This window comes from Aquarana catesbeiana, linkage group LG03 (genome assembly GCF_042186555.1).
Source record: "Aquarana catesbeiana isolate 2022-GZ linkage group LG03, ASM4218655v1, whole genome shotgun sequence".
Lineage (NCBI taxonomy): Eukaryota > Metazoa > Chordata > Amphibia > Anura > Ranidae > Aquarana > Aquarana catesbeiana.
In genome coordinates this window covers 542,166,182-542,310,360 of record NC_133326.1, presented here as the reverse complement: position 1 = coordinate 542,310,360, position 144,179 = coordinate 542,166,182, and positions in this window count along the sequence as shown.

Sequence of the window (144,179 nt, the reverse complement as noted above, 5' to 3'; positions counted from 1 at the left end):
AATAAACGCTGAAGTGCTAAAAACGCCTAGCGTTTATGCTCATTTAACAGCGTTCAATGTTTTTTGTTGTCAAAATTTCCTCTCCTGAATGCTATTTTATGGCATTCAGAAAATATCCTCTAAACCCCCCTGCTACTAAACTGCTAAAAAAATATCCATGTGTGCATGTATACATACGATAACATTAGAGGAGTTCAAAGGGAGAAAAAAAAGCGCCTTAGGCCTAATGTACACAGGACACTGAGGCAACCTCTTCTATACAATTTTTTGACAGCCTGAAACCGGCGTTTAAAAACACCCGTTTAGCCCCCTTTGCATGCGGCGCTTAGTTGCGTTTAGCGGCGTTTTTCCGCGTTCGCATCTAGGAGCGTTTATTTAAGATAACATCATAAGCCCCTCTCAAAGCACAGTATTATTTAACTATTTCAACCATTCTGTGAGACCAGAGTGAGTAGCAGTAGCTGAGAGAGCAGCAGTGTACTTGTATCTCAATTTCGGTGCTTTTAGAGCCCTTTCACACTGGGGCGGTTTGCAGGCGCTATTGCGCTAATAATAGCGCCTGCTAACCGACCCGAAAGTGCCGCTGCTGTGTATCCAGTGTGAAAGCCCCGAGGGCTTTCACACTGGAGCGATGCGCTAGCAGGACGGTAAAAAAAGTCCTGCCAGCAGCATCTTCGGAGCGGTGAAGGAGCGGTGTGTATACCGCTCCTTTACCGCTCCTGCCCATTGAAATCAATGGGACGTCGCGGCTATACCGCCGGCAAAGCGCCTCTGCAGAGGTGGTTGCGGTGGTATTTAACCCTTTCTCGGCCGCTAGCAGGGGGTAAAACCGCCCCGCTAGCGGCCGCATACCGACGGTAAAACGCCGCTAATAATAGCGGCATTTTACCGCCGACGTCGCCCCCCCGCCCCAGTGTGAAAGGGCTCTTACTATGGACCCCATAATGAGCATATGTGAGGAAATTAAAAAAGCCAGATATTAAATTTCATGTAGCTATGTTTGATCAAGTCGGGGGTCAAGCTCAATGGTGGGGTCATCTGGTTCAAATCTAACAACAAATTCCAATTCTACTTTGGCTAACAGCAATGCTAGTGGTGTATTGGATTGGATCATGGGCTCATTAGGGGTTTATAAATGGTCTACGAAACATTGAATTGATTTTAATAAATATATTTAAGTATTTTATTTTTTATTTATTATTTTTAAGGCTACTAAAAGGGGGGATATTTAATACATAAAAAAATAAAAAATTTAAAAAATTAAAAAAAAAAAATAACAAAAAATAAAATACTTAAATATATTTATTAAAATCAATTTTAATCTTATGACCATTTACTGTCCTCCAGCGTCGCCTTTCTGCCCTCTGTGGCCACACCTGACTGATTTTTCGGATCGGGTCAACTGGGGGTGATTGTCTAGGGTCCGGCTCGGTGGTTTGCGGGTGTTAGCTATTGTCTGGGTAAGGGTTTGCACCCACGTCTCTCTTTGGCAACCAAACTCCTATCCTATCTCGTATCTTTTGTATGACAAATTTTGATTGTATGACTTATATGCATGTAATAATATCTCTATATCTCATCCATTTAGTGGTTTCAAATAAGCCTTGCACATCCCCTGAGGAAGCGAATAGCGAAACATGTCGGTCATCACGTATGAATCCGTCAGACTTTGGTTGATCGTGTGTAGGCAAGTCCGTTCATTTGGAAAGTCCATCGTAAAGTCCGCCGGACAAAGTCTGCCGTAAAGTCCGGTCGTGTGTACGCGGCATAAGGGTTCACAACCACCTTAGATCAGCATCAAAGTCTCCAGATTCACATACAGATGAGGTGCTTTGACAGTAGCAGAATTCAGGCACAGTACTACTTCTGGACCGACCACCGCACATATACTACGGCAGGGCGACCCAGCTGCACGATACAACGTGCCTGTACGTTGTTTGTGCTCCCAGGTCTGGGGCGCGCACCGCCGGCCACCCGTGATTGTTGATGTAAACAAGGCAGACCATCGTTCTGTCACAGAGGAAGAGAGAGATCTGTGAGTCTTACTAATCAGGAACACAGATCTCTCTTTTTGTCTAGTGTCAGCATCCCCCACACAGTTAGCAAGCACTCCCAGGGAACACATTTAACCCTTTGATTGCCCCTGATGTTAACCCCTTCCCTGCCAGTGTCATTTATACTGTGACAGTGCATTTTTTTTAGCACTGATATTGGTGTCATTGGTCCCCAAAAAGTGTCACTTAAATCCCTTTCACACTGAGGTGTTTTTCAGGTGCCAACGGGCTAAAAATAGCACCTGCAAAGTGCCTGGAAAACGCCTCCCCTGCAGCCCCAGTGTGAAAGCCTGTAGAAGTCCTGCAAGCAGCATCTTTGGAGCGCCCCTGCCCATTGAAATGAATAGGCAGCGCAGCCTAAGCACCTGCAAAGCACTTCAGCAGCGGCGCTTTTCGGGCACATTTAACAATTTCTTCGACCGAAAAACGTTGCTAAAACCCCGCCAAAACTAGCGGCACTTTACCGCTAACACGGAGCATTGCCAGTGTGAAAGGGTTCTTGATGTCTCAGTCCCGCTAAGAATCACTGATCGCTGCCATTACTGTACTAGTGAAAAAAAAAAGTCCCTAAATCTATCCCATAGTTTGTATACGCGATACATTTTGCGCAAAGCAATTTTGCGCAAAGCAATCAATATACGCTAATTGGGAATTTTTTTACCAAAAATATGTAGCAGATTACAAATTGGCCTGAACTGATGAAGAAATTTGATTTTTTTACATATTTTTATTGGATATGTTTTATAGCAGAAAGTAAAAAAATATATATATATTTCTTTTTTTCAAAATTGTTGCTTTTTTTTTGCTTATAGCACAAAAAATAAAAACAGCAGAGGTGATCAAATACCGCCAAATAAAAAGCTCCATTTGTGGGAAACAAAGGACATCAATGTTGTTTGGGTACAAAGTCGCACGACCGCGCAATTGTCAGTTAAAGTAACGCAGTGCCGTATCGCAAAAAATGGCCTGGTCATTAAGGGGGTAAATCCTTCCGGGGCTGAAGTGGTTAAGCATGCTCAAGAAGGTGGGTCTAAGAGCTCATAACCAAAAACTAAAATAAATACAGCCTAACTCTTCAGAGGAAGAAGGTTAGCTAGCTACATGAAAATGGTATTAAACCCCAAACCAAAAATGGAATATATTGCAGCTTAATAATTCTTAGATGCATGTAAATTGCTGTATTAGTTTTCTTTTTTGGGGTTTTTTCCCTCTGTTTTTACCTTGTGATCTGTCCAGTAACACACCTCTTATATTAGCGTGCCTCCACTCTGGATGAATGAGCACAGGGGGCACCTTTGGACAACAGCATTTTCGGTCTAGGGGGAGGGGAGTGTTATATGTACTAGCAGATTTAAAGTGGATGTAAACCCGAATTTTTTTTTTTTTTATGTCATAATGTAGAGTATAAGATTTCCTATTATTTGAGCCCAGTCTTGCCACAAAGAGTTAATCCAGCTCTGAGCAATCCTCTTTTATTGTTCAGTGAGATAAATCTTGACAAACAGAGAAAAACTTTGTCAAATCTTCCCCCTTGCTGTGAGTGACAGGTGATTTACATATCTTGTGCACTAGCCTAAGACATGCATTATTTTTTAATTCCCTCCCACTCCTTTCTTCAGCAGCTCTGCCAGGATTGGCTGTTCCACACCTCACCATGATTTGGCATGCTGAAGTCATGTGATTACTTTCCTGTCTTTTCACTGGATGTTAGAGATCATAGCAGAAGTTCAGTTAGAAATACACAGGAGAAAATGCATATTGACAAGGGGAGTGTAGAGGTGGGCGGGGCATCTACTGACATCACGACTCCACCCACCGAGCTCCAGACACCAGACCCACCCACAGAATATGCAGTTTTTCGGGTCTAATAACAGACAGAGGGGAGACATTTGACAGGTAAAGATACGTGCAGGGGACAAGTATATCCTTATAGATAACCCCTATGGCAGTAGTTTAGAAAGGATGACATTGGGTTTACATCCACTTTAACACTAACATATTGAAGCCAAACTCCAGCTAATACTTTATAAGCAGCAGTTTGGTTCCTTTGAGACTAATGGTTTTACATAAATAAATAAAAGCTGATCATTGTAAGCACCCCTGTCGACATTAATGGTTCATCCCATCCCTGTAACTGATACAGTACATCTGCAGTACAGCTTATTCTGTTGAAAAACAACAGACGTACTGGCCGGATCACCCAGTGAAAATAAAAGAAAAAAGAAAGCATTTAAAAAAGAAAACAATATAATTTGTATTTGGGTTTAATACTGTTTTAAGAACAAACTTCACTAAAAATGGCACAAATATTGGAGATCCTCTTTGGTATTTTTAAAATCTTTTTCTACAGGCTCCTGTCAATAGTCCTTACACTAAGATTCCATTAAAGATTTTTAGTAGCATTTCCAATCAAATTCTTACTTGGGAAAGTTTTTTCAGTTAAAGTGGTTCTTTTGCCCCATCAGATCAGTGCTGTCTGTATAGTCTATGTGTTCTATATGATTGCTACTTTGTTGTGGTTTCTGCATCCTGCCGTCACAGTGGGTGGTCCGTTCTCCGTGTTTTACTCTAAATACAGGTACTCCATTCCAATTACCGGTTCAGGGTGAGTCTGTCCTGACAATGGTCCTCATTCACTGACATCAATGGGCTGACCCCCAAGGTCGGGTTTGTGTTATATTACGAGATGACGAGCGCCCTTATCCTGATTGCAGCTCAGTGATATAACGCACTTTGCACCTGGCGTAATCACCGCCACCAACAATGGGACACAGCTATTCCATTTCTACCCTTCCTAAAATTAGGCACCGTAGTGTTTAATACTTATTGTTTCAACTTAAAGTTCAAAGTGGATGCCATATAAACATTTGCTATTTTTTAAAGCTGAAATCCAGGGAAAGGAGAAATGGGGCTGCTCCTGCACTGCAAGGGTTAAAATCTCATTTAGGTCTAGGGGGCCACAAAAAGCACTTTTACTTACCCAAACTTTCACTCTTCCTAGCTTCTATTACAGGGTGACAACTCAAAGGCATATGTAAGATGGGGACAGAGCGTTGTCACTCTATAACAGAAAGTGCCCGAACAAGATCCTCAGAGGGAATGAAATCTGCAATTTTAAAACAATTAAGGGTACTTTCACACTGGGGCGGTGCCGGCGTTAGCGGTAAAGTGCTGCTAATTAAAGTGACGCTTTTAACCCCCGCTAGCAGCCTGGGAAAGGATTAAAAGCGCCCGTGTTGCGGCGCTGCCGGATCGCTTTGCAGGTGCTTCAGTAGCGCTGCCCATTCATTTCAAAGGGCAGGGTGTTTTGGGAGCGGTGTATACACGGCTCCCGCACCGCCCCAAAGATGCGGCTTGCAGGACTTTTTTTTCTGTCCTGCAAGCACACCGCAACAGTATGAAAGCACTCAGGCTTTTACACTGGGGAGGCATGAGAGGCGCTTTTCAGGGGCTTTACCGGCGCTATTTTTAGAGCTAAAACACCTAAAAAAGCACCCCAGTGTGAAAGTGATCTTAAAGAAACGTTCGGAAAGACGTTGACATGTAGTACTTTAAAAGAGATTTTAGTAATTAGGTTTACATAATTAAGGTTATAAAAAAGCCATTCTTAAGGTGTTTTACCCCAACATTTCATATTCCTGATATGTGCCTGCAGTACCATGTACTTGTATAAGAAAGTCTCCTGTTCGCTTTGTATTGCTTCCTTTGTGTGAAATCCCTGGTGTTCCTGCCAGTCCCTCTGCTTTAATTTTTAAAAACTGACCACACTAAGCAGGAGAGCACACCATGGTCAGTTCTCTAGCTATGTTGGGAACTCAGTGTACTCTCCTCCTAAGATCAGACTCGTCCTGACACGCCCCCGCTGCACAGCCATTCACTGGCAAGCTCAGTGTGCTGCTGCTTCTCCTCCCCCAGCTCTTATGCAGCTGAGAACAGATGGAATGTGATCGCTTATAAAAAAAGGGAAAAAAAGGTATTTATATTGTTTTTTTAAATCTATACACAAATGTTTTGCATTTAATTTCTATTTTAAACTGAATGGGATGTTTTACAAGGTGATCATTTACAATCACTTTAAGCTCCATTCCGGTGACTTTGCCTAGGCTGAGATGCTGTTATCAGTCTGCTGCAGGCAGGATAAGGCATTTCCTCAGTCTCCTCTCCGCCAATGATCAGTCTGCAACATTGTAACTTTGTAGAAAGAGGCCACAACAGGGGCCTGATCTGTGTCAGACAGTTGTGAACACAGCCAAGAACTGCATAGGTACCAGGTTTAACAGGATTGTGTGACCTCTGAGCCAGCATCTTAGTTCAGGAAGTAGTTGGTGACCCTGGATGATTCTTGAACAAAGAGGGCACTGTCCTTTTGGAGAGAAAGGCATTATCGGGGGGGGGAGTACAGTGATCTCTGTGGGAGGTAATAAATACCTAGAAGTGTTACACGGACACATTACTGAGCATGCTGAACTCATCATATAAATGAAGGCTATGAATTCTTGGAAAATACAAAAGGCACCAGCATATTGCCTACTTTGATTCCAAGAGATTTAGTATCGGTATTGGTTGCATAGTGTCTGAACAGATGGGAGTCTCTCATTCATGGCATAGCCACCCTGCAGTGTTTGGGGTCTCCATAATTCACCGCCACCTCTGTACTTTATCTGCCACTTCCCCAAATGTTGATATCTTGATGCAGATGGGCCGTTTTAATCAGAATATGTCTAAACTGCTCATCTGCCGCATGTTCGCTGCCCCATCTAATTATATTACCACTGTTGGCACCTCGCGGCGGGCACGGGAGATCAGAAGATATGAATCTGCAGATTGTTAGAGTAAGAAGGAGGAGGGAAGCCTGACCTGTCACTGGATTTATAAACCTTCTAGAAAACCTTCTCCTTCTATTGTCCTTCTCATTCGCATTGCCCTGGTATCAGGATAAACTGAACCTCAATATTCCACAATGAACAACAAAGTCAGCAGTCATTACCTTATTGCAGTATTTGGTAGAAGACAGAATTTTGATATTTGTTTGGGCATGCTAGCAGAGATGAAGCCTGCCTGTGACTAGGCACCGATCTGGTATATTCCCGACCCCTGCACCCTTTTGCAGCACTTCCATACCAGGCTGTGGTCACCAAACTTCCATATTCCTTCACATTTACCCCGGCAGATACTTCTGGCAGGTTCTGTTGCAATTTTTTTGTAAAGCGAAATCCATCCTATCAATTTAGATGCCTAGTCTATAAAAATAATACATAAAATAGATCTTTCATTCAGTTATTATCAACATTTATTAAAGCATTTGTATTCTTAGCTGAATCTTGGTGTGCTTTGTCTATTTCTTCCAGATCTGTGCAGTAAACCAGTTTGAAACTTTACCTCTATGCAGGAGCTTCCTCTAATGAAGACCGGTCACTGCTGCTCTCTGTCTTTGTGCAGGGTGACTGGTCTTGTCTCCGCCTCCTCCTGTAGTTTTCTGCAGGCAGCTTGCAGTTGGTGGGGCTTGTTAGGTCCCTCCCCCAGCTCTGCTAACTGCACAAACTATATACAACCCAGTAATGATGTCAATGCTAATTTTACATGGTAACATCTGAGTTTGCAAAGACATTTAGTGCACATAAAGATTGGATATTAAAGAGGAACTGCAGTCTGCTCACACAATTTGTAATAAAAACATCTTTGCCATTCTGAAGCTTCCCTCCAACCATATGCATATTATTTTACATACTGTCATTCTGTAGTTGCCAAATATGCTGCAGAAATCTCCCTCCACTGAGTCTGGCTGCATCCATTTTAACTGTGGGCAGCTGAAGCTGCTGCCTGTTCACTTCCTGAATTTACACAGACGCACACCTCCAGCTCTGCAGCTCTTATTGGCCCTCGTATGACTCACCCCCCCCCCCCTCTCTTCATGGCAAACTATCATGAGAGTGAGAGAGAGAGCTGTTTCATGAGCCTAGGCTTTTTACCAGACAAGAAACAGGAATAAGGTATTTACTGGAAAAAATGTTTTACTATCCAAAGTTAAAACAACAAGGGCAGAGGATTTAATAGATAGGATAGATGAAAAAATTACTGAAGTTCCGCTTTAAGGATTATATTTAAAGTATAACTAAAGGTAAAACTTTTCTTTTTAATAGAATGGAGAGAGATTAGAATACCTGTTTATTGCTACTTCTGCCCCCTTTAGTGGGATTCAACCTCTCTATTGTCCTGTTTACAATGCCATGAAATACTTATCTTAGAACGAGGCCCCAGTATCTCACCCAGTCCAGGCTGACGAAGTTGACATTTTCCCTCGGCGTGTCTTCCGGGTATCGCGGTTCCGGCGCTGTGAGTGGCTGCAGCCGTGATGTTGTCACTCCCACGCGCGCGGGAGACTTCTTTCCGGCAAGGTCCGGCGTCTGCCAGACTTTCAGCCGAGAATCCCCGAAGTGCATGCGCCGCTGAAGTCAGCAGCTCATTGCGAGGGGAATATCTCCTAAACCGTACAGGTTTAAGAGATATTCTTTTTACCTACAGGTAAGCCTTATTATAGGCTTACCTGTAGGTAAAAGTAATAAAAAATTACTTTACTACCGCTTTAATACTGGACACATTCACTCCCTTTCTGCCCAGGCCAATTATCAGCTTTTAGTGTGTAATGATAATTACACTGTACCCAAATTCGATTTTTTTTTAAAATAATTTTTGAAATATTTTTTTATACAGATAGAGCTTTATTTTGGTGGTATTTAATCACCACTGGGTTTTTGATTTTTTTTTGCTATATAAGTAACAAAATACAGAAAATTGTGAAAATAACACATTTTTCTGTTATAACATTTTGCAAATAAATAACCTTCTTCATAAATTTAGGCCAAAATTTATTCTGCTACATTTCTATGGTAAAAATAAACCAAATTTGTGTATATTATTTAGTCTGTGTAAAAGTTATAGTCCACAAACTATGGTGTGTATATATATATATATATATATATATTTAAAAATTGATCAGTCCTGATGTTCTGATGGCCTATATCATTGAGGCCCTAAAATGCCAGGACAGTACAACTACCCCCAAATGACCCCTTTTTGGAAAGTAGACAGTCTAAGGTGTTTAAAAAGAGGCATGGTGAGTTTTTGAAGTCTTAATTCAATTAAATAAAATGTGTTTTTTTCCCCCCCACAAAGTTGTCATTTTAACAATTTATTTCTCACACAGCATGGGCACACTTACAATTACACCCCAAAACACATTCTGCTATGCCTTCTGAGTATGGGGATACCACGTGTGAAACTTGTTCACAGCCTAGATGCGTAGAAAGGCCCAAAATCCAAGGAGCACCTGCAGATGTTCCAGGGTCAATAATTACGCATTTACTTTCCTGACTACCAATCACATTTTTGGAGGCCCTGGAGCGCCAGGACAGTGGAAACACCCAAAAAATTACCTCAGTTTGGAAAGCAAACACTTTAAGGTATTTTCTGAAAGGTATAATGAATCTTTTGATAATGTAATTTCTTGCCAAAAGGTTTTGGAAAATTCAGGAAAGAAATTGAAAATGTATTTATTTTACACGAAAAGCATACTTAGAATTACACCCCAAAGCACATTCTGCTACTCCTCCCATGTATGATGATACCACACGTGTGAGATTTTTTCACAGTCTAGCTACATAGAGGGCCAAAAATTCAAGGAGCACCTTCAGTCGATCTAGGAGGTAAAAGATAAAGAGAAAAAAATGCTCGTACTTAACATTTTGCAATAAAAAATCTACAAGGTTGAATACAAAATATCAAATGTCCAAAATTAAGTCCCAAAAAAACTTTTTTAGTGTTCCTTGCACCCCCCATGCTCCCTACAATAAACATTATGTGCTTCACTCCACCCTAAACTTGCTCATATGTCTTTATGGACCTGGTTTGTGCTCTGGTGCACAGTCATGTTGGAACAGGAAGGGGCCATCCACAAACTGTTCCCACAAAATTGGGAGCCTGAAATTGTCCAAAATGTCTTGGTATGCTGACACCTTAAGAGTTCCCTTCACTGGAACTGAGGGGCCAAGCCCAACCCCTGAAAAACAACCCCACGCCATGATCCCCCCTCCACCAAATGATTTGGACCAGTACACAAAGCAAAATCCATAAAGACATGTATGAACGAGTTTGGGGTAGAGGAACTTGACTGGCCTGCACAGAGTCCTGACCTCAACCCGATAGAAGACCTTTGGGATGAATCAGAGTGAAGACTGCGAGCCAGGCCTTCTCATCCACATCAGTGCCTGACCTCACAAATGCGCTTCTGTAAGAATGGTCAAACATTCCCATAGACACACTCCTAAACCTTGTGGACAGCCTTCCCAGAAGAGTTGAAGCTGTGATAGCTGCAAAGGGTGGGCCAACTCAATATTGAACCCTACGGACTAAGACTGGGGTGCCATTAAAGTTCATGTGCATGTACAGACTGGCGTCCCAGTACTTTTGGTAATATAGTGTATTTCGAAAACGTTTGTGTCTGGGCTTCAGCTTACGTGGGACAGGTTCCCAGAATGGTCAAATTTAACCTAACCCCCTCTAAAACATAATCCTAAAAAGTACAGTTACACTTTAAGTTCTAAGTCTAATCTACACTTTAAGTTCTTTAAGTCTAACTTTAGCATGTATTCATAATCTGAATCATAATGTAAATTTTACTGAAACCTCAGCCACTCATATGCAAAATGCTGGCAGAGATCTCTTACAGTCCTGCACCAAATGCAACATGTCAACTGCCCAGTCCCAAAATCGAAGTTTGTGTAACTCTAAAGCACTGTCTTTTATCCTTTCTTCTCAGTTACCTGATGGGGCTTGGGACACATTGCACACGTGTCTCCACTGTACCAGCACTTTGGGGTTGGCAGCCCTGGTGCGCAGGCTACCTCACCCTGTGGTTGGTACGAGTCGGGACCTCTGTCACACCAAAAGTAATGTGATGATACACCATGACATCAGTTCCAGCATCACTTGGTCACAATCCAACCCAACACATGTCTGAAGGACAGTAAACTGGCCCTTTGTTTAGAAAGTTTGGAGAGCCCTGTGGTAGATGATACTGTAAGTAGTAGATCCAGAGTTTCTGGTGTGGAAGATCTTTCTACCTCATTTATCATCGACTAGGGTCATTGTATCATGTGTAATGAGTAAAGCTCTTTGCATCACCATACATCATCCAGTTTTTCTAGAATTTGTACAATAGCAAAAATTGATATTTGATCATTTAAGCCCATGGCCCAGCAGACCATTTTATTTGTTTTCTTTTGTATAATATATTTAAATATTTTGTGCGACTTATTTATATAAATTAGTAAAATCAGACTGCACTATAGGTAAAGTTGAAAACCTGATTACTGTCACTCTTTCTGAACAATGAGGGCCTGACATTGTGTAGCACTCTCATTGCCGATCTATGAGGGTTGGAAAATGTCTCCTCTGGGTTCAGTCCTCCCTCCATTGCACTCTGTAATGAGGTTATCTGTTTTATTGCCAATATCTGGCCGGGTTAAAGTGTCTGATAGTATAAGGGCTCCGTGCTGACCCCGACCGCATATCGCTCAATTAACGCCTCAGTAATTTTTCTTGCCCCATTAATAAAAGTTACGGCTGATCCTGGCAGACGTGCGAGTTTCCGTCGCACTAATATTTAGATAATTTCTCTGATCTGTGCTTAGCTTAGCTGCTCATGTCCATCCGCAATCATCCCTCCGACCTTTCGAGACTTCCCAGAATCAGGGGCCTCACTAACAGGGAATGGCGACAGGGCTGACATTTTGTAACTGATTTCCTTAATTGCTAGTGAACTACAAGAACTTTCTTTCCTGATCTTATGTGATACCAACTTAGCAAAAGAATAGGAAGGCACAGAATGTTTTATGTATGAAATGCACTTAGAAATGCAGCAGTCCACACATTAAAGCTGAACTCTAGTTAGATAATATTGAGAAAACTGAAAATAAATGTTGATGGTTTGTCGGCAAAGCCATGCGATCACCATTACACTGCTGCCATTGTGTTTCTTTCTAGGCACATATTGAAAATATTTCTCTTAAAAGTCAATTCTAGGCTACATTTTTCTTTGATGGTAAAGTTCCCCGGACAATGGTAAAAATAAAATGGCAGCTTGCATTAAAAAATCATCTTTTATCCAGAGTTGTCCCCTGCGGTATCTCTTCTTGACCACGAGATGTCTCTTTGACTGACGCCCAACAGCACTGAACCCAGGAGACTCTGGACTCTACTGTTACTGCAGGGCGTCATGTTCCTTCCCCTGAGGGGGCTTCAGCACAGAAATTTTCTATACAGGGGTTGATTTACTAAAAGCAAATAGACTGTGCATTTTGCAGATGCACTGTGCAAGTGTAGTTGCTTCAGAGCTTAGTAAATTAGGTCACTTTGCAAAGAACACCCAATCACATGCAAGGAAAACAAAAAAAACATTTTTGCTTGCACATGATTGGATGATGGAAGTCCGCAGAGCTTCTGCTCGTTTACTAAGTTTTGGAGCAACAGCTCTTGCAAAGTGCAGTTTATTTGTCTTTAGTAAATCAACCCAGTGTCTTGGCGCTGGTCTGCATCAGTAAGGACCTAAGCTGGGGAACTGGCAAAGAGAAGAAGGAACCTGTGGAAATATGTGAAGAGCCTGAAGAGGTAAAGTAAAAGAAAAGTATGTATAACTAAAATAGCATAAATAAAATACAGCATGAGGGACCTTCAGAAGAAGGAGGAGAGGTGGTCATGGAGAGCAATGTGAAGCCCCAAGTTGGGCTTTAAAGAAGACAGTTCTTTGATGTTTAACTTAGATACAATAACCCGCAGTAGCACTTCAAAACCAATTACAGCCTTAAAAACCACCCAAAGTCACCTTCATTTTGCCCTCTCCTTTGACTTCAATGCATTTTGTCAAATGACAAATTTTGGCAAAATGTTCCTGATTTTCACCGAAATTTCAATGAAGCGTAATCTCCTAATTTCACTAATCCCCATTTGTAGAGTTAGGTAAACTTTTACATGCTGCGCAAACAGTTGACGCTATATAAATCCAGTAGAGTAATAATAATAATATCACATGCACAGCTTTTTTTTCTCATGCAGCAAACATCTTCCAGCTCCGATTCTATACCACCTGAAGTTGGAATACAAAAGTTGGCTCCACAACGGGGGTGGATCCAGAGTCTAGTTACTGCCAGATAATAAGGTGTTGCTTACAGAACTGTTTTTAATGTATCATACAGTCCTAACCTTGTTTAAAACAGTGACACGTTTATCCTGTCCCCCACTTGTGTCACCTTCTTCTTCATTACTGTCCCCCACTTGTGTCACCTTCATCTTCATTACTGTCCCCAACCTGTGTCACCTTCTCCTTCATTACTGTCCCCCACTCGTGTCACCGTCTCCTTCATTACTGTCCCCCACTTGTGTCACCTTCTTCTTCATTATTGTCCCCCACTTGTGTCACCTTCTTCTTCATTACTGTCCCCCACTTGTGTCACCTTCTTCTTTATTACTGTCCCCCACTTGTGTCCCCATCTCCTTCATTACTGTCCCCCACTTGTGTCACCTTCTTCTTCATTACTGTCCCCCACTTGTGTCACCTTCTTCTTTATTACTGTCCCCTACTTGTGTCCTCTTCTCTTTCATTACTGTCCCCCACTTGTGTCACCATCTCCTTCATTATTGTCCCCCACTTGTGTCACCTTCTTCTTCATTACTGTCCCCCACTTGTGTCACCTTCTTCTTCATTACTGTCCCCCACTTGTGTCACCTATTTCTTCATTACTGTCCCCCATTTGGGTCACCTTTTCCTTCATTACTGTCTCCCTCCCCCACTTTTGTCACTCACCTTCTCCTTCATTACTGTATACTACTATTCCATCCTATCCTCACCTTATCCACCCTCTGGGGCTGGGCTCTGGTAAGTGGTCAACTCTGGTCCCTCAGACGGTCGCTCAGGCGGGTTGTGAGTGGGAGGAGGAGAACTTAGGCAGCCGTGGATCTGAGCCAGCCAGCCAGCAGTGCAGCAGCAACACACAGACAGAAAAGGTTGAGCCGGCTGCTGCAAGTCACTCTCTCTGCATGCAATGCCACCGGGCTGCGGGCGGTGGCTGGCGGTGGGAGCGGAGCAGTGGAGACACTGGCATGAAGAAGACCACAAACACACCGACCAGTCCCTCCCTACTGCCAAGTCACTCCCTCTCATGCCGCTGTGCGCCGCAGAAGGAGGAGGTAGGTGGAGACGGCTGTGCAGTGCAGCACTAGGCGCAGGCCTCTCTCCACTCTGCCTCACTCTAAATGAGACTGTGACGTCACTGATAGATGGCAGGTTGGGCGGCCCTAGTAACCAGTTCTGGCAATCTAGTTTAAAAGGGTGGCTGTGTCTCGGAATTAGTGATATTTTCTCGGAGTGGCGGATCCCCCCCCCCTTGGATCCGCCCCTGCTCCACAAGGACTTTAGTGGAAACAGAGACCTGTCTGTGATACCACCCTGGTTCTAGTGGTATAGACACAAACTAATGACTGCACATAATGCAGTTCAGGTCAACAATGATCTCCTCCATATCTAAATAGAGTTTTGATTGCTGCCTGTTGGAGACTGATTCTTACTCTTTTGCACAGGCACATCTTGAACTCAATGTATATCACATAGTGAATGGGAGAGAGGAATTCCAGTGATCCTATAACTAAGCCAAATCTGCAATACCTACAAAGCAGATCTGGAGAGGTGCCTATTATATCATTTCTATCATATCAGTATCATATCAGTCACTGTTTGATTTAATAAAGGCAAAGGTGCAGCTGCTCTAGATCTGAGGGGAAGCTCTGAAATGAGGGAAAGTTATGTTGATTTCTATCATCCAATCACGTACAAGCAAAAATGCTGCTTTTTTATTTTCCTTGCATGGTCCCCTCAGATCTAGAGCAACTGCACTTGCAGTGTACAGACTATTTGCCTTTAGTAAATGAACCCCTGTGTTCTTAGTCCAGTGACAGCGTGAGGGAGCTCCTAGTAATGTGAATTGCCTTGCTTTCCTTCAGCTGTTAAAGCAATGGTTGCAAGTTTTTTTTTTTAATTAACCAGATCCTTCTACACGTATCTGAATCATGTCTTTTCAATAACCATATCTATATCATTATGAGCTTGGAAATCCCTTTATATTTGTTTGATCTATATCAATATGTACATGAATATGTAAAGAGTTTGTAAAAAATATAATGAATAAAATGAAAAACAAAATAAATAATGATTTAAATAATTTTGTGTGTGTATCTATGTTGCATAACAGTTTCGATTACGATCTTTTCTGAAAACAAAATATTTTAGAGCAGGGGTCTCCAAACTTCCAAAAAAAGGGGCAGTTTATGGTCTTTCAGACTTTAGGAGGGTTGGCCTGTGGCCATTGGAGTAGAAAAGGTCCTGAAGTCAGTTGAAAAAAACAATGCCCTGTGTTTGGTGTCAGTGGAAGTAACTGTGCCCCAATTGTGCTGTTATTCGGCCCCATTGTTTGCTGTCATTGGGAGAAACTGTGCCCCGTCGTTGGCGTCATTGGGAGGAATTGTGCCCCTTCATTGGTGTCAGTGGGGTGAATTATGCCCCATTGTTGATAACAGTGGATAGAATAGCGCTCCAAGGGCCATATAAAAACAAGCAAAGAGCCGCATCTGGACCCCCAGGCTGCAGTTTGGGACCACTGTTTTAGAGGAATGTTTTGCTATATAAAAAACACAAGTTTGAAATTAATAAAATCCCAATCTTTTTCTCTTTTTTGTAAAACAATGGGTTTTACATAAAAACACCTTTTCTGAAAACAAAATGTGTTAAAAGATTGTTACAAAAAACTATTAAAAGGAGACAAAAATCAACATATTACAGTTTTTACATTATATTGTTCCAATATTCAAACATGAGATGTAAATGTACAAAAAAAAAAAAGTATATTGTGAGTTTTTTTTAATGTTATTGTGCATCGCTTTTCTGCAATACAGTTTTTCTGCAACAGCATGCAGTACCTTCTCCCAGTCTGCAGGTGTCACTCTTGCAACTGCACGCCCTGCAGGCAATATGGTCAGTGCCTGGATCCCCTCTGTGTGTGAACACAAGTAGATGTGACACCTGCAATATTATTACAGAAGAGCCTCTGACACCACTATCTCCCGGATGCACCACTTCATCTTACCATGTACATTTGCTGTAGCTACCATATTCAATGCGTACAATCAGCTTTTCACAGGGACTTTTTACACCTGCGTTAAACAAATACGTTAATCCACTCTGGGTTTAATTGTTCTGCTTGCTTGATTTTTTTTTTTTTCTAAATCCATTTATCTGAAATCTGCATTATTCCATGATTAGATTTTTTTTTAACTCCTCATTGTTCTCTCCTTGTTTTGGTTCTCAGGATTTGCAACAAAAGCCACCGGCCCCTGGGACGCCATCATTTGCATGCACCGAGTGACGCCTGGGGACGCAGTAATTGCTAATGCATATTTATGGGCCACAAATTTGCCATTTGTTTATGCATAAAATTATCAGTAGTGGAGGATGGCCCCACTGTGGAAAATGGTGACCTTTTTAGCTTAATAAATAGAAATCAGCTGTTATTGTACAAAGATCAGCCATTTACCGGGAGTGAAGGAATACGCCGCGGAAAATGTATATTGGCGCTGGATGTATCATTAAATGGAAGGGCCGCTGACCCGTTCGGCCTAGTCTATTACACTCTCTCTAATGGAGGATAAATGTTTCTCGGGAATAAATTGAAAGTTCCTGAGCTCCGGCAAAGCCACGTTCCGAAATACAGAGCAGGTGGAGACACATTAAAGGACAACTAAACTGAAAACAGATAAAGTTATTTTACATGGCGGAGCTCCGGTCACATCCACAATAAGCCGCATACGTCAAAGTCCCCGCAGCTGAAAAAAAAGAGGAGATCATTAACATTTGTGTGTTCTTTTCCACCCTTTACACTTTGCGTTTATCTCTATAACACACAAAAAACACACAGAATGTGCAGAATAAATCAATACGTTTCTATTTAACATGCCATTTAGATCTTATATACATTCAGGTGCTGGTTCTAGAAAGCTCCCTCTCCCTTCTAAAATGCACAATCGGTGATAAACATACTTACAATTCAAACTGAACTCCCAGCAAATATAAAAGACACCAATTAAGGCAACCCTATATTGATTTCTACATCATTACATTTATCCTTTTTTTAATGCAAGCAGTATAAGTACCCAAATTTAAACTGGAATCAGCAGGGCTCAGACTGAGAGAGGGAAAAAACAGCACAAAAGCCAATCAGATGACTTGCAATGCTAACCCAGAACATGTTGATAGGAGGAGACAGCAAAGTGACAGAGAGATGAGCTCATCAGTCTGCTGATCCTCCTTTTCACTGTCCAATCACAGGGCTGGAGGAGCAATAAGGCAAATCTTTCTGAACGGCAGCACAGAAACATCAAGTCTCCTGCCCTACCAGACTGGACTGCGCTGTGTGGCAGGCAGAGCTATGTCAATGTCAGGACTGGATGTACGGAATTACAAATCCTTTGGCTGGTAAATCAGATCCCATGTATGCAATTCTTCTGTTTGCCTGGAGTTCAGCTTTATACTTGCATGCATTGTTTATATTATGCTAAATAGGTTCCCACCGCCGCCTTCCGGCCCATTAAGAGGTCCTAAATGCAGGGAGGTGGAGGTGGGCATTTGGGTCATATGACCGCTGTGACTGGCTGTCACATGATTGGACAGCTCCTGATCGCAAGTATGCATCAGGAGCTTTCTGGTGACTGTGCTGGGAGTGCGCAGGCTCACCACAAAAAAGTGTTTACATAGGGCTGCATATACAGTGCCTTGAAAAAGTATTCATACCCCTTGAAATTTTCCACATTTTGTCATGTTACAACCAAAAACCTAAATGTATTTTATTGGGATTTTATGTGATAGACCAACACAAAGTGGCACATAATTGTGAAGTGAAAGGAAAATGGTAAATGGTTTTCAACATTTTTTTACAAATAAATAAGTGAAAAGTGTGGCGTGCATTTGTATTCAGCCCCCCTGAGCCAATACTTTGTAGGATCACCGTTCACTGCAATTACAGCTCCAACTCTTTTTGGGGATGTCTCTACCAGCTTTGCACATCTAGAGAGTTACATTTTTGCCTATTCTTTTTTGTAAAATAGCTCAAGCTCTGTCAGATTGGATGGAGAACGTCTGTGAACGGCAATTTTCAAGTCTTGCCACAGATTCTCAATTAGATTTAGGTCTGGATTTCGACTGGGCCATTCTAACACATAATTATGCTTTGATCCATTCCATTGTAGCTCTGGCTGTATGTTTAGGGTTGTTGTCCTGCTGGAAGGTAAACCTCCACCCCAGTATTAAGTCTTTTGCAGACTCTAACAGGTTTTCTTCTAAGATTGCCCTGTATTTGGCTCCATCCATCTTCACATCAACTCTGACCAACTTCCCTGCCCTGCTGAATAAAAGCATCCCCACAACATGATGCTGCCACCACCATGTTTCATGGTGGGGATGCTGTGTTCAGGGTGATGTGGAATGTTAGTTTCCGCCACACATAGCATTTTGCCTTTAGGCCAAAAAGTTCAATTTTTGTCTCATCTGACCAGAGTACCTTCTTCCACATGTTTGTTGTGTCCTTCACATGGCTTCTCCCAAATAGGACTTCTTATGGTTTTCTTTTAACAATGGCTTTCTTCTTGCTACTCTTCCATAAAGGCCAGATTTGTGGAGTTCACAACTAATAGATGTCCTGTGGACAGATTCTCCCATCTGAGTTGTGGATCTCAGGAACTCCTCCAGAGTTACCATGGGCCTCTTGGCTGGTCTCTGATTAATGCTCCCCTTGCCCGGCCTGTCAGTTTAGGTAGACGGCCATGTCTTGGTAGGTTTGCAGTTGTTCCATACTCTTTCCATTTTTGGATGATGGATTGAACAGTGCTCCATGAGATGTTCAAAGCTTGGGATTTTTTTTTATAACCTAACCCTGCTTTAAACTTCTCCACAACTTTATTCCTGACCTGTCTGGTGTGTTCCTTGGTCTTCATGATGCTGTTTGTTCACTAAGGTTCTCTAACAAATCTCTGAGGGGGTTCACAGAACAGCTGTATTTATACTGAGATTAAATTACACACAGGCGGACTCTATTTAATACTTAGGTGACTTCTGTAGACAATTGGCTCCACTAGATTTTAGTTAGGGGTATCAGAGTAAAGGAGGCTGAATACAAATGCATGCCACACTTTTCACATATTTATTTGTAAAAAATGTTGAAAATCATTTATCATTTTCCTTCCACTTCACAATTATGTGCCACTTTGTGTTGGTCCATCACATAAAATCCCAATAAAATCCATTTATGTTTTTAGTTGTAACATGAAAAAATGTGGAAAATTTCAAGGGATATGAATACTTTTTCAAGGCACTGTATGCAGCCTCTCTGTGTTAAAGTCCCCCCGCCGAGAGGCCGCATATATGCACCAAGTTGAGAGAGGAAGAGGTTAAATTACATTTAAACCCAATCACTATAATCTCAAATAACATTTAACTCCAGCCAAAATTATTATTTTTGTTTGAGTGGGAAAGATTTTTTTTTATGTCTGTGTCCCTATTGGAGAAATTTCTCATCACTTTCTTTCCTGACATCAACATGCTAATAAAATATTGAAATATAACCTTTTTGTTTTCATTACATACAGTATTTTAGATTCAGTGGCATCGTCACTGGTTCTCTGTGCTTTTCTATGCAATGCAGGTGTATCATGACTGGTGGTTGGGATTAGCAGGGTGCTGTACTGAAAACATTACAGCACCCTGCCCCAGTGCTCTTCTCAAGAGTATTTAATGCATATGCATTAAGATAAAAAAAACCTTCTGTGTACAGCAGCCCCACTCATACTTACCTGAGCCCCAGCTCAATCCAACAATGTTGCTTGAGATACTCGGCTGTCCAGGACCCAACAAGAGGAACAAAACCAATGCACAGAGCAGGTAAGTATAAAATATGTTATTTTTAACCACTTCCCGCCCAAGGTACGTCCAGGGACGTCCTTGACTCTGAGCGGGTATATCTGAATGATGCCTGCAGCTACAGACATCATTCAGATATCATCTTTTAGTGCCGGTGATTCCCTACACCATAAGAATGATCATAGTGGCTGTTCTCCCGCTTGATCGTTCTTAGGGGCCCCCTCCCGCCACCCTCCGGTGCTTCTACCACTTCCATCGGTGAGTCGGAGAACGGATCCACCGGCCCCGGATAGTGATCATAGAGATTTCCGGCGGACCAGATGGTCGCTAGAGTCTCTATTATCATTCGGAGGCTGGGCACGATGTTATGACGTCAAGCCCGGCCTCTGCATTCAAACGAATGGCGCCGCCTCGGCTGGGAGCCGTGATCGTTAATGTTTTTTTTTAATTATTTCAGGCTTCCCAGCCTAAAAGATGAGATGTGGGGTCTTATTGACCCCACATCTCACTGTAAAGAGGATCAATCATGCCATATTCCTATTACAAGGGATGTTTACATTCCTTGTAATAGGAATAAAAGTGATCAAAAATTTTTTTTTTGAAAAAGACTAAAATACGACTAAAAACTAAAATGGCATTTTAGTCAAAAGACTATAATTAAAACTAAATTGAAATTTGACGTCAAAATTAACACTGCACTACCACATAAGAATATTTAGAGGGCATGTACTAAGCTGCTAAAAGAGAAAAAAACATTTTTTTTTCTTAATATTTCGTTTTGGTAATATATTAAGGAAATATTTGCAATGGCATTACAGCCAATACAGTTTACAGTGTTTTGTTTTTTTTTATATTTTCAAGTTGTACTTCTGCTTGTCAAAAAGCAATATATTTGTTTGTTTATGAAACTTGGTTTTATGTATAAAGACATTATATATCACAACTGCATAGTTCACACTGCCCTATGCGAACAGCTGGGAGTAGTGTCAATACAAAGTTAATGACATCCCTAGACAGGGGCGGATCCAGGGGGAAGGGCAACAGGGCAATCGAGAAAATAGTGAGCAGGCTGTGGTGACTCGGCGGGTGAGTGAGCAGAGAGATGACATCTCTCACCAGTGGTGACATTATACTGTGCCCCCCCTAATTAAAGTGCCACAGGACACTGGCAACGGTGCCGAAACTGAAAGGGTCTGTGAAGGGACACAGGCAGAGCCGCTTCTCCTCCTTGAGCTGAGCAGCTCTCACTCACCCGGCAATGCTAGGCTCCGATTGGCTACATTCAGAGCCAATGGCTGGGAAACTTAACAACTAGAGGATTATGGGACATGTAGTCCCGAATACCAGCAGGCCCAGGTCGATTCCCTGAGAGTGCACTGCAGCCCCCAAAATGCCGAGCGGCAGGGGTAAGAGGAGTAGGGGAGAGAGGACCGTGAGAGGAGAAGAGTGACGAGGCTGTCGGGTGGAGGGAGCCAGAGAGAAAGTGCCAGTCATTCTACTATATATCCCCCAGGGTAAGAACTTACCTCCAGGTGGGGGGGATGAGGGGGGCGGGGATTGAGGCTTCCATAGAGGTACAGGACCTTATCACTGGCTGCTCCCACCCTGTCCTCCCCTCTACCTGGCTGCCCCCACCTTGTGCTCCTCTCCACCTGGCTGCTCCCACCCTGTCCTCTCCTCCACCTGTCTGCATCCACCCTGTCCTCCCCTCCACCTGGCTGCTCCCACCCTGTCCTCCCCTCCAACTGGCTGCATCCACCCTTTTCTTCCCCTCCACCTGGCTGCTCCCAACTTGTGCTCCCCTCCACCTGGCTGCTCCCACCCTGTCCTCACCTCCAACTGGCTGCTTTCACCCTTTTCTTCCCCTCCACCTGGCTGCTCCCACCTTGTGCTCCCCTCCACCTGGCTGCTCCCACCCTGTCCTCACGTTCAACTGGCTGCCTCCACCCTTTTCTTCCCCTCCACCTGGCTGCTCCCACCTTGTGCTCCCCTCCACCTGGCTGCATCCACCCTGTCCTCCCCTCCACCTGGCTGCTCCCACCCTGTGCTCCCCTCCACCTGATTGCTCCCACCTTGTGCTCCCCTCCACCTGGCTGCTCCCACCCTGTCCTCCCCTCCAACTGGCTGCATCCACCCTTTTCTTCCCCTCCACTCGGCTGCTCCCACCTTGTGCTCCCCTCCACCTGGCTGCTCCCACCCTGTCCTCACCTCCAACTGGCTGCTTTCACCCTTTTCTTCCTCTCCACCTGGCTGCTCCCACCCTGTCCTCCCCTCCAACTGGCTGCATCCACCCTTTTCTTCCCCTCCACCTGTCTGCTCCCACCTTGTGCTCCCCTCCACCTGGCTGCTCCCACCCTGTCCTCACCTCCAACTGGCTGCTCCCACCCTGTCCTCACCTCCAACTGGCTGCTTTCACCCTTTTCTTCCCCTCCACCTGGCTACTAACACCTTGTGCTCCCCTCCACCTGGCTGCTCCCACCCTGTCCTCACCTCCAACTGGCTGCTTCCACCCTTTTCTTCCCCTCCACCTGGCTGCTCCCACCTTGTGCTCCCCTCCACCTGGCTGCATCCACCCTGTCCTCCCCTCCACCTGGCTGCTCCCACCCTGTGCTCCCCTCCACCTGATTGCTCCAACCTTGTGCTCCCCTCCACCTGGCTGCTCCCACCCTGTCCTCCCCTCCACCTGGCTGCTCCCACTCTGTCCTCCCCTCCACCTGGCTGCATCCACCCTGTGCCCCCTACTTTTGTCCCCGTCCCCCCCATGTGCCCCCCTAAATATGAAAGCTGGAGACACCACTGTCTCTCACTGCCCCCCTGCATCACCGCATTTCTGCATCTAAAAGAAGCCATAACTGTGCAGATGTGGGCAGCAGAGAGATAATATCATCTCTCACTGCCCGCCCTCACTCTGGGACAACAGGGACACTTTCACTGGCCACTGGCAAGTGACAAGCTGCATCTGGTGACAGGCGACTGTGGCAAGTGACAAGCTGCATCTGATAACAGACGATGTAGCAAGTGACAATCTCCATCTGGTAGCAGGCGACGTGGCAAGTGACACGCTCAGGGCTCCCACTGATTCTGCATTATAGTGAGTTGAACTATTTCATTATACATTACAATGTAATAATAGAGATAATGCGCTTCAATCATCCTGATACCATAACAACCAAGGTGCCGTCATGATTGAAGTGCCAACACCAGCCATTGCCCCGACAAATTGCCCGCAAAAATTTTGGCAGTGCCCCTCCCGAGATTAGACTCTGGATCCGCCCCTGCCCCCAGATCGGTTCGCATATCGCACTGCGAACTGTCAATTCGGACAGAAATTGGATCGTATGGGTGTGAACACCCATGGGATCTGATTCTGGTGCGGACAAATAAAATGGTCCTGTGCGAGTTTGGTCCGAATGCGATCCAAATTCAGCTATACAACCTGTATGGCTGAAGTTGCATCGCACAAACATTGCATGTGATTTGCACAGTAGAACGGTGCGAATCATATGCAGTGTCTGACATTGCAGCAGTGGGAACCGGCCCTGATACCATAAATAACAACATGTTATTCGATTTTTTACTCTGGGAGTATATAATGAGTTTGGCAATTCTAATAATATTGCTTAAATAATGCATTAAAAGTTAACTAAACCCATTCGATTTTTTAGTCGACTAAAATATGACTAAAACTAAAACAATTCAGATGACTAAAATACGCCTAAAACTAAAATGGCATTTAAGTCATAAGGCTAAGATACGCCTAAAACTAAAATGGCTTTTTAATCAAAAGACTATAAAACTGAATCGAAATTTGATGTCAAAATTAACACTGCTGGGGATATTGTTAAACTTTTTGTAAGGTGACAACATCTGTAAATATTGACTCAGGGATCGTCATTTACACAATCTTTGTTCTTCCATTTAAAACAACACTCATTAAGCTCCCCAGTAGAATTCTTTCAAATTAGCCCGGAACGGAACGTCACACTAACACGCTTCGTCAGTTCCTATAAAAAGAGGTCATGGAGACAGCGGTACGGGGGTCGTGTCACATCACATCAAGCTGCGTTCACCAGGAGTGACGCCGCCGCGCTGCAGTGTAATATTCAGAAACGAGATGTCTGATTAATGAGATGCAAGAAACACAATGAACGTGTCACTTCTCCTTCCGATCCTACATAGATCTTAATTTCCTCCACTTTGTCTGACACAGCTACGATAATGAAATACAGTTACAGTGTAAAGAGTGTGATTTGAACAGCACGGCGCAAATAGCGAGCGCGGAGGGGGGGAGACGCCGGGGTTTAGAAAATTCTGTGCGCTGTTTGCTAGATTGAATCTGTCATACCTGAAGCAAGATCATGGTGGATCAGGCTGAAACAATGTAGAAACTATCTTACAGTCACGTTGCCATTGCTGAGCAGGGGTAATGAAAATTCAGAGATTTCACCTTGCTGCGTTTCCAGCAAAAATTTGGACATTTCGGCCAAAGTTGCCATTTTGGCAAAATATATTGGACTCAAAAATATTTGGATACTGAGCTCAATGACTTAAGCTGAAGTTTGAACACCCTAATGAACGAATTACATTAGTGACTCCTCTCACACTAGAGCAGTGGCGGCTGGTACTCAATATTGGGGGGGGGGGGGGGCGGCAAACAAACCTGGCCCTCTCACTCGCTCTACCAAGCCCCCCCCCCACGGGACGGATAGGAAGGCGGCGAACAGTGGCCTTACCTTAGGAGGCCGATGATGAGGTGGTGCTGGATCTGGGGTAGGGCTCCTGGAAGCCTGAAAAGGCTGTTTCTGCCCTTCCGCCCTTCCACCTGCTGCTCCTCGCTTCAGCTTGCCGAGTGAAGAGCCGGCGCTGTTGCTTCTCCTCCCGGCTGAACAGGAGGGTGGTCCTGAGACCCGATTGGCCGGGAGTCCTAAGACTCCCGGCCAATCGGGTCTCAGGACCCCCTTCCTGATTGGCCGGGAGGAGAAGCAGGAAGACATTAGCAATAATTTATTTGCTAATGTCACACAACTGGGTGGGCTCAGGGTGCAGTACTCTGCGCCCCAAGTCCACCCTTTTTTGATGCCAAATAGACCCTCAGGCTCTGATCATGTGCTTAAAAAAAAAAAAAAACATTGGATATCCATGCGTCCGGCGCCCTGCATGTATATTAGGCAGGGCCATCCTTAACAGAGTGCAAAAGGGACAGCTGCCCTGGGCCCAGTCATTATTGTGGGGCCCAAAGCAGCTGCCTCTTGAGCCCACACTGCTCGCAAATAGTTGATACGTGGATTTAGAAGGTCCCAAGAAAATGTTTGCCCAGGGTCCAATCAATATTAAAGATAGCCCTGATATTAGGGCCGGGCGCATGGATTGGGGTGGGGCGGCACCCCTGTGCCCCTAATGGAGCAGCCGCCACTGCACTAGAGCATTGGATCCTCCCCCTTTCTACCGCTAGTTTCTCTGTAGTTCCATTGGAGGTTTCAGTTAGAGACAGAGGGGCCGGTTTACTAAAGGCAAACAAACTGTGAACTTTGCAAGTACAGTTAAAGTTTGTAAGTGCAGTTGCTTCAGAGCTTGGTAAATGAGGTGAAACTTATAGTCAGGCCGGTTGTTAGAAATTGTGGGGCACCGTACAGCCTACCTGACAAGGGCCCCTCTTCAACTCCGCCCACGACCCCACCTCAAAACAAAATGCATTGCTCGCCTGGTGATGCATACGTGTGGGTGTTAAAGCCCAGCTTTTTGCCACAGCACATATGGGTTTCTTGGGCCAAAAGGGGTTAAAGGGGAGTGGTTTTGGGGGGGGCGTACACAAAAGTGTAAAGTAGCATCTCACTGTGCTTATGACAGAGCCATACAGCACCTACTGCTGTGTGATTATCAGAATTCTGATTATCATGAGCACAGTGCGGATTCTGTGGACTCTAAAGAGATATTTATGTCAATCACGGTGCAGCCGCTCCACTTAGATTTGCTGCTCCGTGTCAAGCGCCTGAGCATGTTTACAGAGATCACTCCACCAGGAGAGGCAGTGGGCATCCCACAATGGAGCAGGGCAACTCCCAGCACTGAATTGTGTACCTCCGCCCCGAGAAAGAAGAAAAAGTCCCTCCTCTGCTCCCACCTCCTGGGCCTCTCTGTCGAGCTGACGGGGCCAGGAGAATGTAATTAGTAAGCAATATTTTTTTTGATTGGTAGACCTGAACAATAAAGATGCCCGGGCCCCCCTGCTAAGCTGATGGGGCCCGGGCCCAGTACAACAGGGCCAGTTGTACTGTCTTATCAGTGGCCCTGTGTATGGTTGCTGTATTGCCTCCCTTCATATTGTAATAATAAGAAGATATAAGGCATTAATTCAAAAATTTACAGAAAAATTAAAATGAAATTGACCCAAAATGCTTTCTTTTAACCTGAGCAATGGCAGAATTATTAGAAATTACATAAACTATTTGTTAACTTTTGAATTTGCAGGGCTAAAGATGACACTTAGAGGAGTGTGTCTATGGGAATGTTTGACCATTCTTCAAGAAGCGCATTTGTAAGGTCAGGCACTGATGTTGGTTGAGAAGGCCTGGGTCACAGTCTCCGCTCTAATTCACCCCAAAGGTGTTCTATCGGGTTGAGGTCAGGACTCTGTGCAGTCCAGTCAAGTTCTTCCACCCCAGACTCGCTCATCCATGTCTTTATGGACCTTACTTTGTGCACTGGTGTGCAGTCATGTTGGAACAGGAAGAGGCCATCCCCAAACTGTTCCCACATAGTTGGAAGCATGAAATTGTCCAAAATGTCCTGGTATGATGACGCCTTCCCTTCACTGGAACTAAGAGGCCAAGCCCAATCCCTGATAAACAACCCCACACCATAATCCCCCCTCCACCAAATAATTTGGATCAGTGCACAAAGCAAGGTCCATAAAGACATGGATGAGCGAGTTTGGGATGGAGTAACTTGACTTGCCTGCACAGAGTCCTGACTTCAACCCGATAGAACACCTTTGGGATGAATTTGAGCGGAGACTGTGAGCCAGGCCTTCTCATCCAACATCAGTGCCTGACCTCACAAATGCGCTTCTGGAAGAATGGTCCAACATTCCCATAGACACACTCCTAAACCTTGTGGATAGCCTTCCCAAAAGAGTTGAAGCTGTTATAGCTGCAAAGGGTGGGCCAACTCAATATTGAACCCTACGGAATAAGACTGGGATGTCATTAAAGTATATGTGTGTGTAAAGGCAGGCGTCCCAATACTTTTGACAATATAGTGTATTTTATTATTTTCTATATCTACTCCCTTGTGTAATTTAAATTTTGTTATTCCTCCTGCAAATACTACTAAATACCTGTTGATCTTGCCAGGGCTCTCTGCTGTATATCATTTCCTGTAAGAGGGTGACAACGCTCAGCTACCTCTTGAGACGCTAGCTGGGTCTACAAGGACCACAATATGATACAGCAAAGCTGGGGAGGAGGCAAGAACAATACTGTTGTCTCCTTTGACGGACAAACTATTAGGGCACTTTCACATTGAGGTGGGGGGGCGTTAGCAGTAAAGCGCCGCTAATATTAGTGGCGCTTTACCGCTTTAATAGCGGTGATTTTCAGTCGCTAGCGGGGCACTTTTAACCACCACTAGCGGCCGAATAAAGGGTTAAAAGCGCCACTGCCGAAACGCTTTGCAGGTGCTTCGGTAACGTTGCCCATTGATTTCAATGGGCAGGAGCGGTGGAGGAGCAGTGTATACACTGCTCCTCCACCGCCCGAAAGATACTGCTTGCAGGACTTCTTCTAACGTCCTGCAAGCGCAGCGCCCCCATGTAAAAGCACTAAGGCTTTCACACTGGGAGGCGTTTTTCAGGCGCTTTACATGCACTATTTTTAGTCCAAAAGCGCCTGAAAAACGCCCCAGTGTGATAGGGGTCTTAGCATGTCCATCAGCCGCATGCTATGCCAACTTTTGTTTTGCACAGGCTAGCTCTGTACATGGAATTCCATGTTCTCAGGTGCCATGGCTAGTAACAACCAATAGTATGCACAGCATGGGAATTGCAGTTTACCCATGGCCTGAATCTTAGACCCCATACACACTATTAGATTTTCTGTAGATTTTTGTCTTCAGATTTACCATGTAGTGCAAGGGCCTGCCTGATTGCGTACAGATTGAAACTCTTGGTTTGACCTCATATTTTTATGGTTTTTGGTAAATCTGAAGACAAAAATCCGCAAAAAATCTAATAGTGTGTATGGGATGGGTCTTATTTACTCTGAAATGATTTGCAAGCCACACAATAGTCCTGCCCCTCCACAAGTGCCATTTTGGTACAGTACAGCCTTGGGCAATTGAAGGTTCAAAATTATGAATGTAGAGAGGCTATGGAAGTTTTTTATTACACAGGCAGTGCTAGAAAATTTGAATGTTTCCTTGCCTACTCTTATGATACTCCAAGGTTAAACTGCATTATTTTATGTCAATAAGCGGCAGTACCCCCAGCCCCCATCCATGGACACAGAGAAACCTCTTCATACATATAGAGCAGATCGGCCTTTCTTCTCTGGGAGGTGGATTTGGTGCTCTCAGCCAAACCTGCACTCATCCACTTGTTGGTCCATTAGTGACCCTCCACGCTGGAAGCGTCTCTGCCCAAGGCTGGCTTGTGAGCAGCAAGAGAGGCCGCTCACCTTGAATTCTTTGAATAGCTATTTTTCATTTATTTGAGAAGCTGCCAGAGACAAAGTCACTAAAATAAATGGGGTACATTAAAGTGTATCTGAATGTTCAAAATTAAAAAAAGGATACAACTTTTTTCCCCTTTTGAATGCTGTTTCCCTTTTCCTTTACTTGTGCAGGGTTCCAGCACGTCACCAGAAATATATTAAAGAATTTGATGCCAGACGTTTCTGTTAGGGTGAAAACTGGGATAAATCCCTTCAACCTGCAGAAAATTGGATAAATTAGTGAATGATGTGTTTTGTGATTGTGTGATAATTAATTAAAACTATTGTCAGAGCTGCCCATTGTAAGGCTGAAAAACCTGATAGTGGTAAAAAACAATACAGTAGTTAATAACCGCGCTCCATACTTTTTAAAATCATAAATCAATAAAGTGCAAGGTGACAATAAAGTGCAAAAATGAATAGAAAGTGCATAATACAAATAGAAGTGTAATCCATATATAAAGTGCATAAAAAGTCCATAAACAGCTGCCAGATCTCTCCAACTGGGTGTAAATAGATCAGTGGCGGCCTGTAACGCAGGGCGCAGGGGCACCGCCTCCCTGTCCAATGCTCCGGCCCTCTACATGTACATGCGGGGCGTCAGACACATGCATTCCAATGATCAGAGCCTGAGGCTCTAATAGGTTTCAAACAAGGGTAGGCTTGGGGTGCAGGGCACTGCACCCTGAGCCTACCCAGTTGTGTGACAATAGCGAATGAATATTCACTATTGTCACACTAATTCTCCTCCTAGCCAATCAAGAAGCGGGTACTGAGAGCCGTTTCACAATTGGCCAAAAGAAGAAGCAATCCTTTTGGCCTAGGAAGGAGGAGACGCGCGGCTGTCGTAATGCTGAGGGGATGCAGGGGAAGCCCGACCAACAGACCCACCATGGAAGTTAAGAAATCCTGGACTGCCGCACTCTGAAGAAAGGCATCTTTATTGTAAATCGTTAAAATCCAACATAAGCCACCTCACAGGAACAGTACAGAGCACAGTATCTAACGCGTTTCACATCAATAGATGCTTACTCATAGCTTTTTTATTGATGTGAAACGCGTTAGCTACTGTGCTCTGTACTGTTCCTGTGAGGTGGCTTATGTTGGATTTTAACGATTTACAATAAACATGCCTTTCTTCAGAGTGTGGCAGTCCAGGATTTCTTCTCTTCCATAGACTTGCACAAAGCCTGCAACTGAATCCAATCCTAGAGGGTGGTGGCACTTAGATGAGGTCCGGAGTCTTGGTGAGCGGCATATCCTTCCCAACTGACCCACCAGCCACCACTGGACGGAGGGGGGACGCGGAGGAGATGGAGGGGGGAAGCCGCCGCCGGCAGGCACCCACCAACATCTCAGTCCGGGGGCAGCACAGGGTAAGTGAGCCGGAAACCGTGGGGGGTGGGTATGGTGATGGTGAGCAGTGCGGCCTGGAGCGAAGGGAGGGGTCAGCTCTTTCAGAGCATCCACCACTGAAATAGATAATAGACCAAAATCTTCTTATAAGTCCAACACCAAAGCAAAAGTATTCAGTGCCGTCTTCCACCAACATTAAGCACACAGCCCACTCACTGGACTTATATAACCCCCATTACAGGTAGTCACAGATAGCAGAATGTACCCAATATCCTCCCGGCTGGTCAGAAGGGCCGACAGCTTAGAAACCAAGCTAGTTTTCCCACAAAAGTCAAAAAGAAAGGATGCCTCCTATAGTGCAGTACATAATGTTTATTAAAAATGAACACACTTAAAATACACTCACAGTGTGAAGATCAAGTAGAGTTCAGTCTCGTAGCAGGGACGCCGACATGCGTTTCACCTGCATACCAAAATGGCGGAAGTGACGTGTCACGCATGTCATGCTATACTAACTTGTGCTAGGGAATGGAAGTGTAGATAAAAATGGAATGGAATGTAAGTGTAGATAAAAATAACATACAACATAAGTAAATCAAGAGAAGAAACGATACTACAGTATATTACAATATTAGAATAAATAGAAAAAACACCCATTTTATGATAAGGGTTTATGGCAAACTGCCCACTGGCATGTCCACAATTACTCTCCAATAATTCAACTCATCACATTAAAATATTTTTAGATATACACATGAAAGTGGACCTGTCATCAGATATATTTTTTCATGATAAGTGCAGCATGATTAGTATAGTAAGGTGTCAGTGTAACACTTCCAGTTATTTATTACCTCTCAAAGAGGTCACAGTACTCTCCCTGACAAAGCCTTCATCTACTTTTCTTTCCAGAACCATCTTTGTTCAGGTATCATCCAGGGTCATCATGTACTTCCTGGAGATGACAGCTGGGAGATGACACAATCATGATTGTACTGTATGTGCTCTGTAAAATGTAGTGTAAGATACTGGCGTTATATAAGCTCAGAAACATAGTTGCCAACATTGTAAAAAAAAAAATGTGGGACACTTTTGTGGCTGTAGGTGGAGCTGTACAATAATTAGGGGGCAGGGCATTCGTTTGTAGGCGTGGTTTAGGAAAAATATACAAGCGTGGCACGTGAAAAATGGGCGTGGTTTACGCAAAATAGTGGATGTGGCTTAAATGGGTGTGGCTCAAGAGGGTGTGGTTAGAGTCTGAGATGAATGAGGGATGGAGAGGGAAAGGGGGAGAGGGGGAGAGGGGGAAAGGGGGAGAGGGGAATGACGGGACAGCAGCCCCAGATCCTACACAATAAAAATATGTGTATTCTAGAAAGTTTAACAATCAGCAGGTAAAGATACTCCAAGCACCTGGTGTTAGCACTTCAATCATCCCGGCACCATGGTTGTTATGGTGTCAGGATGATTGAAGTGCATTATTTCTATTATTACATTGTAATCTAAAATGAAATCATTCAACTCACCATAATGCAGAATCAGTGGGATCCCTGAGCGTGTCACTAGCCACGTCGCCTGCCACCAGCCGTCCGTCCTTGCGTCAGATGTCCCAGCAGAGTCCGTCCTTGCATCAGGTGTCCCAGCAGAGTCCGTCCTTGCATCAGGTGTCCCCAGCGGAGCCCCCCTTACATCAGATGTCCCCAGCGGAGCCCCCCTTACATCAGATGTCCCAGCGGAGCCCCCTCTCACACCAGGAGTCCCCAGCGGAGCCCCCTCACACCAGGAGTCCCCGGCGGAGCCCCTCTCACACCAGGAGTCCCCGGCGGAGCCCCCCCTCGCATCAGGTGTCCCCGGTGGAGCCCCCCTCACACCAGGAGTCCCCGGCGGAGCCCCCTCTCACATCAGGCTCTGTCTAGCCCCCCCAGCCGTCTTCCTGATCTTCTTTAAAATGGCGTCCGGCGGAGACAATGTCTCCGCTGGCCGCGGACCTCTAGCGGTGGCGGCGGCAAAAATTAATCCGTGAAGAATCGGATTTGTCGGGACATTTACCAGGACACCACAAATTCGGGAATGGAGTCTAAATCCCGGGAATGTCCCGGGAAATCCGGGACAGTTGGCAACAATGCAGAAAAAAAAATAAATCTATGTCAGATGGAGCTCTCCTTGTCTAGCTTTTAGAAGTCATCTTTGTTCAGGCATCATCCAGGGTCAACTTGAACAAAGATGAACTGTTGTAAAAGTTACAGTGTTGCATTCTGATCACTGGGAGAGACTGAGGAAATGCTTCCTCCTGCATGCAGCAGACTGATGACATCATCTTAGCCAAGACAAAGTCACTGACTGGAATTCAAGGAAAACTTTTAAGGGCCCCATTTACACTTCATGATTTGGAAGTACGGGGGAATTGCCGTGTTTCTGCCACAATTCCAAATTACGCAATCTGTGTTTGTGTGCCATTCATTCTAAATGGCACCATAAACACAGTGTGATTTTGTGGCAATCACACCTTTAGAAATTGTGTGAAGCTTGTCACCCAAAAAGGAGCACGAGCTTCTCTTGGGGCACCAAACATGCATAGACTGAAGTGAATGGGCTGCCCTATGCGCAACATGCACTAATGCGTGAGAATTGCGCTTTGAAAAAAATGAGCAGGAACGCTATTTCCCATTATGCATAGAGTAAATGGGCCTTTATGACAAACGTGGAGCTTTTCTGAAAAATGATACATCAGGAATTTATTCTTTGCAGACTTGTATACCTAATGACAGGTCCACTTTAAAATTATAGTGGATCATGTTTAGTCCCTTTAAATCCTTTCCACTTTTCTTGAATTGTGCTGTGACATATAACACACATGCAGACATTGTTTTCTCTCTTCAACCCCCCCCCCTCCCCCTTTCTTGGCCCCTGGCCCCCCTTTTTCCTGTTTGGCCCCAGTCTGAGTCTTCTGCTGTGATTGACAACTGGTAACATTAAACTGTTGCAGAATATGAAGCAGGTCAGGAGTGTTTCTGCTACTTTTTCCTGTTAAACATGATTTACTCCGGGTGAGTAATCTGCAAGAAGCCTGAAAAGCTCATTCTGAAACTTTATTTGAAAGCCGTCCAGATGGGCCGTGTAGACGAGCAGACAGCGCCGGAGTCCAACACATAAGTCAAATCTCAGTCTGATGACATCTTCTACAACTTCCACAACTGGCCCATAAATCGCAGCCATCGTCCCACGGAGGTCGCTTGGCTTGCGTCAGAGGCAGAAATGGACAATTTCGATGAAGAACCAGCCAATGTGAATGATCCATGAAGCAAACCTGCAAATGAAATTAAAAGGGATGCTGCAGGCAGAACACAGAGCACACACACCTAGCAGATAGACACTTATCCGGGTCGGCCTTCTAGGGCTCATTCACAAATAAGCGTTCCACAGTGGTGTGGTAATGCACATTCATTAATGCACATTATGGCACATATTAATGCATAGTAGGCAACCAATTCATTATGAAGGGGTTGGCACTGCATCACAATGGATGAAACAGGGAACATGCCCTTCTCTTACCAACAGTATGCAGTATGCATTGTGGTGCACTCTGGTACAATGTGCCATACTGTTATTTAGGATGGGGAGCCATTCACAATGAATGGAATCACAAAGTGCATACAGGTACGTGATTTTGCACTTCCTGGGTTCGGGCCGTGCACGCGCACGCCGCCAGCGACCTACTCCAGCTGTGATTGGACACAGTAGGATCCAGTTAGTGGGTCCGGCAGACTCAATGTCTGCCAGGACCCACCATTCCCGAGAGAGGCAGAACGGCGGGAGTCTGCCTATGTAAACAAGGCAGATTGGCGTTCTGTCAGTAGGGAAGATAGTGATACTGTGTTTCTGCTAAGCAAGAACACGGATCCCTGCCTTCCCACAGTAAAAGCACCTCCCCACAGTTAGCAACCACTCCCTAGGAGCACATTTAACCCTTTGTTTGGCCCTGATGTTAACCCCTTCCCTGCCAGTGTCATTAGCACAGTGACAGTGCATATTTTTAGCACTGATCACTGTATTAGTGTCACTGGTCCCCATAAATGTGTCAAAAGTGTGACTTAGTGTCTGATTTGTCTACTGCAATGTCGCAGTCGCTGGTTGCTGCCATTACTAGTAAAAAATATAAATTCCATAAATATATCCCATAGTTTGTAGATACATTTTTGCAAACCAATCAATATACGGTTATTGGGAATTTCTTTACCAAAAATATGTAGCAGAATACATATTGGCCTAAATTGATAAAAACATTTGATGTTTAAAATTGTTTTATTGGATATGGTTTATAGCAGAAAGTTAAAAATATTGGGTTTTTTTTTCTAAATTTTTTGTTTATAGTGCAAAAAAAATGAAAACCGCCGAGGTGATCAAATACCGCCAAAAGAAAGCTTTATTTGTGGGGAAAAAAAGACATACATTTTATTTGGGTACAGCATCGCACGGTCGCGCAGTTGTCAGTTAAAGTAACGCAGTGCCGTATCGCAAAAAATGGCCTGGTCATGAAGGGGGGCAAACCTTCCAAAGCTGAAGTGGTTAAGCAGCAGATAAGCCCATGTGGACTGTGCACTGTCTGTCCTGTAGAGCTATATACAGGGGAGTTGCTAGAGGGTGGTTATTGGGGCTATAGCCCCAAATCTGGGGCCCATAGCCCCGAGTCTCTTGCCGCAGGGTCCCTGCCTAACCAGCGGGTTGCGGCTGCTGCGGCAGGCGAGCTGGCTGCATGAGAGGGGCGGAGGAGGGGAGAGAAGTGAGCAGGCAGACAAGCAGAGATGACATCTCTCTCCGCCCGCTCCACATCAGCGCTCTTCACAGCCGGGCCTCTTCAATTTGGGAGAGAGGTGCGGCGAGCAGCAAAGAGATGACATCATCTCTCACTGCTCGCCACACATCAACGCTCTTCTGCCCTCACAGCACGGTGGAGTGGAGGCCACATGCTTCCTGTCATCGTGGAGCTCCACTTTGCAGCCAGACCCCCTTGCTTCAATGTCTGATTCTGCAGTATGGTGAGTTGAACCACTTCATTATATATTAGAATGTAACAATAGAAATAATGCATTTCAATCACCCTCACACCATATCAACCATTATGCCATGATGATTATAGCGCCAACACCAGCCATCGCGCGTGAAAAATTGCTTACCACCAGTCCCCCCCCCTCCCCACGGGCATGCAAAAAGCTTGGTGACCGATGCTATGGGCTCTAGTCCCAGATCTTTGCAGACCTAGCAACGCCCCTGGCTATATACATAATTTCTAAAAACTTAAGTAATTTATTGGAATCAATTAATACTTGAGTAATAATCATGTTTTCAGCAGTGTTCCTGATAATAAGTGCATTTTATCTTGACAACCAATTATTTTCAATAAACATACAAATCAGAAACCTCAAGTGTAAAGTTGAAGACCATTTCACAGTACCTGTACAAATTTGGGATCAACAACATGCAGGAGTGTCTAGTGCAGTTGTTATGGAAATGATTAAGAGCTCCAATCGAGCCCAAGGTTATCTGCTGCTGTCTCTAATTTGAAAAGTGTTGATATGCATGCATATAAAAGTAAACACTCTGAGACACGCTCAGCTCTATTACTGTTACACTTCTAATTTATTCAAGGCGGTGTTAATGTTTTATACACACAAATACGTCATTGCTATGTTAGTCTAATAGGTACATCTCATTGGTTAAGATAGTAAAGAAGATGGAGAATTTTCATAACGAGGTTTGGCTCTCTTTGGTTTTATCTCCAGTTCCGCGTTCTTCTGATGTGTGGGATGCAGGGGGTACTCGCCATCTTGAGAAAATATAGGAACAGAGCTAATCTGTATACTTATATAATGAGTAAGGAGAAAAATATGTATGCACATAAGAAAATAGACATTTTCAGATTACTATTATTATTATCTACATCACATTCCTTCACAATCCCCCCTAAAATGACTATTTTTTCTTTTCTGTCCCTAATACTAAAGGTCCTACTTTTTAGCCTGGCCCTTCTCCTCAGCAACTCTTTTAGGCTGTATATAGAATTGGGCAGCAACTGTTCACTTCCCTCCTCGATACAGCTGGAGAGGTGCAGTCAGGCGCTATCTATCCCTATAACCCTATAGGACTGTGAGATTATGGACAGGGAGTGACTGTAGAGGAGTGAAGGGTTTGTCATCTTCCATCATAAGGAGGTCCTCTTCTTCTTGGTGGAGAAATGTAGGTGTGCTATTGTCTACAGCCTTGCTCATTAACTTTTTTACAAAAGGTAGAATACAGCATATAATCAGGGCTAAAAGAACCAGGATTATTAATACCGTTACCCCTATCTGGACGAGCACCTTCTGCCACCCACTCATCCAGCTAAAATATTGGTCCCATGGGTCTGTGATACCTGAGTTCTTCTTCAACTCCAGTGACAGATCTTCTAATTTCTTTATAGCTAAAGTAACCTTACCATTTGGGCCAGTATTATCAGGAATGTATGTGCAGCAAGTTCCTGTTTTTTCTATCATTTTACAGACACCCCCCTTCTCGGCTAACACCATGTCTAAGGCCATCCGGTTCTGGAATGTCATGTAGGAAGTAGGGGCTAGCTGGTCAGCAATTCCCCGGAGGGCGTCTTTAGTGTAATTTACAAATCTCTGTTGGTTATAATATGTGAAGTGTCAGGTCACCTAGAGGCTGGGTGACAGATGTACACCGTTGGGATCAGGAGTGCACCGCAAGATAGTGGACCCTATGGGTGACTGCTGTGGATTGAACCCTGGGAGGTTCAGGAAGCAGGTCTACTGGATCACTGACACAGATCCCACTGGGAGCTAGAGCATAGATTCCCCAGGGCGCGGAGTCTAAGAGCCAGCAGGTGTTCACCAGAGCCTCTAGTGGTGAGGATGGACTGCGCTGCAGTCTGGCTCCAGGTCGCGGCCCCCAGGGTCTCACAGCTCACGCTCACGGTAGACTACAGGAGCAGAGGAAGGAGGGAGCTGTCTGGAACATCAGGGTCACAGGCAAACAGGGATGGCCGGGAACAGGCCAAAGTCGGTAACAGAAATCAGATGTAGGAAACATAGCAAGTACACACAGAGGCTAACACACAGTGGTTGATCAGCACTGCTGGCTTGCAGTGCACAGGTTAATATGGGGTTCCCTGATAGGGCCTGGGGTGGGGCCATGCTTAGAGGAGAGGTTACAAAAGCAGTCAGGTGAGGGTCAGCTGGTCTCTAGAGATGAACACATGGAGACAGGTATGCTGATCGACAAACTCTATTGCATAACCATGACATGTAGTTAATCCAATCTACATTCTTGCTGACAGTTGTTATGGGGATCAAAGACTCAAAACCAGCTTTTACCAGATCCCTGGCTTTAAACTCATCAGGGACCCCCCTTGTAACCCCTATGACATGTATGTATACATGTGGATCAAAGCTTCCGGAGAGAGCTGCTCGCTTCCTCCTCTGACCTTGTGCTGGGTCAGTGTATGTATCAGGGGTATCTTTGGTTAGGATATGGGGCTATTTTCATCTTTTTTGTCTAATGCACTCTGTGGTCGCCCAGTCTGGCCCTGTGTTCCAACCCACTGGCCCCCACAGAAACCACAACTCTGTCCCCAGTAACTGTCTGTGTAGCATACATATATGTCCTTACCGTCAGGGATATCACTGTACCAATGGCATCACCATGAAGGGTCAAACGGACAAGGTACTATGTCACAGTAATCTAAGGTAAAGGCGGTCACATGTGTACCTGAAGAGTTACACCAAAATGTAATTATGTTATCATTTTTGTGATGGCCACCTCCTGGGCCCCTCCCCCCTAGATCAAACAGAAAAAGGATATGCAGCACCCGAAAACACGCTCTCCTGCAGTGATAAGCGTGCATTCAGGTGTTCTTCCTGGCCAACTTGACCGAGGTGGCTGTGGTCACCAAAACTTGGAATGGACCATCATAACTTGGCTCAAGGATCTCCAGACAGTAGTTGGTGTGTTCCTGTATCTAATTCAGGATCTGGAATGGAAGAAAACACCTGGACATGCATTCAGGTTAATTCTCGTGATAATGTGGTTACATAATTAGTCAACACATCAGACTGTAACTGTAACTGTTGTGGAAAGTAACAACCAAGTCTGGGAGCTGAACCAAACTAAATTTCATAAGGGGATAGGGCATGTTTCCCCTGGGGGTGTGTCTGACACTGAACAGGGCAATGGGCTAACTGTCTGGCCAACTCATGTTAATCTCTTGGGCCATCTTTAACATCCTGTTTTTAGTGTCCCATTCATCCTTTCTACCTTCCCGCTACTTTGAGGGTGGTATGGGATGTGTAGTGCCAACTGAACCCCCAGTGCTGCCCAAATCTCTTTAGTAAGGGTTGTTGTTAAGGCTGGTCCCTGATCTCTCAATATTACCTCTGGGACCCCAAATCTACATACTATCTCACTCAGTAATTTCTTAGTTGTGGTCCTGGAAGTCATGACCACTTCCACTAGGGCGTATTCGAATCTGCTACTTCTTGGCACTTGAGAATGATCAATTTGCATCCTCTGGAATGGGGTATAGGGCTTTTGCCAGGTGCTTCTTCTGTGCATCTTCTGTGCATCCTGGGTTACATTTGGTGCAGATAATGCATGATCTGCAGAAGCTGTCGGTCAGTGGAGTAACTCTTGGTGCAACACTTGTTGATAAGAGAGTTCATAAAGTCCATGTGCCCATTGCACCACGGCTGGGTACATACTCCTGAGTAGACAAGGCTTCTTGTTGCACTCGAATAGTCCATTTCTGAGAGTTGCTCCTCTCTGTTTCCAGCTTTCCTTCTTATCCGCACTTGTTGTTTCCTGTAGTTCTTTTAGATAAACTCTGTCCACTGGGAAAGTCTGTAAGGTAAGCACGGGGTGGTCTTCTTCTACCACCCTGCTGTCCACTTCCCGTGGACCACCAGCTGTCTGTTTGGCAGCTGAATTGGCTAGATGATTGCCTTAAGCTTCCTTTGAGTTCAGTTTGTCGTGTGCTTTTACTCAGAATAGTCACTTGGGTTGTGAGAAGCAAGGCATCAATCAAGTTTTTACAGGTGTTCCTGCAGCCATCAGGAATCCTCTGTCCTAGATAACACCATAATCATGGGCAATGCTGAAAGCATATCTTGAGTCCATATGAATGTTGGCTCTTTTTCCCTCTGCCCATTTACGTGCTGTAGTAAGTGCTTACAGCTCTGCATCCTGTGTAGACATCACCGGTGGTAAGGCTTCAGCTTGTAGAACAGTGTTTTCAGTGGTGACCGCGTGTCCTGTGTGGTCATGGGGTGACAAGTCAAGACTCTACTCCTCCTCCTTTCCCCCCCTCGAGAAGTGGAAGAAGGGTGGTAGGGTTCAGTGTTTGACAACTTAATAGAGTAATGCTGTCCAGTAGGAGGGAACACAGGAGTCTCAAGTGTCTGGTAGTGGACAAGTGTTTCGGCTGGATCTTGGTTGAATATGGCAACAACGTCATTGGGAACAAGCAGAACGAGGCAGTGTCCAAGGACCAAGTTCAAAGTTTTGTCAAGCAAGGCTTGTGTAGCAAATCCAGCTCGCAGACACAATAGGCCTCCTCTTGCTACCGCATCCAGCCGACAGGAATAATATCCTATGGGGCGTAGGCTGATGCCGTGTGATTGGGTGAGTACACCTGCAGCATGTCCCAGACGTTCGGATACAAAGAGCTTGAGCGTTTTGTCGTAGGCTGGGAGCCCTAGCGCCTGAGATGGCACACTTGAGGGCCTCAAACTTAGATATTTCTTCAGGAGACATCTGGAAGGGGTCTGATTGCAGAGCATCAGTAGGAAGGCTTCTGGAATCCATGCTCTGCACTAGGAAATTAGTCCAAGGAAAATGACAGGTGTTGAGCACCACTGCATTTTGGGCTTTGAGGCTCTGCAGCCCTGGTTGGCAAGATAGCACAACAGGCTTTCTGAGGTGACTTCAACAGGGGGTAAGTCAGCTGCACAAAGGAGAAGGTCATCAACATGTTGGAAGAGAATCACTTCCGGGTGTTCCTCTTGTCATGTGTCAAGGATGATAGCCATAGCTTTTGCAAACTGGCTTGGAAAGTTCTGTGCCCCTTGTGGCACAACTGTTTAGGTATGTTGCCGTTTCTTTCCGTGGATGGATGCAAAAAGGTACCAGCAGGAGGGGTGAGGGTGGACACTGAAGAAAACGTTTGTAAGGTCCACCTCTGTGAGGTACTTTGCAGTCAAAGGCATCCACAGTAGGTACCTGGTTCTCTTTTTAGGATTCTCTTCTTGGGGTTATTGTGGTTTCCGGGGCAATGAAGCGCCCTCTTTTAGCTTGACTAAAACTGGTGGCACCTTTAAGTTACCGTTGTCTTCCGGTCCTGTGGACCATAGGCACGCAGGGATTCTGTCAAGTACTTCCTGCAGTATTGAACTTGAAGTTTTTGCTTCAGTAAGTGTCATCAGGAGAGGCAGAGAACACAAAGCAGATTAGTCTTCTAAAGATAGGGGAGTATGTAACTTCACCCCCCCTTCAGGCGTGTCCTGATTGAGGCCTGTAGTCCGGACAACACATCAGCTCCTAGTAGATTCAAGGGACATGTAGAGGACACCACAAATCTGGCAAGCAAATCAGGAAGTGGAAAGGAAAGAATTATTAGGCAGGTTCACCGCCCTCAACACACTTTTGGCTGCACCCCTGTCAATGAGGAAAGTGGTAGGTTTTTCGTCTGGGACATCTTGGGGCTCTGCATTCTTTTCTGAAGTGACCCCGTTTCCCACAGTTGTAACAGGTGATCCTTTCCCTGGTATTGAGCAGTGGTGGTGGACTAGTGTAGGCGGGATCTTCATCATGGGTTACCATGAGGGGCGTTGGTTTTTTTACCTTTTTGATTTTCTATACCTCTGGCCACCAACAATAAATCAGACATTTTCATTGAACGGTATTCAGGGCGGGCCACCATCAGGCCTTTTCTGATATCCTCTCTGAGCCCTGAAACAAAAGCAGTTGATAACATGTGTGTGTATGCCTTTATGTGTCTAGCATGATACTTCTTCACAGACTCCCCTTTATCTTGGGTAATATCTTGGATTGTGGTCTTCTGATCCGTCAACTTCTCCTTTGCCCAGTCGTGGAGTTGTGCACAGAACTCCACGCTTGAGGTGTAGGAAGTGGCACTTGTCAGGCAGGCATCATTGAAGGCCATCTGCATAACTGGCCAAAAGACATATCCTGCTTTGATTTGGCATAGGCTGATCAAGTCTCTCCAGACAGCTGAGTAAGTTTCTTGTATCTGCACTATCCTGTGGTAGAAGGGAATTGGCTGCTTCTCTGGGTCAGGCAGACTTGTCACTAAGGCCGCTGTTTGTGATAGAGTAAAAGCGACATACATCACTGGTGTCCCTTCTGGTAACCGAGACTGTTGTTGGGGCAGGGGCTGGCAAGGGGCACTGTTCTTTACGGTTGCCAGCATGTGTTTGAGATCCTCTGGGAACTGAGAGTCTGGAGCCGGATTGGGGGTTAAATCAGTGGGTGGCCTTGCTGCCTGCTGTCGGGCTTCCCACTCAGATGCTTCTTCATCATTAACATATCCGGCCTGGGAATGTGATGCTCCCGTATTGGGGAAGACAGGTGTGTGGTATGAACCATCTTGGTGTAAAACAGGGAGGGCTGGGTACAGGCTGTTTAAGCTTACTGGGTGTACCAAGATGGCCGCCGGCAGGAAGTGCACTGGACTGGGTAGAAAGTGAAGGCATGGGTGCACTAAGATGGCCGCCGGGCTGAGTTGTCACAGTGGGTTGTGCTTGGGTGGTGAGAAAGGAGTGGTTGTTAGACGGAGGGCAGTGCTGTCCCTCCCCTCCTTTGTTTCAAGTTCCAACATAGCGTGGTAATTTCACATACTGTATCATCAGCTCTGTGATACACATACATAATACAATCGCCATCTTTCTTAACTTCCTTTATCCAATTTTCTTTATCACACAGGATTGTTCTCCCTGTCTCTTCAGCAACATAACTTTCGCCATTTCTTTCAACTTTGTTAACTATTTCAACATCTTCTTCTCTCCTTCTTTGCAATATCATTTTCATTACAATATCACTTTCTCTCGTACAACCAAGGGGTTAATATTTTTCTCAGCGTTCTTATCAGCAAATTCCTTCGGTGGGAGCTCATAAGACTAATGTACGGTTAATCTTAGAACAAGAACAAACACATCAGGGGTAGTGAGGAGCAACGGCCCGCGACCCAACAGATCTCCCGGGCAGCCCCCCTCCGACCTTAACCAGTCCCCACCCCCTCTCGTGTATATAGCAAACAATAAACCACAAATACAATCACGACAGGACATTACACCTGCCACTCTTCGAACTGCAAAATTTCAGCAGGCTAAAATAACCACAAGGGCAGACCACCCTGCAAAATAAACCCGTTTATAGACGTTTTTCTACAGCTCTACACCAAGAGGCCGACAACTCTTCTTGGGGTGAGACTTCTGTAACGCTTTCAGACTGCAAAGCCAGCAGCTGAGATAACCCTCAAAGGTTTATCGAACCCAGAGTACACCCGTCTCATAAACGTTTGCTACAAGGGAAACAATCTCACTCCAGAGGCCGACAGCTCGTCTGGAGATGAGACTACCCATTCACACATGTAGCACCCTTAGACTGCTGAGTTTCGTAGCCCAAAGAATGGCAGACAGTGAACAAAAAATACAGTCAGCAGAAACCCATTGGCAGGTTCGTTAAAACAACCTCAGGCGAGGAATTACCTGCCTCTAAGACAGTCTCAGCATACCGACAGAATCCAGCCGTCAACCGAAAGATAAGAGAGTCGTACAGTGGTAAGAATATAAATCAACTCACCGGTACTGTTAGGGCTGCGCAAAGACCCCCTCTGTTATCTTTCAATTAACGCCCGAATGCTTGTCGCGGTATAACTTCGACTGTAGCCTGAGGTCCCGGGTTTCGGGACCATCTGTTATGGAAATGATTAAGAGCTCCAATCGAGCCCAAGGTTATCTGCTGCTGTCTCTAATTTGAAAAGTGTTGATATGCATGCATATAAAAGTAAACACTCTGAGACACGCTCAGCTCTATTACTGTTACACTTCTAATTTATTCAAGGCGGTGTTAATGTTTTATACACACAAATACGTCATTGCTATGTTAGTCTAATAGGTACATCTCATTGGTTAAGATAGTAAAGAAGATGGAGAATTTTCATAACGAGGTTTGGCTCTCTTTGGTTTTATCTCCAGTTCCGCGTTCTTCTGATGTGTGGGATGCAGGGGGTACTCGCCATCTTGAGAAAATATAGGAACAGAGCTAATCTGTATACTTATATAATGAGTAAGGAGAAAAATATGTATGCACATAAGAAAATAGACATTTTCAGATTACTATTATTATTATCTACATCACATTCCTTCACACAGTGATGGCGAACCTTGATAGGGTTGCCACCTTATCCCTTTAAAACCAAACACATATTAGTTCCACAGGTTCTGTGGCTGATTAAGGTGGTAATTAAACTCACTTGGTGCCTTATCTGAATTAAATTAGCCTCATAACCTGTGTAATTCATATGTGTCTGGGTTTAAATGGATGAGGTAGCAACCCTGCACCACAGATGCTTTGGAACTACATTTCCCATGATGCTCAACTACACTGTAGAGTGCATGTGCATCATGGGAAATGTAGCTCCAAAACATCTGGGGTGCCAAGGTTTGCCATTACTGGTCTAGCATCTCATTGACTTGTAATGGCCTGAGCTAACAGTTTATACAGCCAAGCTGGTGTCAGGAAAGACTTTGAGGCTTTTATGGCAGAAGATTGGGGTTGTATTGGACTTTTTGTGAAAGACCAAAACAGGTTTGACTAAATAGATATGTATGCGGTATATATGCTGAGGCTCAATGACAAGGTGCAGGGCTGGAGGTGTGGGCTCAACTGTCACCAATGCTTTACCTGCATGGAGTCAGGTATGTCTTCTCCATTGTGCTGGTTTCCTCTTGGAGCTGCAGGATTCCCCTAGAAGCCATATTGGTATGATCCAATAAAAATATGCCCGAGTGTCGCTACAATGATCATTAGGTTATTAGCTCCTTTGGTGCAGCAAAAATAAATGGAGAAACATAGACATCCATCCAGTCTGCCCTATTTTTTTCACATTTTTTTTAAAAACCTTTTGTCTGAATATAGATCTATGCTTGTCCCAAGTATGTTTCAATTCAATCTACTCTGAAGACATTGGAGAATGATCTCTGAAAGCATCGGAGAATGATCTGTGCCAAATAAACAGGTAAATTAACCCTTTTACGCTCACCATGTCCCACTGCTGGAGATATGGTGAGGACTCTTTGGGGATGCCGTATTTGGCGAAGCTGCAAATGACAGGATTTCAGATTGCAAACTGGACTGGAACAGTGTTAATTAATGCAGTAGTGGAGATTTCATAAACTGAGCGGAGTTTATATGCCTCTGGGCACCTCATGGGTGGGGCTATTCTCTCCTGAGATGTGATTTGGAAATGTTGGCCACAGCTGATAAAGCGCATGGAGTTTGTATGCTGCCCTCCAGCTTGTCGTTCCAATATGTAAGCTAAAATTGCACTATACTAGCCGCGTTCTGGAGGAGAGGGATCGCTGTGCTCTCAGACTCTATCCGCCGTACATCAACACCAGGAGATTAAGTGAGCAACCACAAAAATGTAACTGGCAGAGGAATATAGTGTCATTTTCAAACAGTTCCATTTCCAACAGTAACAAATTGAAAATTGTATTTAGAGGGATTTTTTCTTTTGACACAGGGCACAAATTTGATCTCAAAAGTAATAAAATACCAAAAAAAAAATTATAGACACTGATTTTTCACTTCATTTGGAAATAGAGAGTTTTCTGCTGGTGTGCAGGGGGGTGGGGGGTGGGAATCTGAAAAGTAGTCTAATGTGAATGTGAATGTGTGTATATGTGTATATATATATATATATATATATATATATATATATATATATATATATATATATATATATATACACAATATCCCACGAAAGTGAGTACACCCCTCACATTTTTGTAAATATTTTATTCTATCTTTTCATGTGACAACACTGAAGAAATGACACTTTGCTACAATGTAAAGTAGTGAGTGTACAGCTTGTATAACAATGTAAATTTGCTGTCCCCTCAAAATAACTCAACACGCAGCCATTAATGTCTACATTGATGACAACAAAAGTGAGTACACCTCTAAGTGAACATGTCCAAATTGGGCCCAAAGTGTCAATATTTTGTGTGGTCACCATTATTTTCCAGCACTGCCCTAACCCTCTTGGGCATGGAGTTCACCAGAGTTTCACAGGTTACCACTGGAGTCCTCTTCCACTCCTCCATGACGACATCACGGAGCTGGTAGATGTTAGAGACCTTGCGCTGCTCCACCTTCCATTTGAGGATGCCCCACAGATGCTCAATATGGTTTAGGTCTGGAGACATGCTTGGCCAGTCCATCACCTTTACCCTCAGCTTCTTTAGCAAGGCAGTGGTCGTCTTGGAGGTGTGTTTTGGGTCATTATCGTGTTGGAATACTGCCCTGCTGCCCAGTCTCTGAAGGGGGAGCTCATGCTCTGATTCAGTATGTCACAGTATATGTTGGCATTCATGGTTCCCTCAATGAACTGTAGCTCCCCAGTGCCGGCAGCACTCATGCAGCCCCAGACCATGACACTCCCACCACCATGCTTAACTGTAGGCAAGACACACTTGTCTTTGTACTCCTCACCTGGTTGCCGCCATAGACGCTTGACACCATCTGAACCAAATACGTTTATCTTGGTCTCATCAGACCACAGGACATGGTTCCAGTAATCCATGACCTTAGTCTGCTTGTCTTCAGCAAACTGCGGGCTTTCTTGTTCATCATCTTTAGAAGAGGCTTCCTTCTGGGACAACAGCCATACAGACCAATTTGTTGCAGTGTGCGGCGTATGGTCTGAGCACTGACAGGCTAACCCCCCACCCCTTCAAGCTCTGCAGCAATGCTGGCAGCACTCATACATCTATTTCCAAAAGACAACCTCTGGATATGACACTGAGCACGTGCACTCAACTTCTTTGGTCGACCATGGCGAGGCCTGTTTTGAGTGGAACCTGTCCTGTTAAACTGCTGTATGGTCTTGGCCACCATGCTGCAGCTCAGTTTCAGGGTCTTGGCAATCTTCTTATTATGTATAAAGTTACTGAAAGTTCCACTTTTTTAAAGTACACTTCTGTTTATTTTTACTTCTTTCCATGATCTCTTTATCATTAGCTCTATGTCTTTATGTTTGTGATCCTATCACAAATCAATATCTATAGGTGCCATAGATGTGGGGCATGGTATTTGTGTAGATGAGGCTGTATCCCCAATAAGGAGACAGAATGGAAGCAGACCCAACAGCTGTGTTTATTTGTACAATGTGTGAATGTAAAATTGTATGCCAAGTATTATTTCCCTGCACTAGACCCAGTTTTTTAAAAAGTATTTTTAATGGCATGCCCCTTTAAGGAACATAACTACCCGAAAAACACAGTTGCCATGTTCTGCATCTTAAGGGTTAAGGCTCAGATGTATCTGTAATAAGAGGACTGTTTCATGGAGACTCTTTAAACAATGAGAGCGCTGGGGCTGTTCTGTCTAATTACTGCCAGACAGGGAAGCTAAGGAGGAATTAATGACATTTGACAAGTACAATTAATAATTAAAGTAAAGCCGGGAGTCACACAGGAGGCAGATGACAATACGAGGATGAATGTACATGACAGCCCCACGTCTCCCGCGCTGCGTCGCCGTCCTCTACAGGCTCCTATAATAGCCCTGGCTCGGGCAACGCTTATGAAGTAGCATGGCGTTGCCCTCACCTTGTCAAAGCCGCGCCAAGCTCCTTTCAGCCCAGCGGATAGGGGCCAGAGAGCATCAGTGACAAGACCGCTGCCAGGTGCTGACAAGCCTTTTTAAAATTCACAATTGAGGATAAAAATAGAAGAGGACAAGGAGCCGCAGAGGGATCAACGGGGATTTCCATATCAAAGGCCGAACCCTCGGCCGCCGGTGGTAATTATGACAGCCAGAATCCGTCATCCTGGTCAGCTCACGAAGGAAGAAAATGTCACGGGTTTCTCTCTGCTCAGATCTGTTGATAGGGTAGATGAAATGTAAAGGGATTCTTTAGGCACCTGCGGCAGGCGAAACAACAACATGAGTGTGTTGGGGATCATTCATTCTCCGGCCTTCCATGGTGTATCCCACACCTAAAAGATGGACCACAAACATTTTATATAATGTGGTTAAAGGGAATGTGTGTTGAATTTATTTATTATGGAAAACAAAGAAACTATGAAATGTTGCATATTAATATTTATCTCTTTTTTTTAGGTTGAGATTTAGTTTCCTTACTATTTAGCACTCTGGTATATAAAGATGGTTGTTAACAGAGCTCTATAGCTCAAGCTCTCAACGACTCATTAGTCCAAAGTCTTCTTCAGAAAAAGTGAAACAAATAGCAGTTAAACTCAGCTGTGCTGTCTCTTTGGCTAACCCAGCCTTTTTCAACCACGGTGCAGTGACACTCTGGGGTGCCTTCCGGGTTTTTTCAGGGGTGCCTTCGCAAAATGCCTAAAAATTGCTTATAAATTGTCAACAAGCCAGCACGTGGATCAAGCCTGCTGTTTTACACAAAGCCACAGGTTTTATTGTGCATCCTTACAGCCTGGGGCAGCATGCAGGCCAGCCACTGGCATCCTAACAAACAATGATATCATTGATTGATAAGGAGGATTTTGGGCGCCTGCATCCTTGTTTGCTCCTTCTCTGCCCCTCCCTGTCAGCATTGGGGTCACATTAGCTGAGCGAGGAAAAGAAGCCGAGGGAGAAAAGAAATACTTGAATACTAGTCAGCACCAGTATGCAAAGGTGTATTTGCTTTGTAAAAATAAATCACCATTCATGTTGGTTGTCCTTCCTTTGTGGATGCTACTGCATTAAGTAAAACTATTAGTTTAGGTTTGTAGATTTTAGAATGGGGTGCCATAGGATTGTGCAGAGGTTTAAAGGGTGCTTCTCGGCTAACCCATGATGCTCTGGGAATCAATTTTTATGCATTATAGCCCGTATCCGGTATTTTTTTCAACTTCCCTCCACCCTTCCCCCTGCACCCGCTGTGCATTATTCTGCACTATCTTTTACATTTCTTTATGAGTACCTTAAATTCAGCAGCCTTCTGGCAAGTCACATTATCTTGCTGGTATTTCCTCTTATTTTCTACGTGGCTTCCTTACTACATCATACAACCGCATTCACATAGTGAGTGATGTTCTGTAAGAGAGCAGGGCGGGGGGTTTCATGACACCTATTGGGCACCCTGGAGGAGGAGCAGCAATGGACCTTGGAGCTGTGATTCTGCAGGGGGAAAGCATTGAAAAGCAGGTGATTATTGCATCAAAAGTTGCGTTTTCTATTTTTAGCATAATGTATTTAAAAAAGAAATAACAGAAACCCAAACTTAATTTTGTATTTTTTGAAAAAAAGAAAAAAATAACATAATGTCTGGATTTGTCAGAGGTAGGGATGAGCTTCGAGTTCAGGTCGAACTCATGTTCGACTCGAACATCGGCTGTTCGCCAGTTCGCCGGACAGCGAACAATTTGGGGTGTTCGCAGCAAATTCGAATGCCGCCGAACACCCTTTAAAAGTCTACGGGAGAAATCAAAAGTGCTAATTTTAAAGGCTTATATTCATGGTATTGTCATAAAAAGTGTTTGGGGACCTGGGTCCTGGGTCCTGCCCCAGTGTCCTGCCCCCAATATGTGTATTGTCGGACCGGCATAGCCTCGAGTAGTTTTAAATGACTTTTTTTTCCTTTGAAATGTCATTTTGCTGTCAGACTGTTCTAAAAACGGGAAACATGCGCCCCTTTACAGGCATACTATAGACACCCCCCCAGGTACGAAATTTAAAGGAATATTACACTTTTATTGTTTCACTTTAAGCATTATTAAAATCACTGCTCCCGAAAAAACGGCCGTTTTTAAAACTTTTTTTTGCATTGATCCATGTCCCCTGGGGCAGGACCCAGGTCCACAAACACTTTTTATGACAATAACTTGCATATAAGCCTTTAAAATTAGCACTTTTGATTATTCATGTTCGTGTCCCATAGACTTTAACGGTGTTCGAACAAATGTTTTGCCTGTTCGCATGTTCTGGTGCGAACCGAACAAGGGGGTGTACGGTTCATCCCTAGTCAGAGGTGACATCAAATGATAACACATTTGTTTGTGCTGGGAGAGCGCTTGATCACATGGCCCCAGCATGGAGACCAAGCAGTCACCGACAGAGTTAGCGGTAAAGCGCCGCTTGTTTTAGCTTTTCGTCTGCTATCAGGGTGCTTTTAGCCCCCGCTAGTGGCCGAAGAAAGGGTTAATAACTCCCGTGTTGTGGCGCTGCCGAATCGCTTTGCAAGCGATTCGGCAGCGCTGCCCATTCATTTCAATGGGCAGGGCGTTTTGGGAGCGGTATATACACCGCTCCTGCACCGCCCAAAGATGCTGCTTGCAGGACTTTTTTTCCCGTCCTGCAAGCACACTACCCCAGTGTGAGAGCACGCGGGCTTTCACACTGGGGTGGCTTGAGAGGCGCTTTTCAGGCACTTTACAGGCGCTATTTTTAGAGCTAAAACGCTTGAAAAGTGCCCAGTGTGAAAGGGGTCTTAAGATTTGGAGCTGGTAAGACCAGGTCCTGATTACGTGATCACTGTGATAGCAACCTGCCCCTGTACTGTTTCCACTCTGTTATGAGAAAAATATACATTTTAAGGGATTTTTGAAGGTGACAGTGCATATCACCACATAGCAGTGCAATGCACTGTGCTGCTGCACAATAACATGAATAAAGTGTTATAGAAGCATAAAGAGTGTTCCAGTGACTGCACACCATACCAAGCCATATGTCAGAAAGATGGTAGCAGCCTCAGCACACCCTGTCTAGGCTAGGGTTGCCACCATTTCTTCAAGTCAAACCCGAACACTTTAGCAGCGCACAGCAATTTTTTTTTGTTTATAGTATAAACTAAAGATATATTTTGCTATTAAAACACATTTCTAATCATATGAAGTTAATAACAAGAGTCCCCCTTTACATCAGAGTCCACAGAGTTCCCCTTTTACAACTGAACTCACAGAGTTCCCTTTCACTGTAAGGGGGGACTCTGCAGACTCTGATGTAAGGGAGAACTCTGGGGACTCTGACATAAGGGATGCTCTGGGAACCCTGATTTAAGGGGGAACACTGAGAACATTGATATACGGAGAGGACTCTGATGTAAGGGGGAACACTGTGGCCTCTGGTGGGAAGGGGAACGCTGATGTAAGGGGTGCTCTGAGAACTCTGATTTACCTTCGTGTACTCACACAGGAGAGAGAAGGGGGAGACTTCATTCACAGACAGGGATGGATGGTGAGCTCACTCACCCCTTGGCAGTCAGCGCCTCTCATTCAGATGTATCTGAGGCTGCTGGACTTCAAATTTTCGGCCCCCACTTTCCTTTTGTGAGGCACAGCACTGGGGATCGGAGTGTGGGCAGACACAGAGGGGTAGGGGCGGGTGGAAGAGGTGCATATCGAGCCCTCTCTAATCTCCCGTCTGTGTGTGTGTTGGGGGGGGGGGGGGGGGTGGTTAGTGCTGGCTTTGGGCAGCATGAAAAACAGTGTAACAGACACTCTCAGCTTAGACACCTGCAGCCAGCAACCCTGCTGGGAAGTCATAGATTAGTCTAAATAATGTGTCCGGGTTTCAGGCAGTCTGAAACCCGGACGCATGATTGCAAACCCAGACAGGTGGTAACCCTAGTCTAGGCCCTTCACCCAACACGTTTCGCCCTGCTCAGGGCTTAATCATAGAAGCTTCATCATTAAATCCCAGGGGCGGAGCAAAACATGTCAGGGGCATGGCCTTGATGGAGGCTGCTACCATATTTCTGACATTCTGCTTGGTATGGTGTGCAGTCACCGGCATGCTTTTAGTGCCTCTATAATATAATTTGAGTCAAGACAGAATCGTTTCCAGCCTGCACCTCAGTGGAGCCTACTGAACGGGACTTGAGAAGCTGCATAAGATGTCCACAATTTAAAAAAGTGTTACTACATGACACTTCAAAAACAGATGAAAAAAAAAATGCTGAAATGTGCATTACACTGCTCCCTGCCGACCGACTCTGCACTAACCTGCACAGGAGAATGCTGCACTTTACAGTGCAGGCTGGTGTGAACATGACCTAATCATGGAGCAGCCAGAATCTGGAGCAGCTGTGAATGGCAACCAATTAGTTTCTAGTTTTCATTTTTAAAGCTTAAAGCAGAACTAAAGTGTGATATACTTACCTATGCTTCAATGGTCCTATGCTCGGGAGGTCCCTCGTCGACGCCTGAATCTTTTCCCTGATTTGTCCAGGTGCCATCCTTTGGCCATCTTGTTTGGTCAATGGGGGATGACATCACTCATGCGCATGCGCAAAAGTCCAGTTCTCCTGGCACACAGACACTGGGCCAGATTGTAAACTAAGCTGTGCATGCGCAGCTCAGTGTACATTCTACAGAAGACTGTGAGCAGGCAGGTATGTTTATTTTATTGCAGAAAAGGACCATCTGCCCCCAGTTCTTTATTTGAGAATTTATTTCCACGTTAACTGAAAAAGCTGAAGTTGTAAGCTGACTGATTACTATGTACTGCTTCTGTCTGCTCCATTCCCTCTATAAAGAAATATGTACAATCAAGGCCTGACCAATAAATGGTTGAAGTTTGTTACCCCAACATGTCATATTCCTGATATGTGCCTGCTGTACCATGTACTTGTATGAAAATTCATATTTTCTTTGCATTGTTTCCTTTGTGTGAAATCCCTGCTGTTCCTACCAGTCCCCCCTCTTTCATGTTAAAAACTGACCACACTAAGCAGGAGAACACACCATGGTCAGCTCTCTGGCTGTGCTCTCCTCCAATGATTAGACTTGTCCTGACACCCCCCCCCCCCACAGCCTTTCACTGGGAAGCTCAGTGTACTGCTGCTTCTCCTTCCCCAGGTCTTAGGAAGCTGAGATCAGAGGGAATGTGATCACTTATAAAAAAAGGGAAAAAGAGGTATTTATAATCCTTTTTTTTATATCTATACAAAAATGTTTTGCCTTTCATTTCTATTTGAAACTGAATGGCTTGTTTTACAAGGTGATTGTTTACAATCACTTTAAAGCGGAGTTCCACCCAAAAGTGGGGAGACTCCCCTTCTCCTTCCCTCACCACCGAGCCATTCAGAAAGTGCAGTGCGCGTCCTCCATGCACAGCAGGGAACTGGCTGTGAAGCCGCAAGGCTTCACAGCTGGTTTCCCTTACAGGCAATGGCAGCGGCAGCACCCGAGAGCCGATTGAAACATCGGCTGTGGTGCTGACATCACTCGATTACAGGAAAGGTAAGTGTCCTAATATTAAAAGTCAGCAGTTACAGTATGTGTAGCTGCTGACTTTTATTTTTTGCTGGGGGGGGTAGAACTCCACTTTAATGTTTTTTTTTTTTTTTTTCATTTTTAATTTAAAAAATCATGTGTCTGTAAAGTCAAACACGAATCAAAACTTTTTTTTTTTTTTATAAATACGTGACATAAATATTTCATCCTAAAAGTGTTAATGAAGAATTTTTGATTAACAGAATAAGAACAAGGGTTGAAAAATATAAATAAATATTAATAAAAATAAAACATCTTCCATATCCAAAAAATACTTCTCATTATGTAATCTTACTTCAGTAAGTTGAGATCTGATTGGCTGCGTATTTCACAGTTTTCTCACTATTGCGCTTTATTAACAAAACCTACATAATGTGTAACAATATACGTACCTGAACACAAAGAGGTTAAAATGTTTGCTTAACATTGGGCCACAAACTCATTACACCCCCACCTCCACCCTATCAACCCGTAACTCCCCTTACCCACCGTGCCTCCGGTCGTCATTAACCCCCCCCAGAACGCGCACAAAGACGCACTCAAGAGCATCATTCTCTGCCGCTGTGGTGCTTAAAAGACTCTCCTTGAGGGTCTGTGAAATGAATAAATGTAATTCTCCCCCAGACCATTGTACTCATGTGTGTGTTTTTCTCCTCTTTCTCTCTCATATCGATCTACCGGCTGAGAGGAATCACTCAACTCCTGGGAGAACGCTGAGTCAAAATGACATTTATTCCGTCTCCGAATGAGCCTTTTCACTTGGTTACTATGTATCCCGGATCCCTGAACGCCAAATGGGCCGCTAACAAGGTTTAGTACCATGATCCAATTATGTGTAGCTGATAACAGGCTGTCAGCTGGATAGAGACCCTGAGCCCCAGGCAGCCATCTCATCGCCCTCTCCATTCATTGGGAGATTGTGTGGCCAATTCCTAGGATTCTTGTCACTGATATGGCAAATACGCAATGAACTCCACAGAGTGGCATCCATAAAAATGGCAGCATGGCGGAAATCATAGGAGCTTCGTGAAATATGGCAAAAGTTTATTTCATTGGTCGCTTGCTGCTTTTGTCACCACTGGTTTGAGGCTTTGTCATAATCAGGGCTGCTGTTAGAAATGAGCGGCCCCTGAACAGCCTACTTGACAGGGCGCCTTCCAAATATTAAAATGATATGTTTGTAAAAAATACACTAAAATCATTATTAGCGGACACAAACACAACATAACTTACAAAATTCCTGTTAAAGCTAAAAGATAAAACTGTACTGAATAAATAAAGCTCTGTGTGTGAATGAGGTCTTGGGGCTCATTCACATGGGTGCTGTGGTCTGTACAGTGTGAGTCAGTGTTGCTGGAGCTTACAGCCGTAGCTAAAAGTTTTGAGAATGACACAAATATAAATTTTCACGAAGTCTGCTGCATCAGTGTTTTTAGATCTTTTTGTCAGATGTTACTATGGTATACTGAAGTATAATTACAAGCATTTCAGAAGTGTCAAAGGCTTTTACTGACAATTAAATTATGTTTATGCAAAGAGTCAATACTTGCAATGTTGACCCATCTTTTTCAAGAGCTCTGCAATTCGCCCTGGCATGCTGTCAATCAACTTCTGGGCCACATCCTGACTGATGGCAGCCCATTCTTGCATAGTCAATGCTTGGAGTTTGTCAGAATTTGTGGGTTTTTTTGTTTACCCACCTCTTGAGGATTGACCACACATTTTTAATAGGATTAATAGGATAGGATAATAGGATGTCTGGGGAGTCTCCTGGCCATGGACCCAACATTTTGATGTTTTGTTCCCCATGCCACTTAATTATCGCTTTTGACCTATGGCAAGGTGCTCCATCATGCTGGAAAAGGCATTGTTCCTCACCAAACTGTTCTTAGATGGTTGGGAGAAGTTGCTCTCTGAGGATTTTTTACCGTTCTTTATTCATGGCTTGGTTCTTAGGCAAAATTGTGAATGAGCCCACTCCCTTGGCTGAGAAGCAACCCCATACATGAATGGTCTCAGGATGCTTTACTGTTGGCATGACAGAAGACTGACGGTAGCGTTCACCTTTTCTTCTTCAGACAAGGTTTTTACCGGATGCCCCAAACATTTAGAAAGGGTATTCCTCAGAGAAAATTACTTTTCCCCAGTCCTCAGCAGTCCAATTCCTGTACCTTTTGCAAAATATTAGTCTGTCCCTGATGTTTTTCCTAGAGAGTAGGGGCTTCTTTGCTCCTTTTTGACACCAGGCAATCCTCCAAAAGTCTTCGCCTCACTGTGTGTGCAAATGTGCTCACACCTGCCTGCTGCCATTCCTGAGCAAGCTTTGCACTGGTGGTACCCCTATCCCGCAGCTGAAACAACTGTAGGAGACGATTCTGGCACTTGCTGGACTTTCTTGGGCGCCCTGAAGCCTTGTTGATAAATGCAGTGGAAATGTTTTTTATGGGAATAAGTTCATTTTTATGGCAAAGAGGCTCTGCTATTAATTGCAAATCATCTGATCACTCTTCATAAAATTCTGGAGTGTATGCAAATTGCCATCATAAATACTGAGGCAGCAGACTTTGTGAAAATTTAGATGTGTGTCATTCTCAAAACTTTTGGCTACAGCTGTATGCTATGTGTAGCGATACTTCTGCCTCCTGTAGATTAGTTTCTTCCACTTCTGCTATGGGTGCTTCTTCATCCACTGTGGAAGAGGGAGACACTTCTGACCCTCCTTCTGGCAGTGAGGGTAAAGGATCACATGTGGGGACAGCAGGGGCTAACAGCCGCTTCACCAGATCTGTGTTGGTCCCTACGATTAGCGGACTTCCTGTGGACCCGGGCAAACGAGGATACACAATAGCCAGTGTGTCAAAGTCCTGAGGCTTCCAAGCCCTCAATGAATCACACGACAACTTGATCTGCAAATATCCATCACAAGGGTAATCTTCCATTTGGATACCCTAGATCTTCATATCCTCCAACCTTTGCAGGGGGTATGTACGACAAATACCTCTCGTAAAAAAGCCTCTGGTCAACAAAATCACCTGAGCACCTGAGTCAAGGATGGCTCTTGTGTAAATTCCTTCCACCAAAACAGGCACTACAGACAAAGGGCCTACTAACTTGGCTGGAGGTTTGATGGAAGCATTTGAAATAGCAGGTTTGTGTGACTGGACTCGCTCCCTTCCTCTTCCGGCATTGGGAATTCTGTTTCTGTGGACATCTTGGAGGCTGGTAGGCATTTCTCACTGAGACGGCATAAACTGCAGGTGTTCTCCATTGTTCCCTTGCAGATTCAGGGAAAGTTCTTCTTGAAGGCCCAGATCTTCTTTCCATCCTTGGGTCGCTTCTCTGAGGTCCACGCCAGTCTTCTATCCTCTTCGGTGGACTAGGGCATTCTCACTGGTAGTGACCTACACCTCCACAGTTTAAACAGACGTCTTGATTCGTTGGCCTCTGTCCAGGCACAGCAGGCGAGACCGAGGGTATATTCTGCCCTGTAGTACCATCGTCCGACAGCTCAGTACGTTTTGCTGTCAGCCGGTTCATCACTTCCATCATCTGGGACACCTGCATCTTCAGTGCGGCTATCTCAGACTGGATATCCAATGACCCGATCATCATCTCCATTAGCTGTGACATCTGAGTCTTCAGAACCCCAATCTCTGGATCACTATTAGCTTTACTGGCCATACTGACTCCGACAGCAGATTCCGACCCCTGGCTCTTTTCTTTGTTCTCCAGTATGGCTTCTTCCTCTCTCACTAATTTAATGAGCTTAGGATACTTCATGGACATGGCATTGGCTGAAGTCTGCAGCCGAATCCAAACTGGATCAGAGCATGAAGCACCTCTCAGGATCTGCTGCATTCTAGCTTGATCTACAGCAGAAGGTAGTATCCCCTTGTTTAATACGATCTGATGCAACATCCTATTCAAGCATCTGAGGTATTCAGACAGGCGTTCACCTTGGCGTTGGAGAGCATGCTCAAAGCGGTAAACTAAGTCTGCTGCTGTCTCCATTGGTCCATACTCCTCCTGCAGAATATTCAGGTAGTCTTGAGCAACACAATCTTTCTTACTGAACTTCAGCTTACAGATAGCTTCTGAGGCGGGGCCCCTTAGACTCTCAGTAATCCTTTGTTTCTTGAGAGTCTCAGGAATGTCCCATTAATCCAAGGCTTTGTGTGGCCTGGTCCAGCCACTCTTCAAAGTTGTCCTCCCCTGTAGGCACTGGATGTCTTCCAGAAAAGGCCTGGAATTTCTGATATCCACTTCCAGAGCACAGTGAGGTATACCTCTGGCACTTTGATATGAAATCTCCCATAGCAATGAAGAATTCCAGCCCAATCATGGCTGACCCAATAATGGCCCAATCAAGGGTGTCGTGGATGGGACTTCTTCCTTCATGGCCTCAGCTTGGCTAGAACTTGCTGGAAACATGTCTAATGTACTTAGCTGAATTAGACGAGACTTAGTTTTGTCAGTCAGCTGCCCACTGGTTCCTTGGAAACTGTCAGGGATCCCTAGCTTCTAATCTAGTAGTGCATAGGTGCGAGAGGTCTCTTGGTCTGGTCTGACATCAATCAACCATGCCTTCTGGTCTGGAATCAATGTCTTCACCTCCTGGCTGATCTGTTCTTCAGTCCAGGTGTCCCCAGGGAGCTCAATCACTGCACTTGACTCCGGCTGGGCGCCTTCTTCACGACACCACTGTGTTGCAGCAGCAGGGTCTATCTTGGCACTTGTGGGGGTGCTGTCTTGAGGAGTTGATTGGAGAGAAGCGGTATAATCCTGTACGAGCCCCCACATGTAGCGATACCACCACAGGAGCTGCTTAAGTTAGTTCAGTCTGTTACTCTGCCTCTCAACCCTAATAACAGCCTCAGCCCCCTTTGGCACACCTGGCAATAGTGTAAGTGCAATGACCAATGAGAAACACACATGTTATGATAAAACACAGAAATACAATATATATTCAAGTAATCAAATAGAGAGCAATAACTGAGATTTAAGAGCGACATAGCGCTCAATCCTATATTCAAGCTGCTTTCAGGGAATTCCAAACCCAAGAATGTCCCCAAGAGCAGAAGCGCACTTTAATGGTAAATAAAGCACAATAACACTTTAAATCGGATTGGTTACCTTTACTCAGGTTGGCTCTATGAGTCCAGGCAGGAAAAGAGCAGAGGAATGACTCCCTTTGTGTCAGGCCTCTCTTTTCTGTCCCCTAACACCACAGGCCCAACTTTAAACACTTTATTCAAGGCAACAAGTAATGGCTTAACTTTCTAGATAAACTGTCCCACACACACACCCAATGCATATGCAGAGCCCTGAACATGTATGTGTGGATCTGTATGGCACTAGTAGCATCAGTCCTTTTGAAGAAAAGATAAGATTTGGTGTCTTCAGCTAGCCCCTTTCCTTGGTGCACTTAAACTCCTGTATAGCTGGCCCAACAACACAACTGGCACAGCTTATCAAGTGAAACAGGCAGGATCTTCCTCAGCAAGGTGAGAGGACAATGATGTCTGTATACAGTGTCCCAGGAATGGATAGCCTTATTCTTTATCCCTGTAGCACTACAAGTTTCAGCAAGATGACTACCAGTATCAATGTCTGTATACAGTGTTCATACTCCTTCTATCATACAGTGTCTCTGTTCCTTGCAGATGGGCAAAATGCCCTCTCACCAAATCCCACGGTCAAGGCCCAAACGAACATGCTGGAACAGCAGGTTTTCCTGGTGACCCGACTAGTCACCCCACACTGGAACGCTTCACCGTCGGTGCAGGTGCACCTCAATATGCACCTAGAATCCCCCCTCTCTCAGGCTGGATGTCCCAACTGGCGGTGGAGGGATGAATTGCGTTGGAAGATCATCTGAGAGACAACATCTCTCCTTCAGGTCTGATCTCTTTTACTGCCTCATGGTCACTGAGATCTCTTCAGGAATTAAAATGGAGTCTTTTACTTTCCTCCCACAGAGAATGCTGGTCTTGGTAGTTTCAGTCACTATACAAGGCTATGGGGCCGCTCTGTGTGGACACTCCAGAGTCCTTTGCAGCTACTTCCTGCAGCTTGTTAAAGTTCCTCTGATTGGCTCCTGTAACTGCTCCTTTAATTGGCTTTCTTCTTTCTGCCAATAGGGACACAGGGGAGGCTGCAAAATGAACAGCTCTGTGTGAGTCAGCTCACATTACAAATAGATTCAGCGAGTCAGTGAAACAGGAAGAAGGAGGGGGTGAAAAAGCCCATGCAGACGTGACAGGCAGTTCACTCCCTCTTTCAGCCAGGAAAGCCTGTGTACATCACGGCGGCCAGCTTAGCGGGGTCATGGATTATAGAGTGAGACACCCGCTACACACGCTATGGGGACACAGCAGCTGTATGAATACAGCTGCAGGTCCTATGTTGACAGGAGCATATAAATGAAAAATAATACCACCAATGCGTTTCCTTTACAATAAGTAGGTTAGGGGTAACAATACATGTATGAGTACCCCTAAGTCGTGTATACCACCACACCCATACACATTCATTGGGTGTGAGCCTCAAGACTAAGTAGTCATATAAATAAGAGGATTAAAGATCCACAAGAAGGTCATATGCGAGGAATTAGTAAAAAAATTCACAACTTTATTTAACAATCAATAATCAAATATATAAACACCTCCACCACTTCAGAAAGTTAAAACTGACAATGTTTTTATAGCAGGCCTAGCAGTTGCGCTTGCATCACACCTCCATTCACACACACACACATAATCAAGAAAGAATATAAATGTCCATTCTGTGCGGGATAATACAACTATAGGTAGGGGAATGTTTTTCTCCAATTACCTCCAATTAGTTCCCGTACAGAATTATGGACATGCTTCAGGCAGAGGCGACAGTTGCTGAATAACACATTCTCCAGGCCCTTTCTTTAGTATCCAGGTAGTGTGCAGTGTGTGGTTAGTCCCAGACAGATTGATGTAGCTGGATGCAAGTATAGGTGAGCCAAGTATGAGCTAATAGATGATATTGCATTCATGGAGGAGAGCATGTACAGTCCAGATATGCTTAGATGAACATATCAGTATCGCTCACCATACTAAACAGATGGATGGACAAGTGCGGGCAGGTAAGATGTGTATATGTCCATGTAAGGCAGGGCCACGCTGCATGTAAGTAAGCAGATGTATAATAAATCTGATAGAAATAAGTAAGTAGAACGATACTGCTCGTCACTCCCTGGCAGCACTAAAATGGCCCATGTAGCAGTCTTCAATTGAGCTGTAATTTCCAATCACGGTAGTGTCCTGTGCAAACTGCCTGCCAATCTGTCCATATCGCCTGGCTTTTTTCTGATGCAGGTGTGCGTGCTTGCAGCAGCTGGCCTGTGTGATGCTGCAACGGACATGATGACATCATGCTAAAGTTGACAGAAGTGTGGATGCAGGTGTGCAGCCCCGAACACAGCTAGGCATGTGCATTTCGTTTCGTTCCGAATCGAAATTCGGACGAATTTTTCATTATTCGGAAATTCGGATGCATCCGAATTTCCGAATTACAAAAGTAAAGAATTTAAACGAATCTGAAAAAAAAAACGAACGAATTCGAAAACATATTCGAATCGAATTCGAAAACATATTCGAATCGAATTCGAAAACATATTCGAAAACATATTCGAATCGAATTCGAAAACATATTCGAATCGAATTCGAAAACATATTCGAAAACATATTCGAATCGAATTCGAAAACATACTCGAATTCGAAAAAAATAGAAAACGTTTTTCTAAAAAAAAACAATAAGATAGAATATAAAATAATAAAGCAATAGAATATATATATATATATATATATATATATATATATATATATATATATATATATATATATATATATATATTTTTTTTTAATTATTCTCTTCTATTGTTTTTTTATGCTTTTCTTTTCTATTATTTTATATTTTATATTAGTCTTTTCAATTCAAATTCAAATTCATTCTATCCGAAATTCGAATTTCGGTACATGGCTTCTGAAGTTTGAATTTAGTATAGAATGAATTTGAATTGAAAAGACTATTATAAAATATAAAATAATAGAAAAGAAAAGCATAAAAAAACAATAGAAGAGAATTATAAAAAAAAAAAAAATTATATATATATATATATATATATATATATATATATATATATATATATATATATATATATATATATATATAATTTTTTTTTTTATTATTCTCTTCTATTGTTTTTTTATGCTTTTCTTTTCTATTATTTTATATTTTATAATAGTCTTTTCAATTCAAATTCATTCTATACGAAATTCAAACTTTAGAAACCATGTACCGAAATTCGAATTTCGTATAGAATGAATTCGAATTGAAAAAGACTATTACAGAATATATAATATATATATATATATATATATATATATATATATATATATATATATATATATATATATATATTATATTCTGTAATAGTCTTTTCAATTCGAATTCATTCTATACGAAATTCGAATTTCGGTACATGGTTTCTGAAGTTTGAATTTCGTATAGAATGAATTCAAATTTGAATAGAAAAGATAGAAAACAGAATAGAAGAAAATATAATATATATATTATATTTTCTTCTATTCTGTTTTCTATCTTTCCTATTCAAATTCGAATTCATTTTATAAGAAATTCAAATTTCGGAAGATGGTTATATATATATATATATATATATATATATATATATGTATATATATATATATATATATGTGTGTGTATGTGTATATTATATATATATATATATATATATATATATATAACCATATATATAGTTTACTTTTTCAAATTCAGTTATTGTTTTTTTCAAATGCGGTAGAATTTTTTCAAATCTTATAGTTTTTTTCGAATGTGGTAGAAATTGTTCAAATTTGACAGTTTTTTTTGAATGTGGTAGAATTTTTTCGAATTTGATATTTTTTTCGAATGTAGTAAAAATTTTTTTGAATTTGATAGTTTTTTTCGAATGTGGTAGAATTTTTTCGAATTTGACAGTTTTTTTCGAATGTGGTAGAATTTTTTCGAATTTGACAGTTTTTTTCGAATGTGGTAGAATTTTTTTGAATTTGATAGTTTTTTCGAATGTGTTAGAATTTTTTCGAATTTTATAGTTTTTTTCGAATGTGGTAGAAATTTTTCAAATTTTATAGTTTTTTTCGAATGTGGTAGAAATTGTTCAAATTTGACAGTTTTTTTTGAATGTGGTAGAATTTTTTTGAATTTGATAGTTTTTTTTTAATGTGGTAGAATTTTTTCGAATTTGACAGTTTTTTTCGAATGTGGTAGAATTTTTTCGAATTTGACAGTTTTTTTCGAATGTGGTAGAATTTTTTCGAATTTGACAGTTTTTTTCGAATGTGGTAGAATTTTTTCGAATTTGATAATTTTTTCGAATGTGTTAGAATTTTTTCGAATTTTATAGTTTTTTTCGAATGTGGTAGAAATTTTTCGAATTTGACAGTTTTTTTTCGAATGTGGTAGAATATTTTCGAATTTGATATTTTTTTCGAATGTGTTAGAATTTTTTTGAATATGACAGTTTTTTTCGAATGTGGTAGAATTTTTTCGAATTTGATAGTTTTTTCAAATGTGTTAGAATTTTTTCGAATTTTATAGTTTTTTTCGAATGTGGTAGAAATTTTTCGAATGTGTTAGAATTTTTTCGAATTTTATAGTTTTTTTCGAATGTGGTAGAAATTTTTCGAATTTGACAGTTTTTTTTCGAATGTGGTAGAATATTGGTGGTAGAATTTGTTAGAATTTTTTCGAATTTGATAGTTTTTTCGAATGTGGTAGAATTTTTTCGAATTTGACAGCTTTTTTCGAATGTGTTAGAATTTTTTCGAATTTGATAGTTTTTTTTCGAATACGGTCGAATTTTTTCGAATGCGGTCGAATTTTTTCGAATTCGAATACGAAACGAAACAAATTCCGAAAACGAATGTAATGAATGCAACGAATTTAACTAAACGAATTTAGTTAAATAACGAATCGAAACGAAACTAAACTAAACGAATTTTTTCATCCTGCACATGTCTGAACACAGCCACTGCGTCCTCATAGAGTATTAGGCGGCTCCAGTGAAATTAATATGTCACTAGTATAGCATGCTGATTACAATTTCTAGGACATGTAACCCCTGGCTAAACTCAGGTGTGTAATAGAAAATTAGAAAATTACCGCGCTAAAACTAACCAACAAAATCAGAAATAAATAAATAAAGCAGCTGTCAAAAATGTGAGATGCACACAAATACAGGTAATAGAATTCAATATGACAGCGCTATAACTAAATAAACAAATAATAAATATAAAAAAACAAACAAAAAAGAACTAATCCCAGCAGTGAAAGTGAGTGAACTACACACACAACACACAATACATGTGAAAAATAGATCAACAGTCCATAAAAAACACATCAGTGTAGGTTCTTGTGAAATACACCTCTCGAAGACAGTGCACCTCCACCATATAGAATGCGCACTTACCAAAAGGCAAGCTTAGATAAGCCTGCGGCTCAATTACCCAGCCAGGGCCTCTATCTCGGGAGATTTTGTATATCCACAGAAAGGGCAACTAGAACAAGACACCAAACCGTGTCTTCCTGTCACTGTAGATTCCTATTCTTCACCTTGGTCAACATCACAGAGGCATTCTCCTGCGTTCCTGTTTAAAGACTTGCTTTGCTGACATCCCTTCTGGCTCCAAATCCTCCTTGCTGTTCCACTACATTGATCCCCGACTTCTGGCTTGGCTGACTATCTATTCCGGTTACTGAATTTTTGGCTATGTTTTGACTACGTTTATTCTTTTTACTTTTATTATTAAAAAAGTGTGATTAACCTGTACTTATGTCTTGGTCTGATTTCATGGTTTCTGACAGTTATATAGTGAAATACAGTACTTAGAACTTCGTCTGACTGTTTAAATGTTAAATTTTAAAAGCAGCGGCAAGCCTGCTGATCTCACAGGTTTGCTAATCTGACAGAAGTTCACTGCTTTTAAAATTCAACATCTAAACATTCAGACGGAGTTCTAAGTACTGTATTTCACTATATAACCTCAGTTTACTGTTAAAAATAAGTGTAAAATGCAAAACTCCGGTGGGTGTAACAAGATGTCCGCTTGCCACCTTCTCACTGTATCCTTACTGTGGGCGAGTGCGGGGTGTAGCAAGATGCGGCGACGAAACATCACTTCTGGTACACATTCTGACGGGTCGCCTAATCTAACGAAACACCGGCTCTATGAAATGTGTGACACAGCAATGCCTACTCACAGGACATAGTCATACCTCCCAACTTTTTGAGATAGGAACGAGGGATACCTATCAGCAAAAGTATGTAAGCATAGGATACACCCCCTTAAAGGAGAATTATACAAAAGTAAATATTAGTTAAACCACTACTATTACATTATATTGGCTTTTGAAATTTACAAGTGCAACAATTTAGAAATTGGATGAAAGGTTTAGCACTGGGAAACACTTTTTGAAAGACAAAAAGAGCATTTTGTATACAACTATATAGATCAGACAAAAATGAGGGACAAAGATTGTTCAGAGAAATAGGAGTAGACTAGAAATAATGGAAATATGTGGAAATGAATGTATGATTTTACATTTTGATGATAGCTATGCTTTAAGATTGGTTGCTTACTTTTGCCAAAGATCATCTGACCAAATGCCGATACTAGATAAGCAAAGTCTCACCTTCAGTGAAAACATGTCACCTCCATATATTTAACCACTTCAATACCAGGCACTTTTCGCCCCTTCCTGCCCAGGACAATTTTCAGATTTCATCGCTGTCGCACTTTGAATGACAATTGCGCGGTCATACAACACTGCACCCAAACTAAATTTTTATAATTTTCTTCTCACAAATAGAGATTTCTTTTAGTGGTATTTGATCACCTCTGAGGTTTTTATTTTTTGCTAAACTAAAAAAGACCGAAATTTAAAAAAATAAATAAATAAATTTAAAAAAAAAGCTTTTTCTTAGTTTCTGTCATAAAATTTTGTTTTCTCCTTCACTGACGGGCACTGATGAGGCGGCACTGATGGGCACTGATGAGGCAGCACTGATGGGCACTGATGAGTTGGCACTAATAAGGTGGCACTGATGAGGAGGCACTGAAATGTAGAATTGATGGGCACTGATATGCAGAACTGATGGGCACCGATAGGCGGTACTGATATGTAGCACTTATAGGCGGCACTGAAATGAAATGCAAGTGAAAGTTTGCGCCTCCATCCCTAATCTATATGCAAAAAAGGGGGGAAGGGTGGGACTTTGAATGAGGTGTGTGTGGTGGAACCAAACAAATCCACATACATATAAGCATCTGTATATTAGTAAACCAAATAATGGCATAAATAGAACAGTGTAACATGCATAGAAGCATATGAAGCATCAATATACAAGGTGTAAATTGTAAACAACATGACACATACAAAATAAATATTGTACATCATGATCCCCCAGGTAGGGTAAACATTATCACTTGATCAGGTCTAATACAGAGGTAAAACCATCTAAAATAGTCAATATGAAATGGATGCATCAAAGTGGGCTTGACGCGTTTCGTGGACTCCTATCCACTCATCAGGAGCAAGTGCATCGATGTTCTAAAGGGGGATGCAAATCACCAATATGATCTAATGTAACTACCAACTGGGGGGATGGATGTAATTGAAAAATGACTGGCCATAACTGAAAATTAATACTTCAATGCTTCTATGCATGTTACACTGTTCTATTTATGCCATTATTTGGTTTACTAATAAATATACAGATGCTAATATGCATGTGGATTTGTTTAGTTCCACCACACACACCTCATTCAAAGTCCCACCCTCCACCCCTTTTTGCACCTCCATACATTTATTTTACATAAATTCACACGGCAGATTACAAACTGTATATCAGGCCCCACCCTCAAAAGGTTTATAACTTAAAGCAGACCTCCAGGAAAAAAACTTTTTTCCATGTCCTTGTTGCTGATCTCCTACCTTCACCAACTATAGTTACATAGTTGGTGAGGTTGAAAAAAGACACAAGTCCATCAAGTCCAACCTATGTGTGTCATTTTATATCAGTATTACATTGTATATCCCTGTATGTTGTGGCCATTCAGGTCCCTAATAGTTTTTTGAAACTAGCAATGCTCCCCGCTGAAACCACTGCTTGTGGAAGATAATTCCACATCCTTTACCGCTCTTACAGTAAAGAACCCTCTTCACAGTCTAAGGTTAAACTGCTTCTCTTCTAATTTTAGTGAATGGCCGCGTGTCTTTTTAAATTCACTAAAAAGTTTTATCCCTATTGTGGGGTCACCAGTATGGTATTTGTACATTGAAATCATATGCCCTCTCAAACCTCTCTTCTCCAGAAAGAGTAAGTTCAGTGCTCGTAATCTTTCCTCATAACTAAGGTCCTCCAGTCTCTTTATTAGCTTTGTTGCCCTTCTCTGGACCCTCTCCAGTTCCAGCACATCCTTCCTGAGGACTGGAGCCCAGAACTGGACAGCATACTCCAGGTGCGGCTGGACCAGAGTCTTGTAGATTGGTAGAATTACAGTTTTATCTCTGGAGTTAATCCCCTTTTTAATGCATGCCAATATTCTGTTGGCTTTGCTTGCAGCAGCTTGACATTGCATGCCATTGCTCAGCTTGTCATCTACTAGGACCCCCAGGTCCTTTTCCATGCTAGATTCCCCCAGAGGTTCTCCCCCTAGTGAGTAGATTGCATTCATATGTTTGCCACCCAAATGCATAATTTTACATTTTTCTACATTAAACCTAATTTGCCATGTAGTTGCCCACCACATTAATTTGTTCAGATCTTCTTGCAAGGTTTCCACATCCTGCAAAGAAATTATTGCCCTGCTTAGCTTAGTATTGTCTGGAAATACTGAGATTGAGCTGTTTATCCCATCCTCCAGATTGTTTATGAATAAAGTAAATAGAATTGGTCTCAAGACAGAACCCTGGGGGACCCCACTTACCCCACCGGACCATTCCGAGTACTCCCCAATTATCACTACCCTCTAAACTCACCCCTGTAGACAGTTTTCAATCCATGTACTTACTCTTTGGTCCATGCCGATAGACCTTAGTTTGTACAGTAAACGTTTATGGGTAACCATATTGATTGCAAAATCCAGATACTGTATACCACGTCTACAGGCCTTCCTTTGTCTAGATGGCAGCTCACCTCCTCATAAAAGGTTAATAGGTTGGTTTGGCAAGAACAATTCTCTATGAATCCATACTGATCTCTACTAATGATACCGTTTTCATTACTAAAATCTTGTATATAGTCCCTCATCATCCCCTCCAAAAGCTTGCATACTGTTGATGTTAGGCTAACTGGTCTGTAAATCCCAGGGATGTATCTCTGCCCTTTTTTAAACACTGGTGCTACATTGGCTTTTCTCCAATCTACTGGTACCATTCCCATCAGCAGACTATTTGTAGAAAATAGGAACAATGGTCTGGCAATTACTTGACTGAGTTCCTTAAGGACCATTATTAATGTTAAGTTTTTCAAGTCTATTTCTAATTCTATCCTCTGTTAACCTTGAGGGTGCTTCCTGTGACTTGTCATGAGGATAAACATTGCAGTTTTGGTTACTGAAGCCCCCCGTTTCCCTCATGAAGACTGAGGAGAAGAATAAATTCAATACCTTCGCCCATCTCTCCATCCTTAGTAACTAGATTCCCTACATCATTCTCTATCGGGCCAATATGATCTGACCTCCCTTTCTTACTATTTATATACTAAAGAATTTCTTGGGATTTTTTTTACTCTCCTCCGCTGTGTGCCTTTCGTGTTCTATCTTAGCCGCCCTGATTGCACCCTTATATTTCTTGTTGCATTCATTGTAAAGTTGGAATGCTGATTATGATCCCTCAGCCTTGTATTTTTTGAAGGCCTTCTTCTTTGCTTTTATATGCATTTTTACATTGAAGTTAAGCCACCCAGGACCTTTATTAGCTCTTTTAAATGTATTTCCCATTGGGATGCACTGGCTAATACCTTTATTTAATATGATCTTAAAGCATACCCATTTTTCCTCTGTGTTCTTTGTTCCTAAGATTTTATCCCATTTAGTATCTTCTAGCAAAGATCGTAGTTTAGGGAAGTTGGCTTTTTTGAAATTCAGTGTCTTTGTATTCCCCTTATGTTTCCTATTTGTATGATTTATACTAAAACTAATTGACCAGTAATCGCTGTTTCCTAAAGTGCTCCGTATTTCCACATCCGTGATCAGGTCTGTATTGTTGGTAATCAGTAGGTCTACTAACGCTTTGTTTCTTGTTGGTGCATTTACCATCTGACCCAGGAAATTGTCTTGCAAGACATTTAGGAAATGGCGGGCTTTAGATGAATGCGTGGTTTCTTCCACCCATGTCTGGATAATTAAAATCCCCCTTTATAATGACATTTCCCACCCTTGCTGCTAATCCAAACTGTGAAAAGAGGTCCGCCTCCCCCTCCTCCCTCTGGTTAGGGGCCTATAGCATAATCCCAGTATTACTTTCCACTTGGTTTCCTCCCTTTGTAGCTCTACCCATAAGGATTCCACCTCCTCCCTTGCGCCATTAGTGATGTCATCCCTGTAATGCGCCGCCTCATCATGCGGATGATTTCAGGTAACGATCCCTTCTCTGTGCTGATGGGCACTGATAAGCTGCACTGGTATGATCACACTGATGGGCACAGATAAGCTGCACTGGTGGGCACTGGTGTGGCCGCACTGATGTTCACCAATAAGCTGCACTGGTGGGCACTGTTGTGACTGCACTGATGGGCACAGATAAGCTGCACTGGTGGGCACTGGTGTGACCGCACTGATGGGCACTGATAAGCTGCACTGGTGTGCCCGCACTGATGGACAGTTGGACACTGATAAGCTGCACTGGTGTGACCGTACTGATGGGCGCTAATAAGCTGCACTGGTGTGACCGCACTGATGGGCACTGATAAGCTGCACTGGTGTGATTGCACTGATGGGCACTGATAACCTGCACTGGTGTGACTGCACTGATGGACACTGATAAGCTGCACTGGTGGGTACTGGCGTGACCGCATTGATAAGCTGTACTGGTGTGACCGCACTGATGGGAACTGATAAGCTGCACTGGTGTGACCGCACTGATGGGCACTGATAACCTGCACTGGTGTGACCGCACTGATGGGCACTGATAAGCTGCACTGGTGTGACCGCACTGATGGGCACTGATAAGCTGCACTGGTGGGCACTGGTGAGACCTCACTGATAAGCTGCACTGGTGTGACCGCACTGATAACCTGTACTGGTGTGACCGCACTGATGGGAACTGATAAGCTGCACTGGTGGGCACTGGTGAGACCTCACTGATAAGCTGCACTGGTGGGCACTGGTGTGACCGCACTGGTAAGCTGCACTGGTGGGACTGCACTGATGGGTACTGATAAGCTGCACTGGTGAGACCACACTGATAAGCTGCACTGGTGGGCACTGGTGAGACCGCACTGATAAGCTGCACTGGTGAGATCGCACTGATGGGCATAGATGAGACTGCACTGGTAGGCACTGATAAGCTGCACCTATGGGCACAGATGAGACCGCACTTATGGGCACAGATGAGTTTTTTTCTCATGCCGACATTTACTTGTGCCACATGCTGATGTAAAGCATCATGTGAGTGAAAATGTGTAGCGCTAAAAGCATATAAGCCCTAGAAATAAACCTAGGGAAACGTGCACATACACCTCTAGGTTTGTGTAAGGATGTTATCAGGGTGATAAAACCAAAATAATCAAAATATATGAAAAAAAGGGAATTCAAACAAATTCCAAATATAAGTTCAAATCTAAACCAAACAACGTAAATAAGATATTACTATGACAGCCGACTCAACTGAATGCAGGCATGTAAGGTAATATCTAAATTGCACGTGTATACACATCAATGTTCAGATAAACAGAAACAAAATGTGATAAAGTTATAAGTCCAAACAAATGGGATTTCAGGGATTAATCCATAAAGGGAATCTTTAGTAGAGTGAAAAATGTTAATATATCCCAAAAGGTTGCAGATGATGATATTCAAATATTCAAAATCAGAGGGCACCCAGGACTGTGCCTCCACCATCCAGGGGAGGGGTAGGCACTCTAAGGCCCCTTTCACACTGGGGTGGGAGGTGCGTTGTCGGTAAAGCGCTGCTATTATTAGCGTAATTTTAGCGTCGGTATTCGGCCGCTAGCGGGGCGGTTTTCCAGCAGCCGATAAAGGGTTAAAAACCACCGCAAAGTGCCTCTGCAGAGGCGCTTTGCCGGCGGTATAGCCGCGGTGCCCCATTGATTTCAATGGGAAGGAGCGGTGTATACAATATCAATATTCAGGTCAATATTATTAATCAATAATTTTCGTTGCGCGGTTATTTTTTCACTTTTCTCTAATGCATCTGCGAAGCAGATGCGTTCCCATAGAAGATAAGGGGCTCGTAATTCGCACCGCAATGCCCAGAAAACGCACACGTTTTTTGTGCAATGCGCAGTGCGAATGCAACGCACATATGTGAACCAGATGCATTCATATGAATGTATTTTAAAATGTCCTGCGAATTAGATGCGGTGTAAGCCGCATCTAATTCGTATAGGTGTGAACGGGGCTGAAGGTTTCTCCGACGGAACTCCGACGGAATTCCATTCAAGTGGTCTTGCCTACACACGGTTAAACCAAAGTCCGACCAAAGTCCGACCATCAAGAACGCGGTGACGTACAACACGTACGACGGGACTAGAAAAAGGAAGTTCAATAGCCAGTAGCCAATAGCTTCCGTCTCGTACTTGCTTCAGAGCATGCGTCGTTTTTGGTCCGTCGGAACAGCATACAGATGAGCAGTTTTCCCGATAGGAATTGGTTCCAGTGCAAATATTTAGAACATGTTCTATTTCTAGGTCTGTCAGAATTTTCTAAAAAAAAAAGTCTGATGAGGCATACACACGATCGGAATATACGATGAAAAGCTTCCGTCTGACTTTTTCTGTCAGACATTCCGCTCCTGTGTACGCGGCATTACTATGATTTGTGGACCCACACACCAGCGGCGGTGAGTCATACAGGCAAGGATGCAAACATGGATTGCAAATTACGATCTCCTTAGATGGCTGAGATGAAGGCACACTCCAGTACTTTTGCAGCAGTCAACGGGTACTGGAACCAGGAATTCAGCCGAGATCTCCTAATGTTATGTAATATCCACAAATCGCTCACCAATCAATGGTGGGAGCAGTGATCACAGAATAAAAGAGAGAAGGCTTCCACATAGCATAGATCAAAAATGTAGGGTTTTAATGTAAAAAGGTACAAACACTGTGGCAGATGCGTACAATAAAAAGGTGATCACATAAAATAAATAAAAATGTGCAGTGTGTAGAGCTTTAGCAAGCATTAACACAACGCGTTTCATCCTACAGGACTTCCACTGGGGCATTTATTCACACATTTGTAAAGCATCATGGCCTGGCTCTCTGTGTTGCAGCTAGGGATGTTCTCATACATCATAACAGCACTGATTACTATTAGAAAGATCTCAAAGCTGCATGAGGAGGAATATTTCTAATACTGAATTACAGCAGAGTACAGTGTGTATAATATATCATTATGGGATGTATAGTTCAGTAATGATTACATAAAGCAAGTAAGGGCAATATGTTTATTTCTGGAGGGGGAGAGCACAGACTGTGTGATATAGAGCAGTGGGGCTGGCTGCAGAATGAGGGCGTGATTTTTGTTGAAGTGAGCTTGTTCACATTTACATGTACAAAGCATGAAGGGAAATGTAGTTTGATGATAGTATAAAGAGAGATGGGAGGATATGATGTAATCACTGTTCTAACAGCTTTTTCTTAGCAGAATACATGATGCATTTTTTGAATTAGAGAGCTGACTTCCTGAAAATTCAATCAGACTTTTCTCTTCAATGGTAAGGAAGTTCACAAATGTAATAACTGTTTAGTGTTTTGTGTAGGGGGGTGAACTAATGGGGGATTTTTTGAAAATCCCAGAGTTCTGCTTTAAGGTCCTTATCTTCAATATTAGGGCTAATTGGGAAAAGACAAATCCGGAGTACCAGGAGGAAACCCACACAAGCATGGGGTGAACATGCAAACTCCATGCAGGTAGTGTACTGGTTGGAATTTGAACCAGGAATGTTAATGCTACAAGGTAGAACTGCTAGCCACTAAGGTACATGAATATCAGGTATACCATGTCCTGCCATTTGGGAATCTGCTATGGGAAGTTATAATTATATTTACATATGTGGATGGTGGGTATGTTCTACCTGCCAATGTGTGTGCATGTGAAGAAATTCTTCTAAGTGAAAAGTGCATATTCCTGCACCCCCCTTCTACCTTTCTTCATGCCGATTAGAATAAACGTCCACCAGAATAGCGCTGTGCTGACATAGTGAGCATTGTCTGTTCTCACCCTCCTTCCTTCTTTCTGCTCTAGTTGTATTCTAGTTGAGTTTAGGAGCGTGACCAAAACAGACTACACCACAACATGGAGGCTCCCAAAATGTGGCTTTCCGCAGGTGATTGCTGTCACAGGCGGGCGAGTAATTGCCGCTGTGGGCTTAGCTGGGTTATAAAGATGTTAATCCAGTGACTTCACATGCAGAATGTACCAGAATCTGCAGCCTCCAATTGCCTCCCCTTCCCTCTCATCTCTGGCTCTGTATAACCTGCCTAGTTTGAGGATGCCTAGTTTAGGTTATGATGCTAAACTGGTGACGTGATCTGCACATAACATTATGTGAGTCCTAACAGCCATTAGATTGTCTTCCAAAATAAATTCAAAAATGTTACAAACTCTAGGAAGGTAATAAGTATAATGAATCCACTGAAATCTTGGGGGGCACTTACAGCTTGTTTGCAGTCCAACTAGAAATGAAGCACACCCTACTTACATAAAGTGAATGTCCTGCAAAAGCTTTTGTTTTAGTTCTGAAACTAATAGGGAAGAATTGAAACTCCAGTTTTTCTTTTTTCCTACTATCTGGAATTTTCCTAGAGATTTTTTTTCCTGCCACTTGTTGGTTTTACCAGACAGAAAATGAAGGGACATCTGCAATGGGGAAACAGACAAAAATCAAAGCCAACAGGGGTTCTGGCCTTCTCATACTCTAGTAGTTCTCAACCTTAGCAAGTTCGGGACCCAGTAAATTCCTTCAAAACCTTCCATGATTCATGTATTTAAAATGTATTAAAAAACAGATTAATCCATTGGATTGTGTCCACTGATGGAGGAATAGCCCCAATTCACTTGGGTCAGTGGGATAGTGGCCCTAGGGGAGAACCACCCCTAAATCATTGATATCAGTAGGATTATCGCCCCCAGGAAGGAATAGCCCCCAAATCATTATTGTGAGTGAGATTGTGGCCCCAGGAGAGAATAGCCACCAAATCATTGATGTTAGTAGGTGTGTGTTCCAGGGGTGAATAGCCCCTAATTTAGTATCAGTAAGATTGTAGCCCAGAGAAAAGAAGAGCCCCCCAATTATGGGTGTCAGTAGGAACCTGGCCCTAGGGGACAGTAGCTTCCAAATCATTGATGTCAGTAGGACTGTGCCCCCCAGAGGAGAATAGCCCCCAATTTATTGGTGCCAGTGGGATTGGGGCCCCCCAGGGGAAAATACGCCTCAAACCAATTGTGCCAGTGAGATAATGGCCTCCAGGGGAGAATATCCCCCCAAATTGTTGGTGTCAGTGGAATAGTGAAACCCAGGAAAACAAAAAAACAGTGCTTCAAATCATTGGTGTCATTGGTATAGTGAACCCCATGGGAGAATGCCCCCCTAATCACTGGTGACAGTGGTGGTACTTAACTTACCTTAGGACAGGAGGCCAGCCGTCCCCCCATGAAGACTGACAATCCCACAGACTGCCTACCAGTGCCTCTTCTAATGATGTTTTTCTATGCGCAGGTGCAGCAACGCTGGAACTATTTTAGATCCATCAGGTGCAGATCACCATGGAGTAATTTCAGCCAGGGTACTTTCATTCATTAAGGGGGTATAATAACCTTGTTTTTTTCAGCGATGCAGCGGGTAGTCAATATCTGATGTAACAGCAAAAACTGTTGGAACAGACAGGAAGCCGCGACTGAACATAAGGGAGGGCCGGTGTCCGGTGGTTGACAACTATTGCCACGCTTCACTAAAAAAAGTGTTTTGTCGCTAGAAAGATCACCTCTTTTCCTGTCTGGTAAAATGTTGTCAGCGGGACAGGAAGTGAGGAGAAATCTCTCTAATAGAGTCCCATATAGCAATGAAACAGCTTGTGATGAAGGAGGGGGATTTCCTGACATGCTAACTGCAGGATCCCTGCTGAATTTCACATACATGTATGCTGCTGTATTAAAGTCTCAATTCTAAGGAATCCCTCACTGCCATCAATCACATTCAAATCTGATTAGGACGACCATCACACTACATAGTTGTCAGCAAATCTAAATGTGGCTGTACAATTAGATTGATCTGTGCGTGGGCAGCTTTAGAATAAATCAGTCTGGGACCCCTCGAAGATGGTATATGGCTTGAGGTAAATAATAAATTGAACTAGTAAGGGCAGGGCCCATGATGCCAGCTCCCACAGGACATAAGGCAAGCATATTACTTAATTTGATGGATTTGAGTGCTTGAAACTTGAACCTAGTTGAAAGAAGCTTCTGTGACCCCCCGAGCCATTAAAAGCCTCTCCTAAATAATTAAGGCATGACGAAATGCGTTGGGGCATGGCTTTGGATGAAGCTGGCTGAGGCTGCTTATATCTTCTGTTTACTAATGGCTTTGCTAGGTGTGTGGTGTTTGGGACCTTTCTCTGTGTATATCCACAGTAAGTGAAGAGTTAGACGGACGCCTGCTATAGCCAGCACCCATTGCAGCAAACACCGATTTGATTTACAGGAGCTTGAGCAGAGGCCTTAAGTTTTATCACGTGCCCCTAAAAACCCTGTTTATTTGCCATCAATTGACATACATAAGGCAATGCCCCCCACACCATTTGCCACCTGCTCTTAATTCACTTTACTTGGCTACAAATTATACAGTAAGTCTTTATTTGCATCAAAAACCAATATAGGCCTTACAATGGCTCATGCACATGTGCCCAGAAATGTATGCTGGCTGGTAGCTGGCAGCAAGATCCTGCACAAAAAGGGTCCATTTCATACAGGCATGTCTGTATAGAGGTCATTCTGTGTCTGTGCCCCCCAGTGTTGGGACAAGCTCACCTATAGCCCAGGGAAAACATGCCAAACTGTGTCCCCCCCCCCTCAAGGTGTATGAGCATTAGCTGTCAGCAAAAATCCAACCTCCTCAAAAACAAATCGCCCCCTCCCTTCTGCAATCCCTCCTTCCAGTACAAATCTTTGACCCCTCCATCCTCCAAATTGTCCCAACACAAATGCCACTCTCCAAAAAAAAAAAATCACCCCTCCTAGCACAACTCCACCCCTCATATCTCCGCTCCACACAACACAAAGCCCCCTGTTTGACCACTCCTAGAACCCCCCCCCCTCAAATTTCCCCTCCTAGAACAATTCTTTTCTCCTGATGTCCCCCAAACCCCTCCTCCTAACACAAATCCTCTTCCCCTCAATCTCTCTGCGGTGTCCACCCCACCGCACATGATATCACTGTGCCCATGGCAGCTGCCCCTCCTGCCCATCCCTTGTCCCAGCCCTGTGTGCCCCCACCACTGCACCATGGTGGCTGTGCAGGCACAGAGCAATATAGCTATTCAGGCTTATTGATTAACTGCGGGACAAGGTAATTCTGCACTTGTTCTGTTGCCTACAGATTGCAATGATTAGGCAGCAGCACATTTACTCGCATGGAAATATTTGCACAAACTTTTACATGCATAACCATGTAAATTATGGTTGAAATTGGAAGGAGGGCACAAAATTTTCTTTTTTTTTTTTTTACGCACATCAGCACTGCAGGGGAATACTGATCAAAAAATAAATAGCATATAAAACAGCTGCAATTACGTATAAAATGCGCAGTATGGATCTGAATGCAGCATATTATACACTCATGTGCATGAGCCCTAAGCTGCCCACCTCTGACCATCAATGTTTGTCAGATGTAAATAGCAGGGCATGAAGCCATCTGCCACTGATTGGGGCCCTGTCAAAAGTTTGCTATGGGGTCCCACAATTTCTAGCTATATCTCTAATCATCAAATGACCTTATTCCTCCCTAAACAAGCAATGTAGACAAGACATGGAAATTTTAATATCATTTTAGTGTTCATATAGTTTTCCCAACATGTTTATTGCTTTTTCCCAAAAATACAAGAGGAAAGGCAAAATCCAATATTGTACATTGCATCTCATGTAATATATTGTAAATCTACCCATATAATAATGGCTAAAGATAAGCAATGGGCATCAATCTGAAGGCTGGCTTCATACTAGTTGTGGTAACATTATGCAAAATACGCATTGTTAGGTGCATTAGTGGTGCCATTTAATGAACATGCCAATGCACAAGTAGAGTAGGAGGTAAGGCCCTGTTCATACTGGCAATAAAAGCAGGAGTTTGAGCCGTGTTTTTAACTCCTATTAAGGCAGGCTGCAATTAATATGGACAGCACACCATGCTGTTCACATGATCAAAACATGAAGCGATTGCGTTGCTGCACTTCAAAAATTAAGCTTCTCGTTTGGAAGGAGTTGAAGCATCTCAACTCCTTCCATTCAAGCCTATGATAGAGCACCATAAACGCATTGGCACGCATTTGCAATGCAGTTGTGGAACGTTTGCGGCTCGTTAGAACTTAGCAGCTTTAAAAAAAAGGCATTTGGGGTGCATTTTTTAGCTTATCACATATGCATAGGGTGTTTGGGGAGCATTTTTAACGCACAATATGTGCCAAACTCAACAATCAAATCACATTAACTCTATAGGCACATTTGTTAAAGTGTTACTAAACCTATTAGATTGTAAGCTCTTCTGAGCAGGGCCGAGTAAACAAATAAAGCTGTATAGTGCAGCGCTAATGAGGATGGAATAGGCAGAAAAAATATCCCAATATAAAGTAGATATGGTATATAAATGTGCAAAACACAGCAGTAAAGTTACACAGCAATAGTGATAAAATAACATAAACCAACAGTGTTAGTGCATATAAAGTGCGTATTGTCCATATGTGACATCAAATATAGTGACTGTGAATCTGTGTGAACTGGTTGTCTGTAGATAATCCACCACCGTAAGGAAAGAGGCTTACCAGACAGATTGAACCCAACTAGGCGTATGCCTGATGAGTCAACCGAGCTTTTGGTGTAGCACACCCAAGAAGGTACAGCAACCACAACTTCCAATGTAAACCAAATCAGGTAGGGATCCGTGACAATTTTGACATCAGTAGGTATCCACCATAGAAATAGTGACCGGAATTCGTGAGTGGTTCCTCTCAGTATGGCATATGACAAAAGGAGAAAAAATTGGGCCACATAGTGTGATTCCGTTTAAGAGTAAAACATTTATTTGAAAAAATGATAAAATGGTCACTCACATTTGAGAAGACATTAAAAGCATTTGGATAAAATCAAAGCAACGCAGTGGCATCAGCACTTTTCGTCTTAATAAGGCATCCACTGGGGTGGATGCCTTATTAGGACGAAACGTTGGGACGGGCTCTGCTGATGCCACTGCGTTTTTTTTATTTTATCCAAATGTTAACCTGGGTGTGGTAATGCACTGCAATAGACCACAAAGATCTGAAGGGGCCTTTGTGCTCTGACTACCTGCCTATAGACTTCACTCACAAAATGAAATATAGAGCCACAAGAGCTGATTGGCATTCTACAGACCCCGCCCACAACAGGGCAGACTTTATTATGAGCAGGCACCACTTTAAATAACTTCTCCGCCGCCGATTACTCTGTGCCGCTCCCTCTGATCATCTTTTCTTTTCCACATTAAAGTTGAAAATGTATTAATCCTGTCAGCATCTCCGCGTCTCGTCCGGCTCTCTGTTTTCCTCCGCCGCCCTACGAGTAAACAGGACTTGTAACGACTTAACACAGCACAATGTTCTTGAGTGTTCGGCGTGTGATTGTCGCTGGCAGCCATAAATTAATTAAAAGTAGACAGGAGACGAGAAGAACAAGCGTCTCCACTCTCTTTTCTTCCACGCTTCTCTCTGGCGCGGTGGGTGAGTAGCGCGTTCTTTTGTTCCCGGATGCCCTGTTTCATTTTGACGCTCATTGTCCTCATTGTTCATTGGAACAGGAGGGGTCTGGGCTCCGAGCAGCCAAGGTCCCCTCTAATGACGGGAAGTCTTTAAAGTTCGCAGTGCATTTCATCTTCCCCGCAGGAGCCAATAGATGCATCCAGCGTTTGATCCCCACCGTGCAAGTTTGCTTCTTAGTTAATTAACAGATCCCCATTACACACTCTCATCTCAGAGCTCAGAGGAGGCTCAGGAGAAGGTAATTCAAGGCCAGTCGTCGGGAATTAGTAAAACCAGTTTGTTTTAAGACTAAATGTTCAAGTGGAAAGAGAAGAAAACGAGTCCTTTGCTTTCTTTTTTGCCTTTTGTTCATTTATTATTTTTATCGCGGGAATGTTATGTGGCAGAATTCTTCACTCTTACTTCTATAACATCCTATAACATCTTCCAACCAAGTTCTTTGTCTTTATCTAAAAAGAAAAAAAAAAAAAATCTCTTCTTTTGTTTCCACTTGTTCTATTATCAGCGTGTCATTTCATTGCTGGAACCTTTTCGATTCTTTTATTATTACTGTTCATTTGAATTTCTGGATATAGTTTGGAACCCCGGTCAGATTTTTATTGCTGCTTGCACCTCCATTTAAAAAGATTCAACCTTTCTTCCTGTCTCAGTGACACCCCCTTAAAAAAACAATACACAGGGGGGATATTTACTAAAATTGGTGAGTGCAAAATCTGGTGCAACTCTGCATAGAAACCAATCATCTTCTAGGTTTCACTGCCAACGCTTAATTAAACATTCTGAAGTTAGAGGCTGATTGGCTACAATGCACAACTGCACCAGATTCTGAGTGCTCCAGTTTTGATAAATCTCCCCCATAGTGTAAATGGAACAAGAAGAAAGGAAAAGTGGTAGGGAGGACCCTCAACATGCCAACATCCAAAATATATATGTAAGGATTGACCAAGTCAAAAAATTGTCGGACTTTGTGGGCACACAATTAGAGGGAGAATTAATAAAAAAGTATACATTTTATTATAACATCATTTAAAATTACAAAAAACATATGACCAACATATAAACAACTCCCCGTATGGACAGTTACCAGTTACCCGATAATGCAGTTACAGAGGGCTGGATCTAAGGTGCAGAGATTGATGTCATAATGTATCAAAATAGAAGAAAAATTTCTGATCCAGTAATGCCTCCAAAAACGTGCTCATCAACACGTTTCACTAAGATATTAGCTTCCTCAGGACAAAGACTGGGTAGATGCTGGTGAACTTGTGGCTCAGGGTATGGGGGAACCTCACAGAACTAACAGACAACCGAGACAAACGAAAATTCTGATTTTCATATGTGTGTATAGATACAAGCATATCCTGTGGTCTATGATAAGTATCACTGGTATGTAGCGGTTATATGGAAATATATTAGAATATAGGTCATACACAGCGGTAAGTAGTCACAAGTTTCCGCTGTAAATGTACTCAACACAGTATCAACAGTACCTAGAGATTGGCCCATGAGTACAGGACCACTATTTAAATGGATGAGTGCTCAATCCCACAGCTCAAACCTGTCTCATAGCAGAGGAATGAGGCAGCAGACAGATATGACACTTAGTGTTCTGGATTGAGACAAGTACACACTGTAGAGGGATATATGCTTTGTTTATATTTCATGTCTGAGGTTTACAACCACTTTAAAGCGGAGTTCCACACAAAAATGGAACTTCCGCTTTTCGGAACCCTCCCCCCCTCCAGTGTCACATTTGGGACCTTTCAGGGGGGTGCAGATACCTGTCTAAGACAGGTATTTGCACCCACTTCCGGCATAGACTCCCACGGGAGTCTATGCCTCTTCCTGTCCCTCCGCGCTGTCTCCTGGAAACACACAGCTCCCAGGAGAGAGCGGGGACCACTTGGGATGCGCAGTGCGACTCGCGCATGCGCAGTAGGGAACCGGGAAGTGAAGCAGAGGGAGGTGACGCGATGACACCGCTCAGCCCTACGCTGCGTTTCGCAAAAATTTGCGTCTCGCAAAAATTTGCGTCTTCCAGGGGCCTGTGCCCCTGGAAGACGCAAATTTTTGCGAAACGCAGCGTAGGGCTGAGCGGTGTCATCGCGTCACCTCCCTTTGTCGTTGTCACTCCAGTAGGACGGGCGGCCTGTGATCATCCGGCTGGTGTCACAGACTGTCTTTTCACCAGAGGACAAATTGTTTTTTCTATATGTGAGTGTTTATTATATTTTTTCAAATAAATACCATTGGATTTTACACTATGGGAGCCTTCTTCTGTTTTCCCCACATGATGTTAACATTCCATTGAGGGCTGGGCTCTATCTTTCCCTGTGGATCCATCAGCACCACAGCTTCTGAGGTTCCATTTCGGTTCCGTCCTGATTCCTGGGTTGCCCGAAGTAACAAGACTACAATGCCCAGTTAGACCCTCTGTAACGGGGGGTCATGGGGTTCCGGTAAGCGGCCAGGCACTTCATCTATGGTGGTGGACCCACACATCTGGGATTTCATTCAATTCGATTTTTTGCACATTACTGCACTTTTTTTGGGGCTTCTTGTATATGGACTTTTATATATAATTTTTGTATATGGACTTTTATATATAATTTTTTATAATCTATTTTTGTATATCTCTTACTTAAGGGGAGGTTGTTTTCATTCATCAACCTAATTTGGTGTTGTCACATTACATTACATGTTTACATAATGTTTACCTTTGCACTTTTTTCAACCATACACGTGTTAGTTTTTTTGTTTTAGCACGAGTCAATTTTTTTCCCTATTCAAATTTGTGTGTCTGTGTCACATACAGGACTCTGCAGCATAGAAGGTCAATATCATTTACTAATAATTTTCGTTGCGCGGTTATTTTTTCCTTTTTACCGTGTCACATGCACCTGTGATAAAGGCAACAAGGGGTCTATATACAACGCTGTCATTATCAGGAAACAGGTCCAGAGCATTGATGTGTCTCTGACACTACAGTGAGTGCATGTAGACAGGAAGTTGCTAAAAGAGGCTGCAGGAGATCAGCAGCACTGAGAGGGGGAAAAAATGAAAAGAGAGGGAAACAAGTATTCTATGGAAAAATAGCTTTGCAATCATTAATAATACACAGAGGAAAGAGCAAATTAACCAAATTATTATCCAGTTAGGGCCTGCAGAAAGTATTTAGAATCAATTTATAGATAATTTGGGTATCAAGAACTGTTTCCTTCTGAGAAAGTGTTCTGCATAATGGGCTTTGTACATGTTGTGAATTCAATGATCATAAAGTACGTGTATGCAAAGCCAACACATCTGCCTCCAAGGACCATACAAGGACCTCTTAATAATTAAAAAATTGTCTTGCTGGATACAGGTTCTTAAGCTATCACCCACTGTACATGCCCACGGCCTCCCTGTGTCCATTTTACCTGCATGCTAGCGGGTAGGCAACTCAAACAGGGCTCTTCCATTCATTGCTTTGCCTTTAGCAAGAGAAATATCTCAATCATAATCTTGGACACCAACTAGCAATTACATAAACTAGCATTCTTAACAAACCAAATGTCAGGAAGACACCCTGAATGAAATGTTTTCCAAAACTAAAAATAAGACGTATGACACATTCATATCATACAGTATATTTGTAAGCTAGCAGTACTTCATCATAAGGGCAATGGTTGGCTCCTGTCTGGTGGCAGGGTGCCATGATCATTCAATGTGGAGGGGCACTCTGCGGCTCTGGTAGTGCCAGAATATTAGCTGGAACTTAAGTAATACTGTAGGTGGTTCTTACCCGGCTTTCCAGTTCCTTTTAGCAAGATGGGTTCAACAGCAACTAGCACTTTCCATCTCACCCACACTCTGAGAAAGCTGGCCGGAATCTATGTACTCATCCCCTATCATAGAAAGCATTATCAAAGGCTGTTTAAAGTGGATCTGTCAATAACTTTACAAGTCTGCAAGAATGTTTTTTTTGACATGATGTCATCAGTCTGCTGCAGGCAAGAGGAAGCATTTTCTCAGTCTGCTCCCCGCACCCCCTTATCAGACTGTAACGATTTAACTTTGTAGCAAGTCACAAGGTGAGAGGCTGCAGCAGGGGCTCATTTGTGTCAGATATTTGTGAACAAAGGATTTACATGACTGTGTCATCTCCAAGCAGGCATCTCGGTCCAGGAAGTAAATTGTGACCCTGGATAATGGCTGAACAAAGAAAGCTCCGTCCTTCTGCAGAAGAAAGCAGGTGAAGGTATTGTCAGGGGGAGTATTGTGATCTCTGTGATAGGTAATAAATACCTGGAAATGTTACCCTGACAAATTACTTTCTTGGAACGACCTTAAAGTGTTAATAAACCCAAGACCCTGAATTCACTATATCTAGTCTCTCACAGTACACAGAACATGGAAATGCAATTATTTTAGTAAATATAAATGGCTAAATACCTTTTCTCATCAGCAGTATATAGCAGTCTTGTGACTTCTATCAGTGTCTGGCCAAGCACTGGTTAAAGCTTGTAGAAGGAGTTTTCATTCTCCTCTGATGGTCCTATGAGGATGCAGGACCCCTGACCCTCTGTCTGGACAGTGCTGATCACATGCACTCTCCCAAGAAAAAAAAACTCTGTAGCAATATACACCAAACTGAGCATGTGCAGAGTGCCTCCTAAGACTCTATTCCTCTGTTTCTCAACTTCAGTCCTCAAGGCGCACCAACAGGTCATGTTTTCAGGATTTCCCTCAGATGAAACAGCTGTGGTGATTACTAAGTCAGTGAAACTGATCAAATCACCTGTGCAAAATAATGGAGAGCCTGAAAACATGACCTGTTGGGGTGCCTTGAGGACTGGGGTTGGAAAACACTGCTCTATACTATCAGCAGATGGATTGGGGACCGTGGAAGAAGAGGAGGATCAGAGAAGACAGGATCAAACAGCCTTTTTACACAATGCACCGGATTAACCCCTTAGGTTCCACAGTGAGTATAACAAGCATGCTTTACTGCATATACAGACTGATTTTACTGTTGTGAGTTTAGTAACACTTTAAAGCTGAACTTCAGGATAAGCAATTATTGTCTAAATATAAGAGTCATGTATTCACATTTGAATGTTGGTGTGTTTTGTGTATTTCTTCCAGATCTGTGCAGTAATCCAGTGTAAATCTTGGGGGATGATTTACTAAAGGCAAATCGACTGTGCATTTTGCAAATGCCTTTGCTCCAAAACTTAGTAAATTAGGTAAAGCTTCAGTTTGCAAAGAATATCCAAGCACATGCAAGGACAATAAAAAAAAATTGCATTTTTTGCTTGCACATGATTGGATGATGAAAGTCAGCATAACTTCTGCTCATTCATTAAGTTCTGGAGCAACTGAACTTTGCAAAGTACACAGGGGCTGATTTACTAAAGGCAAATAGTCTGTGCACTGCAAGTGCACCTTCAAGTACACTGCAGGTGCAGTTGCTCTAGATCTGAGGGGAACATGCAAGTAAAGTGAAAAAAAAAAAGCATTTTTGCTTGCATATGATTGGATGATAGAAATCAGGAGAGGTTCCCCTGAGATCTAGCGTAACTGCACTTGCAGTGCACAGTGAATTTGCCTTTAGTAAATCAAGCTTCCTGTCTTTTTGCCTTTAGTAAATCAACCCCTTTGCCTCTGTGCAGGATCTTCCTGTAATAAAGACCAGTCACTGCTGCTCTCTTTCTTGACTGGTCTTGTCTCCGCCCCCTCCTGTAATTTCTGTAGGCAGCCAGTAGTGGGTGGGGCCTGCTGGGTACCTCCCACAACTCTGCTCTCTGCACAGACTATCTATAGCACAGGGATGATGTCACTGCTACAGTTACAAGTTGATATCTGCGGTTGCAAAAGCATTTGGTGCACACAAAGTGGATTTATTTCCTTTGTGTTTATTGGGGGAATACATTTAAATTAAAGTAATTTCGAATAATATTTTTGGCTGAGTTTGGCTGTACAATGAAAAAAAGTATCTGATGTTGGGTCCACTTTAAACTCTAATGCCTCGTACACACAATCAGACTTTCCGACGGGAAATGTTTGATGACAGGCTGTTGGCGGAAAATCCGACCGTGTGTATGCTCCATCGGAGAATTGTTGTCGGACTTTCCGCCAACAAACGTTGGCTAGCATGTCTTCAAATTTTTCGCCAACAAATGCGTGTTGTCGGATTTTCGATTGTGTGTACACAAGTCCGTTGGACAAAAGTCCAAAGTACAAACACGCATAATCAGAAGCAAGGACAAGCCGGAAGCGGTCAGTCTTGTAAAACTAGCGTTTGTAATGGAGAATTAACATTTGTGACGTGGCAAATTATGAAATCTCCAAATGCAGAATGCACAATTTTCTTCTTCTTTAACCACTTCAATACAGGGCACTTAAACACCTTCCCGCCCAGACCAATTTTCAGCTTTCAGTACTCTCACACTTTGAATGACAATTACTCTGTCATACTACACTGTATCCAAACAAAATTTTTATCATTTTTTTCTCACAATTAGAGCTTTCTTTTGATGGTATTTAATCACCGCTGGGTTTTTTCTTTTTTGCGATATAAGTGAAAAAAGAGCGAAAATTTTGAAAAAAACGCCACTTTTTTTTAGCTTCTATTGTAAAATTTTGCAAATAAGTCATTTTTCTTCATAAATTTGGGCCAAAATTTATACTGCTACATATCTTTGGTAAAAATAACCCAAATTAGTGGATATTATTTAGTCTGTGTGAAAGTTATAGAGTCTACAAGTTAGGGTGCAAATCACTGAAAATAGATCACATCTGATCACACCTGATGTACTGAAGGCCTATCTCATTTCTTGAGACACTAACAATCAAGGAAAGTACAAATACCCCCCAAATGACCCCTTTTTTGGAAAGTAGACATTCCAAGGTATTTAGTAAGAGGCATGGTGAGTTTTTTGAAGTTGTAATTTTTTCCCACAATTCTTGGGAAAATGAAGACTTTTTTTTTTTTTTTTACACAAACTTATTGTATTGACAGGTTATTTCTTGAACATGTATACTTGCAACTACACCCAAAAATACATTCTGCTACTCCTCCTGAGTATGGCATACCACATGTGTGAGACTTTTACACAGCCTGGCCACATACAGAGGCCTAACATCCAAATAGCACCTCCAGACATTCTAGGAGCAAAATTACATATTTAATTTCATGACGACCTATCTCCCTTTTGAAGGCCCTGGAGCACCAGGACAATGGAAACGCCCACAAAATGACCCAATTTTGGAAAGCAAACACCCCAACGTACAATCTATGAGGCATAATGAGTCTTTTGAACGGTTAATTTTTTTCCAGAAGTTTTCAGAAAAAGTGGGAAAAAAATGAAAACGCTTTTTTTTTTTTTTACATAAAGTTGTCGATTTATAAGATATTTTTAACACATAGCATGTACATAGCAAAATGATACCCCAAAATACATTCTGCTACTCCTCCTGAGTTTAACGATACCACATATGTGACACTTTTACACAGCCTGGCCACATACAGAGGCCCAACATCCAAATAGCACCTCCAGTCGTTCTAGGAGCATAAATTACACATATAATTTCATGACTACCGATCATATTTTTGAAGGCCCTTCATATTTCTAATACATAACATGTACATACCAAATAACAAAAGATTACCTGTGGTTTTAGTAGTGTAGTGGTCCACAGAGGAGAGCATTGGTCCAGGCAGCAGGCAGGGATGTGGTCAGGAACAGCAAAAGCAATCATCCAGGCAGCAATACTGTCCATAGTTAGTTCAGGCAGAGATACTGTCAGCACAGCCAAAGCAATGGTCCAGGTAGCAGACAAAAATGTCCAGGCAAAAATACTGTCTATAGTCAGTAGAGGCAGCAGACCGAGATATGGTCAACACAGCCAAAGTATTGGTCCAGGCAGCAGAAATAAACAGTCCATAAAGTCCTGGGTCATTACAGACAGCGATATGGTCAGCACAGCCAAAGTATTGGTCCAGGCAGTAGGAAGGACCATCAAGCTTAGGGCCAGGGGGACAGGGGTAGAGTCTTCTCCCACCCAAATCTCTTTGAAGCCTCCGGGCAACCAGACTCTGTTCTGGGAACACAGAAAACCAAAAACTGATTTTCTCTACTCAGAATGCTATTCTGAAGCCCCTCACATATGTGAGACACCTGTGTACTGAAGTAGAAGGGCAAAAGATCAGTCCAAGTGGCAGGCAAAAACATGGTCGATTTAACAGGCCGAGGTCGGTGCACGTGGAAGTCAGAAACGTGGTTAAAATGGCCAGGCAAAGGCATCGTCAGTAAACAGGCTGAGGTTGGTGCACATGGAAGTCAGAAACATGGTTAAAACTGCAGGCAAAGGCAACGTCGGTAAACAGGCTGAGGTCGGTGCACGTGGAAGTCAGAAACGTGCTTAAAACAGCAGGCAAATACATTGTCGGTAAACAGGCCAGGGCCAGTTAACATGGAAGGTAGAAACATGGTGGCAGGCAAATGATGCACACAGGTAATTGAAATGGGGTAATGACAGTCTGTTACTAATAAGGGGAACTAATATCTGATGGATGTGTGATCATTTTTGAAGCAATCACCGATACACAGGCCAGGTTGGGAGGGACATTGGGGACAATAATAACTTGTATCTCTTCTAGCTCCTCCACTTGAGCATACACGACATCTCTTTTGGCGTCTTCTTCCGGATTCTGCAGGGGGAATGTTATAGGGAAAATGTTGCTCATGAAGTCGAGTGAATGCTTCCTGGGGTGGGTCCTTGCTGGTAAATAAGGGCAGTGACAATGTTTTCAATATATTTGAGGTAGGTGATGGGTTGGTTTTCAGGTGATTTTTGATAGCAGACAAATTAATTGAACATGGCCATATGAAACAGATGAAATGCAACTTTTTTATACCAATATTTGGACTTGCGAGTTGACAAATATGGTTGCAGCATCTGATCATTTAAATCCACCCCCATATACAGATTGTAGTCATGGACACATTCAGGCTTTACTACGGGGCCACGTCTTCTCTGAACCTCCACCAAGTTGTCATTGTGAATGGTAGTCATCATGTGAACATCCTTCTTGTCCCACCACTTCATGGCCAACACCTTCTCATTCCTCATGAATGCGGCTTCCCCCTTTTGTAGCCGTTTTGCTAGTAAATTCTGTGGGAAGCCTTTCCTATTTTTTCGGAAGGTACTGCAGACCAGGGTTTTTTCACAATACAGGTGACGGAAAAGGGGCAAGCTGCTGTAGTAATTATCTACATATAAGTGGTAACCTTTTTTTAACAGGGGGTATGCAAGGTCCCACACAATTTTACCACTGGTTCCTATGTATGTGGGGCATTCATGGGGCTGAAGCTGGGAGTCTTTGCCCTCATAAATACGAAATGAGTACACGTATCCAGTGGCTCGGTCACATGATTTATTCATTTTCACCCCATACCTGGGTCTCTGACTAGGGATATACTGCTTGATATTCAGCCGGCCAGTAAAGTGGATAAGGGATACGTCTACACAAATATTTCGGTCAGGCAAAGCTTATATAATTTTTCGTGGTTGGGATGATCTCGGGGAGGGCACTGCGAATTGTCATTGAAATATAGGAAACGCATAATCATTTCGTACCGTGTCCTGGACATAACAGAAGAATATATGGGCATGTGGTGGATGGGGTGGGTGGACCAGTAGGCATGCAGTTCGTTTTTCTTTGTAAGCCCCATATTAAAAGTAAGGCCCAAGAACAACTTGAATTTGTCTAGTGTGAGACATCGCCAATGGAACATACGGGCTGTTTACCCTGATCGGGATGGGGCTATGTCCAAGGGACACTCGCCATCTCCAATCGGCGCGCTGCACACCCCCAGCTGCGTACATTGAGAGCGAGCCCGATTTGTTTTGACATGTGACCGGCTGTTTACCCTGATCAGGGATGCGCTGTGTCTGAGGGACAAGCGTCATCCCCGATTGCCGTGGTGCGCGCCCCCGGGGGCGCGCAATATCGGTGAATCCTGATCATGTCATATGACGTCCGGTCAGGACTATCAAACCACTTTGCCGCCGTCATTTTGTAATAGGGCGGGCAGCAAGTGGTTAATGGGATAATAATGAAGCTGCTTTGCTGGTGATACTGATGGAGTTATTGCAAACAAATTTTCAAAGGCTTTTTTTTTTTTAGTGATATCAAGAATAATATTATTATGTTTTTTTTGTTGTTTTTTTTTTGGGCAAGTTACCACAACACCATTATCCCGTAGTTTTTAAGATCAAAGATACAACTATGTTTGGTGTCCCTTATTAATTTTACATTGTATTTTTAAAAATATAACTGCCTACTCCCAAACTGTCATTTGCATTAAAACACATAGCCAAGTATTATTCTACACAATTTTTTTTATTGTACATTAAAAAAAAAAATAGACATGCTATCTGCCAATAGAACTTAACTAAAAAGTGCATTCTATGCATCCACAAATATAGAACATATACCAAATCAAATCAAATCAAATCATTATTCAACCCAAAAAATAATGTCAAAGCAATAACTCCAAGGCCAATAATAAATAACACGTTATCTCCTCCGATTCCACAACATGTCTGGTTGAAGAATGGCCGTTCAGAAACAAACTGAAAAGCGAAAAGAAAAGCACAAATCAACACTCACCAAACTTCTACTAACACGAAATGAGCAGAAGGAGCCCAAAGGGTGTCGCTAAAGAGCTGAAAAACCACGTAGTACGTCACTACATTCGTAATTGTTGGCCAACAATTGGGTGACTGTGTGTGTGCAAGACAAGTTTGAGACAATGCCCTTCAGACAAAACTACACGGTTTTGTTGTTGGAAAGTCCGATCGTGTGTACAAGGCTTAACAATACAAAAAAAAAGTTGCAATTCCATGTTACCTAGTGGCTGCACTATGCAGCAAATTGCCTCTAGGACTTCTGTGGAAACAGCATTTATTCCAGCTTGTAAAAACGTACCCGGCTCCTGTACGGTTTTACTAGCTGATATAAAATCTGTTTAAAATGTTCCATGGAGGTCTTAAAGGTGGAGTTTGTGCACGGGTCCTTTCACCTCCTGCTGACTACTTACCAGTCTAAATAGCTGTATATTTCCTAGCGGAGTTCCAGTTCGGGGCCACCTCTGTGGTCTAGGGGAGTGACAATAGCTCTTTAAATAGACACTGACATTAGTCTCCCGCTATGAGATGCTATTAGCAAAGTTCTGTCTCATTTGTCAGGGCTATTAGATCAATACCACTAATGCTCTCTCACACTGTAAGAACAATCCTGCATCTCCTCCAGAAGAGGCTCCGTGTGGTCGTCACATAACAATGACATACAAATCATTTCTGCTCCTCAGTAGGAATCAATGACCTGCTTAAAGGGGATCAAAATCCTCGGATAAGCCAGGACTCTTCTTGCTTTACTTGTCTGTCTGAGCTCGATAAAACATAGAATAACACCATTCTGCTTATTATTCCTGCATTCTCTGCTTATTTGTATTGATCATTTATTAATAGCAGGCTCAGCAGGGCACAAAGAGAAACATTAGGAAGGAAGTTTCGGGGAAATAGCGCCCCTACTGGATGATACGGAGCACGAGTAATGAGCAATGCAACAAGCAAATTCAAATGATACAATTTATATGGACTTTGTGGGCTCAAGGTTAACCTCTTGTAGACTGTTACCCAGAATAAAAAAAACTTTAATGCACTTTAATAAGGGAGTATGTTATGGTAAGACAAAAAGCCCGCACCTAAAGATTACCCTAATTTACTAATTCTCAAAAATATAACTCATACAAATATTGTTTATGCGTTAATTGCTTTTCTTCACAATCAATCATTTTTTTATTTAAAAAAGAAGTTTATTCTACTTATATTTAGCTTTCCCTCATTCCTCCCCCTTATCAACATGCTAATGAAATTAAACAATATGTAAACTCATTATTTCATATTCCTGATATGTGCCTACTGTACCATTTACATGCATGAAAAAGTATCCTGCTCTCTCCGTATTGTTTCCTTTATGTGAAATCCCTGATGTTCCTGTAAGTCCCTCTGCTTTCCTATCAAAAACTGATCACGCTAGGCATGAGAGCACAGCGTGATCATTTTCCTCGCTCTACTGAGAACTCAGCTTGCTCTGCTCAAGTATCAGAATTGTAGTGCCCCCCCCGCACAGCCATTTACTGGAAAAACCAATGTGATGCAGTTTCTCCTCCTCCAACTCTCTGAGATCCTTATGCAGCTGAGAACAGAGGTTATATTATCACTTATAAAAGGGGGGGGGGGGGTATATTTCTTTTCATTTCTATTTTAAACTAAAGGTTTTTTTAATCAACTTTATTAGACCCCAGATCTTCCCTTTGCCCTCCAAAGCAACCAATCAAACCAAAATCAGTTTGATTGGCTGCTTTGCTAGCCAGTATCAGCCAGAGCAAAAGACCGAAAGTAAAACAATCCTCATTGCTTCTGGTTTCATACATCATAGAGATGATGGGGGAACGGGAGTTCCTCCTTCATCTCTACAGTCAGCAGGTGTGATGGCTGGCAGCAGCATTGGGATCCCGGTGGGACGAGAGAGCCCAGTAACAACGTTGGGTGCCGGTGGGAGGGCGGTCCCCTGCCCTTCCTTCCTTCTGTTTAGACCCTCCAATCACTTTTACTTAAATAGTCCATCACTGGAGCTAAACATTGATATCTGGATGATGACTGTGGGTGCAGCCATCATCCAGATAACAGCACAAATTCCTGAGGATGCACATTGGTCAGAATGTGGTTAATGAATAAAACAGTTTTCATTACAAACCTATTTTAGACCCAGTGACGTAATCAACGGGTCTCTGTGCTTCTCTATTGAATACAGGGTGGGCCAGGTACAGTAAGGCTGGTTAGGAAAAGGATTAGATGATGCTGGTTGACCTTCAGCCATTAGCCCGGGTTCACACCTATGCGAATTAGAGGTGCGTTTCCGCACCTCTAATTCGCATAGCAGGAGAATGTGACTGGCTCCCTATGGAGCCGGTTCACATATCTCCGGGGCGGCTGCGGTGCGCACTGCACAAAAACGCTGTGCGTCTTTGGCTGCGTTTCAGGGCCGAATTCAGGCATAGAATCGGCCCTGATTCGTCCCTGAAACGGTGAACAGGGACGCACAGCGCTCCTGTGCGGTGCGCAGCGTATTATGGTGTGAACCCGGGCTTAAATTTGATGGGCTCTACCTGACTTGCTTTACCTTCTAATCCACACTGTAAGAAGCTCACAGTATGCAGTGAAATCAAAGTAAGCAATTTTAGTATAGCAGATGAGCCTGTACAACTATGCATGGCTGAAGATAAGACTGGAATTCACTGATCGCAATTAAGGATGAAGTTTGGGTTTACCTCTACCATGGGTTTACGGCAAATCCCTGAGATTCGAGAAGTTTACAAATTTTTTGGGCAAAAAGTACACTCCAACAAAGGGCAACCTACAATACATAGTATTTATATCTTTTCATTTGTGGCTGGATATATGTTTTAAAGCCCAACCCAGGCCACCACCAGTTCCATACATTTAGAGGTATTAGTATTTACACACTTAGTATTTTTTTTCCCCATCTTATAGACCAGAAGTCTTCAAACTTTCCACACAAAGGGCCAGTTTACAGTCCTTCGAATTTTAGGGGGGCTAGACTGTGCCAGCGGGTTTAGAAATATTTTTCAGCATCAGTGAGAGTTAACAATGCCCCATCTTTTGTATTAGAGGGAGGAATTATGCCCCATTGTTGGTGTCAGTGCACCATTGTTGATGTCCGTGGTAGGAATTATGCCTCATTGTTGGTGTCAGTGCACCATTGTTGATGTCAGTGGTGGGAATTATGCCTCATTGTTGGTGTCAGTGCACCATTGTTGATGTCCGTGGTAGGAATTATGCCTCATTGTTGGTGTCAGTGCACCATTGTTGATGTCAGTGGTGGGAATTATGCCCCATTATTGGTGTCAGTGGGAGAAATAGTACCCCATTGTTGGTGTCAGTGCACCATTGTTGATGTCAGTGGTAAGAATTATGCCCCATTGTTGGTGTTAGTGGGCAGAAAAGTGTCTAATATCAGTGGGATGAATAGTGCCCCAAGAACCAAATAAAACAAGCAAGGGGCCGCATTTGGCCCCCGGGCCACAGCTTGGAGACCCATGCTATAGACAGACAGGAAACGAGGGGAAATCCTCTGCTATTTTCACTGTTATCCCAGCACTCGCAATGTCTGTAGAGTGCCTCCTGCACCTTTCCTCTCGGTTAAATACAAATGGTCACATGACGAAACTCTTCCTATTTTGGGAACTAAGTTACATAGTTAACAGGGTAAAAAATAAAGGTCCGATGTCCATTGCGCTCACCCTCACAAATTCTCACAGATGGTCTATAGAAAGGCAACTGTGCAAATGTTGCCAATTTTGCCTTGCAAGAGGGAAAAAAATCCTCCATGAGCCCCCAAGGTCAGTTGGCTCGGTTCCTGGATCGGAATTTTTCTCTCTTAGTCCTTAGAAACTGCGACCCTGGATATTATTAGATGCACAAAAATCATCCATTCTTTTTTTTTTAAATTCTAGTATTGCCTTTGCCATCACTCCCTCATTTGGTAAGGAATTCCATCCATCTTGAACTGGTGGCCGAATCTTCATTCTTCCATGTGCAGCTGATGTCCCCTTGTCCTTTGTACCATATTTGGGCTACACTTGAACATCTTCATCAACCCCTTGAGCTCCGGAAGATTTTACCCCCTTCATGACCAGGCCATTTATTTATATTTAACACTGTGCTACTACTGGTGACTGCACAGTCATGCAACGCTGTACCCAAACAAAATGTATATAATTTTTTTTCACACAAATTTTTTCTTTTGGTGGTATTTTATCACCACTGTTTTTTTTTTTTTTTTTGCAATATAAAAGAAAAATTACTGAAAATTTAGAAAAAAATATATTTTTTACTTTTTGCTACAAAACATATCCAGTAAAAAAATGTCTTCATAACTTTTGGCCAAAATGTATTCTGCTTAATGTCTTTGATAAAACAAAATCACAATAAGTTTAAATTGATCGGTTTGCATGAAAGTTATAGCGCCTACAAACTGTGGGATATATACTGGAATTTTTGCTTCTTCTTTTTTTTTTTTTTTTTTAAACTACTAATGGCGGTGATCAGCGACTTATAATTATTATTATCATTATAATACAGGATTTATATAGCGCCAACAGTTTACACAGCGCTTTACAACTTGAGGGTAGACAATTAAAATACAATACACTTTAATACAGTAGGAATCAGAGGGCCCTGCTCGTTAGAGGGACTGCGACAGACAATCTGACACTAACTGACGCTGGCGGGAACTGGCTTACTGCAACTGACATCCCCAGTGACACTAATACAGTAATCAGTAATAATATCATACACTGTCATGGTACTAATGACACTGGCTGGGAAGGGGTTAAAATCTAGGGTGATCAAGGGGTTAAATGTTTGCCTAACTATGTGTAATATGTATAAAGTGTGAAGAGATTATTCCTTCTGTACAGAGCTCTGTGTTGATTGTCAACAAAGAGCTCTGTGCTTGTACACAGTCGATCAGCAGGTCCTGGCCATGACTCATTGGCTGGGTTTACTGACAGGATCCCGCTATGTTTAAAAACCCAGAAGTAGGCAGCAATATACAGGTATGTTGCTTTGCCTGTACGGGCCACCTGTCCACCGTACTTTATGGGTTAAATCTGAAGTTTAAATAGAATCAATTTGAAAATAATGTAAAAGAATAGATTAGAATAGAATATAAAATAATAATATAGATAAAAAACAGAATAGAATAGAACGAGTATTACCTTCTTTTAATTTTGAATATAAAAGAATAGAATATAAAATAATAGAATAGAAAGGAATAGGATAGGATAGAATAAACAAATAGAAAAATAATAGATTTAAAAAAACAATAGAATAGAAAGAATATAACCATTTCCCAAAATTCAAATAGAATCGATTCAAATTTGAATAGAATGCAATAAATTAGAATAGGAAGATGGTTATATTCTTTCTATTCTGTTGTTTTTTTCTATGCTATTCTGTTATTTTCTATTCTATTTAAATCTATTCTTTTCTATTTTATTTAAATTTAAATTGCTTCTATTTGAATTTTGGGAAATTGTTATATTCTTTCTATTCTATTCTTTTATTTCTTAATTCTATTCTTTTGTATTCTATTCTTTTCTATTCAAATTTCAGAAGATGGTTTATTCTATTTTATTCTGTTCTTTTTTATTCTTTTCTATTCGTTTCTATTCTGTTCTTTTATTTTCTATTCTATTTTGTTCTGTTTTACTCTATTATATTCTATTCTTTTATTTTCTGTTATATTATTTTCTATTCTATTATTATTTTTTCTATTCTATTTCTTTATCTTCTTTTCTATTTTATTCTCTTTGGAAATTGGAAAACAAATCGAAAACGATTCCAATTAGAAAACTATTCGAATTTGGAGAATTCAAATCGATTTAAATACGAATAAATTAAACAAATTCAGAAAACGAATTAAACAGATTAAACAAATGTAACAAAAAAATGTATTTAAATAATGAATCGAAACAAAACTTTTTTTTTTTCGTTCTGCACATGTCTACTAAGAACTGATAAGCTGCATTATAATAAATGTTTGCTTTTTGGTTTAACACTGCTTTAATGTATTCCCTGCATTACGGGTAAAAAAAAAATGCCCCACTAACTCTTCTACCCATCCCCCTGCCTAAATACCTGACTCCCCTCACCTCTCCAGTGCTGCCTGGGCTGCAACACCACGCCTCTCATGTCCTGGCCTCACAGAAGACACTGAGGGCATAAGCTCATGCAGCTGCCAGAAAAATTCATGTGAGGATGAAGTGGGGGCATGGCCTACGAGTGTTGCGTGTGTCTATGGATGCACACAGCCCAGCTTGGGAGCACGCATGCATGAGTGCCCTTTTAGCACCTTGCTTGCTAAGAGGGGATCCCAGGGAAGAAGAAGCAAACAGTGATGATCGCTCTTTGCATTATCGTTGCATAGAGCAGGTAAGTATAACACCTTTTTTATTTTAAAGGAAAAAAAAAAACCTTTTAATAATCATTATTAAATAAATAGTTAAATAATAATAATTTTGAATATTAAACAATCCACACATCAAATACTGTGAAAACATACTAATTGATAATTTTATTACAAAAAGATTTAAAAACACAGAGGTGTTATTCTATACACACGTATCACATATTTAGATGTCTTATAGTTTTTTTTTATTATTGTATTTAACACCTTTCTAACCTCAACCCTTATTTCTATCTGTGTAAGTCATTCTATCAGCATATGTCAGAGGAACCAAATACTCAGATTCAGTCCTGGTTATCCTTATCCAAACTTATTTTTCCAATAGAAAAACATTATGATTGAGCTATACCATAAACTCTACACGTTTCTTCGACCAAGGGTCTATTTCTTCAGGAGATAACAGGAGAATAATATTCAAGAATTACTTATAGATTCTATTAGTAGAAATCCATATTATAATTGTCAACAAAACAATTGACAAACACATTTGAACATGCATTACATATGTGATGTGTAGATTGATTTATATCAAGTACCTTTAAATTTGCTATAAACATATATTTGGGGTGTTGTCAAAGAGTAAAAAGTAAAAAAGTATATATGATTAAATGTATTATTTAACTATCAAAATTATTCAGCCAAGAAGCAATCGATCGGTCAACTGCGGGGAGCCTTCAGGTGAATGGTGACCATGGCTCTGCCTCCCCCAGTCTGAGCTGCTCTCATGTTCTCTGCAGAGAGAGAGAGAGAGAGAGAGTGGTAGGGAGCATAGTGCTGGATGGAGGTTGGGGTGGGAGCTGCCTCAGTAATTGGTTGCTAGGCGGTCCTAGAGTGTCCCCATCAGCACCCCCTTACATCAGCGTATCCCCATCATCACCCTCTTACATCAGAGTGTCCCCATCAGCACCCCCTTACATCAGAGTGTCCCCATCAGCACCCCCTTGCATCAGAGTGTCCCCATCAGCACCCCCTTACATCAGAGTGTCCCCATCAGCACCCCCTTGCATCAGAGTGTCCCCATCAGCATCCCCTTACATCAGAGTGTCCCCATCAGCATCCCCTTACATCAGAGTGTCCCCAACAGCACCCCTTCACATCAGAGTGTGCCCATCAACCCCCCCTCTTACATCAGACTGTCCCCATCAACCCCCCCCTTACATCAGAGTGTCCCCATCAGCATCCCCTTACATCAGAGTGTCCCCCCTCTCCTCCCCCTCCCACGTGTACTCACAGTTCTGAAGGCAGCTTCTCATTCCTCTCTCCAGTCATGTGAAAAGTGACAAGTGATAAGGGGAGGAAGGAAAGTCTGCCGGCTGTCTGTCTCTCCCTGCAGGCTGGAGGGAACAGAAAGCCTAATCCTCTCTCCAGCAAGTGTCGGCAGCTGCTCCTTGGTGACAGAAGTGAAATCACTCACTGTCAGTGAGGAGCAGCTCCAGGACTGCGCCTGACCGTCCCACTGAGCCACCGGCCCACCGGGAAACTCCCGGTAGTCCCGATGGCCAGAACATGTCTGGTAAAGGACACTACAGTGGGGAGGTGATGTGAAAGGGGCAGAGGACACTACAGTGTGGGGGGAGTGATATAACGGTGGCAGAGAACATTGCGTTGGGAGGGTACAGAACACTACTGTGGGGGGAGGGGGCAGAGAACACTGCTATGGGGGGCAGAGGACACTACAGTAGGAGGGTGATGTGAAGGGGACAGAGGACACTGCTTTGGGGGGGGCAGAGGGGCTGAGGACACTACTGTGGAGGGTGACGTGAAGGGGGCAGAGGACACTATTCTGGGGGGTTGATGTGAAGAGTGGCAGAGGACACTACTGTGGGGGGTGATGTGAAGGGGGGCAGAGGACACTATTCTGGGGGGGTGATGTGAAGGGGGGCAGAGGACACTACTGTGGGGGGTGATGTGAAGGGGGGCAGAGGACACTATTCTGGGGGGGTGATGTGAAGGGGGGCAGAGGACACTACTGTGGGGGTGATGTGAAGGGGCAGAGGACACTACTGTGGGGGTGATGTGAAGGGGGGCAGAGGACACTATTCTGGGGGGTGATGTGAAGGGGGGCAGAGGACACTACTGTGGGGGTGATGTGAAGGGGGCAGAGGACACTACTGTGGGGGTGATGTGAAGAGGGGTAGAGGACACTACTGTGGGGGGTAATGTGAAGTGGCGCAGAGGAAACTATTCAGGGGGTGATGTGAAGGGGGCAGGGGACACTACTGTGATACATTAATGCCGCGTACACACGATCGCACATTCCGACAACAAAATCCATGTTTTTCTTCCAATGGATGTTGGCTCAAACATGTCTTGCATACACATGGTCACACAAATCTTGACAGAAATTCTGATTGCCAAGAACGTGGTGACGTACAACACGTACGGCGAGCCGAGAAAAATGAAGTTCAATAGCCAGTGCGGTTCTTCTGCTTGATTCTGAGCATGCGTGGAACTTTGTGCGTCGGAATTGTGTACACACAATTGGAATTTATGACAACGGATTTTGTCGTAGGAAAAGCTCCCATCGAACATTTCCCGTTGGAAAATCCGACCGTTTGTACGCGGCATACGTGTTCTTCATGAAGTGAGAGGAAATCCCTCCAAACTGAGGGAAATCCCCGATTGTCATCAGGGTCAAAGCTAGTGTCCCTATTGGAACATTAACCCTCTATTCCTGTTCTGGTGATAACCCCAACCTAAAAGGTGTTCTAGTGCCTCTCCACTGTATCCAAAACTTTAATAGTTGTGCCTTTAGTTATAGTTTGAAGACTTTTTTTGTTAAAAGATGATCCTCTTTCTCATATCAGAAAGTTGGGAGGTGTGTATCCTCAGATGAATTACCCTTGAGATGAAGATAAGAGAAAATGGATAGGAAATTTTGAAGAGCTGAGCTGTAAAGGATTATTTTAGGAATTTTAAGAACTTTAATTTAAATGACTATTCTAGCACCCCCACTCCTTCCCCAAAGTCATAAAGTGGTTGTAAGCTCTTTTCTGTTTCAGAGACAACTTTCAAAATCTGAACTTCCTTTTCTACATGCATTGCTACTGTGGAAAGGGACAGCGAATCTCCTCAATGGAGACACAGACAGCAATTAAAACCTAATTGGAGAAAATTGCCAGTACGCCAGAAGTCCAACATGACCGGACGTGACGTGACGTGACCGGACAGCCTGGACAGTGATGGTAAATATGGATGTGGTTAACTGGGATCATTCAGTGAGCTAAGTGTAGACAAATTTGATAACCTTCGTTCATTGTTGTCCTTAGAGGCTGATAAGCTGTGATATTTTTGCCGTGTGGATCGGCTTCTGCTGTTGCCATGACGGCAGCACTTTCTACAGTTTGAATTTAAAACATATTTGTGTGAACTGTGAAGTTAAGTTATGGATTGTGGAAACGAACTAGTGTCGGGTGATTGTATATAGTGGATACCACATTTACCACTGACTAATGCAGAGTTGCAATGCAAGGAGATCAGCTAAAAGTAGTTGGATCTGTATGTGCGTTATAATTAATCGAAATTAGTCGATTAATCGATTAATAAAAAAAAACGATTAATCGAACACGAAAATTTTAATCAGTAACAGCCCTACTATTTATAAAAGCAAAGAATATGACTTTTACCAAGTAGTGAACCATTCCACAAAAAAAAACTAATACCAAAAATCAGTTGCTACCTTCTAGAGCCCTTCCATATTTTGTCAAAGAGCCATGTATGTACACATTCCTGATACACCAACTACCCAGGAATAAGATCACATTGTTTATAGATACAAAATTTAAAAAGTCTAAAAGAACAAACAATCTTGCATCAAAATGTAACATGATCCACAGTTATTCTGTATGATCCAAACAGTCTCGGGTAGTTTTACAAATATCTCTTTATATTATAGCTCTCAGTTACCCATCTCCCAAGCAGCAAACCTGAACCTTGACTTCTGGTGTGTTGGCTATTCTACCAGTGGCAGCTCGAGCTCTAGTTTTTTGGGGGGGCGGCAAACAAACCACCCGACCCCCCCGTTTGGTCAGTCAAACCCCCCCGCCGCATAGTTGGTCGATCAGTCAGTCAGTTGGTCGGTCAAAGCCACCACCCCTTCCCCCCCTTCGCTCGCCCATCCATCTATTAGCCCCGCACTTACCCCATCCAGGCCGCGGGCAGCTTTGGCGGCTTCCCCTGTGTCTCCTCCTTGGCTCCTCCCCTCCTGCTCCCGGCCAATGCAATTGCTTCTCCTCCCGGCCAATCGGGCCTTAAGATCCGCTTCTTGATTGGCCGGGAGGAGAAGCAGGAAGACAATAGCGAATATTAATTCGCTATTGTCACACAACTGGGTGGGATCAGGCCACAGTGCTTTGCGCCCCAAGCCCACCCTTTTTTGAAGTCAATAGTCAATTAGAGCCTCAGGCTCTAATCACGTGCTTCATAAAAAAAAAAAAAAACACACACACACATTGAAATCCATGCGTCCGGTGACCTGAATGTAAATTAGGGGCCAGGCAAATGAGCTAGAGGGGTGGCCTAATGGAGCGCCCGCCACTGTTTTCTACAATAAACCCTACACGGTATCAACATGGTCCGTGCACACATCCTCATGAGCTACAGGTGTGAGACAAATTGTTTACTTAGAACAGTAAAAACCCAAAAACGTATCCAAAACTAAAACAAAAAGTTGAGATTTTGTCTAGAGTAGCCATTCTCAATCAAGGTTCCATGTAACACTAGTGTTCCTCCAGAGATGAGTAAAAGGTAGGGCTGTGGTTGATTGACCTCTCATATAATGGTGCTTGCATGGTTCTGAAGCCAACACAGACAGCTGCATGACACAATTATTTTTTTAGTTGTCTCACCATCACTGTAAAGGGGGGCATTCCTCCCACTGGCCACCAATGGAGGGGACATTTTTCCTATTGAGGTTAAATTAATTGATTTAAGCAGAGGTTCCCCCGAGACCTGAAAACTATTTTAAGGATTCCTCTGAGGTAAAAAGTTTGAGAAAGTCGGGTCTGAAGCATTAAACATAATGTGGAGATCACGAGGATTTCATGACATAGGGATTGAAAAAAAAAAAAAACAGAATAGATCCCTGACCTGAAAATTTCCAGGAACAAGATTTTGAGTCCTGGGACTGCGCCTGTGAAGACAGCTAGCACCATGATGGTGTGGTTGGAGGCATGTTTACAGCTGAGGTCAGAGATATAGCCAGAGAGAAACTCCTGGATGGACTTTTAAACAAAGCGTATTAATTTTAATTTGCATCCGTCAATGTCTTCTCCTCTTTCTTTCTTGCAGGTAATTCATTCTGTAAATTGAAGGCAGCATTGAGGCATCAATATCTGCCAGAGAGATTCTGAGTAATCTCCATTAATCTCATCAATAACTGACACAAGCACTGCCATAAAATGACCTGCTGACTGGTTTAAGAGCCGGGAGTGGTAGCGGCAGGTCGGAGCGCAGGGGTTAATCTATACTCAGGGAAGACAACAGTAAAATACTGCTATTTTTTTTTCTTGGCTGGTGCTAACAAAGAGACATTGGGCCTGTTTTTTCTCCCAGTTATAAAGAGTTTCACTGCCAGAGAAAAATCGCACGCAGCCAAAATGCAGCCGTCGCTGGCACCACCACTTACGTTGACTTTCGACACCGTCAATATGCTGGGGCTAGAAAGAGGTGAGCCGCGGACTATCCAAAAGAAGAAGAAATATGACGATGAGGGAGAATAAAAGTAATTAACTCAATGCCATATGGAAGCAAAATGTTTTGATTACGATCGAGCCAAACGCAGTGCCAGGCTAAGCTTTTTGTCCAAAACCATATGTATAATTATCTGCGCTCACATGCATTTTAATTAGCATTTGATGAAGTAAAAAAAATAAAAAATAAAAAAGGTTTTTTTTAAAGGTTGGTACTTTCTATCATAATTTCCATTTGGAGGTGGGAAATTCTGCCTGGCGTAGGTTGCCAAGCACATGGTGATGGGATCCAAGATTCGCTTATTACAACAATACTGCGACGATATAGACAAGGAACAAAGTGTATCTGGGTGTCAGTTGGATCATATTCATCCCATATGCTGCATCTGAATATTCCTGGGCAAGTAAAAGACTCTACATACAGGTCAGTCTTCATTATGGGAGAGCAAAGATTTTTTTTCCCTTTAAAGCTGCTGCTTCCAAAGCTCTAAAGTCATGAAGGGAACTTGCAGCAGTCATCCATATTCAGACTACTGATATGAAAATCATGACCTGATGGTGTCATTGATATCTATGCAGTTTTCAGATTCAGGAATTAGCTACCAGAATGTCACAGCAGAGGCAAATGATTACTGTTCAGATCTCTGACCTGTAATACATTGCATCGTGGAAAATTCACCCTGCATTGTTGACATTGCATTATATGCACAAAAATCGTGTTTTTTATAGCATTTAATACAGAGCACAGCCAGCAGACCAGGGGCATTGCTGGAATTGTGAAAAGAACCAGGGACATCCATGTGGGCACTTCACAGACAAGAATATTGCATATAGCTCAGTAGCGAACAGTGGCCCCCACTGCTCCGACAGTTAAAATGGCATAATAAAATAGAACTTGAGCTTACTCACTGTATGCACAACACACATATGTCACAGTTCTTATGCCTACAAAATATACTTTAATTACCCACCTTAAGTCCAGACACTTTCACCCCTTCCAGTCCAGGCCATTTTTCAGCTTTCAACACTGTCATACTTTGAATGACAATTACTCATGTAATGCAACACTGTTCCCAAATTAAATGTTTTATCTCTTTTGAGACAGATTAAGTTTTCTTTTGGTGGTGTTTAATCACCACTGTGTATTTTACTTTTTTGTTATATAAACGAAAAAAAGACCAAAAGTTTTGAAAAACGAATCTCTGTTTAAACATTTTGCAAATACCTACTCTTTTTTCATAAAGTTAGGCAAAAATATATTCTGCTACATTTCTTCGGTTAAAATAACCCAAATCAGTGTAAATAGTTTAGTCTGTGTGAAAGTTATGATTTAGTAAAGGCAAATAGACTGTGCACTTTTGCAAATGCAGTTGCACTCTGAAAGGGCAATTGCTCCAGAGCTTAGTAATTGAGACAAGGCTTCACTTTATAAGAATACCCAATCACATGCAAGAAAAATGTAAAAAAACAGCATTTTTGCTGTTATGATTGGATGGTGGAAGTCAGCAGACCTCTTCCTCATTTACTAAACTCTGGAGCAATTACCCATGCAAAGTGCAACTGCATTTGCAAAAGTGCACAGTCTATTTGCCTTTAGTAAATCAACCCCACAGAATCTACAAACTATGGTATATATATTTGAAAATTGACCAGTCCAAATGTATTGACTGATTTCTTGAGGCCCTAAAATGCCAGGACAGTACAAATACACCCCTAAATTAAATGTCATTTTAACAAGTTATCTCACACACAGTATGGGCATACTTACAATTACACCCAAAAACACTTTCTGCTATGCCTACTGAGTATGGGGATACCACATGAGGGAAATTGTTCTATAACCTAGATCAGCCCTCAAATTTTTTCACTTGCCCTCAAGTGGAAAATAACTGCTGGCGAGCGTAGAGCGTGGGCTACCTCAGAGCGGGGGGGGGAAGGGTGTGTGGCGAGCACCACTGGAGCGGGGTTGAATGGGAGCCATTTTCCCAGCGATCACCCCGGGGTAAGAGAGCATGGAGGAAGAGAGAGGGCGGCCGGATCATCACAGGGGAAGAGAGCATGGAGGAAGAGGAGAGCTGGCCGGATCTTAGAGCGGGGATTGCCCGCTGTAACAGCTTACATTAGAATTGCCTCCGCTCGCTGTCACACACAGTCCCACCTCCTAAACCTGCGTCTGTGATAGACAGAACGCTGGTCCAATGCTGGGATGTGTTCTGTCTGCCACAGGCACCGGGTCAGGAGGCGGAGCTGTGTGTGGCCACAAGGCTGCAATGATGGGCACAGGTCACGCTACAATGATGGGCACAGGTCACGCTGCAATGATGGGCATAGGTAAGGCTGAACTGATGGGCACAGGTCACACTGCAATGGTGGGCACAGGTGAGGCTGCAATGGTTGGCACAGGTCACGCTGGTGGGCACAGGTCATGCTGTAATGGTGGGCACAGGTGAGGCTGCAATGGTGGGCACAGGTGAGGATGCAATGGTGGGCACAGGTCACACTGCAATGGTGGGTATAGGTCACACTGCAATGGTGGGCACAGGTCACGCTGCAATGATGGTCACTGACGAGGCTGCATTGATGGGCACAGGTGAGCCTGCATTGATGGGCACTGATGAGGCTGTGCTGATGAGCACTGGTGAGGATGCACTGATAAAGTTGTTGTTAATATTTATTTTTGTACCTTAATTCTGCATAAAACATTTAAGTGTCAATTTATGAGGACGTGTTGAGGAGCGGAATTAGGGGAGGTGCAGGGTAGGGATTGGGTTGGGCAACTGGTGGCGAGTAACCCTTAAGGCATGGCTAGTAGCTCAGGACTTGAAATTTTGAGCCCTGAGCTAGATGTATAGAGGGACCCAAAATCCAAGGAGCATCTTCAGGCCTTCCAGGGGCATAAATTATGCATCTAATTTCCTGACTACCTATCACATAGATTTGTTTGCACAAAATTGTCAGGTAATAAGATTACTAACACACATCATATGCATACTTAAAATTACACCGTAAAGAAAATAAAAATACATGTTTTTTACACAAAGTTGGCAATTTAATAAGATATTTCTCACACATAGCATGGGCATAATTAGAATTACACTCCAAAACACATTCTACTACTCCTACTGTGTACGATGGCACCACATGTGTAAGACTTTTTAAGTGTCTGGACTGATTATGTACCAGTCATTGTATCTTGTGTATCACACAAATCAACCAATTGTGCTAAAAGAAATGTACTGTAATGGTCACCTCTGTATGAGCAATCAGGGAATATAGCTTTGTGTAGCCTACAGTAGTCCCAGTGCCTTTAAGCCAAGCAAGGTTTGCCTACTGGTATGGGACTACCTCCAGGAATGCCATGTTCACTGACCAGGAAGTACAGGAGGGTGAAGAAAGGAAGAACAAAAGAGCTCCTGTGGTTCCAGGAGTGCAGTTGTCAGCAGGGGGTGGTTGGGACTGGTGTCTCACAGGAACATAGTCAGCAGGATGTGCAGACGGATCAGTTCAGGCACAGGCAGAGATATGGTCAGCAAGCAGGCAAAGAACCTGTCCAGGTAGCAAGCAGAAATTTGGTCAATAAACAGGCCAGGGTTGGTACAGGCATAAGCAGCAGATGCGTGAGCACGGGGGGGGGGGGGGGCGTACAGTTATAGTACATAGTACATAAACGGGTGGATGGGAAGCAGGTAATGTGCCACAAGTGAGAGTCCCACAGATACATAAACCTCAGCACAATAATTTATAAAAGATAAAACTCTTCCATTGCATATGCTTTTCTGCATACATTGTAAAGACAGAGAACCAAGGCTTTGACTGAGCCTTTTTAACCCCTTCACAACCAGGGTCAACACAAATCTCAAAGCCCAAACCCAATTTTGCAACTTGAAATGTGTTTGTAAAACTGTACATATCATCGCAACGACTTTGTGTATCCAGGTGGATTACACCTTGTTTTTTCAGGACAGATTGGAATTTTATTGGGTGGTAAATGTTAATAGATATCTCCTGATTTTGTTTTATTATAAAAAGAAAACTGCCTCAAAATAGTATAAAAATATTTTTTTTAAACATTAGCTGTAATTTTATGGGATTACCATGACCCACCACCAAAAAGCCTGCAAAATAAATTCCCCTACTTCTGACGATTGCGGCGATACCACAGATGTGTGTGTTATTTGTTCTTTGTACCCATAATTGGGCCAAAAAACAATTGTACGCATTTTATTTTTATTTGACACTGACATTGCTATTACAGTGCCTTGAAAAAGTATACATACCCCTTCACATTTTCTACATTTTGTCATTTTACAACCAAAAACGTAAATGTATTTTATTGGGGTTTTACGTGATAGACCAACACAAAGTGGAACATAATTGTGAAGTGGAAGGAAAATGATAAATGGGTTTCAACATTTTTTTTACAAATAAATATGTGAAAAGTGTGGTGTGCATTTGTATTCAGCCCCCTGAGTCAATACTTTGTAGAACCACCTTTCACTGCAATTACAGCTGCAAGTCTTTTTGGGATGTCTCTACCAGCTTTGCACATCTAGAGAGTGACATTTTTGCCCATTCTTCTTTGCCAAATAGCTCAACCTCTGTCAGATTGGATCATCTGTGAACAGCAATGTTCAAGTCTTGCCACAGATTCTCAATTGGATTTAGGTCTGGACTTTGACTGGGCCATTCTAACACATGAATATGCTTTGATCTAAACCATTCCATTGTAGCTCTAGCTGTATGTTTAGGGTTGTTGCCCTGCTTGAAGGTGAACCTACACCCCAGTCTCAAGTCTTTTGCAGACTAACAGATTTTCTTCTAATATTGCCCTGTATTTGGCTCCATCCATCTTCCCATAAATTCTGACCAGCTCCCCTGTTCCTGCTGAAGAAAAACATTCCCACAACATAATACTGCTACCACCATGTTTCACGGTGGGGATGGTGTGTTCAGGGTGATGTTAATTTTCTGCCACACACAGGGTTTTGTTTTAGGCCAAAAAGTTCAATTTTGGTCTCATCTGACCAGAGCACCTTCTTCCACATGTTTGCTGTGTCCCCCACATGGCTTCTTGCAAATGGCAAATTGGACTTCTTATGGCTTTCTTTCAACAATAGCTTTCTTCTTGCCACTCTGCCATAAAAGCCAGATTTGTGGAGTGCACAACTAATAGTTGTCCTGTGGACAGATTCTCCCACCTGAGCTGTGGATCTCCTGGCCCATGGTAACTCCTCCAGAGTTACCATGGGCCTCTTGGTGGCTTCTCTGATTAATGCTCTCCTTGCCCGGCCTGTAAATTTAGGTGGACGGCCATGTCTTGGTAGGTTTGCAGTTGTGCCATGCTCTTTACATTTTTTGTGCCATTGTTCTCCATCCGATCTGACAGAGCTTGAGCCATTTTGCAAAGAAGAATGGGCAAAAATGTCACTCTCTAGATGTGCAAAGCTGGTAGAGACTTACCCAAAAAAATTGTTACATATCTGAGTGCGGATCCACCCTTACATCAGGGTCCCCAGAGATCCCCCACTTACATCAGGGTCCCCAGAGCCCCTTCATTGCATCATGGTCCCCAGAAAGCCTCCCCTTACATCAGGGTCCCCAGAGAGCCTTCCCTTATGTCAGGGTTCCCAGAGAGCCTCCCCTTATATCAGGGTCCCCAGAGAGCCCCCCATTACATCAGGGTCCCCAGAGAGCCCCCCTACTTACATCAGGATCCCCAAAGAGCCTCTCCCCTTACATCAGGGTCCCCAGAGAGCCCCTTCCTTACATCAGGGTCCCCAGAGAGCCCCCACTTACATCAGGGTCCCCAGAGAGCCCCCACTTACATCAGGGTCCCCAGAGAGCCCCCCTTACATCAGGGTCCCCAGAGAGCCTCCCCCTTACATCAGGGTCCCCAGAGAGCCCCCCTTACATCAGGGTCCCCAGAGAGCCTCCCCTTACATCAGGGTCTCCAGAGAGCCTCCCCTTACATCAGGGTCCCCAGAGAGCCCAGAGAGCCCCCCTTACATCAGGGTCCCCAGAGAGCCTCCCCTAACATCAGGGTCCCCAGAGAGCCCCTTACATCAGGGTCCCCAGAGAGCCCCCCCACATCAGGGTGCCCAGACAGTTGCCCCCCCTTTCCAGAGGTTCCCCATGTACCTGGCTGGTCTCCGATGTCTGTGCACCTCCAACCCCCAGCACATCTCTGTACCCCCCCACCTGGGGGGAGGTGGGAGGGGGCGATCAGCAGCTCTATGGTGCCCGTGGGCCGAGCGATCTCCCTGGGGCTAGTAATTCTCCTCCCGAGTGTATACAGTGGAAAGGGGAGGGGCCTCTGACCCGGACATGTATCAGCAACAGTTTACAAGCAGAGCGACTCACTTGTACACTGAAGAGTAAAACTGATACCTGCCCGGGTCAGAGGCCCCTCCCCTCTCCACTGTATACACTCGGGAGGAGAACCACTAGCCCCAGGGAGATCACTTGGTCCACAGGCACCATAGAGCTGCCGATCCACACCTCCCACCTTGCCACACTGCATCCCAAACTGACAGCTAGAGGTGCAGGGGGAGATGCTGGGTCTTGGGGCCCCCCACAGTGGCAGAACGCCAGGGCCCAGTCACAAGTACGACTGCTGCGACCCTGAAAGTTCAGCCACTGTGCATAGGGCATCTGCATTGCTTTGGAGTTTCCCAGTTCTATGCTCCACTGTGAACTTAACAACTTGAAGGGCAAGGAACCAACTGCCTTGTCACCCGACTGCTTTTCTGCTTGTTATCACACAGCCATTTAAGAGGGTCATGATCAGTGACTAGTTTGAATGGTCCCCCCAACAGATAATATTTCAGGGCATCTAAGGCCCATTTCATAGCTAAACATTCCTTCTCAACAATGGCATTGTTTTTCTCATGTCTGTTAAGCTTTCTGCTCAGGTAGACCACTGGGTGCTCCTCTCCATCTCTGATTTTGGACAGTACAGCACCCAATCCCACATCAGAGGTGTCTGTCTGTACCATAAACTCCTTTGTGAAATCTGGGGTCATGAGCACAGGTTGTGCACAAAGAGCTCGCTTCAACATTTTAAATGCCTTCTCTGCCTCAGGATTTCACCTAATCATGACCGACCCTCTACCCTTCATCAGATCTGTCAGTGGGGCTGCAATGGTGGCAAAATTGGGAATAAAATGCCTGTAGTACCCTGTGATCCCAGGAAATGCACGAATTTGCTTTTTATTTATAGGTTAGGGCCACTTTTGAACCGCCTCAATCTTGTTGATCTGAGGCTTGATCAGCTCTCGACTAATAATGTAGCCAAGGTATTTGGCCTCCTCCAAGCCTATGGCATACTTTTTGGGGTTGGCAGTGAGTCCTGCTTTCCTAAGAGAATCTTCTACGGCTTGCACCCGGGGCAAATGAGATTCCCATTCTGGGCTGTGGATGATGACATTGTCCAAATAGGCGGCTGAATATTAGCAATATGGTCTCAATGTCTTGTCCATCATACTCTAGAATGAGATAGGAGCAAAACCAAAAGGCATCCGCTTATACTTGAATGACCCCTCAGGGGTAGAAAAGGCTGTCTTCTCTTTTTCAGATTCTGTTAGGGGTATCTGCCAATAACCTTTAGTCAGATCCAAAGTAGTTATGTACTGGGCACTTCCCAATCTGTCGACAAGCTCATCGACCCGAGGCATTGGGTACGCATCGAATTTGCACACGCTGTTCAACTTCCTGAAATCATTACAAAACCTTATAGTGCCATCTGGGTTTGGGACCAACACTATGGGACTTGACCAGTCACTGTGGGACTCCTCTATTACATCCAACATGTTCTTTATTTCATTTGCGACTGCTTCTCATCTAGCCTCGGGTATTCTATAGGGCTTTACATTTACACGGACACCTGGTTCCGTAGTTATGTCATGCTGTATAATACTAGTCTGTCCAGGTAGGTGAAAAAAGGCTCTATTCTTACTCACAAACTCTTTAACGTCCTTCTGTTGGGCCACTGACAAGGTTTCAGTTATGGTTGCCTCAGTTGTCACGAGGGCCATGTCCTTTTGGGGGGTTGGCACTGCCAGTAAAGTCTCTCTGTTCTTCCAAGGTTTCAAGAGATTAACATGATATATTTGCCACTTTGCTAAGAATTTACTCTCAACTGCGGGGACTAATACCAGCACTCTATCACTAGGGTGGAAGGTTCTGTTCTTGGCACCCTAATTATAAACCCTTCTCTGGGCCTCCTGGGCTTGCTCCATATGTTCCCGTGCAAGCGGCATGACAGCAGCAATCCTATCCTGCATCAGTGAGATATGCTCGATTTTGCTTCTATAAGGCGTAGTCTCTACCTCCTACATTTCTTTTGCGACATCTAGCAATCCCCTGGGATGTCTACAATGCAGTAGTTCAAACTGGGAATATCTGTAGAGACCTGAGGTACCTCTTGTATAGCAAACATGAGGTACGGCAGCAAAAAATCCCAATTTCTCCCATCTTTGTCCACTACCTTTTTACGGTGGATGGGAGATTTTGAACAACTTGCACAATTCTTTAGTATTTCTGCACATAAATTGTGTGCCTTGATCCGTTAATATTTCTTTTGGAATACCAACATGACTAAATACCTGGACAAGCTCTTTGGCAATAGTCTTAGCTGAGGTATTATGCAAGGGAATGGCTTCAGGATACCTTGTGGCATAGTCCAGTAATACCAGTATGTCCAGACTTTACTACTAGTCCCAACAGATCCATGTCAATTCTTTCAAAAGGCACTTAAATTATCAGTAACTGTACCAGCGGACTGTGAAAATGGGGCGATGGCGCAGAATACTGACACTCTTGGCATGACTCACAATATTCTTTGACATCTGCATGTAACCCAGGCCAAAAGAATCTCCGGGTTATTCTCTCCTTAGTTTTCTCTATACCTAGGTGTCCACTCATTATATGACCATGGGCTAAATCTAATACCATCCGATGATAGGGTTTGGGAACTACTAGTTGCCCCACCTCCTCCTCTCCTTGCTTTACCACTTAATACAGCAAGTTATTTTTAAGAGCCATGTAGGGAAATGACACCCCTACATTAGGTTTAACAAATTCGCCATCAGCCATTTTCTCTGGCTCTGCTGAGTGTGGAATCTCTTAGTTGTTCTGTACAAAAATCATCTTTCCTGACTTCTAAGTCAGGCACCACATTCTGTCCACTCTCACTATTAGAGTCAGAAATAATTTCTTGTTCATTAACCTCAAGCTGGGGGCTGGATTCCAGCTCCTTTTGCTCCCCAGCCATTACCGAAAAAGCAAAAGGATCTACCCCAACAGTTTCCCTTTCAATTTTGCAATCAAAAGGGTCCGGAGTGAGTTCCAGTGTTTCCTCAGCAGGGGGAGCTCCATTTGTTTTCTCATAAACTCCAAGTGTGGAAAATCTCTCTCCACTAGGGCTTTATGAAGTAGTGAGGGTACCACCCCCACTGAATGTGTCGCAGTGCCCCAAGGGATATCAAACTCAACTACAAAAGTCTGGTAGTCACGTATGTCACCATGTATACAAATCACCCCAATAGTGCTAGGGTGCAGGATTTACAAAATCACCTTTGACTTATGTCATAACAGAATCTAGCAGAGCATTGGCTGGCTTTCCATTAGCTGAAATCATACACATTTGTTTTTACATGCGTCCCTGACACAGTACATGCCACCTGTGCAAAAAGAGACATGCGTTTTTTCAAATAAGCATTATCACATTGCATTGGTTCATCATTTAGGGAACAGTTAGCAGCAATATGACCTAACGCATGGCATCGATAACATTTTATGTGTTCTGTACCAAGTCCTCTAAACGGCCTCAGAGACCTTCCTGACCTATTTGGCCAGTCTCCAGGTCCTGAGCCCATAGTCTCATTATCTGTGGCAACAGTCTTGTAATTTTTCCCCATGCCCTTAAACAGTCTTACCGGATCCTCCGGGCAGTTTTGCACCCCTCGAGACATTGGGGAGGGGCACAGACAAGTCCTCAGCAGCAGTATATCTCTCCACAAAATCCACCAGCTGGTTTGCAGTCTTAGGGTCCCCATGGCTGACCCACTTCCTCAAAGTGGCAGGGAGCTCCACAATCTTAGGAACTGACAAAGTCTCTGGCTGCAGCCACTTCTTGGTGAGGTGTATTAGGTCAAACATTTGGGAGCGGGGTGGTTTGCCAGTACTGTATGTCCACCGATGCACCAGTTGAGCCCGGACCGCAATGGTGACGCCCAGGCGTGCAAAAATCTTAGCCTTCAGCGTCTCATAATCCTGGGCAGCATCTGGTTCCAGGTCAAAATAGGTCTTTTGGGGTTCTCCTATCAGAAAGACAGTCCTGCCCATTGATTTATTTGCCATCCTTCTCGGACAGCGGCTTCCTGCTGGGTTGCAGTGGCCTAGCCATTCATCTTCTGCTGTTGGGGGTTGGCTTCCTGCTGCTGGCAGTTGGTTTCCTGCTGGGTTGCAGTGGCCTGCAGCAGGGCTTTTAACACAGCCTCCATCTTTCCACTTGTTCAGAAAGATGCCTGCCAAAAATCCACCATATGTGGGGGGTTAGCTCAATTGGGGTTACCTTTCCTGGAAGAAAGGGTAGTCCAAACGGCAGGTTTTCTTAAAATCTGATTTAGTCCCCTTTCAGATCCCCTCGGATCCGTATTTAGCCATCCGCTTGCTCAGCGGGGATCATTCTGTTGATCCCCGCTGAGCCGGCGGATGACAAGTCCGCCTCTGCACACTGTGCAGGGACGGACCTGTCAGAGCTCCACTCTCCTCTCTGGGGGGGATTGGATGATTACGGACCGACTGTCCGTTTTCATCTGATCCGGTCCGCCAGACGGATGAAAAATAGGACATCCATCCGTCTGGATTGTGCGGAACAGATCGGATTGGATGTCAGTGAACATGTCACCGCTGACATCCGTCGCTCCATAGAGCTGTATGGAGCGACCGTTCAGATCTGCCTCAAAAAAAACTGACAGGCGGATCTGAACGGTCTGCACATGTGAAAGGGGCCTTATAGCCACTTTTATTTTTAAAAGGTTGCATGAAAATTAAATAAACAGAAAATACTTACTAAACAGTTCAGGATCCTAACTCACAAATGAAGGGCTTCTCCCAGTCACCCACAAAACAAAGATAATGCAAACCTTTTTATGTCTCTCACAAAGCAGTCATCACATCAGTAGCGCACTCTTTCTCAGGTATGGCTTCCTGAGTCCCAGTCCAGGTCCTGCTTTATTTATACCAGCTGTTGGTGGACACAAGAGGACAGCAAAATCTGGTCCAGAACCAACCCTGCCAAGGTGGCCAGTAAAGCTCGGACCGGATTCCACCTTAGTTCTCTGCAAATGAATGCATGCAAGGTGAAACATAACATCCATCAATCACCTCGCCTTTTCGTGATGTCACAATATATATATATTGTACTATTGGGGTGTTTAGATCAGTGGTAGATGCGTTTTCACGTAGTGAGTCCACAGCAGTCAGCTATCAGGTTTGAGGGCATGGCAGCCCATTTTTATTAATAGGATCAAAATAAAAGTTTATACACAGGATTTACCACACAGTGGTTCTTCTCCAGTAAATTCACACAACAAAAAAATGCCAAGCCTCCTGGCTCCTAGGCTTACTTTGCCTTGCAGTTCCCTGCTGAACCAGCCTACTCCCGGCCTCAACAGGATTCTCCAGACCCCTGGGTTTGCTTACTGTCCCCCAGACTTCAAGACTTCGCTCAGCCCCCCTTGGACTCACTAGTCGCCTCGGCTCTCCCAGCCTCCTAGACCCTTCTCTGGTCTCAAAGGCCCTTGTAGCTGTCCCAACCTTCCCAATCCTTCAGACACGAAGTCCTCCTTTACCAGGGATGTAGTCTCACACAGGGCGGACAGCTTTCCAGACACAGGTCTGTCTTGATACAGCAGCAGCAGTAACAAGCTGCACACACTCCACCTTCCTCCACTCTCTGCTCTCACCAGCCCCTCGTTATATGGGCTGTGTGCACCTGGGCACACAACCTGCTGGTTATCCATAAGACCTGGACACAGGGTTGGAGATTCCGTCCCACCCAAGACTCTATTATCTATATATATATATATATATATATATATATATATATATATATACAGTATACATATATATATATATATATATATATATATATATATATATACACACAGGGCCGTCTTTAATATTGACTGCACCCTGGGCAAACATTTTCTTGGGCCCCCTCTTCCATGCAATTTTACTCTCCACATGCTTTAAGTCATACAATAAATAGCAGCTAGACTCAAAATCAGTTTACTGAATCAGATCAGGCAGCGATTGCGATTGGTTGCCAGAGGTTATAGTGTATCATTACCGCTCACTGACTGGCTGCTAGAGGTTACAGCACATGACTTCTGCTTGTTGATTGGTTACTAGAGAATACTGTACTTCAATACTGCTCACTAATTGGTTGCTAGAGGTTACTGCACATTATTACTGCTCAATGATTGGTTACTAGAGGTTACTGAATATCCTTACAACTCAATGATTGGTTGCAAGAGATTAGTGCACAGCATTACTGCTCACTGATTGATTGCTAAAGGTTATAGCATAGGATTCTACCAATGTAATGGAGAATTTACAATGACCACCAATGTGAGGGGGAATTTGCACTGACCACCATGTAACAGGGGATTTTACACCACCCACCAATAGAAAAGAGGGATTTCTACACTGACACCAATGTAATAAGAGCATTTACACCAACCACCAGTCTAACGGGGGATATACAATGACCTTCATGTAAGGGGGAATTTACACTGACAACCATTGTCGAGGAGATTTGTACTGACCACCAATGTAAGGTGACACTTCTACAATGACCACCAATGTTAGGAGGGATTTACACTGACCACCAGTATAAAGGGGGATTTACACTGACCACCAGTGTAAGGGCAATTTTACACTTACCACCAATGTAAAGGGAAATGTACACTGATCACCAATGTTATGAAGAATTTACACTGATAACCAATGTAATGGGGGATTTCTACACTGGCCACCAATTTAAAGGGGGCTTCTACATGGACCACCAATGTAAGGGAGGATTCAAAACTGAACGGATTTTTTTAACAATTACCAATATAAAGAGGAGTTTCTACACTGGCCACCAATATAATGGAGATTTACAATGACCACTAATGTAATAGGAGCATTCACAGTAACCACCAATGTAAAGAGGGATTTACACTGACCACCAATGTAAGGGGGACCTTCACACTGGCCACTAGTGTGAATGAAAGGATTGTACACCAAGCCCCAATGTAATGAGAAGATTTACACTGACCACCAATGTAACTGGGACATTTAGCCGGCGTTCACATTTGTGTGTCAGGAATGCATGCAAAATCGCTTTGCTGACACCACAGAAACATGCTGCCCTTTAGCAGATACACAGAAGTGTCATTAATTGTTAATGACACCCTCATGCATCGACTGAGATGTGCGTATTCACATGCAACAAAATTCAGGATGCTATGGCACCATGTTATTTTGAAGAAGGGTTCCACCTCCAATTTGCTTACCTTTGCACAACAGGCTGATGTTAGGCTTAATGACCACAGCTGTAGGCAGGACTTTCAAGCATCCTCCTTTACCTCCCCAGTGGGCAGCATTCAGCAGAAAGGGGGCATGATATACACATGAATGCTGCCTCTATTTACCTATCAATGCAGCAGTCCCTGACTTTTTATATATCAATGCCGCCGCTATTTACCTATCAATGCAGGTTAGTTACATGTAAACACAGGGTCTGCAGGTGAGTCATCTGTACATGGCAATAGGACAGAGCTGGGCAGCAGAAACAAAACTTCACACTGAGATATCGGGACACAGCACGGGACTAAAACTTCAAGGGATAAGGGAATTTAAACTGGGATAGTTGGCAAGTATGAGGCAGCTGCTTTGGGCCTCACAACAATGATGGGGCCCAGGGACAGCTGCCCCTTTTGCCCTACTTTAAAAATGGTCCTGCATACACACACACACACACGTGTTTTTGAGCTCTGGGATGCACACCCTAATGCTATAGGCTGTGCATACCTATGAACTGCACACTGTGAGCTGCTCTCAACATGCATTAGAAGCTGAAGCAAGTCATATATTGACTGTTTAGCAAGTCTGATATTCACTGTTAGAAATGTCTTCATTCAAGAAAAATTTTCGATTCTGTTACTTTTAATTTTCTCGTCACTGCGGTAAAAAAAATTACCATCGACTCTACCCAACTAACTATTAGAGAATCAAATGAACATTCTGAAACCTAAAATTTCCATAATGTCCTGTACACACGGTCGGACATTGTTCGGACATTCAGACAACAAAATCAATGGATTTTTTCCGACTGATGTTGGCTCAAACTTGTCTTGCATAGACACTGTCGCACAAAGTTGTCGGAAAATCTGATCGTTCTGAACGTGGTGACGTAAAACACGTATGTCGGGGCAGTAGCCAATAGCTTTTGTCTCTTAATTTATTCTGAGCATGCATGGCACTTTGTGCGTCGGATTTGTGTACACACGATTGGAATTTAACCGATCGGATTTTGTTGTCGGAAAATTTTATAGCCTGCTCTCAAACTTTGTGTGTCGGAAATTCTGACGGAAAAAGTCAGATGGAACCCACACACGATCGGAATTTCCGACAACACAATCCGATCGCACTTTTTCCCTTGGAAAATCTGACCGTGTGTACAGGGCATTAGTGTATGGCCAAATTTTGAACTTCTTAGGCTTTTTCGGTGTCTGTGTCCCAGCTGGGGAAAGTTAATCTCTGTAATTTTACTGCAAAATGTTGCATGAACAAGTAGTAACGAGAAATCTTAGGATGGGAACACTTTTTTTGGTAATGACAGTCTAAAAGGTGAGTTTTTCTCACTTCTTATTGTGTCTCTGGGACAAAAAGTAAACCTGATTTACAGGAAGGTTTTGCACTGCACGCAGAGTTCAGGAGACCACAATCCAAAACTGAAATAGCTGCATAAACCTCAGTGTTGGTGTTCAGGGTGACAATAAGGAATTGCTGCACATGGAACGATGATTTTACATTGTCCATTGTGACTATTTGATAAACTGACTTCTTTAACTGAGATTGTTCTTTAATCTCACCAAGTGACAGTAACTGCATTTTATGGGTCTGTTCCAATCCAAGCATAAGAAAAAAAAAAAAAAAGACATTTAATGTGATAATAAATACCAGAGGGGTCACGGATATCTATAAATACAGATGTCAGCTCCTGTGACTGTGTAACTCAATCAAGCCGCCTTGTCACTGGACGGACTTAAAATAATAATAAAAAAATGATAATGGACATCTCGTCTTTCGCAGCTGGTGAAACGCGTCAATTTCATGCAGAAATTCCTGCTAATAATACTTGTGCGCCACAGTCCTGACAGCCTCTCTCAGCGTGACGCCAGTGGTTTGTGTGTCTGTCACATCAACAAAACTATCATTTAAATCATTCTTCTGCCGTGACTTAAGAAAGACGCGGGCACCGGCATGAGCCACTTTCACTTCTCGGATTATCATATTTACCCTTTTCTAAGTGACACGGAAAAAGAAACAAGCGAGTGCTTAGATGCCGCTAAGTAATGAGGCCGTTCTCCAAGACACTAAAAGCCTTGTCCGCTAATTGAGTGAATCATCTCTGTCCGAGCTTTCTCCTATCTCATTATAAAGCTGCATTACCAGCACCGCCTGCCTTCCTCGATTTAAGTGTACTGTTCCTACAAATTAACAATAATTCATGGTGACATAGCGTGTCTTCCCACTAAAGAGACCTGTGTGTGTGTCCTGCTTCCTCTCCTCTGTCCCCTCTCAGCTCACTCCTAGCTCTCGTACCATCAGTGTGACCTTTTTACTCTCTCCAACCTGCTGATGTCAGGCAGTTTGTGGCATAGCGGATGGAGATGATAAAACCAAATTCTGTGAACCAGGGCTCAGCTCTGACTGTGCAATTTACTCATGGTGAATTAGGTTTTGGTGGTTTGCACCAGAGCCTATGGCCCAGTGGATGTGCCTATGGTCCAGTGGACTCGGCTACAACCAGGGCTTTTTTTTCTCGGAGAATGGGTTCAGGAACTCCCCTTTTTAAGTCACCCCTTGTCTTTGCCTCCTATCCACCTCTGAGCAGCGTCCCTTGGTTCCATCCTCTACCCACCTTCCTGTACGGCCCTTTTTATAGAATACATAACCAAGTATCATTTTGTGGTGCTAAGAAATTTGTATAGATTTTATTAATAAGCCTTAAGATATACACCCTTCTTTCAACAATAGATCCTCCCTTTCAACAATAGACCCCCCTACAACAAAATGACCCTCCAGTAACAATAGATCCACCCTAGTAACAACAGATCCACCCCAGCAACAATAGACCCCTGTCAACAACAACACATCTCCCAGCAGCCAGCATCAATAGACCCTCCAGCAGCCAGCAACAATAAACCCTCTCTCATCAGTAGATCCCTCCCAGCAACAATTGGCCCCCAGCAACGATAGATCCCCCCGCAGCCAGCATCAATAGACTCTCCAGCAGCCAACAACAATAGACCCTTCCCTCAACAGTAGATTCCTCCCATCAACAATAGATTTCCCAGCCCCCAGCACACCCCAGCACCCTTTCCCATTACATACATTCAGTGCAGGAGGTGCCCAAACTGCGTTCTCCCACGTTCCCGCTGAAAAAAAGCCCTGGCTACAACCATCATACTTTTGCAGTAAACCAAAAACCAGGGTGAAAGCTGTGTACCTGGCGGCCTTTCTACAAGAGAGCATGTTATGTATTGTAGTTAGTTTTTTGATGGTGATTGATGGGGCCATGGCAGTACAGGCAATGCAGATGGGGCAGATTTTCTATACTTATTGCAGTCATAATCAATAGAAGTGATGGGGCGGCAAAGCTGCTACCTTGGCTAGGACCCTTTTCTGCCTTAATTTGTTTTTGGCCTGCACTAAATAGTAAAATTTTCAGTTCCAAACTACTTTTTGTCGGGGTTTTATAGTTAATATTATATGCTCCTCTTACCCTTCCTTGAGCCTTCTACTAGAAGTGAATCAATCTACCTAAATTTATTTTGGACCCTGATAGCTCCATGATATGCCGGATCCACCAAAAAATCTTTACTTTACAGCTATCCCATTACACAAACTGGTAAATGGGTCTTTTGGTGCTCTAAAAGCTCCTCTCCTATTCACTTTTTGATTTTCTTAGAGAGCGAGATTGGCAGCCTTCACTCTTTGACTTCTTATGCCGCGTACACACGAGCGGACTTTACGGCAGACTTTGCCCGGCGGACGGGATTTCATCGGAGAATTCTATCGTGTGTGGGCTCCAGCGGACTTTGTTTTCTCAAAAGTTGGACGGACTTAGATTTGAAACATGTTTTAAATCTATCCGTCGAACTCGAGTCCGGTCGAAAAGTCAGCTCGTCTGTATGCTAGTTCGACGGACAAAAAGCCACGCTAGGGCAGCTATTGGCTACTGGCTATGAACTTCCTTGTTTTAGTCCGGTCGTACATCATCACGTACGAATTCGACGGACTTTGGTGGATTGTGTGTAGGCAAGTCCGTTCATTCGGAAAGTCCGTCATAAAGTCCGTCGAAAAGTCCGCCGGGCAAAGTCTGCCGTAAAGTCCGCTCGTGTGTACGCGGCATTAGACAGCAAGACTGGTGTTCTTCAATCTTTAGGAGCACAGCAGACTTCATTTAGTCCTTGACCTCTTAAAGAGCAAAATTGTGTTTTCACTCCTTAGACTTTACAGAGTGCAGGACATATCTTCAATCTTTGACCTCCTAAAGAGCCTCTTAAAGACTATCTTCCTTTAAATTCTAAAGCCACGTACACACGAGCGGAATGTCCGACAGAAACAGTCCGACGGAAGCTTTTCATCGTCTATTCCGATCGTGTGCCTCACCTGACTTTTTTTTCTAAAATTATGACGGACCTAGAAATAGAACATGTTCTAAATATTTCCGACGGAACCCATTCCTATCGGGAAAACCGCTAGTCTGTATGCTGTTCCAACAGACCAAAAACGACGCTTGCTCTGAAGCAAGTACGAGGCGGAAGCTATTGGCTACTGGCTACTGAACTTCCTTTTTCTAGTTCCGTCGTACGTGCTGTACGTCACCGCATTCTGGACGGTCGAACTTTGCTCGGACTTTGGATTGACCGTGTGTAGGCAAGACCGCTTGAATGGAATTCCGTCGGAGTTCCGTCGGAGAAACCTTCGGAGTTTATTCTGACGGCAAAACCGGTCGTGTGTACGCGGAATTAGAGAGCCAGACTAACCTCTTTTTCACTTTGATCTCTTGGACACTGAGGCTGATCTTCACTCTCTGACCTCTTGAAAAGAAAGACTGACCTCCTTCACACTTTGACCTTGAAGACCTTGAAGAGCAAGACTTGCCTTCTTCACTCCTTCACCTCTTAGGGAGTAATATTGAGTTCCTTTAATATTTGACCTTGAGCAACCTGACCTCCTTCACTGTTTGAACTTTTTAGAGAGCAGACCTTCTTCGTTCTTTGACCCCTTTAGAGCGTAAAGTTTGCTTGAAAATACAAGCAGTACTTCTGATTTTTCACATTGTTTGTGATAGTTGAGATATGTCTGATCTCTTAGGAGACACTTGTAATCAGAGATTCTTTAACTTGAAGTAAATTGTCCTATGTAGAAGAGTGAAAAGACAAGTGCTCAAGCAATGAGATATTGTCAGGTACCATAAACCAGACGGAGACAGAAAGGGCAGTTAAAATCACACCTTTAATAAAATTACAAAAATAACACAGTTCAGGAATGTAGTTAAAAAACAGAAACCAGGGTTTGGATGCCAGAGCGGGTAATCAGACAGCTGGGGTCAAGAAACCATAAGTAAACATAGTCAGGAGCAAAAATCAGGAACAGGAATCGGAAGGGAAGTCAGCCAGGCCAAGTCATACACAGGAGAACAGGGAGGAACGCATTAAGAGATCATAGACCACGCAAGGGCAAGGAGAAAATTAGCTAAACTGCTTAAATAGCAAAAAGGGGCTGGCCTTAGGCTGGACTAATGAAGCAGGTAAACCAGGTGAGTCACTGTGGTAACAACAAGTGGCTGGTAATTAACTAAGCAGCTGAGCTGAGCAGCTTCTGAGCACTGAAAGAAAAGAGCTGCTCATTAAGTAGCAGGAGCCCAGACCTGACAGATATACAACTTGCTCTTGGCCAAAGGGAGATGTCTGTAGCCCATGGTCACCCAAAGGGATCCACTTCAGATGTCCTGTATGTAAGATTGTAAGATCTTAATTTTGTAACTATGTTGACTTGCCATGGTATTGACCCAATAAGTACTTTACTATATTTCCTAGTACATTGGGATAATTACATTATGGTTGTCATTAGGTCAAGCACCCTGTCATGTACCTGGTGGTTGAGCCAAGTATGCAGGGAGCGGCCTCTTGTATACCTCTAACTCGAGAACCCCTGATAGAGCAGACAGGGGCTCAGGAGTGCAAAGGGGCACAAGTGCCTGACAGGTAGCTGCATAGTTACCAACTGTCCCGGATTTCCCGGGACATTCCCGGGATTTAGACTCCATTCCCGATTTTGTTGTTTCCCGGTAAATGTCCCGAGAAATCCGGTTCTTCACGGATTTTCACCGCCGCCTGCCGCCGCTAGAGGTCCGCGGCTGGCGGAGACATTGTCTCCGCCGGCCACCATTTTTAAGAAGACCAGGAAGACGACTGGAGGGGGCTAGACAGAGCTCCTGCGTCGCTGCCCACCCTCCGCCCCGCTCCGCCTCACCCCGCCTACCCCCCGCTGCCAGTCTGTTATGGAAAGGGGCGGGGGTTCTAGCCATGCGGCCGGCGGAAGGAGACAGTATCCTCCTACTAGGACACCTGAGGTGGGGGGGCACACCGCTGGGGGAATCTGATGTAAGGGGGGTTCCACTGGGGACACCTGATGTAAGGGGGGCTCCACTGGGGACACCTGATGTAAGGGGCGGCTCCACTGGGGACACCTGATGTGAGGGGGGGCTCCACTGGGGGCACCTGATGTGAGGGGGGGCTCCACTGGGGACACCTGATGTGAGGGGGGCTCCACTGGGGACTCCTGATGTGAGGGGTACTCCGCTGGGGACTCCTGATGTGAGGGGGCTCCGCTGGGGACACCTGATGTGAGGGGGGGCTCCGCTGGGGTCACCTGATGTGAGGGGGGCTCCGCCAGGGACTCCTGATCCTGATGTGAGGGGGCTTCGCTGGGGGCTCCTGATGTAAGGGGGGGCTCCGCTGGGTACACCTGATGTGAGGGGGGCTCCGCTGGGGACTCCTGATAGGAGGGGAGCTCCGCTGGGGACTCCTGATTTGAGGGGGGCTCCGCTGGGGACTCCTGATGTGAGGGGGGCTCCGCTGGGGACACCTGATGTGAGGGAGGGCTCTGCTGGGGACACCTGATGTGAGGGGGGCTCCGCTGGGGACACCTGATATGAGGGGGGCTCTGCTGGGGACTCCTGATGTGAGGAGAGGCTCCGCTGGGGACTCCTGATGTGAGGAGGCTCAGCTGGTGAATCCTGATGTGAGGGGGGCCCGCTGGGGACTCCTGATGTGAGGAGGGGCTCCACTGGGGACTCCTGATGTGAGGGGGGCTCCAATGGGGACTCCTGGTGTGAGGGGGGGCGCCGCTGGGGACTCCTGATGTGAGGGGGGCTCTGCTGGGGACTCCTGATGTGAGGGGGGCTCCGCTGGGGACTCCTGATGTGAGGAGCCGCTCCGCTGGGGACTCCTGATATGAGGGGGGCTCCGCTGGGGACTCCTGATGTGAGGGGGGCTCCGCTGGGGACTCCTGATGTGAGGGGGGCTCCGCTGGGGACTCCTGATGTGAGGGGGGGCTCCGCTGGGGACACCTGATTCGAAGGGGGCTCCGCTGGGGACTCCTGATGTCAGGGGGGGCTCCGCTGGGGACTCCTGATGTGAGGGGGGCTCCGCTGGGGACACCTGATGTGAGGGGGGGCTCCGCTGGGGACGCCTGATGTGAGGGGGGCTCCGCTGGGGACACCTGATTTGAGGGGGGCTCCGCTGGGGACTCCTGATGTGAGGGGGGCTCCGCTGGGGACTCCTGATGTGAGGAGGGGCTCCGCTGGGGACTCCTGATGTGAGGAGGGGCTCCGCTGGGGACTCTGATGTGAGGAGGGGCTCCGCTGGGGACTCCTGATGTGAGGGGGGCTCCGCTGGGGACTCCTGATGTGAGGGGGCTGCGGTGGGGACTCCTGATGTGAGGGGGGCTCCGCTAGGGACTCCTGATGTGAGGGGGGGCTCCGCTGGGGACTCCTGATGTGAGGGGGGGCTCCGCTGGGGACTCCTGATGTGGGGGGGGCTCCGCTGGAGACTCCTGATGTGAGGGGGGGCTCCGCTGGGGACACCTGATTCGAGGGGGGCTCCGCTGGGGACTCCTGATGTCAGGGGGGGCTCCGCTGGGGACTCCTGATGTGAGGGGGGCTCCGCTGGGGACTCTGATGTGAGGAGGGGCTCCGCTGGGGACTCCTGATGTGAGGGGGGCTCCGCTGGGGTCTCCTAATGTGAGGGGGGCTCCGCTAGGGACTCCTGGTGTATGGGGGGGCTCCGCTGGGGACTCCTGATGTGAGAGGGGGCTCCGCTGGGGACTACTGATGTGAGGGGGGCTCTGCTGGGGACTCCTGATGTGAGGGGGGCTCCGCTGGGGACTCCTGGTGTGAGTGGGGCTCCGCTGGAGACTCCTGATGTGAGGGGGGCTCCGCTGGGGACTCCTGATGTGAGGGGGGGCTCCGCTGGGGACTCCTGATGTGAGGGGGGCTCCGCTGGGGACTCCTGGTGTGAGGGGGCTCCGCTGGGGACTCCTGGTGTGAGGGGGGGCTCCGCTGGGGACATCTGATGTAAGGGGGGCTCCGCTGGGGACATCTGATGTAAGGCGGGCTCCACTGGGGACTCCTGATGTGAGGGGGGCTCCGCTGGGGACTCCTGATGTGAGGAGGGGCTCCACTGGGGACTCCTGATGTGAGGGGGGCTCCAATGGGGACTCCTGGTGTGAGGGGGGGCTCTGCTGGGGACTCCTGATGTGAGGGGGGCTCCGCTGGGGACTCCTGATGTGAGGAGCCGCTCCGCTGGGGACTCCTGATGTGAGGGGGGGCTCCGCTGGGGACTCCTGATGTGAGGGGGGCTCCGCTGGGGACTCCTGATGTGAGGGGGGCTCCGCTGGGGACACCTGATGTGAGGGGGGGCTCCGCTGGGGACGCCTGATGTGAGGGGGGCTCCGCTGGGGACACCTGATTTGAGGGGGGCTCCGCTGGGGACTCCTGATGTGAGGGGGGCTCCGCTGGGGACTCCTGATGTGAGGAGGGGCTCCGCTGGGGACACCTGATTAGAAGGGGGCTCCGCTGGGGACTCCTGATGTCAGGGGGGGCTCTGCTGGGGACTCCTGATGTGAGGGGGGCTCCGCTGGGGACACCTGATGTGAGGGGGGGCTCCGCTGGGGACGCCTGATGTGAGGGGGGCTCCGCTGGAGACACCTGATTTGAGGGGGGCTCCGCTGGGGACTCCTGATGTGAGGGGGGGCTCCGCTGGGGACTCCTGATGTGAGGAGGGGCTCCGCTGGGGACTCCTGATGTGAGGAGGGGCTCCGCTGGGGACTCTGATGTGAGGAGGGGCTCCGCTGGGGACTCCTGATGTGAGGGGGGGCTCCGCTGGGGACACCTGATTTGAGGGGTGCTCCGCTGGGGACTCCTGATGTCAGGGGGGGCTCCGCTGGGGACTCCTGATGTGAGGAGGGGCTCCGCTGGGGACTCCTGATGTGAGGGGGGGCTCCGCTAGGGACTCTGATGTGAGGAGGGGCTCCGCTGGGGACTCCTGATGTGAGGGGGGCTCCGCTGGGGTCTCCTAATGTGAGGGGGGCTCCGCTAGGGACTCCTGGTGTGAGGGGGGGCTCCGCTGTGGACTCCTGATGTGAGAGGGGGCTCCGCTGGGGACTACTGATGTGAGGGGGGCTCTGCTGGGGACTCCTGATGTGAGGGGGGCTCCGCTGGGGACTCCTGGTGTGAGTGGGGCTCCGCTGGGGACTCCTGGTGTGAGGGGGGGCTCCGCTGGGGACTCCTGGTGTGAGGGGGGCTCCACTGGGGACTCCTGGTGTGAGGGGGGCTCCGCTGGAGACTCCTGATGTTAGGGGGGCTCCGCTGGGGACTCCTGATGTGAGGGGGGGCTCCGCTGGGGACTCCTGATGTGAGGGGGGCTCCGCTGGGGACTCCTGGTGTGAGGGGGGGCTCCGCTGGGGACATCTGATGTAAGGGGGGGCTCCGCTGGGGACATCTGATGTAAGGCGGGCTCCACTGGGGACTCCTGATGTGAGGGGGGCTCCGCTGGGGACTCCTGATGTGAGGAGGGGCTCCACTGGGGACTCCTGATGTGAGGGGGGCTCCAATGGGGACTCCTGGTGTGAGGGGGGGCGCCGCTGGGGACTCCTGATGTGAGGGGGGGCTCTGCTGGGGACTCCTGATGTGAGGGGGGGCTCTGCTGGGGACTCCTGATGTGAGGGGGGCTCCGCTGGGGACTCCTGATGTGAGGAGCCGCTCCGCTGGGGACTCCTGATGTGAGGGGGGCTGCGCTGGGGACTCCTGATGTGAGGGGGGCTCCGCTAGGGACTCCTGATGTGAGGGGGGCTCCGCTGGGGACTCCTGATGTGAGGGGGGCTCGTCTGGAGACTCCTGATGTGAGGGGGGCTCTGCTGGGGACACCTGATTCGAGGGGGGCTCCGCTGGGGACTCCTGATGTCAGGGGGGGCTCCGCTGGGGACTCCTGATGTGAGGAGGGGCTCCGCTGGGGACTCCTGATGTGAGGGGGGCTCCGCTGGGGAATCTGATGTGAGGAGGGGCTCCGCTGGGGACTCCTGATGTGAGGGGGGCTCCGCTGGGGACTCCTGATGTGAGGGGGGCTCCGCTAGGGACTCCTGATGTGAGGGGGGCTCCGCTGGGGACTCCTGATGTGAGGGGGGCTCCGCTAGGGACTCCTGATGTGAGGGGGGCTCCACTGGGGACTCCTGATGTGAGGGGGGCTCGTCTGGAGACTCCTGATGTGAGGGGGGGCTCCGCTGGGGACACCTGATTCGAGGGGGGCTCCGCTGGGGACTCCTGATGTCAGGGGGGCTCCGCTGGAGACTCCTGATGTGAGGAGGGGCTCTGCTGGGGACTCCTAATGTGAGGGGGGGCTCCGCTGGGGACTCTGATGTGAGGAGGGGCTCCGCTGGGGACACCTAATGTGAGGGGGGCTCCGCTGGGGACTCCTGATGTGAGGAGGGGCTCCGCTGGGGACACCTAATGTGAGGGGGGCTCCGCTGGGGACTCCTGATGAGAGGGGGGCTCTGCTAGGGACTCCTGATGTGAGGGGGGCTCCGCTGGGGACTCCTGATGTGAGGGGGGCTCGTCTGGAGACTCCTGATGTGAGGGGGGGCTCCGCTGGGGACACCTGATTCGAGGGGGGTTCCGCTGGGGACTCCTGATGTCAGGGGGGGCTCCGCTGGGGACTCATGATGTGAGGAGGGGCTCCGCTGGGGACTCCTAATGTGAGGGGGGGCTCTGCTGGGGACTCTGATGTGAGGAGGGGCTCCGCTGGGGACTCCTGATGTGAGGGGGGCTCCGCTGGGGACTCCTGATGTGAGGGGGGCTCCGCTAGGGACTCCTGATGTGAGGAGGGGCTCCGCTGGGGACTCTGATGTGAGGAGGGGCTCCGCTGGGGACTCCTGATGTGAGGAGGACTCCGCTGGGGACTCCTGATGTGAGGGGGGCTCCGCTAGGGACTCCTGATGTGAGGGGGGCTGCGCTGGGGACTCCTGATGTGAGGGGGGCTCCGCTAGGGACTCCTGATGTGAGGGGGGCTCCGCTGGGGACTCCTGATGTGAGGGGGGCTCGTCTGGAGACTCCTGATGTGAGGGGGGGCTCTGCTGGGGACACCTGATTCGAGGGGGGCTCCGCTGGGGACTCCTGATGTCAGGGGGGGCTCCGCTGGGGACTCCTGATGTGAGGAGGGGCTCCGCTGGGGACTCCTGATGTGAGGGGGGCTCCGCTGGGGAATCTGATGTGAGGAGGGGCTCCGCTGGGGACTCCTGATGTGAGGGGGGCTCCGCTGGGGACTCCTGATGTGAGGGGGGCTCCGCTAGGGACTCCTGATGTGAGGGGGGCTCCGCTGGGGACTCCTGATGTGAGGGGGGCTCCGCTAGGGACTCCTGATGTGAGGGGGGCTCGTCTGGAGACTCCTGATGTGAGGGGGGGCTCCGCTGGGGACACCTGATTCGAGGGGGGCTCCGCTGGGGACTCCTGATGTCAGGGGGGGCTCCACTGGGGACTCCTGATGTGAGGAGGGGCTCCGCTGGGGACTCCTAATGTGAGGGGGGCTCCGCTGGGGACTCCTGATGAGAGGGGGGCTCCGCTAGGGACTCCTGATGTGAGGGGGGCTCCGCTGGGGACTCCTGATGTGAGGGGGGCTCGTCTGGAGACTCCTGATGTGAGGGGGGGCTCCGCTGGGGACACCTGATTCGAGGGGGGCTCCGCTGGGGACTCCTGATGTCAGGGGGGGCTCCGCTGGGGACTCCTGATGTGAGGAGGGGCTCCGCTGGGGTCTCCTAATGTGAGGGGAGGCTCCGCTGGGGACTCTGATGTGAGGAGGGGCTCCGCTGGGGACTCCTGATGTGAGGGGGGCTCCGCTGGGGACTCCTGATGTGAGGGGGGCTCCGCTAGGGACTCCTGATGTGAGGGGGGCTCTGCTGGGGACTCCTGATGTGAAGGGGGCTCCGCTAGGGACTCCTTATGTGAGGGGGCTCCGCTGGGGACTCCTGATGTGAGGGGGCTCCAATGAGGACTCCTGGTGTGAGGGGGGGCTCCGCTGGGGACTCCTGATGTGAGAGGGGGCTCCGCTGGGGACTACTGATGTGAGGGGGGCTCTGCTGGGGACTCCTGATGTGAGGGGGGCTCCGCTGGGGACTCCTGGTGTGAGGGGGCTCCGCTGGGGACTCCTGGTGTGAGGGGGGGCTCCGCTGTGGACTCCTGGTGTGAGGGGGCTCCACTGGGGACTGCTGGTGTGAGGGGGGCTCCGCTGGAGACTCCTGATGTGAGGGGGGCTCCGCTGGGGACTCCTGATGTGAGGGGGGGCTCCGCTGGGGACTCCTGATGTGAGGGCGGCTCCGCTGGGGACTCCTGGTGTGAGGGGGCTCCGCTGGGGACTCCTGGTGTGAGGGGGGGCTCCGCTGGGGACATCTGATGTAAGGGGGGGGCTCCGCTGGGGACATCTGATGTAAGGGGGGCCCCGCTGGGGGCACCTGATGCAAGGATGGACTCTGCTGGGGGAACTTGATCCAAGGACGGACTCTGCTGGGACATCTGACGCAAGGACGGACGGCTGGTGGCAGGCGACGTGGCAGGTGACATGCTCAGGGATCCCACTGATTCGGCATTATGGTGAGTTGAATAATTTCATTTTATATTACAATGTAATAATAGAAATAATGCACTTCAATCATCCTGACACCATAACAACCATGGTGTCGGGATGATTGAAGTGCTAACACCAGGTGTTTGAAGTATCTTTATCTGCTGATTCTTAAACTTTCTAGAATACACATATTTCCATTGTTGTGTAGGATCTGGGGCTGCTGTTCCTCCATCCCTCTTCCCCCCTTTCCCTCTCCATCCCTCATTCATCTCAGGCTCTAACCACAGCCCCTTTGAGCAACGCCCATTTAAGACATGCCCACTATTTTGCGTAAACCACGCCCATTTTTCACCGCATTTTTGCTTTTCCACAAATGCATGCCCTGCCCCCTAATTAAAACAAGACTCCGCCTACAGCCAAAAAAGTGTCCCTAAAAATGTTTTTTCAATGTTGGCAACTATGTAGCTGATGCAGGGGGCTGGTCCGGACCTCCGATGCAACTGAGAGGAGACTGGCAGTAGGTGGCAGGCAGAAGTGACTGGCAGCTGGAGGCAGGCAGAAGAGACTGGCAGCTGGTGGCAGGCTGAAGCAGTAGTCAGGCAGGAAGCAGGACACAGCAGACGGTAGGGAGGTGTTCTGTAGTTCAGATCACAAGCAGGTGCAGGTAGGCTGGGTCAAACACTGGCGGGCAGATCAGGTACAGGAACAGATGCCAAAGAGGAGTCAAGGTACTAGCCGGGTCGGTAACAGGCGGGCAGCAAACAGGCCAAGGAGCAGCAGAAGAGTAGTCAGAACAAGCCGGGATCGGAGACGGGCAGCAGGCAGGGTTGGTCAGGAACAACAGGAATCAGATGTACAAAGTAACAAGTAGCAAGGTGTCAGGGCTGGTCTCAGCCCTTCCTTCTCTGAGCTGGCCGCTCAGCTGTCGGCTAATTGCCAGCTCCTTTCTCTCAACAGTGACTCAGCTGTTGATGATCTGCTCGTCAGTCCTGGCTACTTAAAGCCGTCCAGCTCACTTCATCTCTGCCTTCACCTTTGGTCACATCTCAGAGACTTCTCCTGCATTCCTGTTGAAGACTTGCTTGGCTGACGTCCCTTCTGGCTCCTGAGCCTGCTTGCTGTACTACTACATTGATCTCTGGCTCTCTGACATTGGCATTGGCTGACTACCCGATCTGGTTACTGAACTCTGGCTATGTACTGACTACGCTTACTCTGTTTACCTTTTTATTATTATTAAACAAGTGTGATAAACTGTACTTCGGTCTGATTCATGGTTTCTGACACAAGGGTCTCAGGAAACGCTGTAGACCAGACAGCAAGGCAGCAAGGCATCAGTCTCCTTTAAATAGCGCATCTTGGTGCCAATCGATGTTACGAAGAGCGCACGCTCGTCCCCGTGTGCGTCCGCGTGCCGTCAATTGTGCTGTTGCGCATGCGCATGTGCCGAACGGCTCTTCTAATAGGGATCCTGGGCACAAGTAAACTTCTGTCACTCTGGTTGCCGGAAAGCCTTTCCTGACATTGCCCCCCTCCAATGGGCAGCCTCCAGATGCCCAATTGAACCATCTTTCTTGGGTGGGACCTTTTAAAGGCTAGGATCAGTCTCTCAGCGTGGATATTGGACTCTGGAGAATTCTCCTCTGGGCCATACCCTCTCCATTTCACCAGGTACTGGACCTGGTTACGTCTCTTCCTACAATCCAAAATGGATTCAACCTCAAATTCTTCTTCACCATTGATGAGTGGTGATGCATTTCAGGAGGAATTTCAGTTCAGGAGGACTGGTATTCCAGTTGGCGAAGGGGTCAGGAACTGTGGGCTTAAGTAGGGCTACATGGAAAACTGGATGTTTCTGGTAACTTTAATTCGTAAGCCACATTATTGATCTTCCTTTTCACTGGGAAGTGACCCACAAATTTAGGGCTCAATTTTTTAGAGGGGAAAGCAAGCTTCAAGTTCAGGGTGGACAACCAAATTTGATCTCCGGGTTCTAAATTAAGCCCCTCCCCCCTCCTCTTCTTGTCAAATACCTCCTTGTTATATTCCTGGGTCCTTGTCATTGTCTCCTGCAGTAATTTATTAATTGAGTCAAAGAAATTCAGAGTTTCTTGGGCGGCTGGTACTTAGCACTTCGGGATGTTGTTGGACAGGAACAAAGGATGAAAGCCGTAAATTGCAAAAAACAGAGATTGCTTTGTGGCAGAGTGAACAGAGTTATTATATGCAAATTCAGCAAGAGGTAGCAGGGATACCCAATCATCCTGGGAAAAGGACGAAAAACAACGCAAATACTGCTCAAGCGTTTGGTTTGTTCTCTCCGTCTGGCCATTAGTCTGGGGATGATAGGCAGAGGAGAAAGAAAGGTCGATCTTTAGGGAGTCACATAGAGCTCTCCAGAACTTAGAAGTGAACTGTACCCCTCGGTCTGATACAATATTTGCAGGGATACTGTGGAGCCTCACAACCTCCTTAATGAAGATCCTCGCGGTTTCAGGGGCAGAGGGTGTACCCTTCATTGGCAAGAAGTGAGCCATCTTGGATAGTCTGTCTACAACCACAAAGATGGTAGTGCAGTTTTCTGAAGGTGGCAGCTCAACGATAAAATCCATGGAGATCATCCTCCAGGGCCTCTCTGGGACAGATAGTGGCTTCAACAGACCCCATGCCTTGGACTTGCTGCCTTTATTCTGGATACAGATGGTTCATGATTCAACATATTTCCTGCAATCCTTAAGCAACTGTGGCCACCAAAACATGCGCTGGAGGAGTTCGGAAGTCTTGTGCACACCGAAGTGGCCGGCCAACTCATGGTCCTTACAGGAACTAAGGACGTCAACTCGTGAATCTTAAGGTACATACAGTTTATCCCTGTACCACAATAGGTCATCTCTTGCCTGTAGGGTGACATCAGATGGAAGAGGAGCCCCTATGGAAGCTTACTTGATTTGGGACAGCAAGTCCCCTTGGAGCATAAGAAAGTTCCCAGAGGATAGGATGGTATCTGGAGGTAAGGGGACTTCGGTCTCACTGAACATCCTGGAAAGTGCATCGGACTTTGTATTCTTCGACCCTGGCCTGTAAGTGATGTGGAACGAGAATCTGGTGAAAAAGAGTGCCCACCTGGCCTGACGTGGTTTCAACCTTTTGGCAACTTTCAAGTACTCTAGATTCTTATGATCCGTATAGATAAGAATCGAATGTGCTGCACCACTCTTCAAGTGCGGCCTTAATTGCTAATAGTTCTCGGTCACCTACATCGTAATTCCTCTCTGCTTCGGACAACTTGCGAGAGAAGAACGCAACTGGGTGCAAAAGAGCCTTGGGTCCCTGTCCCTGGGAGAGTACTGCTCCGACCGCTATTTCCGATGCGTCCACCTCCAAAATGTATGACAAAGCTCGATCAGGGTGCTTTAGAACTGATGCCGTAATGAACAGGTCCTTTAGAGTTACAAAGGCAGTTTGGGCTTCAGAAGACCAGTGGAACCGAGTGCCTTGCTTAGTCAGCCTTGTGATGGGGGAAATGATGGTAGAAAATCCTCTTATAAACTTCTGGTAAAAATTTGGGAACCCAACAAAACGTTGGATTCCTTTTTTATCAGTAGGGATTGGCCAGTCCAGGTTGGCAGAAACCTTCTGGGAGTCCATCTTGATACCTTCCACAGAGATGATCAACCCCAGGAACTGAATGCTTTGGCGTTCAAACACGCACTTCTCAGGTTTTGCGTACAGACCGTGAAGTCAAAGTCGTGTTAGCACATTTCTGACGTGCTCACGATGTTTAACCAAGGAGGGAGAGAAATTCAGGATGTCATCTAGGTATATTATGACAAACAGGTCAAGATAAACTCTAAAAATGTCATTCACAAAACGCTGGAATGTGGCAGGGGCATTGCATAAACCAAAGGGCATCACTAAATATTCAAAGTCAGGGCTGGTACTAAGGGTGGGCGGGAGGGGAGACTGCCCTGGGCAGTGTCTTAATCTGAGGGGGGGGGGGGGGTGTACTGGGAGCTTCGGTAGCTGCTCCTTCCTCACTGACAGGAGTGATTATCTGCATATTTAGTGATTACTGGACTCCTCTGCTCATCCAACTCTGCCTTATCTCTGCTATTTACTGCTGCTAATAATCACTCTCTCCTCCAGCAAGCCACACTCCTGCCCCCAACTTGCTCTCCTTCCCGGGGTCACTTCACCTCCTTCTCTGTTATGCAGCGTACACATGGTCGGACTTTTCGACCGGACTTGTCCGACAGACGCCGACGGACCAAATCTGGCGGACAATCCGATCGTGTGTGGGCTTCTCCGGACCTTCAGCGGACTTTTCCTGTCTCAAATCTGACGGACTTTAGATTTGGAATATGCTTCAAATCTTTACGTCGTTACTCCGCTCGTCTGTATGCTAGTCCGACAGACAAAAACCAATGCTAGGGCAGCTATTGGCTACTGGCTATCAGCTTCCTTATTTTAGTCCGGTGTACATCATCACGGATGAATCCGTCAGACTTTGGTGTGATCATGTGTAGGCAAGTCCATTCGTTAAAAAGTCCATCGGAAGTCCGTCAAAAGTCCGTGGAAAGTCTGTCGGACAAGTCCGGTCAAAAAGTCCGCCCATGTGTACGCGGCCTTACTCTCACTATGGTTTGGCTCATCTCCTCTCTAACCCCGTCTACACCTCTCTCTACCTTTCCTGCACCATCACACAGTAAGTCAGCTCCCTCCTCTGCCTTGTTCATTTTTTCCCTTCTCCTTCTCTTATTTTCTGTCCCCTGCATAAATCTTCTCTACACATATCATGCAGCCTCCTGTCTCAGCTCAGCATTCCACACGCAGATCTTACACACTTTCCATCCCAGTTTGCTTTTAGCTCTCATAAATTGTCCTGTCCCCACCATGCAGCCTAGCACATTCTCTGCACTCTGTCACTTTGCTCTGCATTAGTACATACTTTTACCACCCCACCTCCTCACCGATTCTCTCTTCTCTTATCTCTTAGCCCACCAGTCACATTGGAGCGATTTGCCATGCGATTTGCCAAGTCACATCCTATTGCCGGCAATGGCAGTGTTCAAATCAGTTTGACGCCGACTTTGCGGTGCCAAATCAATTTGAAAATGTAGTACATGCACTACTTTTGCGATTTAGGGTGCGACTTCAATAGACATCTGTGCATGAAGCCACACAGATGTCTTCAAAATCGCACAGAGATGCGGCTTTGAAATTGTGCGATTTCCGGTGAAGTCGCACAATTTCAAAGCCACGGTCAATGTGAATGGGGGCTAATAGCAGGTTCACACTGGTGTGCTGTGGGTTGGCCACAACGCGATTGTATGTGCAGTTTACCAACAGTTTTAGGTGTGCTCCCATTAAATTCTATTAGACTGTTTTCATAAAAGCAAATCACAGTCTTGCATGCTGCATTTTTGACGCACACTCAGAAAACACACAGTCCAAAATAATTCATCAGGAGCACACCTAAAACTGCAGGTAAAACAGACATACAATCGCACTGCGGCCAAACCACAGCGCACCAGTGGCACAGCGCACCAGTGTGAACCCGCTATAAGGCTAGGTTCACATGCGTGCATGTCAGGATCATGCACAAAATAGTGGTTTTCTTGACAAACACAGAAGCGCACTGTCCTTTTGTAGATGCACAGCAGTGCCATTGATAGTTAAAGACACCCCCACACATCTGCAAACACACACATTTTCACACACACCAAACCACATGGAGCTGCAGCACCATGTGGTTTGGCATACCTCCCAACTATCCCTGATTTCGAGGGACTGTCCCTGATTTGGAGCAATGTCCCTCTGTCCCTCATTCCTCCTCATTTTTCCCTCATTTTGGTCACATCTATATAGATGTTTATAAAATGCACTTTTTATCTATTAAAAAGTGTTTTCCAGCGCTAAACCTTTCATTTGATTTCTAAATCGCTGCATTTGTAATTTCCAAAAGCCAATATAAAGGAATAGTAGTGGTTAAAAAAGCACTTGTGGGTTTAACCAATCTTTTTTTTGTACAATTCTCCTTTAATGGGGCGTGACAAGGGGTGTGCCCTATGCCTGCATACTTTTGCTGATAGGTGTCCCTCATTTTCATCTCAAAAAGTTTGGAGGTATGCGTTTGGTGCAGGACATTTTTAGAAAGGGGTCATGGGTTTCTTTTCCACATTGACACCATATGTGTGCACCCATTACTCTCAGGTTGCTGCAGTGCAACACTGTAAGTACTATTATAGTGCATTTCACAAACATTACAGACCTTACATCACTATTATGCCCTGTACACACGGTTGGATTTTCCGACGGAAAATGTGCGATCGGAGCGTGTTGCCGGAAATTCCGACCGTGTGTGGGCTCCATTGGACTTTTTCCATCGGATTTTCCGACACACAAAGTTTAGAGCAGGCTATAAAATTTTCCAACAACAAAATCCGATCGCGTCAATTCTGACCATGTGTGGACAATTCCGACGCACAAAGTGCCACGCATGCTCAGAAGAAATTCCGAGACGGAACTGCTTGGTCTGGTAAAATTAGCGTTCGGAATGGATATAGCACTTTCGTCAGGCTGCAATGTTTTAAATTGTTTAATGCAGCGCACTCTCTTCTTCTTTATAATGCTAGAAGAATGAAGTAGTTTTGCTGCTCATATTCACACAGACTTCTCAAAAACTTCTTTCTTTATTATTTTTGTTACTTTCATCAATATAATATTTGTATTTGTCACATCTGACTCAAAAATTTAAAATTTTGTTTTTTTTGTTTTGGTTAGTATTTTTTTCAAGCCTTTTTTCTTTTTTTAACTCCAGAATAGATTTGGGTGTGTATAAAGTTACCACAAAACCATTATTATCTTGTATTATTTAATCTCAAGGAGATTGTTTGGTGTTGGTGTCTCTTGTTAATTTCACATTGTATTTTTGAAATGTACCTGCCTCCTCACAAACAAACTGTCTTTTTAGAAGGAAAACACACATAGGCGAGTATAATTGAAACAAAAATTCTTTTATTAAGGGGTCCTAACCAAACAAAGAGGAAGGCAACGCTGGAGAGACAGCTGAAATTGGCGAAGCCTTTGGCCCCCCGGGCACACCTCAATTATTTTACTGCAAAATTGGTGGCCTGAGGAGTCCTTATCTAAGGGAATTCAGTCTGATCCAGAAGTCCAAGAGATCATGAAAGCACCAGATGACATGTATGTTCCCAGGCTGTGGTCATACAAGAGCCTGCGTCTTTTGTCAGTCCAGACTGAACCCAGATCATCACTCTCTGGTCTTCCTTCCAAGCTTCCTTCCACACTGTGTCTGTGGTGGAGGAGTTGTGGCAGGAGGAGGAGGATGGTCCAACTCACATAGGTGGGTATTGGGTGTTATTTTGCCCCTTACCCCCTTAGTTAAGGCTTTATAAAGAATGTCCTCACACATGAGGCGTTGACCCTCCTGCATGCCCTGCAGTTTTGTGGCAGCCATGCAGGCAAAGGCCTCTTCAGGAGTGGGGGTGGCTCTGAGGGACGCAGAAGCCTCCTGAATCAGCCTGAGTGCTGAATCCTGCACGTTACTCCCCTTCCTGGGTCTTTTGTTTGGAAGGCGGAGGGGAGGGACCTGCGATTCTGTCAGTCTCCTACTGGGCCCCGCCTTCTCCTGGCTGCCACTTAGCCCTGCCTCCTCCTGGCTGCCACTTACCCCCGCCTCCTGCTGGCTGCCACATTCCACAGCCTCATCCTGTGTGCCACAAAAGGGACATAGTTTTACTTTTTTCTTCATCAATCACACACAATTTTCATCTCATGACTGTTGGCAATTGAATGTTAAAAAATATAACGGACTGTCATTCTGAGCCCAGCATTTTTCATTCTTGTCCCAATTATTTTTGCCCACTACTGTCTATTGATATATAAAACACTTTATTAAATTAGCAATTAATGATCAATAATAACATCTAGTAAACATCATTTATTTATTGCCCAGAAATTTGTAGAACAATGCTATACCTGGCTCCAGCTGGGCTCCTCCACTTCTTCCTGGCTGGACGTCCCAGGTTGGACATCAGAAGCCTCAGCTGGGGTGGAAGATAGGGTGTAAGGAAGAGTGGAAGGAAGGGTTGAGAGGGATTCCCTGACTTCAGTCTGGTCTGACAGAAATCGCAGTCTCTCATAGTACCACAGCCTGGGGACATAAACGTCATCTGCTGCAGCTCCGGATCTCTGGGAATCCGTGACCTTCTTGCGCTCCCTAAGATAAGTACTCCTCAGGTCACCAATTTTGGCTTTTAAATAGGGGATGGTTGCCGTGGGGACCACCGGCTTCACCAACTCCAGCAGTTTCTCCAGCGCTGCCTGCCTCTTTTGTTTATTGTTGTATTGTGGGTGTTTGATCTGCCACAGACAGGGCAGCTCCCTGTATTTGTCTATGAACAGGGGGAGGAAGTTGTGGTCATCGAAGCCATCCATTTTATCTGCAATACACAAGACAAACCCTAATGTCAGGCTAAAGTCTCCTAATCTTATCCCAGTATAGGCCTTAATCTAGAAGCAGTATAGGCCCAATGTTAAATCTTACCTTCGTTATCACGATCGGCGCCTCCGATACTCCTTCCTCACAGATCGTACGTACTACGCACGCGTGTTACACTTTATATACACTGCGCATGCGTGAAACTCCGCCCGCCCCTGACGTTCTTTCTAGTCTATTCCTCGCCCCTTCTCGTTCGGTGCAGTGGGGGAAGAGCACATGGAGGAGACACAGCAGGTGCGTGCCAATTACAGCAACGAGGAGGAGGAGGAGGAAATCCCGGAGCCAGAAACGTCTCGATCCCAGAAGAGACGATTTAAGGCATCAAATATGTCCTTTGGGGAGATGTTGGAGATAGTGGACATCCTGAAGAGGGCCGACTATGACAGGAAGTATGGACCTTACCCCAACCCCAATGTCAGAAAGGCCAAGATTATGGCGAAAGTAGTCAAGAGTCTGCAGAAGAATTTTTTGGGTACGACGATCGAAAGATCAACTCAGGAAGCGGTGGTCGGACCTCAAATTAAAGGAGCACGAGCAGTACAGAAGGATCAGGAGAGTGCTGTAAAAAAGTAAGTAGTTGTCCTGTGTTCCTATTCTTGATATTTCTAACGTTCGTGCTGCTCCATGTGCTTTTCTTTACTGTTGTACAGTTTAAAATGGCAACTTTCATGTTCATGGGCACATTATTCGTTCGTATGAAACATTGTTCGTTCGGCATAGAAAACACCGTGTTTTGGACATATGCATTTGAATACATTTTTGCTAGCCTACTTCTCTTCAAATAATTTTGTTGTCTAGATGGGTTGTTAACTAGAATGAAATGCAAACTAGATTCTGTGTAAGGAGAGGACACTCAGCAGCTGTTTACACATCTGGACACAGGAGCACTAGTGTGGGACACCAGAACACCCTTATTATTAGGGGGCCCACACAGGTGCTCCAGTGTATACTATAGGGGTGTCTCCATCTCTGAAGCTTGTACAAAACAGGTAAGTATTCAAGCTTGACAAAGTGACAAAAATAATTCTTCATCTTGGAACTCTGCCAAAACAGACAATTGTACCCCACTTCCAAGCAATGTTTCATGTTCCTATTTCTGCCATCAAATATCTGTGTGCTAAGTATACCAACTTTTTTTTGGACATAGGGGAGAAAAGACTCGGAGGACACCACTCATCAGAGGAGACAACAGACCCCCCACCTCAGGAAGAAGGGGAAATCCCCCAAAGTCAATAGGAGGAGGAGGAGGGAGACGTGGTGGGAATAGTCACCACAACAGGTGAGTGTCTGTGACCACAGCTTCAGGTAAGAGATGGATGCCTGCATATTTATAATACATGGTGTGTTTTTGTTTTTATATTTTTAGGTGATCGTGATGTTGTGGATGAAGGTCATTTCACCAGTGAGAGTGCCCAGATCCTGATAGGGGAGATCATGGGGTGTAACAGTAACTTGGAAAACATCCAGAAAAACATCAATGATGTTAAAACCAAAATGAAGAACATCATTGATGTTTTAGGGAGAGTTTAAAACACCTCCAAATCCCTTACTTTTTTTGTTTTTTGTAATTGAAAAATGTTTCTGATTTTTGGACATATTCGAGAAAAGCCAAATTTTGAAGATGCACACGGTGTGTCAACATGTGCTATCTGCCATCACGGGAGATCAATGTAGGCGTTTTGTGGGTGCAACCCCTTCCTCAATAATAAAGTAGCTGAGAGGAAGGGGTTGCACCCCCAAAACACGTCCCTTGATCCCCCGTGATGGCAGCTAGCACATGTTGACATTTGGCAATTTTTGTGCATCTTCAAAATTTGGCTTTTCCAGGGGTGACTTCACCCCATCTGAACGCAATATCAAACACAGTTTATAAATACTCATGTCTGATATTGCCTTCAATTTCTAACAAAGTTGAACTTTGTAAGTTCCAGATTTGTGTATTTCTTGTTGGTTTTAAACATGCCTGTTTTACCTTAAATGGACATTTCTACTTTTATTAATGTGACCCAAAAAATTGGTATACAACAAACATGTTGGTTTGTTTTAAAAACCTTTTCTAAATGCACATGTGATTGTGCTGGTATTAAAAAGATTGATAATCAAGAATGTGTGGATTATTGTTTCAATGCTCCAAAACTTTTGTTGTGTTAAAATTGGTGTTTTCTGTGACAATGGTGGTTATTTCCTAAGGGCAAATCCACTTTGCACTACAAGTGCAGTTTCAGTGCAGTCTCACTTGTAGTGCAAAGTGTATTTTCCTTTAGTAAATAACACCCAACAGTGCTTTCTAATGTTACACAATCACGCCATTTTCAGGACTACCCACATTTCAGTCAGGGTCAGCTAAAAGAAACACAAGCAGTAAATGTCAGCAAATATTTTAGTAGTTAAAATTAGTTTTTTATTTAAAAAAATGTCTCAGACATTGTCTGGCATATTGATGGCCCCCCTACCTGCAAAGTATTCAAGGTATCTTAGACGGACCTCGCGGGCACTCAGGGGGGGCAAGCCAGGACGGCCAGCTTCAAGCGCCATCAGGGTTGGTTCATTTACATGAATTCCGGCCTCAGGCCCAACTGAGGCAGCATAGTTGGCAGAATATTTCCTTAAAAAGTTGTGGAGAACACAGCACGCCAGGATGATGTGATTCAGTTTATACTCCGCCATGTGTATGGGTGTAAGAAATAGATGGAACCGGCTGGCCATGATTCCAAACATGTTCTCCACCACTCTTCTGGCTCTGGCCAGCCGGTAATTAAAAACCCTCTGGTCCGGGGTGAGGGTCCTCATCGGGAATGGCCGCATAAGATGGTCCCCCAGCGCAAATGCTTCATCTGCAACGAATACAAATGGGAGTCCTTCCACATTGTCTTCTGGAGGTGGAAAATCCAAGCTGCCATTCTGGAGATGCCTGTAGAACTGGTGACTTCAACATCTGACATCCATCTATTCTTCCCTACGTCCACACACAGGAACTCATAAGTAGCCGACACCACCGCCAACATCACAATACTGTTGAACCCCTTATAATTATAATAGTATGCCCCCGAGTTGGGTGGTGGGACGATGTGGACGTGTTTCCCATCAATTGCCCCTCTGCAGTTAGGACAGTCCCACCGCTGGGCAAAGTGGGAGGCCACAGTCTGCCATTCCTGTGGGTTGGAAGGAAACTGTGGAGTCAAACAAGAAAAATAAATTCATCATTTTGCACATAAACATGGAAAGCAGATTAGACACAAGCATTCTTGGCCAACATCAGTATAACATTTATTTTAGGGAGTATTTCAAGACAAAGGTATAAGGTCCACCTATCAGATCCCCCCCCCCCCCTCTCATGGGCCATTTGTAAAATTTTATGGGGGGAAGATGTTTTGGACAGGTAACCCTCTCCACTTCATTGAGAGATGAATGCCTAAATAATGTGTATTACTTTGGTCAGCCCCTCCTTACTTTACAGTATTGCAGCCCACTGGACAGGTAAGAAGTGTCATAATACAAAGAGATAAATACACACTGTACACATTTTTACATTGTGATATTACCTATCAAGATAATAATAAAGGGATACAAAAACTTTAAACATTGCCATTTGAAAGTATTCAGGCAGGCCCTTGCACTACATGCTTTGGGAAATTCATACATAAATCTTACCACAAAAGAGGTGGGTATAGTGTGTATGGGTTTGGCAAAGTCAGCAGATAGAGGATTGGTATCAGCTGAGTTAGCAGTTGCGGGGAGGGAGGATTCCAAATGATTTTGGGACACCAAAGAAAACCTCAGGCACTCTGCCTGAATTTAAAGCACAAATCACAATTTTACACATTTTAGGAGGGTTTTTAGGGTAAAGTACCACTATGGAGCTGACAAAATACATTGCTAAGTGACTACATGAGGTGAATATAGGGCCAGGAAAGCATGCTGGGGAGGTAAGCGAAAGCAAATATGTATGAAGGACAAAAAAAAATTACATAAAAATCCAGCATGCATGAGGACAAAGGGGACATTCACAGCATATTACAATCATGGTAATTAGGGAATGAGGAAAGAAATATAATATATTAACAAACATTAAATACAATAAAATGTGAGGTTAAAGGATACAAATCTTACCTTAATATACTCCTTCTGCAGGACCTGGATGATGGCAGAACAGGTCTCTGGGATAATGATCCCCTGAGCCTGGGGGGAGATGCCTGTCGAGAACTTGAGTTCCTGCAGGCTTCTCCCTGTCGCCAAGTATTGCAGGGTGGCGAATAGCCTCTGCTCCGGAGTGACGGTTTGCCTCATGCAGATATCCTGCCTGCTGATATAAGGGGTCAGCAAAGCCAACAAACGGTGAAATACGGGGTCCATCATCCTGAGAAAGTTCCTGAAATCGTCAGGATTATTCTCACGGATCTCACGGAGCAAAGGCATGTGACAGAACTGGTCACGCTGGAGCAACCAATTCTTGGTCCATGAACTCCTCCCCACCCTGTTCATGGACTGGGCTTGTGTCAAGGTAAGGACCCCAACACCAAGCCCCCACACAGCACAAACTCTACGAGGAGTACGTATACGCAACATGGCTAGAAAACGGTCGGCTGCTCAGAACAAAGTAACAGAACGCACTGAAGAACAGCAAGGCCTGTGAAGAGCGACCTGAAAATCAGTAACGAACGAACACGAACACAATGATAAGTCAATTGTACTCGCTGCACGCACTGAAGACCAGATACAAACCCACAAGCACAAACTGAACAGCAGAAAACGATCTGTAAGCCACGAGTCTGAAAAAGCGCGAATCGTCTCTCACCAAACTTTTACTAACACGAGATTAGCAAAAGGAGCCCAAAGGGTGCAGCGCTTGGTTCTGAACTGCCCTTTTATAGTCTCGTCGTACATGGTGTACGTGACCGCGTTCTTGGCGATCGGAAATTCTAACAACTTTGTGCGACCATGTGTATGCAAAACAAGTTTGAGCCAACATCCGTCGGAAAAAATCCATGGATTTTGTTGTCGGAATGTCCGATCAATGTCCGATCATGTGTACAGGGCATTAGGGTCATTTCATACGGGAGGTCCACACGACGGACTCCACTTTGCTCTACGGGGGATCGCTCCACTGATCCCTGCTGAGCAGGCGGATGACAGGTCCGTCTCCGCTCAATGTGCTGAGATGTACCTGTCAGAACCCCGTTCTCCTCTATGGGAAGATCGGATGAAAACGAACTGCCTGGCTGTTTTCATCCGAACTGCCAGACGGATGGAAAATAGGGTCTCCATCCATCTGGATTTCACGGAGAGGATAGGATAGCAGCAGGTGTCAGCGGACATGTCACCGCTGACATCCGCCGCTCCATAGGAGTGAATGGAGGTTCCGATCAGGTTCACCTGAAAAATAGACCTGATCGGAAAGCCTGTGTGAAAGGGGCCCAGGTCCGAACCCAGGGGGGGCGGGGGGTGCACTTTGCCATCTTTGCCCTGGGCACTGGATGACCTTGTCCCAGCACTGTTCAAAGTGCCCGAACCGAGTGCGGTTCATCTATGTAGGTTTTTAGAGTCCCTAATTCCAGTTCTGTTAAAGGGAAGATTCTCCCAAAAAGGAACCTCTGCTCCGGGGAGGAGTTTGATCAATCAGTCATAGGGCCTATGTGGGGGGAGAGTCTCTGCACTTTTCTTGCTGAAAACATCCAAGAAACTGTGGTAGACCTCTGGGACAGCTTGGCAGGTTTCAGTGTCTGATTCCAAACATAGCAAGGGAGATGGAACATCAACAGTCTTCTGTAAGCAGTGTTGGTGCAGTAAGGAGAGACAAAACTGATCCTCCCTGAGATCCAATCAATTTGTGGGTTGTGAGCCCTCAGCCAAGGCATGCCTAGAATGATGGGGAACAGTGGGGATTCGATGAATAAACACAGTAGTTCTTGATCGTTACTGGCAATGGTGGTGTTTAGAGGAACAGTTTCTTGGGTGACTGGCCCCGACTTAATAGCTGATCCATCGGTCAGATGTACAGAAAGTCCCTTTACCTTAGGGCGCAGGGAAACTTGGTATCGGGTGGCAAAAGATAAGTCCATAAAGCAGCTGCAGGCTCCTGAATCAGCTATAGCGGGGACCGGAGTATTCCCTCCTGGAAGCTGTAAGGAAATGGAGACAGCCAGATGAGAGGTGTTGTTTAGCAGAGCAGGTGTAAGAGCAGGAGAGATGGAAAAGGACTTACGGAGCTTTGCAGGGCAAGTCCTCACATAATGTCCAGGTTCCCCACAATAGAGGCAGAGGTTGTTGACCCGCCTGCGTTGACGTTCCTCAGGTGTAAGTGAGGGACGAAGCAAGCCCAACTGCATCGGTTCAGAAGCATCGGAAAGTGGTGGTTGCTGGGGCTGAGGAAGCAGACTGAGGGAAACTAGGTACGCGTGGGAGCATCTATACTGGACAAGAGGGACCCGGATGTTCGCTCTGATCTTCGCTCTCTTAGACATCTGTCTATTTGAATAGACAGGTTGATGAGGGCGTCTAGAGTCTCAGGAATGCCCACTCCAGCCAGTTCATCTTTTAGTGGTTCGGAAAGACCCATGCAAAATTGGTAACGCAGGGTGGCGTTGTTCCAGTTTCCAGAACTCCAACACCTGAACTCAGATACATAGTCTTCGGCCACTCTGCGGCCCTGCTGGAGGGTATGTAGAGCTGCTTCTGCGGTAACAGTCTGTTCCGGGTCCTCATAAAGTAGAGACATGGCTTGAAAGAAGGTGCTCAAGCTGTTGAGAAAGACATCCTTCTGCTCCAGCAGGCGGTGAGCCCATGACTGAGGCTCCCCTAACAACAGGGAGATGACAAAGCCCATTTTAGTGGACTCAAGGGAAAAAGTCCTTGGTTGCAGAGCAAAGAAAAGTTCACAGGCGTTGCGAAATGCCCTGAATTTTTCTGCGTTCCACAGAAAATCTTTCAGGTGTGGGGACCTTGGGTTCCGGTGGCATCATCACCACCAGCAGACGTTCCCGATGTGGAGGGAACAGAGGAGGACAGAGCCTGAACACGTTCCTCCAGGCGGGTATAACCCTCTTGCAAGTCTTTAACAGCCTGGGTGAGTCCAGCAAGATGACGCCAAAGTTCATCCATTGGAGACGCTCCCGGCGTGGGCTCAGACATGGCTGTCCGGTAACGTCACGTACCTGGTAGCCCAGTATTCAGGGAGTGGCCTCTCGTATACCTCGGGAACCCCTGATAGAGCAGACAGGGGCTCAGGAGTGCAAAGGGGCACAAGTGCCTGACAGGTAGCTGATTGCAGGGGGCTGGTCCGGACCTCCAATGCAACTGAGAGGAGACTGGCTGCAGGTGGCAGGCAGAAGTGACTGGCAGCTGGAGGCAGGCAGAAGAGACTGGCAGCTGGTGGCAGGCTGAAGCAGTAGTCAGGCAGGAAGCAGGACACAGCAGACGGTAGGGAGGTGTTCTGTAGTTCAGATCACAAACAGGTGCAGGCAGGCCGGGTCAAACACTGGCAGGCAAATCAGGTACAGGAACAGATGCCAAAGAGGAGTCAAGGTACTAGCCAGATCGGTAACAGGTGGGCAGCAAACAGGCCAAGGAGCAGCAGAAGAGTAGTCAGAACAAGCCGGGATCAGAGACGGGCAGCAGGCAGGGTTGGTCAGGAACAAGCCGGGTCAACAGGAATCAGATGTATAAAGTAACAAGTAGCAAGGGTCTCAGGAAACGCTGTAGACCGGACAGCAAGGCAGCAAGGCATCAGTCTCCTTTGAATAGCGCTGTCACGAAAGACACGCGCGCGTCCCCGTGCGCGTCCACGTGCCACGCGCGTGCGTTGAACGGCTCTTCTAATAGGGATCCTGCGCATAGGTAATCTTCTGGAAAGATCTGCTGGAAAGCCTTTTCTGACACACCCCCTATCAAACAAATAGAAAAACCTCATTGGGTCAATTTTTCTAACTGGAGGTTAGAGAGTGAGGGTGTGGAGATATTTATTGTGCCCCATAGTACTACATTGTAGCACAGCTAGAGATTAGTGAATTAACTTTGTTAACAGTTTATCCGCTCAACTCCACTCAGCTTTTCACATATTTTTTAGTTCATTCCCTCTTCTTGTTTTCGATATATATTTCATTTTGGAATTTCGGTGAATCAATGTTCAATTATCATGTTACAATTAAAGTCTAAATTGATGTTGTTTTTGATACATGGAAGTCATAGAGCCATATACATCTCACCATTTGGAGGAATATTTGAAATATCTATACCGGTTCTCTGTATAGAGGTGATATGATTGACAGTGCGGCTGCGATCATGGAGCTGTACGGCTCAGCAGGAGAGAAAGTTGCAAAACAAACAGCAAAGTTACAGATCAAAGCGTCCCATTGTTTACTCCAATCACCAATCCTGGCTGGCTCTGGTAACGACTCCATTCTGTGTGACAGATCGCCCAGACATCCGAGAGATGATATA